The 141,739-nt window shown below is 42.6% G+C and overlaps 12 protein-coding genes and 1 long non-coding RNA gene across 19 annotated transcripts; 8 read left to right on the top strand and 5 right to left on the bottom strand.

Moving 5' to 3' along the window:
* The first annotated feature begins 12,353 nt into the window (after window positions 1-12,353).
* Window positions 12,354-12,789, top strand: LOC26514382. The gene is given in 5 exon segments (XM_032453986.1): window positions 12,354-12,426; window positions 12,429-12,494; window positions 12,530-12,638; window positions 12,640-12,687; window positions 12,689-12,789. Coding segments are annotated over 5 exon segments (375 nt in total). The 3' UTR covers window positions 12,768-12,789.
* A 34,812-nt stretch (window positions 12,790-47,601) lies between these two features.
* On the top strand, window positions 47,602-48,510 carry LOC116655818. Its single transcript, XR_004310892.2, has 2 exons — window positions 47,602-48,059; window positions 48,113-48,510. It is a non-coding gene; the product is annotated as an uncharacterized LOC116655818 (long non-coding RNA).
* A 5,294-nt stretch (window positions 48,511-53,804) lies between these two features.
* On the top strand, window positions 53,805-69,279 carry LOC6493481 (zinc finger MIZ domain-containing protein 2). Of its 3 annotated transcripts, none has more exons than XM_001957805.4 (11): window positions 53,805-54,806; window positions 64,631-65,198; window positions 65,268-65,429; window positions 65,903-66,678; window positions 66,740-66,858; window positions 66,923-67,055; window positions 67,124-67,337; window positions 67,400-68,172; window positions 68,239-68,368; window positions 68,428-68,793; window positions 68,858-69,279. In XM_001957805.4, the coding sequence occupies exons 1-11, from the start codon at window positions 54,742-54,744 to the stop codon at window positions 68,987-68,989; spliced, it is 3,438 nt and encodes a 1,145-aa protein (XP_001957841.1). In that variant the 5' UTR covers window positions 53,805-54,741; the 3' UTR covers window positions 68,990-69,279. The 3 variants fall into 3 exon arrangements, with proteins under 3 accessions (XP_001957841.1, XP_044570881.1, XP_014764403.1); XM_044714946.1 differs by having other exon boundaries at window positions 54,670-55,075; XM_014908917.3 differs by lacking the exon at window positions 53,805-54,806 and having other exon boundaries at window positions 64,341-65,198.
* A 1,010-nt stretch (window positions 69,280-70,289) lies between these two features.
* LOC6506456 (ATP-dependent RNA helicase DDX42) lies at window positions 70,290-73,830 on the bottom strand. Its single transcript, XM_001957806.4, has one exon. It carries the CDS (start codon window positions 73,703-73,705, stop codon window positions 71,318-71,320), a length of 2,388 nt encoding a protein of 795 aa, XP_001957842.1. The 5' UTR covers window positions 73,706-73,830; the 3' UTR covers window positions 70,290-71,317.
* A 350-nt stretch (window positions 73,831-74,180) lies between these two features.
* Window positions 74,181-74,923, top strand: LOC6493482 (biogenesis of lysosome-related organelles complex 1 subunit 4). The gene is made up of 2 exons (XM_001957807.4): window positions 74,181-74,405; window positions 74,461-74,923. The coding sequence occupies exons 1-2, from the start codon at window positions 74,274-74,276 to the stop codon at window positions 74,845-74,847; spliced, it is 519 nt and encodes a 172-aa protein (XP_001957843.1). The 5' UTR covers window positions 74,181-74,273; the 3' UTR covers window positions 74,848-74,923.
* A 1,222-nt stretch (window positions 74,924-76,145) lies between these two features.
* Window positions 76,146-78,084, bottom strand: LOC6506455 (stress response protein NST1). Of its 2 annotated transcripts, XM_032453814.2 has the most exons (3): window positions 77,934-78,084; window positions 77,040-77,713; window positions 76,146-76,913 (listed from the first exon to the last, which is right to left on the bottom strand). In XM_032453814.2, the coding sequence occupies exons 1-3, from the start codon at window positions 77,943-77,945 to the stop codon at window positions 76,253-76,255; spliced, it is 1,347 nt and encodes a 448-aa protein (XP_032309705.1). In that variant the 5' UTR covers window positions 77,946-78,084; the 3' UTR covers window positions 76,146-76,252. The 2 variants fall into 2 exon arrangements, with proteins under 2 accessions (XP_032309705.1, XP_001957844.1); XM_001957808.4 differs by having other exon boundaries at window positions 76,146-77,713; window positions 77,934-78,083.
* Window positions 78,085-78,719: 635 nt separating this feature from the next.
* LOC6493483 (MIP18 family protein galla-2) lies at window positions 78,720-79,411 on the top strand. Its single transcript, XM_001957809.4, has 2 exons — window positions 78,720-78,937; window positions 78,991-79,411. Exons 1-2 carry the CDS (start codon window positions 78,817-78,819, stop codon window positions 79,338-79,340), a joined length of 471 nt encoding a protein of 156 aa, XP_001957845.1. The 5' UTR covers window positions 78,720-78,816; the 3' UTR covers window positions 79,341-79,411.
* A 140-nt stretch (window positions 79,412-79,551) lies between these two features.
* Window positions 79,552-82,471, bottom strand: LOC6506454 (mitochondrial inner membrane protein OXA1L). The gene is made up of 4 exons (XM_001957810.4): window positions 82,333-82,471; window positions 81,376-81,521; window positions 80,213-81,290; window positions 79,552-80,153 (listed from the first exon to the last, which is right to left on the bottom strand). The coding sequence occupies exons 2-4, from the start codon at window positions 81,457-81,459 to the stop codon at window positions 79,969-79,971; spliced, it is 1,347 nt and encodes a 448-aa protein (XP_001957846.1). The 5' UTR covers window positions 81,460-81,521; window positions 82,333-82,471; the 3' UTR covers window positions 79,552-79,968.
* A 3,060-nt stretch (window positions 82,472-85,531) lies between these two features.
* Window positions 85,532-86,251, top strand: LOC6493484 (larval cuticle protein 2). Its single transcript, XM_001957811.3, has 2 exons — window positions 85,532-85,666; window positions 85,738-86,251. The coding sequence occupies exons 1-2, from the start codon at window positions 85,655-85,657 to the stop codon at window positions 86,146-86,148; spliced, it is 423 nt and encodes a 140-aa protein (XP_001957847.1). The 5' UTR covers window positions 85,532-85,654; the 3' UTR covers window positions 86,149-86,251.
* A 1,267-nt stretch (window positions 86,252-87,518) lies between these two features.
* Window positions 87,519-88,200, top strand: LOC6493485 (larval cuticle protein 2). Its single transcript, XM_001957812.3, has 2 exons — window positions 87,519-87,613; window positions 87,683-88,200. The coding sequence occupies exons 1-2, from the start codon at window positions 87,602-87,604 to the stop codon at window positions 88,091-88,093; spliced, it is 423 nt and encodes a 140-aa protein (XP_001957848.1). The 5' UTR covers window positions 87,519-87,601; the 3' UTR covers window positions 88,094-88,200.
* A 1,287-nt stretch (window positions 88,201-89,487) lies between these two features.
* Window positions 89,488-90,364, top strand: LOC6493486 (larval cuticle protein LCP-17). The gene is made up of 2 exons (XM_001957813.4): window positions 89,488-89,846; window positions 89,924-90,364. Exons 1-2 carry the CDS (start codon window positions 89,835-89,837, stop codon window positions 90,275-90,277), a joined length of 366 nt encoding a protein of 121 aa, XP_001957849.1. The 5' UTR covers window positions 89,488-89,834; the 3' UTR covers window positions 90,278-90,364.
* Window positions 90,365-90,373: 9 nt separating this feature from the next.
* Window positions 90,374-93,736, bottom strand: LOC6506453 (diphosphoinositol polyphosphate phosphohydrolase 1). Of its 2 annotated transcripts, XM_032454007.2 has the most exons (5): window positions 93,412-93,736; window positions 93,000-93,261; window positions 92,329-92,427; window positions 92,113-92,268; window positions 90,374-92,045 (listed from the first exon to the last, which is right to left on the bottom strand). In XM_032454007.2, the coding sequence occupies exons 3-5, from the start codon at window positions 92,425-92,427 to the stop codon at window positions 91,767-91,769; spliced, it is 534 nt and encodes a 177-aa protein (XP_032309898.1). In that variant the 5' UTR covers window positions 93,000-93,261; window positions 93,412-93,736; the 3' UTR covers window positions 90,374-91,766. The 2 variants fall into 2 exon arrangements, with proteins under 2 accessions (XP_032309898.1, XP_001957850.2); XM_001957814.4 differs by having other exon boundaries at window positions 93,000-93,736.
* A 13,786-nt stretch (window positions 93,737-107,522) lies between these two features.
* Window positions 107,523-109,334, bottom strand: LOC6506452 (glutamate transporter polyphemus). 3 transcript variants are annotated; one of them, XM_001957815.4, is made up of 6 exons: window positions 109,226-109,334; window positions 109,133-109,177; window positions 108,924-109,074; window positions 108,381-108,860; window positions 108,147-108,325; window positions 107,523-108,095 (listed from the first exon to the last, which is right to left on the bottom strand). In XM_001957815.4, exons 1-6 carry the CDS (start codon window positions 109,234-109,236, stop codon window positions 107,669-107,671), a joined length of 1,293 nt encoding a protein of 430 aa, XP_001957851.2. In that variant the 5' UTR covers window positions 109,237-109,334; the 3' UTR covers window positions 107,523-107,668. The 3 variants fall into 3 exon arrangements, with proteins under 3 accessions (XP_001957851.2, XP_032309875.1, XP_032309876.1); XM_032453984.2 differs by lacking the exon at window positions 108,924-109,074 and having other exon boundaries at window positions 107,524-108,095; window positions 108,381-108,780; XM_032453985.2 differs by lacking the exons at window positions 109,133-109,177; window positions 109,226-109,334 and having other exon boundaries at window positions 107,525-108,095; window positions 108,381-108,780; window positions 108,924-108,956.
* Between the last annotated feature and the right edge of the window lie 32,405 nt (window positions 109,335-141,739).

Raw genomic sequence — 141,739 nt, 5'->3', positions numbered from 1 at the left:
TGAATTTTGAAAATTGTTCAATGGCCACCCCACCCACTGCCACATATAGCCACCCATAGCCACCCACAAAAATTTACCATCTATTTTTCCCCTATTGCGTTGATTATATTTGTCTGGTGCTTCTTTCCGAAATTTGTTATTATTTTAATTTTACTTATTGACTGATTGTTTCCATTGTTCAGCACGTGCACCGGGGTCCACAAAAAGTAGAAAATTGCGTGTTTACCAGAGGCCAACAATTGGCGGAGATGGAGACTGGGTGGAAGAATCGTTGTCTTTGTCAGAGTTTCGGCGTTTTCGGCGAGACTTTGCAGAGTCAACTGCCTGTCAGGCTCACTGTGTTGACTGAATCGCTTTTCAAGTGTGTTTACTGTGGGCGCGTGTGCATCAGCATCAGCCTCAGCCTCAGCCTCAGCCTCAGCGGCTGGCGTAGAGCCAGGCACAAACAATTTGCCAAAAAAAAAACACAATCAATGAGTCGAAAGCAAACAGTTTAAGCTCCCCTCGGAAGTCGCTGCTAAGAACTTCTGGCCCGGTTCATTTGCCATTTCGTCTCGACTGCAATCTGAGGTCCTCAAACCCCTCAAATTAATTTCGATTTTTCCGTCATACGTTTGCAGTGAAAGGGATGATGACAGCCTGTTATGTTTTCCTTTTGTCCTTGATTGAATTCATAAAAAAAACAGTCCGTTTAAGGGATGTTTACCGACTGACCACGAATTTAATATTTAATATTGAGTGCAGACTTGTGGAAAATTATATGAACAAATACAAATACTCAGAGGCCTTAACCTGTGAGCCCATTTGATTTTTTATTTCCCATTTTTATAGACTCTTCTGAAACAAAGTTTCGAATTAATCCCTTCTTATAAGGGTATTGTAAGCTCTTGCATTATTTGTTATTGGTTGTCTGGTTAGTTTTGGGTCTTTTTGCCATCTCTTTGATTTACCCAATTGATGGAGGTGCTGGCATCCCACCCACTGTCCTGCTTTATTTTTTATTTATGGCGGGCTTCTGTCATTCTAAAGGACTTTCTTTTTTTTTTTTTTGGAAGGGCAGCCTTCCCCTGCTGGCTGGGGAGCTGATTTTCGTCTGGTCGACGACACCGTCACCATTACATTACCATCATGGATCGCCTCCAATCGCAGCCCTGTCGCCAAAGTTCCAGACGTGCGCCGTCGCCATTAACTGTCCCACCGACGCCGACGGCGACAGCCCCACCCCCACCCACTCGCTCCACCCCCTTCCCTTCGCCACCCCCAACCAGAAGGAGCTCCAAGTACGCTGGAATACCGTCATCATCACAAGTTGTCGTCTCATCGATTTCCCCCGGTCACCGCCGGCTCTCAACAACCCATTTCGTTGTCGCCTTTGTTTGTTGGCTGTTTTGGCAGCAGAAACAGCAACAGAAACAGAAACAGAAGCAGCAACGCAATCGGTTACAAGTATGGCGAAAAGCAAAAACTTTTTTTTGCCACAAAAATAAATTGTGGAGCATTGGGGCGGGATGGGTCTGGAGGAGAGGGAAGGCCTGCAAGAAAGAGCAATACAAAGGCAAACAAACAAATATCATTACTAATTCATTTTGCTTTATTGTCCGTTGCACCCCTTTGAGTTTGGGCCCACTATCGCTGTCTCTAAACTGAAATTAAGTTGCTTTCAAGTTTTTTACAAAAAATATGTTGTTTTTAAGAATAAAGTGATTTTGGCTAAGGGACGTTGCAGTGCAGTGAGGTGGCGGTAAACCATATCTTTGCCTTAAACAATTTTAAGATAGATTTCTCATGGAAGGGCAATATGTCCCCATTGATGGCTATATCTTGGCCAATTTTGTTGTGGAACGATTCTCCACCAAACTGCATCCAAATCCAAAAACTAAATATTTTTTAGATTTTTTGTCAACTATTCTGGGGGATCCCCTTCGAAAGTTTTGCAGGGCCAATGGAAAGACAATATGGCCCCAAGCGATGGCGATATCTTGGCCAATTTTCACCCGATTCTTGAGCGGAATACCTTGAACGATTTCTAGATGGATTCTTTATTAATCTGCATTAAAATCTAGAAACAAAATATTTTTAAAATTTTCATTAATAATTGTCACATTTTCCAGAGGGTCCCCTACAAAATGCAGGGAAGGGCAATATGGCCGCGGCGATGGCTATATCTTTCTCAATATCCGCCCGATTCTTGAGCGGAATACCTTAAAATTTTGTAAAAAAAATTCTCTATCAATCTGCATTAAAATCTAGCAACAAAATATTTATTAGATTTTTCTTCAAATTTTCTTCAAAATGCCTGGAGGGGCAATATGACCCCCAGCGATGGCTTTGTTTTTAGTCATTTGTCTGGATTTAGTTGCACATTATCTGAATGCTATGTATGTTTGCTAAAAACTAAATGAGAAAGACTTAGCCCTCATGCCAATTGGCCATTTCCCCTCCTTCTTATGTTTATGGTTAAATGTTTTCAGGTGCGCAGTTCGTGATTTCTGCTGCGTGCCTGTCACCTCCGCTGCCACTGGCACTGTCGCGGCCCCCAGCCAGCTGCGTTCCACCTCGAAGTGCTCATCAATGTCTGGGCCAGTAATTTATCAAGATACAAAATTGCAGTGCTGCCCGGCGACGCTGACGCTTAGCTGGCGCCGGCAGAGAGCCAGCGTCGCTGTCGGCGTTGTCGCAGCCGTCGTCTGTCAATGCCAATCAGTGGTGGCGGCAATATGAGTGAATGATTCCTGCTTTCTGGCGTGAATGATATTCGAGGCATTTGTCAGGTGGTCGCGCACTCAAGTGATGCCAAATGTCAGTCAACAATTCGTCCGATTCTTCCCGTCGAACCAATTGGGCGGCAACGGCAGGCAGAGGGTTGGCTATAATTGGCCAACTGCGATGGCTATCAATTACATAGTTGTTACGGCAGCGGGAAACGGAAAATAAGGAAAAGTGTCAACTCGATTGAAGGTCAGAGGAAATCAGTCAAGGAAAGTATGACTTATGGGCATCCTGGAAGATGTTTGGGGGAACAAACTTAGTAGAAAGGTATAAAAAACAGATATCACCAGCCCCTCAATTTGTTTCCCTTCAATTATCTTGCTTGATTTGTCAGATTTCACCCTCCATTTTTTTTTTAAACCCAATTCTATCCCTTGCTGAAAATTCTCCACATTCATCTCTCAGTAATTTGCGAAAAATAAAATCCCAGCAGTCCTAAATCAATCTCTCCCTTTGTCTAACATATAGGATATCCTTTCCCCCACTCGATTACATTGCAAACTATCAGCAATAAAAGCAAATTTCTTTCAACCAGGATTCCAAACACACTCATGGCCAAAAGGAATTGTAATAATTTTTGTGTGTTTTATTTTGTATGTGGGTCATGTCCTTATGAAATATTCAAATGTCCTGAATTACGTATTTATGCCATTTCCACTCTTTTATTGTTCGTCCTTCCATACCCCAAGCAAATCCTTTTCTCCCAAAAAAAAAAAAAGGAAGGAATCCAATTGTAAAAGAGTGTGTGTGTGTGGGGGAGTGCGTGTTTGTGTTTCAATTCCGTTATTGAAAATTGACCAAATATATGTGTGAAGGCAACGCATGCAAAGTGATTCCCCCCTTTTTTCGGTAGAGAAAGAAAGGGAAATGGACTCGGATGAAGGCAACAAAGCGACAATGACAGCAACAAAGACAGAGGCAATAAAACACACACAAGGGCATAAAAACAAATAAATTGGTAACATTTTCACAACACACACACACACCATACATACACACACATCCCAAACAGGACACCCAAAACACAATCACCCACTCAAACACACACACACGCTGGTAAATCCGCAACGGAAGTTGTGCTTTTAAATCGATTTTGATTGATTTTTCTCACAGCCGGGAAATGCCTTTTGGGCGCACACTTACCCACCCACTCATCCATTGAACCACCAATCCACCAAGCCACCCGCTGATTTCTCTCCGTCTGTTTGTCAATGACTGTAAAAATAAAATCAAATTGTAAATAATCGAGTCGCAATCGTCGCCTGGTCGTACCTTTATATACAAACATATACTTTGCTTTTACCCTTTGGCAATGTTTCGTTTACAAAAAATAAATAAAATAAAAATTTCATTTGATATTAAAAGGATATGCGACAATAAAATACCTATTATATGACACATTATATATGAAATAAATACTACTAAAAGGCCGTTGACTAGTTACCTGAAATTCTTCACATATTTTAAATAACCTTCTTTCAAAAGGAAACACTATGCCTTTTTATTGGCACTTAAATTATTGGAATCCACGCTCTCTAACCCCAGAAAAGCCTCAACCTTTAGTTCTGCTTAACGTTATTTATTTATGTTTATATTTATTGAATGTGTATCGCTTTATTTCAATATAATAAAAAAAACTTACACCATCCTGCTGCTGGGGCAAACAAGCAAACTAAAAGCCAGCACTTCCATTTTTAATACAAAATCAATAAATATAAAAATATATACATAAGCGAGTGAAAAGAATCATAAACGAATGTGTGTTCTGTGCTGTGGCCATCACACAACATAACTATTTTGTGGGTATGTGTGAGAAAAGAATTTTTTTATGATGCTGCGGACTCATAAAAAGCGCATAAAGTGGCCTTAACATGGCATAAAAAACGCACTCGCAAGTGCCAACCAGAACAGAAAAAGGGGGGACTGGGCCGAGTGGGTCGCAAACAGGCGTCCCAGCTAGAGAGCATATGCCAGGGGAGTAGCCACCAGAAGAGGGTGAGTATCAAATAGCATATGTCCTCAGATAATCGAAAGAATTTAACTAGCCATAGTTAAGGATAATAAAGGTGAACAAAAAAAGCTATAAAATGCTTTGCAAATTCCACAGGGACTAATAAATCGCTTAAGCAATTAAACAAAACCAAAAACCCGGGAAGAAAGTAATTCTTTTCGGGTAAAAAATACATTTTTAGAATGCTTAATTAGGATTTTAAAAAAACTTTGGCTTGCCTCGTTTAAGATTTATGATCTTAATTAAAGCACATGGTAGAGAATAAATATTAAAGTCAAGTAGGAAAAATACAAGGGTGATTATTAATTTCATACCCAATTCCTACTCTTATAATTCCATTAGACAAAGTTTCAAACAAATTTTAATATTAATTAAGTCATTTCCTTATAAATTGCCTGATAAACTTTTACTCTTCAGTCTTTGTTATGGAGTTTTTAAAGGAGCAGCCTTCTCAGACCACAAACGTCTTGGCGAAACTTTTTTGGGAAAGTTTTCGGACTTCAAATTACCATTTCCACCGGCATTTTGGGGGCCCCATTAATAGTTCGAATACCTAACCCTTTGCCATGCACGTCTGCCTTGAGGCGAAGTCCCCAAACTCTGAACCCCCGGAAGCCCTCGAGTCCCGTTTCGGTAACAAACGACATAAGTCAGGGATTCAAAGCACTCAATAAAAACACACGTAGTCGGTACACTCACATTTACATATCTACATCAGACATCATCAGGTCGTAATTAAAATATCACGCCCAGCCACACAAAGGTGAAGGAGCGAGACGAGCTAGGGGTTAGGGGATTTTCGTCTTGCCGCCGCCGCCAGCCAAACAAATAATCTTTAAACCCGATTTTTGTTTTTAATAAAAAGGTCTTTGCAAATATTTTAAGCCGCTCATCATTGCCTTCTGCCTCCTGAGTGTTTGGGTTTTTTTCTACGGCTTCGATGGCAGGCTTCGAACTTTTGTTCTTCACCACCCACCCACCCAGTCCTTTCCGACATAGTCCTTTCTGTCGGCCAGCCAGCCAGCCACCCACATTCCATTTTCTATAATCCCCACACCACCTATCCACTCGACTCCGGCTCCTTGTGCATTAAATCAAAGAAGCGTACCCAGCACGTGTCTGAAATATGCATTAACACACCACCATCACCATTCGAATCGGAATGGGAATCTGAATGGGAATGGGAATCATCAGCATCCCATCACCCATAACCCAGGAAGACCCATGCCATAAACAGATCACACCGGCCCAGGCCGGTATCAGGCATACTTGGGGTTGGAGGTGCAGCCACCGGGAATGATTTCATTTTTAATATTAATTGCAGCAATCGAGTGACCATGACAACGGCAACACAGCTTTAGACTCGGATTCAAAAACGGCTCAGGGAGCAACCCTCAAGGATCAGTACCAGGAACCACGAACAGCGCACCCACCAACAACAACAACACAAACAGCAACAGCAACAGCAACAAAAAAAAAAGTGAAATAAAACAGAATAGAATATAAAACAGGCCGCCGGGGAAGTTGGAAAGTGGTTGGAGAAAACATTGCCAGCATCCGCAGAAGCGTCTTTCTTCAACCACCCGTGACAAGTCGCTGGCTACGAGGCCAAGCGGATGTGGCAATTGAATTTAGGACTGCCGTCCTGCCATCCTGGCAACTGTCCGTTAAATAAAACCCCAGACAATATTTGTTTCTCGATTAAGGGCGGACCAGACTGGCCCTGACAGTTAAATGAACCACTGAGCAGTTCGATTTGTGATTGCCGCCAGATTAATGGAGGTTGTAATGGAATCTGAAAGAGCTTCTGTGCTTTGGTGTTATGGGGATTGAAAAAAAGTCACTGTAGCTTAATTTAGTACGCAGTAATATGATATTTTTTTCATTCCTACTCTATGATCGGAGTAAATTGAAAAAATAGCTTGATGCTGGGGCAGGTCCTTCACGTCCATTGGATGGGTCCTTTTTGAACTGGCAGGCTAGACTTACGTAATTGCATATTTGATAGAGCGGAACTCCTGTCACTTGTCCATCTTTCTGTGTTTTCTGAGGGGATTAAGCTAATGAATTAAATTGTTTGTTGTTTTAAAAGGCTTTGCGAACAATTCAAAGGGCCAATTGTCCTTTATGTCCAATTATGTTGTTTGTTTTTTGTGTCACATTTAAAAAACTAATTTTTCGCCTTTTTGACTGAATAGAAATAATTTTCAATGCCTTTCTGCCAACACACCACCCTCAAGACTTTATCCGCTAAACGATTTTCTTGGGATCCTCTTTGTGTCGAGGTGCTCGGCACGGGCACTTGCTCTCAAGCACATTCCACCCGACCACCCGGCCTCCAGGACCCCATAGACCCATAGTCAGTGGGGCACAGCCGACCCTAGTCCGGATTCAACCCCTTTGGCAACACCCACCCACCCAAAAGCCCCGATACCCCGTTCTCCCAGCTCAGACACAAATAAACGATAAAAGCGCAGTCGTTTGCCAACAACAGTAACAATCAGAAGCGAGAGGAGTAGCCGCCCATTTACCCAGGACATCTTACACTTAAAAAAAACCTTAAGACTTAGGATATTAGTAATAATTATAAAGGCTTTTTCGCAGCATTAGTCCAACAAAAGGGCTATGGCATAAAATCCAAAAAAGTATGCTACACTTTTTCTAACCCCAATTTCCCTGGCATCTCCCTCCTTTTCCAAGTGTACACCCCAAACTTAGCCAAACTCAACCAATCTGCCCAACTCAACCAAGCCCCAAAAGGCTCCAAAGAGGACTCAAACCCATACTCCTGCCACAAGGACGACCGACACGACGACCCACTCGCTGTTGCTTCGTCGCACTCGCTCGACATCTGTTGGTTCGTTCGTCGGTTGGCGCGCTCGTTGGTTTGTTGCTTCGACGTTCGACAAACGCGGGAGTTGACTGGGCGCCCAGCTTTTCCAGGAAGCGAGCCGACCGGAAAATGTTCTCAGCATTCGAGAGGGAAAATGAGAAACAGAGTGAGACAGCAGCAAAGAGAGAGAAAGCTAGTGGCGGGGTGAAAGGAGAGAGGAGAGAGGAGAGTTGCAAGAGCGAGAGCTAAAGTTGAAAGTTAAATTGAATTGAGGTGGGCCAAGTGTGGCCTGGAGGGTTGAAGGCCCCTGGGGTCCCTTTGGGTGGTTTGTAACCCGAGGAGGACGCCGGGCCGGGGCGGGCGGATGGGTGAGTGATAGGGGGGGTGCTGGAGTGAATGAATTTGTTGGGCCATCAAAATGACTTTCAGCATGTGGAAGCCGCTGCTTAGCATGTTTCCTGACAGGCCACGTGCGGATAGAGTGAACGAGACCGAGCCATCGAACGACAGAGACAGGGACAGTCGGGAGAGAGCTAAAAAGAGATGGAGAATGCCAGGACGAGAAAAGTGTCCTTCTCGTTCAGGCCTTGTTGAGCGGGGGTCTCTGTGAAAATGAGGCGCAAATTTTGTGGCCGAGCAAACAGAACACGAACAAAAAAAGGGAAAAGGTTCAACAAATGGTTGCCAACCAAAACCGAAACCCCCAAAAAATAACAGACCACCCACCACCCACTATTTAGTAATGATATGGGGGGCTTAGAAAAGAGTGGGGGATATTTTAGGAGTAGATTTTTAAAAGGATATTATTTTATTTACTATTTAAGTTATATTTTAAAGTAAAGTAAAGTAGTAAAAATATTTATTATGAAATATATTTTATATTTCTCCAATTAAAAATGTTTAATAATTTTTGGTATAAGATTTTATGATTTTTTTTCGATAATCTCTAGTATCCTTTCTGGGCTATTACTCCAATCTGTTACTTATCGCTCTGTTAACTTATTTCTCCTTTAGGCCAATGTAATTTCTTGTTGGCCTGTGGAGTTAAACGGGTATCGGGTATCTCCTAGTTCAGCTCAAGCGACTGGGAGCACAGCAGCCCTTAGAAGGCAAACCCCCATAAAATCAGAATGTACATTGTACCACCCCCTTTGTGGGCTTCCTATCTCCACCCCTCCCAGGCTACCAGGCGATGCTTGAAAATTATGTCAACGAGTTCTGTTGATTTTCCCCATTTCGTTTGGCTTTTATTTCTGCCTTAGTCCTTCCACTGCCACTCCCGCCCCTTTTTCTCCTTTTCTTTTTTTTTTTTTTGTCGTTTTTGTTGTTTTGGCCGCTCGGCTTTTCCCATTTCCCCATTTCACTCGCCCGGCGCTGGTTAATTACATTTTACAAAATTTGCTGTCAAGTAGTTAAGTTGGGTTAAGTCGAGCAAGCGCCGACCGCGCAGTCACCGTCAACGCCAACGCCGACAGAGACATTTTCCGCCCTTTCCCCCTCATTTTTGTTGGTAATTAAATATTCGATTTTTGTAATTTTTATACGCTGACCTTTTTGCATTTGCGGAATTTTCCTTTTTAATTATTTATGTGCGGTTGTTGGGGGATTTTTGTTTGTAACTGTGGACGGGGGGGGGGCTGCCAGGATATCCGGGGGTCTGGGTAGGCGTGTCATCGTTTTTTCGTGTCCTCTGTTTTGTTTCTGGATCCGCAGATTAAAAGGAAAATCGTTTTGTATTTAATTATGCAGTCAGGTGATGGTAATTGGGGATTGTAATTCGGAATGTTTTCTGCCCGAGAGTGGGCCGAAATGTTTGCATAATGTTTACACGTCCTGTCTAGGGGGTGGCCAGTTAAGGCCATAAAAAAATGTACAAAAAAATAGTATAACTGTTGACCATTTCATGGAGCAGACTGGAAAATATACACGAATACCTTCTATTTACACTAAACTGGTATATAAGTAAATCTGCACATTTTTTGGTTAACTTTCCCCGAGTGTTTGGTGAGTGGAGAATTCAACAAAAATATTTTTAAAAGCTCAAGTCAGACGGAGGAAAAAATTGCATGCGCCCAGGGACAGGGACAAAGTGAGATGGAAGGGCTATCCAAGGAGTGGAGTGGGGTGGTTGCTAGTGGGTGGGTAAGGAGCAAGGGAAGGACACAAAATAGGTATCTGAAGGGTGCCAGTTGACATGAAACTAAAATGCCCTTTCAACCAAGAGTTAGACTCGACATTTTCGGTTTATGTTAACAAGGTTTTGGTTTTTGTTTTTGACTGAAAATATTTTTGTTTATTTTTTATAGAGGCTTAAAGTTTTATGGACTACAATTTCGAAGTATCCCCATTTCAAGATAGGGTATAAAAAGCGACTCTTGCAAACGCAAAAGACAAGCAAGCAAAAAAGAGGAAAATTGTGGCGCAAAATGTTACGCTTGCATCGAAATGGAGGAGTAACCTAAGGAGTAGGGGATAGGGGGGGGACTGTGGCAGGATAACTGAGGATTGGGCTTTTGCAAAATGTGCAGAACAAGGAGGACAAGGAGGTTGGGAGGACGAAAAAAACTGAGAGAGACGGAGCTAACATGTTGGCTCCTACAATGACAGGAGCCTGCAACAGTCGGCGAAGGACGAAGTGAGTGGGAGCGGGGAGGAAGATGTGGCAGAAATGGGGTGCAGAGTGGGGGAAATGGCGGCAAAGGCATTAAGCTGCGCCCTCACATGCACACTCACTCACGAACAACGGGGACATTATAGTCAGAATGCGAAGGATGCGTTTTCCATGAAATACACCCACCCACACACTCGCAGCAACACACTGCTATATACACACATACATAGCGACATACTTTCACACACACACACAGGCAGGAAGAAGAACTTGGCAGGCAGCTTTGGTGTCCTTTCGACTACGCGAAGCTGTGAGCTTCAAGCTGACAAAATAATAATAAAAAAAACACAATCAAATACAAGCTTGGCATAAAAATTTTCTAAAATGGTGGTACTAAAAAAATTATGTTCACCACAAGTAAAAAAATTAAAAGATTTAAAGTCCTAAATGTTAAAAAATTTAAGGGGAAAAAATATTTATAAATAAATAATATCTGAAATAATTATATTACATTTTTAAGTTATGGTTTAGCCAAAAATTGTAAGCAATTATAGATTCAAAAATCTTATCTTTAAAAATTATTTCAAAATCATTTCTAAAGTACTCGTAGATTTTCTAAAAATATTCCTAAAAGGATATATGTTTTAACACTGATATATCCTGACACCCACACACATACACCTACACATACACATACACTGCAAAAAGGCCACATAACTGTAGTGAAAATGTCAAGAGAGAAAAGATATTAAAACGTATTTGACTTCTGTGAGTTTTGGATCAGAGGGGGCGAGGGCAGGGGCGTGTGGGTAGATGGCAGGATGTGCGCCAGTGTGGCACAATGAAAAATATATAAAGAAGCCGCCACCAACACAAACATATCCTTACTCACACACACACACACTTGAACACTAACACCCATACTCCCACTCACACGTACAGGGCAAGCTTATGACAAAAATAATAAAAACGGCTCAAGAAAAGAAAATGGCAAAAAAGGAAGCAGAAGCAGCAAAAAAACGTCAGCAGCATGAGGAAAAATGTAAAAAAGCGAAAGAGAGAAAATACAAGTATAAAAATGAATTTTAGATGACAGGCAAAGCAGCTTGCTGGAAGGACGAAGGATGAGGCGGAGGACTGGAGGACTTGGAGCGGAGTGGAGCGGAGCAAGAGGCGAAGGTTTGTCTTTGCAGTTAAGCAGACAAGTAAATGTTGTCCTTGTTGTTGCCACCATGTGCCATTCCGCCACCCAATCCTCAGCTCCCCCTCCCTTGCCCCCAAAGGGGCGTGGCAGTAGCAGTAGCAGAAGCATTTGCAAGGAGCCAGTAGCAACACAAAAAACCGAAGAGGAAAAATTGTGGAAAAGTTTTATGGGCAACAGCAGCAAAAATTGCAATATACCCAAGGCGAGGGCAAAGGGGACGGGGTGTGGATAGGAGGGGGCGGCTCAGGATAGCAGAAAAATGGATGGGGCAGAGAAGGGGTGGGGGGGGGGGGGGGGGAGGGCAGGATGCTTTTGATAGCTGTGGCACAGAGGATGCGGCAGTGACAAGGATGAAAAATCAGAGGGAAAGCAAGGAGAACTGGAAAAGAAAAAAAGAGTAGATGGGAAAGCAATTTAAAAAGGAAACTGCTCTCCAAGAACCAAGTAAATAGAATGTTGGGATTTGTATTTATTTTAACAAAAACGAAGTACTGCCTAAAAATAAATAATTAAAGATATAATTGGTATTTCATATTCCCCGAAGCCCATAGCCCAGAAACTTCCCCATCACAATGTATTAGCCAAGAAGCTATAATATTTCATTCGACAGCTCCCAAAGGAAGCAAACTGTCAGCATATGTTTCGCAGGATTTGTAGAATGCCCCAAAGACACAACAGCCGCAAAGTCCCAAACTCCAAGGAGAACTAGAAGGCGGGGCAGAGCGAGACAACGCATAAAAAATAAATGAATAACATAAAAATAAATCATACGCCCCATCGGCCACCCAGTAAAAAGTGAGCCAATACCGTAGCCATTACCCGCGCCTGCCAAATCACACCCAGGCACCCTTAGCCATGCCACCCACTCTTGCCACTCCTGCCCCAGCTGCCTCTGCCCCTCCCAGCCCCCCTCCCTGTCAGTTTCATGGCGCTAATAAATGCTTATCGAAGACGCATAAAGCGAGTAAATTCGCAGCCATTAAACGAGCATAAAACTCGATGGCAGCCCGAAACGAAATTGCGGGGCCGACAAATCAAAGTACAAGCCTCAGAGCCCCGGCTACCCATGCCCTCAAAGGATCCCTGCCCCCCATCCCAGGATTCTTTGGCATAGAATAAAACCGGGCAACAATGAAACCCATAGCGGCTCCCAAGCGATTTCAATGCGGGCATTCATCGGTCGAACCGAGGATCCCAAGACCAAGCACAAGCCCCAATCCCAAACCCCAGAAGGACCTTCCTTTGCCATCCTCGTCACCTACACCTTCACATCCTTCAGAGCCGAGAACCCCCGTCCCCGGCCAAACACTCGCTATATAACCATCTTACCCAACGTTGACAGCATACAAAGTAACTTAAATCGAAACAATAAAGCGGCAACTTTGTTCCAAAAAAAAAAATGCAAAGAAAGCAAAGTGAGCACGAGAAAAAAATGTGGAAGAAAGTTGAAAAAGGAATTCAAAGAAGTGTTGGCCAAGAGTAAAAGCGAATAAGAAAGTACTCTCTCTGGGGAGTGTAGAGTTAAGACTAATATTGAAATAATTATGAAAATTTGTAACTAATAATTATGAAAATAGATAGAATTCTTATTATTATCTTAAGTTTTTAAGGCTCTTTTCTTTTAATATACACTTAGATATTAAAATTTAGAACATTTTCCATTTAATAAAATTAATATTTTTAATAAAGGAAGTATATTTAAGAACCCTCTTTGTTAGCAACCCAAGATGGTTAAAACTTCCGATCGAAATTCCAGTATCCAACGCGGATATTATTACAAAAAAAAAAAAGAAAAAGAAAAAGAAAACATAAAGAAGTCGTGAAGGAGAAAAGTTCCTAAAAGAAATTGAGAATGAAAAAGGGAGGGGACTGCGAGGCTAAGGCAAAGTAAAAAAGGCGAAAAAAGAAATGTGGAAAAGCGCAAATAAATGAATGAATAAAAGCGCCATGGAGAACGAGGATACCATGCAGACAGGACAGCGTTGGGGGGAGCCAGTGGGAGGACCGAGGGAGGACAGAAACAGAACCGAGTTTCACAAAGAAATTACAAAATGTATGCAACAAACAAAAAAATGGAAATGGTGGCAAGAAGGAGGTGCAGCAACGTTGGAAAATATTAATAAATCCACGCCACTGTGGGACACAGATACCTTCCACTCGCTCGCCCCTCAGCTGAAAAAAAATGAAGGAAAATAGAAACACCACAAGGCCCTCTATCTGCAAGGGATTTCTTTTTTCGAGAGTACCACGCGGCGTATGAGCAATATGCGCCAGCGGAGCAGAGTGCAGTTCTGCAAAAAACGTGCTAGAATTCTGGTGGAAGAAAAAATTCAGGAATGGCTAAATCAGGTTGCTCTAACTAACCGTGAATTTTGATGAGCTCAAGTTTAAAAAGTCCTGATTCCCGGCTCTGGTTAAACTTGCCTCAATTTCCTTGTAGTTTCTAATCAAATTATTGAGATATTTATCCCCTCAATTGCTCTAAACTAATCATTCGCTTGTTCGCACATTCGCATGCCACCCACAACACATACCACAGCACCACGCCCCTGGCACACCATCCTCCCTACCCACAATTAAGTCACGACGACCCTTGGGAAGCCGCAACTTCCCGGACGGAGTTGCCACTCGAGCGACCACTAATCATAACGATAACACCTAATCAACCGCAGCTCGGCGGCCCATCCAGCGATTTTCGAATCCAGATTCCGGAATCCCAATCGGAATCCGTAAACGAATTCAGGAGACGCCCCCTCTCACCGTTCACTTCCACCGCCACTGCCGCCCACAAATCGAAAAACCGAAAAAAGGTTTCGGGCCAAAATTAAATGAAACGTTGATAAGGCACAAAAGGGCGCACTAAACGGTTAAATCGAATGAGCGAGCAAATGAGAGAGTTTCTCCGCCACTCTCTGCCCTCTGCACCCCGGGTGGCGGTTGGATTCCTACTCACTGACACCGACCCACCCCCTTCGGGAAAACCAAAACAGCTGACCTGCGGACTCGACGGAGGGCGGACGTGCCCGACTGACTTTCGGCACAAGTGCGCAGCGATGGCGAAAAGTGAATTTTCCGCTCAGCGCTTGCCTGGTTTCCCGTTTGTTAGCCAAGGACGGAGGTTGGGTGGGTGGTTGGAGGCGGTCTGGAGGAGGGAAATTGCCGGCTGAATAATTTTCAGAGCCGACTGCAGCGGGGGCCAAACATTTTTTGAGGGAAGAGCACGCAAGGCGAGCATTGGAAATATAGGGGCAGCCGAAGTGAAAGAGGTTTTCTGAGGTTTTCCTTAGGTTTCTAGACATAAAAGTGTCTCTTTAGTAAACTTTTATTTTCTTTTTGTTTAAAAAATATTAAAAAATAGGAAGGATACAGCTATGATTTTGCCCAATTATTAATTTTAAGCCTTCTATCCCATAACTAAAATTTTAAATACAACTTTTAGACTTTTTCTTAATTTTTATTATCCTTATAGAACAGGATATCCTTTGAAAATATCTTCTCTTCGAGCATACCCTTTTAATACCCTAGAAACCCATCGCTGGTTCGTCTCAGTTCGGTTCGCTTCGGTTGGGGGCCTGTGTCTCGCTTGGAGTGCCTCGGTTCGATTGTTCGACCAAGTTCGCACGGACACAATGGCACTTACGGCTACTTGGTGTGCGGGTGTGCGATATTCACCGTTTCACGTGCCATTGCGCATGGTGGGAATGCCACTTGGGTTGCTGGTGCTGCTGCTGCTGCTCCGGCTGCTCCGAACCGACTGCCATCGGTCTACGGATTCTGGTCGCCTGTTCCTCCGGGAGCGTGTTGCGTTCGTGTGTGACGTGCCGGTCGGACTTTCAGACTGATTGAGATTGAGATGGCGATGGTGATGGAGATGGAAATGGCAATGGAATCGACAATTGAGCTTGTGGGTTAAGGGGAATGAATATCCTCTGGCTGGCACTCTAAGTGAGTCCTGTCGGTTCACTGCTATGTTCTCTGGTAATTGCAGGACCCCGGCCCTTGTGTGCACACATTTGCTTAACTGGACTTGATTAGGTTTTCGAGGTTAGATACATTACGAATTATTCAGCGCCTGGCAGGAGGCCTTGACGACCACCGCCCACCGAACACCACCACACAGCCCATCGCCTCCAGCCCGCCAACCCTCTAGCCCTCTAGCCCTCCAATTCCATCCAGCCCTCCATCCAACCCCCCAAACATGTGAGATCTCAGCCGATCCAACCCCACTTGTTTCGGTTGTAAACGAATGTTCGCTGGTGGTTCTGTGTGTGTTTTCTGTGTTCATTGAATTATTTCAACCGTGCCGAGCATTTATTTGCACTTAAAAAAACATTTAGGGTAAATGGGTGTCCAAATTGGGTAATTTAAAAATTATACAAATCAAATTAAGATTATTTTTAAGTAATTTTTGAGGGATAAGATATTGAAAAGTTTTCTAAACTGAGTTTATCTTGAAATACAGCATCTTTTCTTTCTTAAAAAACTATTAACCTTAAGTAATAGACTACTCTGCTTATTATTAAATTATTATCTATTTAAATATATTATTAAATTTATTTTTTTAGGGTGCATTACGGCTTCTGTTCTGACATCCTAGGCTGGTATGTTTTTTTTTGATTGTGTTGTAATTGCGTTAGGATGCGAACTTTGTTATCCCGACCACGTAGCATATAATTGTGACCATTAATATTTTATTGGGCGGTGGTTGGTGTGTCTGTCAGTCAGTGGCACAATTATGCATTGTTTGGCCAAGACTACTTGGCCACCCGCCCTGTGGGAGATGAGGGAAAAGTTTAATTAATCGACGACTGATGCTCTTATTGTTTTTCGCAGAACCCAGTCAAAATATTTGACTTGTAGATGCGCCTTCGATTGGGTGGAGTGCCACCAACCACACCCACTCGGCCCCCCTCCAGGAGAGCCAGGAATAAGTTACTGCCCAAAGTGAAAGTTGTTTTTGACCAACTGCTGCTGCTGCCCATCTGGCCGAATCTGCACGAAAATGATGTAAACCTAATTAAATTTCCAATAGAACAAACGACGCCCCTCGCCGAGACTCATCGACGGAGGCAGGAGACAGGAAACAACTTCGAGGATGGCAACCAGATAATTGCCAGATTGCGTCATGCGAGGCGAGTGACTTTGCCGACCAGGGCGCGCCTTTCTCCATTATACCATATCCTTCGCAGTTGAGAAGCTATCAACTTTAATGCTTCAGCCTCAGCTTCAGCCAGAAGGGGCAGGCCATCAGACCTTTTGACCTGGGGCGGAGAAATTGGCCAAGACAGATCAAAGAACTCCTTACTGGAAAACGCTAAAAATAGGTTCTCGTTTGGTCTTGGAAAAAGTTTAATTTGTAGCTAGTAATTACCGGGTAAATAATTGGCTCTACTACTGGTATAGCTGAGCATCTGTCCACCCCACCTATTCAGTCCAATACTCTGTCTTTAAAGTAATTCCATAAGTAATTGTGTTATTCCAGCAATAAAAGACTAGCTGTTACCAAAAGGAAATACACAAGTGGCCTATGCCCAAACCGAATCTCCCCAAATTAAATTCTATATACATTAGGGGAAGTCTCCATCCAGTCAGTCATCCATCCCACCCCTCGAAGAAAATAAAGCAAAATCCAAAGACATCCAACAAGGCGAAAATTATCGAAATGACAAAACGAAAGTGAGTGGGGGTAGTGGGTGTGGGCCATGACATTGTCAACGTCTCTTGGCTGCTGTCTTTGTATATTGATGATTTTCCACACCACCACCCCCCACCCCACACACACACACACAGCAATATACACACACAAATTGAATTATCTCTAGGAGCAAATGTTTCTGCAGTTGTTTGGTTGTCCTGGAACGGTGTGTGGGTGGGTGTAGGTCTTGGGTGTGTTTGCCCTCTGTTTGTGTATCTGGAAGACGTCAAAGTATCTTAATTAAATTTCATCCCTTAGCCGAAAAACAAAAGCGAAAAGCAAAAAGAAAACATAATAAAAATGTGCAGCAATTTCTCTCTCGTTTTCTCTCCACTGACTAATAGACAATTTACGCCTGGCGCCCGCAACCACACACCCATCCTGCCACATCCAACCAAAAGGACACCCACCCACCGGCACACTAATACCATGACAAAAATATGTGTGTGTCTTGTATATAAAAGATGGCCCCAAAGTCACAAAGCCACAAAATATTTATGGAATTAGTAAGAATGCCAGAGTACTACATACAAAATGGCATATTTTTCAAACAGGTCCTTGATGAGAGGACCTCTTGGCATAAAAATTTTTAAAAATAAAAAAGAAAATCTTATAGCAATTACCATTTCTAAGCAGCGCTGTGAAGCCAATTTATTTATTGTTTAAAATAAGCCAATAAATAATTCAAGTGCAAAAGGGCTCTCCAGTTAATTCAGTCCCTGAGGTCCTGTCGGAGTGTGGGGCCAATGACTGGCAGTCAACTGTTATGGCATTAAATAAAGTTGGCAACACTTAATGCACAGCGACAACAAAACCAACAACTGTTGAGTGCGAGGGGCGGGTGTAGAGTTGCTAATAAAATGCCAAGCCTGGTATAAAGGGGGGAGGGGAGAGGTGAAAAGTTGCTTCGGTCGGTCTTCGGTAAAATCTATAAAATGCAGCAACAAAATACTCTGCGGGTGGGTGGCTTTACGGTATAGTGGGTGGTAGCACCGCCGCGCCGGTGGTTCAGCAACTTGTGTCCCAAAAGTGTTTTGTATTGTAGTTGTAGTTGCGACCATTTGTTTTTCGAACTGTTATCCCTTCGAGTTCGCCTTCCGCTCCCGATTTTCCCTATAAACATGCCACATTTAGGGGCGACTACGTGCCAAGAGTTGCATGTGCCGAGCAACAAGCCAACCAACAACAACAACAACAACACCAACAGTGAGTGGAAAAACAACGAGAACTTTTCATGGCAGCCCAATATGGGGCCAAACACCCAGTCACCTCCCAGTTACCCTCCCTCTCACTTCGCCCGCTTATCCTTTCGTCCTTTTTTGCAGTCAGGCACCGCAATTTGCGCGTGATATCCTTTACGCCCACACCCACACGTACGCAGTACACAGACACGGACATCCTCTGTCGCCCCTTCAGCCCCCCCCTCCACAGGGTGGCAGCATTTTCGTTATCCTTTAGGAAGCTACCACTCACAGCTACCGTTCCGAATTGAATTAAACTCAAACTTTTACCAATTTACAAAAGCAACACAGCAGCTAGGAGGCAAAAACAGGATAAGAAGCAACAGGGGGGAGGGGTGGGCCAAAGGGGGAGCCAAGGGGGGGCAACAACTAACAAAAGTCGAAGCTAAGAAAGTTTTGCGCCAAAGTAGAATCAAGTTTTTTGCCAGCTTATTTTCCGCCAACGTCTTCTCCATTGGCGAATATAGAGATGACATCGTGACACGACCAATATTTGTTAAGAAAACTAATCTTTTCTAATAGTTTTCTAATAAATTTCATAGCAGATACCCCCTTATCAGTTGTTCTTTTTTATTTAAATGGAATCACCCCCCCCATATCTGTATCGACTTAATGAGTTTAAAGTTCAGCCCAGAGTGGATTAAAAAATCTAGGGGGTTATCCCAGATTCATTATTGTGGCCAGGACCATCCCTAGTCCACTTGGCTTTTATATCCCCGCCATCACCACCCCCTTGCCCCTTCCTTTGGCCCATCAAATGAAACCTTTTTCGAGTTTACTTTTCCTCCAGCTCCATCTCTAGCTCCAGCTCCACCTCGATCCTTGGTCCTTCGTCCTGATTCTCCGGCTCTGTTGTTGTTGTTGTAGTTGTTGTTGTTGTGGAAACACAATCTGCCCCGTAAAAGAGCTTAAACCCTGTCAAGCCACCCATTAGGAGGTGGGTTGAGGCGGCGGGCAGTGGAACATTTTGCGTGATGGCATACCGAAGCATGCATACCAATACTAGAACAGAGATGTACACTGTGAGAAAATATATAAAAAAAATACAAAAATAAAATCTACAAATTCATAAGCCTAATTTCTTGGAAAAGGAAAATTTCAAGACAAGAAAATATATATAAAAAATAAAAAAAGATAATCTGCAAATCCTAAAACTTAAGTTCTTCATCAAATCACTTATCAAATATTAATTTTATTATCATATCCCTCACTTAATAAACTATTTCTTTCAGTGCCCTGGGAGATTGTGGTACTGCCTGGCAAAGGACAACTATGGGCGAGCTTTTCGGTCGCCCAGGGACATGGCTTGGCCTAAGTTGTTGCTGCTGCTCCTGCTGATGGGATTGTTGCTTTTTTCTTTCCTTTTTTTTTTTTGCCTGCCTCTCTTTTGGTTACTTTGGTTGGTTTTCTTTATTCCTTCATGCCTCTCACTCGGCCATCCGCCGCCATCCTGTTGTTGCTGGAAATTATAGCATGTCCTTTTCGGACTAAGGACTAAGGACATCGGACCGTACGGAGCGTGGACTATGGCATTGCTATGGTTTTTCATGGAGCGGTCCAAGGAGAGCGGTCGGGCATCAGGTGGTGGAAATTGGAAGGACCTCCGCCGGCAGAACTGTGACGGCGACTGTCGACTTTGGTGCGATGTTTTGTCATCTGCCAACTGGAATATAATCGAGTGGCCGAGAGGGGATGAAGATTCCTCGAAAGGATCAGGGATATGCCTCATAAGACGGTGATGATAATACGCTGTTTTGGGAAATACATGATAGATTATGATTGCCTAAGGCGATAAGGAGCACGGGGAGATGGAAAAGCAATTTGAATACGAAATGGCATTGAGATTCGACACAAGAAATTCGAATTCAATTCTCATGAGGGTCAAAGGTTGTGGGATTATGACTTGATATGTGAATTAGGACTGTTACAAGTGGGTAAGGATAATCCTACTACTACTGCTACTGATTAAATAACAATTAAAATGTTTCAACTGCAAATATTTGCTCCGAAATAAATGTTCATTTGATGAATAAACATAAATGGAAATGTACCTTCATCCAATTATTCATCAGTGGCTCTTGAGCTCGACTTTCCTGTTCATCCCCTAAATAGTTTCAACCTCTTGTTAACCATCCACAAATCATTTTTCGCCCCTCGGCTGGCGACACTCGAGCGACAAGCCCATGGAGCAAATGGAAAACCTAACCAAGCCGAACCTTAAACCATCCCCTCGGTCCTTGGTCCTCTGTCCAGTGTCCTCTGCCCACAACCTTTTGGTCATCAGTCTCGGCAGGTCACAGTCGGACCGAATGACGGACAGGCGGACACACGGACAGACGGACAGAAGGGACAAAGAAAAAGTAGCTAAAACGAAAAGTTAATAGAGAAAGGCAGCAGCAGCAGGAGCAGGAGCAGAATGTGGGGCCAAGGCAACTTGGAAATGGTGAAAAGGACAGACAAGTCAGTCAAGGCAAAAATTCACAAAAAGGTCGCCCAAAACAAAAATAGCAAGTGGACAGTAGAGTGGGAAGGGTGTATGGGGGTGAGCGAGATAGAGTCGGATATGCCCAATGCCCAATGGTCAGCCGAAAAGTTTGGACAAAATTTCCAGGGGGTGTCTATGTGTTTGGGGGAAATGTACAAACAAATCGAGCAGACATTGAGTATACCCCTAGTAAAGGGTGGCGGGGGGAGGACCAAAAAGGATAAGGGGAGGACCAAAGATTGGTACCAGCACCCGCGCCGCCCCCGCCGCCCCCGCAACAGACAGACACAGATAGCAACAGACAAAAAAATAGACAAACAGACGTTGACCCAAAAGTTGAAGTGCAGATATAAAAGGACTTTCCGCCGCACACCCCCCTTTATATCCGTCCCTCGCAGGACCCCTTTTTCAATGGGTTGGATTCGGGCCTCTCCTGAACCCCCTCCCCCTGAAAAGTTTGATTTAAGCTGTGCAAGTTTTTGGGTTTCGAAAATTTCATGGAACGGGTCGAGTATATCACGCATACGCACTGTGGCCATGATAGGCCAAAACAACAATGTAGCTGTGCTTGTGCCTTTTGCGAGCTTGTTGAATTTAAACATTTTGCCAACTTTGGGGCCTGATGCTGCTGCTGCTGTTGCTGCTGCTGCTCCTCAGCTACCAAAAGTTAAAACTTTCCTAGAGCAGAAAACAACAAAAAAACACAAAAAAAAAAAAGGGAAACGGTCACAAAAAAATACAAATATAAAATGAAATAAAAAAGAGTTTACGTTAAAAAGTGGTGTGGGTGGGGGGGGCTTGATGGTGATTCGGGCTTTTAAGGACGGGCTGCTTTTTGTGTGGAGTCATTGCCGTTGGCAGCATAATATTTTCTGCTAACGCAGTCACTTTTCATAAACTTTCACCAGCAACAACAATGAGAACTCGAGCAGGCAACGGCTACGGCAACGGCAAGAACAACTTGTAGAAATGTTTGCAAAAGGCAAAAAGGATTATAGAAAATTGCCAGGAAAATGAAGAGCTTGAAGAGGAGAGGGTGCTGGGTGGTGGGAGGGAAAAAGGAGCGGCTGAAGACTTTTGGAGAAGAGTGTGGGACAGACTGACGCGACTCGTTGGAGACAGATGGAAGGTGGTTGGAGGGGGATACTTTTGGGGGGATGAGGACGGTGAGGCAAAAGGACGATGGCTCGACTGCCTCCCTCTCCCTCTTCGTCCTGCGCATATTGTCAACTTTTGCCGGGCGTCGTCGTCGTCAGCGTCGGCGTCAGCGTCAGCGCCGTCGCTGTCGTTGTCGTCGTCATTGTTATTACAGCCCTCTGGCACACCCAAACCCCCCCAAAAACGGAACGAAACACCCAGCAAACCACCCACACCACTAGTCCGCCACCCAACCAACGAACCACCCAACCACCGAACCACCCATCCATCTAGAACCACGCACATGCCTAAAAGCCGTCAACACAATGTTTGGCTTAGAGCCGAGGCATCGCGACAACTGACACTGGCACAGTGGTCGAAAACGAGGGGATTAATGCCTAAGAGCTGGCTTAGCATATGAGCTTCATTTATTAACATCCTTTTAATTTAGATGGAGTCCTGATTGACATCTGGGAATGGGTGTTGTAGGTAGGAGTGAGTAGGAAATTGCAAATGAATCCTGCCAATCACAGCAAAAGTGCAAATAAACAGAAGGTAATATGAGAAAAAAAAAACAATATACAATAGGTCCTTTGTAGTACTTAACCCCTGAATAAGAAGGGATTATGAAAAACAACACCCTTGGAAGCTCAAAAATAAATAGAATTATGGAAAAATATTTTTAGGGTTCTATAAAATATTATTTCAGGATTATTTTCCAAGGTTACTCTGTAGACTAATAATGTAGACCTCATTAGAACTTATAGTTTAATTAAAAATTATTAATTATTAGTTTTTGAAGAGTTTAATATTTTTCAAAATTAAATATTTCCAAGGTAATGTACTCTGGGAATCTCTTATTATAGAAAAAAATCAATCAAAATTATTTAGAAAGCGAATTCCGTAAAGATTTCTGCTTGGATTGGCATGCCACTGTGCATTTTGTCAGCGAAGGTCGTTTGGCATTGACAGGATATGAGTGAGAAGGAGATGAAAAACTGAAAGAGATAGCCTATAACCCAGAAGAAAGAGAGAGAAGAAAGCAAAGCTGCTTTAAGGGTCCGGATGGTTTTGGAAATTTTCAGGTTTTGATTGTGTAGTCATGTCAAAATAATAGTCAACTTACATGCCACAGCAGCAGTGGCAGTAGCTACTCTGCCAGGCCACCCACAAGCCCACCAACCCACCAGGCTAACAGGCTACCAGGCGAAAAACCTCCTAACCACCCCCTTGACAGCCTTCAACAAACCCCTCGGGAAGTTTCGAATTACCCAGAAGATGACGAAGCTGCCGCTAAGTGGCAGGAATTTGGTTTGACTGGCAAAAGTGTATGTATAGAAAAACGAGGCAGGTTACTGCGGTTTTCGCTCCCTGCCTCTTTATCTCTCTGTGCAACATTTTTCATTTTCCATTTATCCATTTTCTTACACCCCCACCCCCCCACTGTCTAATTTTTTATATTTTTTTTTGCAGATTCTGCCTCATTTGCATAGGACAATGAATCAAGAGGAAAAAAATGAATTTACGCATATTTGGGATATTATTCAGTAAGAAGGTTGCCACTGTCTGACTCTCAGTCGTCCTGCCTCCTGCCTCCTGGCCCTACCCCAACCCCTGTGTGTCTCGCTTGAGACCCTTGACAGGCTGGCAGGATATTTTTCGTCCCGCCTCACACCCCACTTCCTTTCCTGGAAATATCGGATATAAATTTGAGCTGCATATGCACAGGTTTTATTTAAGAATACAAAAAGCTAAAAAAAATCATTAAAAAAAAAATGTCATTGTCATCGGACGTTCGTCATTGCAACCCCCGAGCAGACACCCCAATCCTTAGCCCCACCCTCCTCTCCCCCCGCAGACACACACACACACACACACACTCTCATACTTTCAACCCAATCGCTGTATTATTTTCTTTTGTCATTGTCCTTTTTTGCCTGTTTGATTTCTTCCTTTTGTATTTATATAATTTTTTTTCTGTCGCCTCGCCAACCCCCAGTGCATCACCCCACCACCCAACCACCCACTCCCCCCCTCACTCTTCCTCTTCTGCCGTGTGGCACGTCTTTTTTTTCATTTGTTCCCTTCTTCATTCCTTCGCTGCTTCTTCGAAGTTTTCTTTTTCTCGTTTTGGGTTCGGGGCTGTAACTTTTAGCCACCATCATCATGTTGCCCCACCACCCACCAGCCACCACCCACATTCCCCCCTTATTTCCCCCCTCGTTTGGCAGCTTCCTTTGCCATTTTTATTGTTCTTGGCACACACAACTTCATTTTAGCCCACTTTTTGGGTGGTTTATTTTTATGGCTCCATCCCTGAATTTGTCCCGGCGAGCCGCCTCCCTCCTGGGTCCCGTTTTGCGTTGAATTCTTCTGCTATTTGCAGGCTCACACCCACACCCACATGCTCTACATCCAGAAAAAAATATCCTGATCACGAGTCAAGATTTCTTCACGAAATCAATCCAAGCATTCATATTTGAATCCCCAGGGGTGGTTTTTAATCCAAACAAGTGGTTTGTTTTACGGATTAAAATTAGATTTCGTTTGCCAACTCTCACTTGATTTGTTTGACAAAATATAGAAAAGGATATCTCAAGGATATTATTTTTGAAATATTTGTAGAGTCATAAGGGGTATCATGAGTTTATGATTTTATTTAATATTTTTATAAGCATGTCTGTTCGGATTTTCTTTTCAGTTTATTTTTAGACTTCATAGCCTATCTATCTATAGGATATCTATCTAAAATATTATTAACTATAATTTACTAACTACCCTTTTTTGTCAGTGCATCCCCCAACCAGTTTCCCTGGACACCATCTTCATTTTTTTCGTGCGTTGTCTTCCTCTTGGCTTTGACTTTGATGAGATTTTTTGAGGTTAATCCCTTGTAGTGCCAGGGACCAAACGCGTCAAGTCCAAGTCCTTGCAATGGCTTTTGTCCTCAGAGGGTGCCTGCTGTCAGTGTGTGTGTATGTATGTGGGTGTATGTACGTGGGCAGATATGGGTGTGGGCGATTGTTCCATGGTGTGGAGTGGAAAATTAGTACATGTTGAAAATGCTGCGATTGTTCCTGTGTTGGCCTGTCAAGGAGCCGCTTTGCCATGCTCCACTGGACAAAAGGCCAGCAGAGCAGCCCAGTGCCATGGGTGGGATGGGTCCTTTCGTCCTTTTTTTTGTTTTTTTGTTGGCCAAAAAGGAAAGCACACTCCTCAGATAAAGCTCTCTGCTTGGGTGCACCTTTTTTAACGCTCTGCTATTGCTTCCCATTGTTGTTCCTGTTGTTCCTCGTTGATGCCGGATTGTACGAAAATTAATTTTGTTACTTACCAACTGCTCCTGACACTGGCTGACTGGAGTTGGAAAATGGAAGGAAGCGGGCGGGTGGGATTCGGGTGGGCAGACGGGAAATTGGAACTGAGAAATGGGAAACGGTAACCTTGTCCTCCACCCCCAATGAGTCCTGAGCAGAATGCCCGGGCAGCCGGAAATGACACCTTGAGCAATGCGTTGACGATGATTGCCGTGGAAGCTGGATGGGAATGGGTCGGAGGGGGAGGAATGTTTCTACCGGGATTCGGAATCCTGGGAGGAGTATCCACACTACTCACCCGGACGAAAGGAAGAATAATGAGGCGATAAAAACGAGATTAAGATGTAGGAGGATACACGAGATTCCCAAAAAAGGGGTTCACAAAGCCATTTATTGAAAGAGCTACAAATGAGATTTTGGTCAGAGTCCTTTATCGATCGTAATGGAATCAAATTGATTCTGCAGTAAGTTGCTTGGCCCCAAAGTTAACCCTAACTTTATTAAACCAGAAACGTTGGTAAATCATCTACTTACTCTATAATTAAATACGAATTCTCGTAAATTGTTAAACATAAAATTCCACCCTGACTTTAACGACTCTATCCACTTGCCGGCGCTCCCCTTCGCTCACTTAATCATAAATTTATAATCCCCACGATTTTCAGCTCTATTTCGGTGTGAAAAACAGAAGAGCCAAGCTCTTCAACAAAGTTCACATCATTTTAAAAATGCATCGCGGCCCACATTCAATTGAGAATCATCTGGGGAGAAATGCTGGAAAAATACTCGTATATACTCGTATATATTCAGGATGGAGGGGAGATGTTGGAGAGAGTTTTATGACAAACATCCACTCGAGAAATAAAGTCAGATTATAAAATAAAATGTAGGAAAACGGACTCGACGTAAAGGGGAGCTGTAAAAAAAGATAGAAGCGCCCAGAGGATGGGAGAAGGATATAACTTTTCCCTTTGGGTTTCCTAATGAAAAGCGCAGGGATGCAATAGTATGAGAAATATATATATTTTAAAGAAGAAAAAATATTAGATTTCCTATTAGTACTAAGCATATTTTCTCAGTACACTCGTTTCGGGATGTTGTTGTTCATTCGGTTGCCACACTGCGTATACTTAATATACGAGTTCGAGCAAAACACTTTTCCAAACACACAGTTACAAGCCGAAAGAGACATAAATATGATATTTATGTCGATAAGCAAGCAAACCCTGCCTCACCCACACAACACACAGGGCAGAGGATGTGCACAGGATACACACACAGGACACCCACATTAAATACCAGATATCCTTTTAACACTTAAAGCGGTGAAAATATTAAAAACAAAAAACCGCAAAGTCAACAACAAAAGCAAAGCCAACAACGGCAACAAGAGAATTTTTATTGATAAATGCGCAGACATACGAACAGGGCAAGTGGGCAGGACGAGGAAGGACGAGAGTGTTGGGGGCAGGGGGCAGGTCCTAGGGAAGGCGGTGGGATAATCGAGCACACACTTACACACCCAAAAAAAAAAAAACTGTGTGCTAGTGTTTGTCAGTCCCTCCGCCGGCACATCCTTCGGTGTGAGTGTGGGTGTGTTCGTCCTTTCATGTGTCCTTTTTTCCACGTCGATGTGTGTGCGCTGTCGGGTCGTGTCTATGTCGAACCGCAAAACGCAGCGCAGCACAACGAAAGTGTATAAAAAATTATGAAACAGCTCGCACTGTTAGTGGTGGTCGCGAACCACCCCAACCACCCACCGGCTGGTGGCTAGTGCCCGGTGGGTTAAAGCCAACCCAACCACCCGAAACACCCTTCTTGACCCATCGCCAAAAGCCAAACAGTGGTGCGAGAAAACATGATTGTAATTAAATTAAAAGGATATAGTTGTTGACTTTGTATTTTATTTTTCCAACAATAATTATGAAATATTATTATTTTTGAAATGGGATTATTAGGAAGGAGTTTTGTGTTATTAATATTTTTTTAAAAAATATTTATGATTTAGTTAATAGCTCATTTTTTCACCCACTGTCCCTAACTGTAGGTTCGTCCTTGCCTCACGCTTACCCACACACATACACTAACATTCACTATCACACCCACAAAACTTACACCCACACATGCCTACATATCACACATGCTGCCTTCTGACATGGTTCCGGCTTGTTTGTTTGGTTTATTTTATGACCATAACCAACACAGCCCGCCCGACACTCTGCTCAGTGGCCCCACCTACCGCCTCCCCTCTATATCCTGCCGCCCCACCCCCCACAGCCATGCCTCTTTGGCAGTTGCTTAAACTATTATACAGAGCCGTGCCTATGCACAATGGAGGAGCCGGCGAGCTGCAGGCCATGTCGAAATAGTACAGGGCTTAGTCTGTGTGTCAAGTACACTGGGAGAAATGTGGTTAGTTTTAGGCTTTAGATTTAGAAACTCAACAGGACATAGTTTCTGAAATCTTTTTGCCTGAACACTTTTAAATATTTTTTAATTCATAAAGATTAGGGAATAGTTGTGTCCTGTGTGTGCTTAGTTTTGTGGCTTTTGCCGGCTGCTTGACTCGGTGGAAGTTAAGCCCCCTCTCCTTCGCTCCTGTCCCGTTCGTCCTGTCGTCCTTCTTAGCCACGCATATAAATTTCATCTGTGTGTGTGTGTGTGTTTGTGTGTAACTCGCAGCTCCGTTTTCGGGAAGCTTAAATGCCATTTGTATGCATTGAATGTTGCATGCCACCCAGGATATAACCCCCTTTTTTTTTGCAGCCGAAGAAAATAAAAAGTTTCGCGTTGTTGCCACACTTCATGTGCATCTGCACAGCAGCAGCCTGGCAACCCTGTTTTGTCCCGTTCTTTCATATTTTTTGCACTCGTGTTTTTCGTTTTTTTTTGGCCTTGTTGTTGTTTCAACCAAGCCGCAACAGCTAAAATATGTTTCGCCACACACTATTTTTCCCCCATTTTTCCCACTTCCATTTGCCATTTTCTGATTCGTTTAAAATTTATTTTTCAACCACTGCCCCCTGCTCCCTGCTCCTGCCATCCATCCAGTCCCATTGTATGTCCTTTTTTTCCCCAGCTTGGCTTCAACTTTGTTTTACATTTCTCTTTCCCTTTGGCTGCAAAAACTGCAAAAATGTTGATTTCGCTAGTACCAGTTACCAGTTACCAGTTACCAGTTCAGTTGCATGGGGTCAGGACTCTGACAAACTGTACAAAAGTACCACCTCCCCCTCAGTCCTCACAACCTGTCCACCCCAGCCAGAGTTCACTGTGCGGATGTGACAAAGTTAACATTTGAGTTGGAAAAGCAAGGAGACTGCAGGCAATGCACTCCACTCGAAGTAACTGATATTGAATATAATTTAAATTCAACTTTAATATTTAAAAATTCTCTTTTGATAGAATCTCTTTCTCTCAAAGCCACCCTCTTTGGATATATATCCCACTGCTATTAAACAAATAGACCCACATTACTACAAATACAATGCATATGTATGATTTGGCCAGTTTATGAAATGTGTCAGATTAAAAGGGCCAACAAATTGCAAATGTCCCCTTGGAAGAGCTTTCTGCATTAGGGCAATCAACTCGGATGGGTAGTTTCATGTTACACTTACAACACATAACCCTGACATTTGATGGGAATCCCGAACCCCAAACCAAAAATCTGTTGCTCCGGGGAGTACCAGGTATTGTTCACAGAACTTCGGTTAAAGGGTAAATTATTGCCATATCTTTTTTTGTATTTGGTATTGTCGTATTTTTGCTTTGGATTTGAACGGGTTCGGATGAGCGCAACCCTTAGAGAGTAACCCCATGCCACCCAATAACCCTTGCCGACACAAGAACCTTTTCGTATTTCGACATCACCACCACCACCATCCAAGCAAGCAAGCAGCCAAGCAGCCAAGAACCCAATCACCCAAAACACCCATTTACCCAAACCGCCCACAAAATCCTGACCCCTGGATCACACCCCAAAAACTACGGACACTTATTCTATATTTTACTTAATGCATTCCCTGCTTATCCTCATTTTTATTAGTGTTTCAATATTCTTTTTCACTTTGCTCGGTTGCGTTTTTCCCAGCCATCCTTTTCTCCATTCCGACTTCCTTTTTCCTTTTTTTTTTTTATTTTGTAGCTATCCCTGCTTTGTTTGCTCATGTCCTGGATTGCTTCTTGGGTTGGGTTGGGTTCCTCTGGCTGCCATGTCCTGTCCTATGTCCTATCCAGTCCCGTCCCGTTCGGTTCGGTTCTTTGGCTGTGGCTCGTTTCTGCCATTAAATGGACAAATGAGGGATATAAAACAATTCGCTTTGGCTTCCTTTCTTTTCGTTTCGTTTCCTTTCTTCTTGTCGCTCCTGTTTCCTTTGGGCTTGAGTCCAGGTTCCAGTTCGAGCTCGAGTCCTTCTTGCCTTTTCGGATCTCTTTTTTTTCGCATAAGCATTTTATTTATTTATATATATATGAATATATACATATACAGAAATTTATATATATTTGGCAGTGAGTGTTTCCGTCCTCCTTCGGGCTTGGTCACTTTATTTGTTTGTACCTTGCCGATGCAAAGTGTTTTGTATCCTTTTTGGCAGGACTTGTCGAGGTGAAGGTGGAGGGTTAGTGGGTTTGGCTTTCGGGTGCGAGGATTTATGCTCATGTTGGTTTTACTGGGAGTTCCTATTTGGCCTGTGGGTGTGTTTCCGACTACCCCACATCCCCACATCCCCAATCCCCCACCCAGCCATCCGCCCAACAATCTTTCCTCTGGGTTCGTCCTTTCATGTGTCCTGTTTATGTAATCGCCGACATTAGTTTTTGACGCCCTCCGCCCATCCATGTGCTGGCTTCTCTACATTTTATGCACCTACATGGGAGTACCATGATTTTGTGGTAAGGATTGCAAGGACAACTACAAAAGGAGTTTCCCAGGATATAAACGGAAAGCTACCACTCTTTCAAAATCTTAACTTTTCAACATACTTTAGCTGATAATAAGACTATTTCTCAACCGATTTGGAAACGAATTATGAATCAGAGGACTTTTTTCCTTCGATCTACATCACAAGATTGTAAAAATCGTAAAAATTAAATTTGGCTCACTTTTTGGCCAAAAATCTTGATGGTACCCCTTTGAAAAACTTCGAAAAATGGGTCAAAAATTGAATTGCCATGTTTTAATGAGGAATGATGCTACTCAGATTTCTAAGATCGGGAAGGTATAACATTTCAGGATCTACCAAGTATTAGCAGAGCTATACACTTTATTCCATCACGAAAACTGAAATATTACAACAATGTTTTTGAGATTTTTTTATGGCCAAAATCAAAACTTTTGATAGACTTTTTGGCGAATATTTCAACTACTTAACAACCGATCAAAAAAACGGAATACCATTTATGAATCAGAGAATTATTTCCCGCTAAAGTGCATCAAAAGATTAAAATAATCGATCGAAGAAAATGTGATCCGATTTTTGGCCAAAATCATGATACTACCACATCGAAAAATATAAAAAATGGGATAAAATTTTAGTTGGCCAGGTTTTAATTGGGAATGATAATATTCTAAGAAATATGATCGAAAAGGTATGACATTCGCTAAACTTTCAATTATTACCAGATTTATGGCAAAAATAAGACAGCGTATAAGTAATATTTTTAAAAAATTTAATAGAAGCCAATCTTGTATAGCTTTTACTAATTTTAGGCAATGTACTCTAACTTGGCTAATACTTCCCCAGTCGGCAAATGGTAAACACTTCCGGTCTTGTTTCTTCGCGAAAAGGGGGGAACTTTTTAGGGAAAAGCCTTCACACAATAGCCTTCCTTCCGTGCTATAATACCCTTTGCGAAAATAAAAAATACCATTCCCTACATAAGAACATAATTTTCTATCTAAACTTCTTTGTAGACTTCTTAAGTAGAGTATCTGGTATTTTCCTAAAACTCTCTTCTTCATTTTGGTTACCTAAGATGGAAAGGAATCTTATTCTTTTCCTGGCACTGCTGTGACCTGTCCTTGTCCCCTCCTATCTCATTTATTTTGATTTCTGTTTCATACATTTTTTTCCACTCACTGTTTCCTTTGACTGGCCAAAAAGTTACCTTTATTTTGTTAGCTTCTCAGCAGTATAGCCAGAGCTGAGTTCTTTCATTTTGGAGATTTAGTCCTTCGGTTTGGAATTTTTTGTGCTGGCGCATGGAAAATGAAATGAAAATAAAATGATACTCATTAATTTGATAAATCGTGGACACAACACCACTCGGTTCTGGTCTCCTTGGGTTTTCTTTATGTACTTTCTTAGACTTTCGTCCTCCATTCGTTCCACCTCTGAGTTTCTGAGTTTCCTTGCCCTGCTTTGCTTAATAATACCCAAAGATTTTATAAATGACCACGCTGCAAATGGAAAAAGTTGACCTTTAGCGTAAATAGAAATGCGGAACCCTCCATCCACCCACTCATCGTTGTATCGGCCCTTAAATGGTTCGGCTTCTGTGAGCCTTGATTTTGTTTTCCTTCTCTTCATCATCATCATCATCATGGTCATCGTGTTGTGCAATTTTTTCCAGAATTTTTAAGTAATTCCCAACCCGAAGCCCACCCCACCCCAGCCACCCAGCTGTCCACTTCACAAATTTTGGCTCCTCCATTCCGGCCATCGAAATTTTCCATCTACAAACATTACGCACTTGGTCAGCTATCAGGCTGCGTGCTGCGGGTTTTATTCGGGGGCTGCCGGGCTTTTATTAGCACACATTTAATAGGGTCACGCGTGTACCACCGCCTCCTACCACCTCACTCCACTTGGTAGGTGTTTTTTTATTATTATTAATTTTCCAGCAAGTTACATGGGCAGCCAGCGCAAAACACAAAACCGAAAGCAAAACAAAGGCAGGACAAAACCGAAAAAAAAGCAACAAAAACCACGAGCACAACAACAGGATGTGGGTGGGGCCAAGGAGCAAATCAACCGCCCACCAAACAGGACGAACACTAAGCAAACGAAATGCGAAAGGACACTTAACTGTGGCAGACAAAAAAAATAAAAAATACAACAACTGTGTGGCGGCAGAGGGGGTGCTAGGAAATGAGGTTCTCTACCAAATGAGGTCATTTTTTCACAGCTCTCCTTTCTCTGCTTTCTACTTTCTTTTCCGTTCATTAAAATATTTTTGGCATTACCTAAAAGCCAAAAAGAGAGCAAGTCTGATTATAAGTTATGTACAGAATATGAATTTTATTCCAATAAAATTTTTGCTCTTTTTTGCGAGAGAAGTCCACCAAGAGACCATCCATTTCCAAGCCCATTATCGAATAGGAAATTTTTGTTTCATCTAATTTTAATGGAAATCACTTCAAAAACTATATTTCGGGGAAGTACTTCTCTCCAATTGGGGCATTACATGCCTCGGCAACTCTTCCACGAATTATTTCCCCAAGGCACTACCAAGAATTTCAGGCATTCAGAGCCAAAAAATTAAATATGTATAATTCAATGGAAAGCTTTTGGAGTACATTTTTATCGTTTTATGAAACACATGTATTTATAGGAAAAGTACTTGACTAAGAGCCAAACTTTAATCAAACTGTTAGTTCTATTATGTGAAAGTAAAAGAAACTCCCCATTTGTTATTTTCCGCTGGCGGGCTGAACAAACAAGCCATTAAAGCAATCAGTTTAAGGATCGTATTTCACTACCAAGAATTTTGCATATATTACCGTGAATTGAAACCCGATGCCTGTCAGACATGACGTATACGTGATATAAGCCCAAGATCCCTGGACGGCCTTGAAAGTGGTTGAAGCAATCGAGTGCCAGGCAAGTTGTGCAGCAATTCTGCAGCTGACGGATGGTGGCGGCGATTAGTCGGCCCGTGGCTTAGATGTGCTGGCCAACTGTAATAACTGCTACCAGGCACAGAAAGCCTAATAGCTAAAATTAAAAGAAACATAACAAATAATCACAGAGAAAGCTGCACAAAGAGCTGCCTGCCAGTTGCCGTTTTCAGTTCAATGCGTTTGGTAGTGCCGAGTACCGAAATCTATCTCGCCTTTAATTAACGTGGCCTTAAAAAAGCACAACAATGAGCCAAGAGCAAACGGCTAAGAAGGAAGAACCGAAGGAGCCAGAGGGCCAGACGGATGCTACCAGTTCCTGCCTTTTCACCTTTGACACTCATCCCTATTTCCCATTCCTGTTTGATCCTTATTCGTCCTCCAAGTATGGATCTCAGGTCAGGGAAAGGAAGATCGATCGATGCCTGAAGCAACTACAGGAGGCTCTCAAGAGTGGCAAGTGAGTAAGAATATTTATCAACCTGTGAGTCCCATCCTTTGGGCCAAATTCCTGTGGCTTAAATAAGCTTGTGTGCTTGGCAAATAGAATTTGGAAAATCCAAACAACCCTTTCACCTGCTATATTATTCACCTTTAATCACCATCAATTATGTTCACTGCCAATTGGCAAATTGACAAACGATTGCAGTTGGATTTGTGTAAATAATTCAGGCACAACATAATGCCAGCCCGGGGAAATGCTTTGCGGCAGTGGAAAGGCTGCTTTGACTATTCATAAGAATCAGGAAGCACACAAGCACACAGATACAGATACAGATACATACAAAGATACAGATACAGATGCACCATTTAACCCGAAAGTGAGCTGTCTTGCGGTTGCTGGCTCATTGTTGTTGCTCCTCGTCAAGGGGCATTAGCATTTCAGGACTGTAACTAATCAGAAATGATAACATTTGCATGTGCAAACACTTGCACACCCACAGAGGCTATTTGCATACTTAAGTGTGCAGTTATTACCCTGTTATATCGATATAAATAACAACAATTCGGCAGACAACACATCTACACCTACAAGCTGGAACTAATGAATCCTTGCTTGTTCTAATAAGTTTTGAATTCATTATTGATTTACACTCCGGCCAGACAAAGGCCAGATTTCGGCAGCAGATTAAAATGGCCCGGAATCAGCAAAGGAATTGTAAGTCTTTCAAATATTCAGGACGAAAAAGGATTTCCTTTCACATACAAGTTAGTATACAAACAGATGGTCGTATGCTGTTGATTAATCTCCTTGGATAAAGGGGCAAAAGCTCGATTGTTTGGAATATTAAATAACTTTGTACTTATCCTTTTTATATATTCCATCACGCATACGCCACGTTGTACACTTTTCCATGACATTTCCCCTGGCAGCAATCAAATCGAAGCCCACACAAAAATGTCAAATGAAAACATTTAATCGTATTTGCATACATTTTCAATCTACCACCTCCCACCCACTGCCACTGCCACTGGTGACGTTGGAAATGAATATTTATGGCCAGCCAGCAAAAATTCAAACAAATTAAATAATGAAGATTGCATTTTAACGCACAAACACCCAAAAAAAGTATGGAAATAGCGGATCCCCTCTTCAATTTTTGATTGAATTGTCACATTTCATATTTTCCACACCTTCCGCCCCGCCCCCATTTGATTTTTTCCAAATATAAATACACAAATTATAACATCAGAGAATAAATTTGTTGCACATTTCATTTCGGTTTGGCGACCGCAAATAAGAATCAATAACACACAAATTTAGTTTGGGCCGTGTAATAATTTATGGCACGGAAAAAATATGCCATCCGTACACAGACAATCGCTAAAAACTCACTATAATAATAATTAAAATGAATAAAAATAGTTGCGGCGAGATAATTCCGCGAATTTATGCGAAAAAGTCAAATATGATAATTGCAACTGAAGTGCCGATGGGATGCAAAAATAGTAAATGGAAAATAATACGTGGGCCGGGGACAATAGCTAGGAGGGAACTACGGGAAATGTATGCCATATTTTAGCAGGACCATAGCTGATTATAATTGAAATTTTGTAACAGCAAATGATGCAATAAATGAATCGGATAATTACGCTAAAAATTATAGAGAGAGAGAGAGAGAAGCACTTGTAAACTACACAAAATTTCATAAATTATTTTAATGGGATATACATGGAGGGGAGTATAAATAAATCGGAAAAAATTCAAAGAATTTTCTAACCGAGTAAGCCCATAATGTTTTGCAATCTTAAGCTTCCTGACTTCCTCGTGTTCTCTGATTTTCCACCACTGCCGCCAGAGCAAGACTTTATTTCCATAAAGCGCTGAGCATAAAATTAATTTACTAATTGATGAGGCCCTGATCTCAATACGCAAAATACCCCGACGAATTATCATCATCGTCGACAATGCAAACAAGTTGAAATTCAATTACTGCGAACGGCGGCGTACGGCAAAGACGATGATGATGAAGATGACGATGATGATGAGGAGGTGGATGGATGGTGGGATGGATGGTGGGTCAGGAGGAGGATGTAGGTGGGAGGAATTGGGAGAACTGAGAAAAATAATCATAAAGCTGCGAGAAAACAAAGCACAACAAAAAATGGAAAGGGAATTGTGAAGCCAAGTGGGGGGATAGCCGCCATCTAAAGAGCAATAGCAAATATAAGTAAATAAATAAACCGAATAAACTGAAAATTTATTGAAGAAATACGCGCGAGCTGAACAAAGGCGGGCTGAACAGATGATGGGATGGATGATCGAAGCGAGGGGCTATCCCCCACTCCGAGATATAGGCGACAATACGCAACCAAAATCGGAGGCATTGCTGTCGATAAACTGACTTAAATCTCACACCCCGACGACAGCCATGGATGACGCCAATGAAAAAGCGACTGCGATGACGAGTGACGACTCTGACAATTAGAATCCAAGCGCTACCCAGATACAGATACAAATGCCCAGCCACAGATACAGATACAGTATCTGAGCGGCGACACTTCAAGGTTTCAAATGGGCTGCTGCTGCTGCCGTTGCTGCATTCAGCAATTTCACAATATTTAATAAATAATTTCATAATTGTTTTGCTTTCGCATAATACTCTCGAAAGAAAAAAAATGTGAAATAAAAACACAAAAGATTTCAGAGCTCTCTCCGCTCATAATTTAATTTTTGGGTCTTTTTTTCGAACTCAATTAAAAGGCAAAAGACCAAAGCAGCAGCAAAATGGAAAATTATTCCGGGAATCGTTTGGCTCGCAATTAAAACGAAGAAAAATACGAAGTCAAAGCGCTTTTTCGGGGGCTGAAGGCATGGGGGCCAAGGCGGAGTTCTTCCTTATTGGAAGAAATGGAAAAGTTCAAAGTTGAAGATAATGAGGTGGCACAACAGCTTCAAGGAAAAAGGCAAAAGTAGAGGGAGGAGTTAGGTAGGAGACCACCCCGTGAAAGCCAAGAAAACTTTGAAACTTTTGTCCTTTCGCAGCAAAAAAAAAAAGGAGACCGAGGGAGAGAGTTGTCTTGACCATAATTAGAACTAATTTTTTGAGAGGGTAAGAGGCTAAAAAAGAATTTAATTAAACCGATGGTAGCCAAGATGGTAAAATTTATTTCAATCAAAACATTTTTTAAAATTAATAGAACCACAAAGTGGCAGACATTCCAACCACTTGCAACATTTTTATTTCGTCAGTAGCTCTTGGCTCGTGTCGAAGATGATTATAATTATAAACCAAGGAGAAAACTTTATTTATTGTTTTCGTTTCACTTAGATTTCCCTTTTTCATCGCGATCCAAGAATCATTTTATTGAAACTAACCAACAAGTTGTGTGTTTTCCTTGCGAGGTGGCCAACAAAAGCAATTTGTTTATGAACAGAAAGTATTTCCATCGAGGTGGCGAGGAAGGGCGGAATGGATTTTCATTGCTTTTGATATGGGAAATAATTTACAAAATAAATTAAAGCCATCTGGCATTAGCAGGTCGTTTTCTGTGGGCACATGATCGACGGAATGGAAAAGTTTCCACAAAGCAGAAAGCCCAAAAAACGAGACCAAACTCTGGCAAGAATGCTTCCGCGTTCCCAATTAAATTCCAGCCACATCGTTTAGTTAATTAAGCCATCTCTCAATCGGATTCAGACTCTGTCTCATCAGTCTGAGACTCAAACTCCGAGGCGGCGAAGGAACCACAATAATAGTAATGCCGAGAAAAGACTTTCGCATGCCACAAATTATGGGACAAATTATGCAAATCACAAGAGAGCCACCCAGAAAAATAGAAGGCCGGAGGCGGGTGGAGGAGATCTCAAGTCCAAACAAGCCACGACGACGATGACGAAAACAAGTCACCCGCAATTGCAATTGCGGAATTAACTGCACTTGGCAGAAACAGCAGCAAGTGCCAGGGCTGGGAGCTGGGGGCTGGGGGCGAATTAAAAACCCAATGACGGCACAAAATCATAAACAAAACAGTTGAAGAGCCACCGAGTGGGTGAGAGGGCCTCCGAGTGGCAGAAACAGAGACTGAAAATGTCATTGAAAGGCCCAATGACAACGCTGCACAAAGGCCGGGCCACTGAAAGGACAAGAAAATTGCCTTCTGAATATAAATGATATTTATGGAACGATGTCGGATTTAAATATTTCAAAATACTTTAAACAGCCCGCGAGTATTACATATCACAAAATAATCATTTGTTTACTAATCCCAGTTTAATTCCTACCCCGTTTAATACGTTACAACCTGGAAACATATCCCTTTACATCCTTCTCCGTCAACCATATAATTTACCATAACAAATGAACAAATTTTCAATTCTCCGGACGGGCCGTGGAGTTTATTAAATACATATATCCATAAATAACGATGGCAGGACAACAATGTAGCGGCGAATCACACCCGTAACCCCCAAAACGCACCTCATAAACGGCAATAAATGTCAGAGCACTTAAGGGTTAAAAACTCAACCTCTATGTGAGTATCAGAGTCCAGACTGGAGTCGAGGCCACAATATAGAAATTTATGGAAAAAAAAAACAGATTGCCAAAGAAGCCAGCGGGTGATCGGCTGAAAAAAAGGCATTAGAAGTACCCCCGTGACTTTCAGCCGTTGTTGTTTGTGATTTAGTTTTGTTGCTGTTTATATTAAACATGCAATTTCGATTTGGCATATAATTTTTTAATACCTCCAGACGATTGGAGCAGGGGCAGGAGCAGGGTGGTGTGTGGTGTGGCAGGACACCCGCTGTTTTATTTTTGGTGACAAAAATGTCAAATGTGTCAGAAGCACAGTGAGAAAATGTTAGGCTCTTGGTGGTTAAAGATTTATTTTAGAAAGGAACTAGCTGAATCTTGGAAATTAAATATAAATAGATATAATATCATATAAGCCTCTATATCCTTTTTAAATCCAAAAAATTTCCTAGCAAATCTATCTCTATGTGCAGAAAAGCCACACTAGCAGCAGGGGGTGTGGATTTATCTTCTGGGTGGGTGGGGATGAAGCTGAGCTAATGCCGACGCCAACAGAATTTGTCTCCTTGAGTCTGCCACACACCCCGAGCCCCTCGAGTCCCCCCTGTCAAGGTGCACGTAGATACTACTTAGCTTCTGTCAGACATTTTCATATTCATGAGCCGCTCCGGAGGCGTCCCAAAGTCCTTCGGCCTGCCACATTTGCTTCACTCTCATCTCGAACATTTTTCCGCTATCTTTGGAAGATGGATCGGGTGCGGGACACGACAGGATGGACTGGGAATGGGACAAGGACCAGGACTAGGATGGCAATGGGAATGGGGACGGGCATATTGTGCACGTGTCAATTGAAATGAATGTCGCCGGGGCCAGGCGTCCCACAGTCGTTTTTATCCACAGCTCTCCACCCCCGTCATTAAAACACCCCCGCTTCCTACGGGCCAGCATTCGGGCCAACTGTGTATGACTAATCTTTGACGGTGGCTTTTGTTGTCGTCATCGTCTTTTCGAGAAACAAAGGAAGTTGGTAGGAGGGTGAAAAGGAGGTGAGAAAATGTCACAAGGGGTATGCGACTGGGAATTACTGTATCACAACTAATTTGTACATTTTGTTTCAGAAGATCACCATGAACTTCAAACAATGTAATTATGATCTAAATACAAGATAGGTCGTTAAGCCAAGCTGATAAATCTAAATTATTATGAACATATTTCCAATATTTTCACAAAATAAATAAATACTATTATACAATCATTTTCCGCTTTCTAAAGTAATGAAAGTATAACTGGTAAAAACTTAGACCCATGAAATCGGAAGAATATTCAAAAAACCTTTTTTTTAAGAAAAATTTCATAAAACATCGGTACAGAGTATTTCTCACAGGATTTTATAAACAATTTTAGAGAATCTATACTATAATCCAAATATATCTCTAAAAAAGAATCTTTAACAAATAATAATATAATTAAGATTTTTGAAGAATATGTATCAACATTAGAATGGATTAAAGTTTAGCCGGCTAAAGACATTTATGAAAATCTTATTATGAATCTCAGGTTTTATAAGGTTTTACTGCGAGAATTGTAAATTATACAAATACTATTTCTTTCAAAGGTTGTTATGCCTGGAGATTGATAGAGAATCGATCTACAAATCTATGAGAGTATTTTCCTAAGAGATCTTATGATAATCGGCAAATATTATAATATAAAAGACATGATTTTGGGTCAGTAGATTTTAAAAAGGGTTCCCCCAGAAAAACTTAAAATAACATTTATAAAACTTTTTTATTTTAAGTTTATATGCAGATTCTTAGAAGATCTATCCATAAATCTTGTATCACATTCCTTTCAAGAATCGGATGTAAATTGGCAGAAATATATCCTTCTCACCCCAAATTTTCATAGCAAAGGTTTTCCCAAAACGGTTCAAAGAAAACCTTTGTATACAAATGATTTCCTGTTTCTCAAATGCTTTATTGTTTCCTTAAGTCCTTCCATTCAAAGACTGCCACCGTCTTGGCGAAATTTTCTTATACCTTTCCAACTCAACCCTTTCGAAGGTCGGACTTTCTTTTCGGTGCACTGGGGCATCTATTGAATTCGCAGTGACTGGGAGTGCAGCAGACAGCAGGAAGGACAATGGCAGGACCCAACCACCGAAGCATTTTGGAAGCGGAAAGCAAATCACAAAAAACCGAAACCTAAACCGAAACCAAAACCGAAAAATACCCGAACGAAGAGCTAAGAGAGAGAAAAATTGCGTAGCATTCGAGCATTAAACCCCTAAAGACACCCTTAAGCACCCTCAAGTATTTACATTTGAATTTCACACAAATAAACTCGTCGACGGAGACTGCCAGTCGATTCTACACTCGTACCCCCTGGTGTACTGTACAGTGTGTACACCACCCCACCTCACTCTACTCCCCCCAGGTCGTCGTCGTCGTCATTCAGATTTTCAGTGCAACCTCCCTTCTATCACCCCCCACTCCTTTTCCTTTGGCCTGGCATCCCTTTTTCGGCATCAAAATTAATAATAACAATAAATTGAAAATGGCAGACCGACAGAGTGAGTGAGTGAGTGTGTGTGTGAGTGTATGAGTGGTGTGGGTGACACACCAACGTAGGGGAGGGAAGGAGGTGTGGAGGTAACCAGAAGGCATTGTACCATTTTACGAGTCACAGCACACTTGGGGGTACTATGATTAGTAGTTTAGGCCATTTTAATGAATTTATATAATTTTTAATTTGATAATTTTTATGGGTTTCTGTTATAAAAGTATGAGATCTAAAGAACAGGAATATCTCAACAAACTATACCCATAGCTCTAGTATTAGGAATGCTATTTAGTAAATTATTACTATTACTAATTTATATATTTTAATATTATTATTAAACTATACTCTCAATACTAGACTAGACATAATCTTTAGTATATTATTAACAGTTTAAGTTATTTTATTTAATTTATATTATTTATTATTTAACAATTTTATGATCTGAAGAATCTTCATACTAATTCTAGTAATAAACCCTCAAAAACTCTAATATTGGAACTCCCAATTTGGGAGTACAATTTAGTAAATTACTACTAGTCTTAAAATTTTAATATATTCATCTAATTTTCATATAGTTTATAGTAACATATTTATAGTTATATAATAATAATTTCCATACCTAGAAATCTGGCATATCTCCACCAACAGCCCTACACCCCTAACTCCAGTATCGAGAATGCTATTTACAAAACAAAAGCCCTATTATGGTGATCCCTGGTGTTCCTATCTATCCGATACGAGCACCCTGCCACACGGGCTGTCAACATTTTGCAGCGACTGTATGGGTGGCTATGTGTGTGTGTGTGGCAGTGTGTGTGGCTGGTGGTTGACGGCTTTTTCGGTTTCCATTGCAATTGCATTTTGAGCACACAATCGAGGGGGCGGAAGGGCTGCAATGAGCCCGGGCACAGGCCCGAGCCGAGGCACAGGGCCAGAGCCACGGCAGAGGAAGGGTGCTAGCTCATACCTCTATTTGACACTTGGCCAGCGTGTTGCCATTTATGCTTTTCCCATATTGATTTTCCAGCGAGCTCCGTCCCTCCCTCTCCTATGGCCTGCCCTCTTTGTTCAGTGTGTTTGTGTATTGAATTCCGAATGAATCGATTAGCCACGTTGCCTTCACTTAGCCCATTGATGTGTGTTGTCGTTTTTGTCGCTTTTGTTATTTTGCTGTTCTCTTTTCCATTTCGATTTCCTCTTCACCCACTAGATACTACCCACTTCCACCCATTTGCCTTGCATTTAATTAACTTTTATGAGCATTTCCCATTTCTGGTCTCGGACGGGTTACCTGAGCTGCTAGACACACTCGATTGTGAATACTCAATCGATTTAATCAGTTAATCACTGAGTGCGGTCCGATAGCGACACCAAAAAATTGACAACCGTGCTGAGATCAGGTTACCCACCGAATTCCGTTCAAGAAGGTCACACATTTTTCCAACACATTTCATTCGATTGGGCAATAAGATGAGATCTCAATCGCAGGGGTTGCCTTTTATTCAATAGAAGTGTTTGGAAAATAAATGCAAATATTATCAGACTATCGGAGGCAATTAATAAAATATTAGCGACACTTGAGCGTTCAATTAAAAATCATCGGATAATGGCATTATTGCTAATTCGGGCCAATCAAATCTAATTTTGACAAACTGCTCGCCAACCATTGCCAATTAGTACTAATTTCAATTTGAATCAGATCCCAGCAGGACGAACAGGACACCCCACAACAGATGCAGAAGCAGAAGCAGCGTGTTCCTCAAGGACATGCCCCACAATTTGAAACAATTTCCTACCATTATGCTTTCCAATTTTCCCCTCCCTGACTTTCAACACTTTTAATTTGCTTAGGCTGTCCTCCGAATCCCATTTCCATTCCCATTCCCAGTCGCACAAATCGCATCGCTTGGTGTTGAGCCGATCGCCTCGAGCTCCCTTCTTTTCACTTCTTCCCCGGACTAAAATATATATACTTTTTTTGCTGCGCCCTGCAAGCAGCGATTTCTCGGGGTTTGTTGCGGATTTGGATGGCAAATTTTATTAGCCTGTCCTGGGGGCACGACTGGCAGCGAGCGAGGGCTCAAGGATAACCGTAGACAGGCGCTCAGCAAATCCAGACACAGACCCAGTGCCAGAACCGAAACGGAGCAGAACGGAACGGAACTGAACTGAACTGAACCGGAGGGAAACCACCCTGGCGTTTAAACATCAGCCGCCGCACCACCACCACCACCACCACCACCACCACCACCACCGGCGTATCACCACCACATGGCTCAGTGAGTGGTTTGACATTTGTGCTGACGCGCGAACGTATGCACACAAGGATGTGGACCAGGACGATAAAGTGGTTGAGACCGGGAAGAGTGATGAGGTAGTGCACTGGAAATAAAAAAGAGGGTTATTATAAATAATATGATTATTAAAGTAAGACTTCTTAGAACTAGATGTTAGACAGGACTTTGCTATCATAATTTCCATGCTGGAACAAGTTAAGATTTCTAAACCCCTTTTGTAGAATACCTCCTACGTTTTTCTCTCTGTGTGTTTAAGGAAAACTTGTAGTCAGAGGAATTGATGTCCTTGTAGGGTTGGAAGCTACGCCGATAATCTCGATAATGAAGTGACTTCGCCTGCATGGTCATGCATCCTGTTTGGCTTCCTTGTTTATCTCTCTCTTCGTCCCTGCGCTTTGATATCCGGCTGGCATTCAGCATTCAGGATTCAGTAGGATTCAGGATTCAGGATTCTGGTCTTTGGTCTCTGGCATTCTCGATACGCCAGTTGGCAAACCCTTAAGTGGTGGGTTTTTTATTTGTGTACGGTATTTACTTTGCGCCCTACCTCTTCCCGGCCCAGACTTTTGACCATTTTGCACGGAAATTGAATTTAAATTGGAAGTTTTTAACCCCGGCGTGCGATAATCTCAAGTCAATACACAGAAATCTACATAAGACTGAGAAGCTGAGGGTAGAGACATTTTTTTCTTTCTTTCTGAAGCAAAGGTTGCGTAATACTTTGGCAACTTATCCGCCCCGAACCTATCCTCCGTGGCCAATGTTCTTTTCAACTTCTATTAGCAAACAATTTTGGGAGGTAGGGTGGTTGCTTCCTCGGTTCTGGGGTCTCGGGTCTTCCGAGTATGACACACAAACAACACGTTATTTGGTGTAGATAAATGAGACAATTGTTCCATCTAATTATCTGATAATGCCAGCGATTTCAATGATAATGAAGCGATCTCACCGAACACAACTGGCGCGAAGCGAAAGCGGAACAATGAAGGGGTAGGCATACCACCCTTTGTCTGAGACATGGAAGAGTTTCTTGAGAGATTCCTATCAAAATGTTTGTTTAGACAGAGTTGGTTGAATGAGCTTCGAGGAAGCTGAACTGAAACGGATTATTGCGAATTAAATATTTGTTAAGGTTTCGAAAACTCCAAAAACCAATAGCCCCGAGTCTGGCATAACAATTACTTCCCCCTTTGTTATTCTCTAGCTGGAAGCAATTGAAAATAGCTTCCTCCCACTTGTGTTTATTTATTTAATATTTAGAAAGACGGTTTTTTTAGGTTTTTAATCCAATCATCTCATCGTCCCCGCCATTACAGGGTATGACAGTGGGCAGTGGGAAGCCCAAAGCCTCATACCACGCATATGCTCCGAGTTCGAGTTCTAATTCCCCAGCCCATCCGCCAAGGCTGCTTATTGCTTTTCATATTTTTGTTGGCGACCTTCCTTTTTGTATTTATTTTTTCCCAATTTTTTTTTTTTTTTGTTAGCTTTTGCGTTTTGCGTGTTTAACCCTTTGAGGTTACATTTGGCGTGTGTTCGGGGACACCCAACCCCTCGCAAAAATCGAAAAAAAAGGTTCCAGGCAGTTTCTGTACGCATCGTAAAAAAAGGAAGCGAAGAGAGAAAAGGATTCCTTCGACAACAAAACAAGCGAAACCGATGAAAAGTAAAAGCTCAAATAAAAATACATAAATTTCTAGGCATACATATACGTATATATCCCAGCCTATATTTTTTTCTCTTCTTATTTGGTATATTTAATCGCAAACGATGACGCAAAAAGAGTTCAAAGAAGGCTGGCTCTGCGAGTTACCCCCATAGCCCACGACCAGGGGCTGCTGGGCAAAAGGCGGCAAGGAGTAGGGGTTCGAAGGACCAAAAAGGTCCAAAAAAGGGGAGTGTGCAGCCCACACCTCCGTCGCCGGGGACATTTAACCCTTACACCCGGACAAACATGTGCGTCGCAGGGAAGTTATTATTGTGATTATGATGATTGTTGTTCAAATAATTCCGAGCATGGGCTTTGACTTGAAAGAGATTCCATATTTCGGTTTCCGTTCCGCTGACATGATCTACCCTCGACTTCTCTCATCACAATGCAAATGAGCTGAGGTGGATATATGGCCAGGCCATTTTTGTACATGTGTAGAGACTTCCTTCGGGCCGGAAGTAGTTCAGGTAGTCATCGGAGGATGTTCCCTTGATAAGACACCCCACCCTCCCAGCAACAGGATGTATATTAGGGAACTCTAAGAGTCCAATAATACGCTATCCCGGAGGGATCGTATGAATAGGCAGGGTGTAGGTAATACCAGGGTTTCGTCCAGTGTAGATGCGATCAGCAACCACTGAAATCGAACCACACAGAGGCGCACAACGCCTAGTCCCTCGGCAGGCAGTTTGCGGTCTTTTGTCGGAATGGCAAAACAACAGTAGCCTCGAGTAGGCACCAGCACCACGGCCAGGATAAGCAGCAGGAGCAGAAGGACTCCGAGGCAGACGAGACAAAACAGACAATTATCGGGCCACGCAGTCATGACACTCCGGGTGTGCGAGTGAAAAGCGATATTCCATTGGAATCCTTGGCTGGCAGAGCCAGAATATCGATGGAGTGGACTTGAATGGAGTGGAGCGTGCTCTCTTTGTTCCTCGAGAGTGTGTCTATGTGTGTGTTTATCTCCTCGCTCCTGGGTGTATGTGTGTTTGTGTAGGATATCCTTGACATTCGCAGTCGTCAAGCCCGTTCCGCCTCAGGAATTGTGGATTCTTTCGCCAAGCGAGTGAGTGGTGCGGTTTATTGGTTTGTAATAAGCTCTTTGAAGTGTTTAATTGAAGCTTTTGTTAAGCAATTAGACGCCAAAGTGAAGTCGAGGCGTCGAGGTGTTGCCGCCTATCAGTAATTGCCCGGGCTAAGTGCTATCTTTCCAGGAGAGGGGGTTGAATTTCATTAAGGGGCGAAGGTTTTATTCGGCTGAATAGTCTTTTTGCCTATTCATCGCTATTCAGGCCACTTTTTTTTTTAGGTACTTGGCTGCAGCATCTCTCGTTCATTCGTTCGGCTTTATTATTTATTGTACATAGCTGCTGCTGCGTTCTTTATTTTTGTGTATCTATGGAATGTAAGCAGACGGCGGATTGCATTCGAGCATCTTCTACAAAGATACAAAGATACGGGTGCTCTCGGATACAGATACAGATACATTTACAAAAGCCAGCTCGTAGGCAAGCGGTCGGAAGGCCAGTCTGACGGATTCCGATTCATCGTCGCATGCAAACACTGAAACAAAACAGAATGGAATTATCATTGACCGCTGATCATCATGATGATCATGGCGCTGGGAGCTGATCGTCAACCTCATCGCTATCCCCAGTTCCCAGCCCCCCAGTCCCCCAGTTCCCAATCCCCAGTCCATCCACACTCGTCATCTGCCTGTTCTCTGTGTGTTTTGGCTTTGGGATCCACTCGGAATTATTCCGGGACCGATCGGTTGAGAAATTATCTGATAAACCCGAACTGCCCGACTGCCCGAGTGGATTATCCCATGATGCAAGGGATTCTTGAAATATGAAAGGGGATTCTACCATCCTACCAGCTACCAGAAAATATTATTATTTAATCTATTTTATTTTCTAGTAATTTTTTATTAAAAAACTTCTCTACGTACTTTTCTTGAGGGAAATTTCCTCTCTGCCGGGTTGCTTGTTTTTTGTTTCTTTCTTGTTTTTTTTTCTGTTTTATTTATTATTGTTGTGTGTTGTACTTGATTGTGGCATAATTTCTCGCTTGCCTCCATTTACACAAGCCAGTCTCCCTCACAGCCCCCCCTCCTTCATGACCTCCTGTGCAACGCATAAATTTTTTATTTGTTTGGTATTCATCTTATTTCGTTTAATGTATTTTTATTTTCAGATTTTTTTTCTTTTTTTTTTTAATTTTTTTATTTAGCTTGTTTGTTGTTTTTAAGGTAATTTTGTTGTTGTTGTTATTGCGCATAAGTATTTTTTGTGTTAATTTTTTGTTCGTTGTTGGTGTGGTTGACTGTGGGATTCGTTCAGTTATTCAACTATATAAAGTATTATTGTTCCTTCTTCCTCTTTTTCTCTTGTTATTATTGTTGTTGTTGTAATGTCATTTATGTACAACGCACTTTTGATGTTGTTTTTGTTGTTTTTGTTTGTATTGCTCTTTTGAAGCGTGGGCATGTGGCATCCACTTTCGGGGCAACAACTGCATGAATAATTATTAAGTTATTCGAGGAGAGGAGGTCATGAAACTGGGGTGCATCTTCCAACAGATGCAATAAATAGAGCTCTCAAACTATCAGATTTTATTAACTATATTATTATTTGAGAGGCCTTTAAAAGTACAACAGATTGGCTTGTGATTGAAGTCTATTATTATCACATATCATATTTCCTGCCTTCTGGTATCTGATAGATAGATCATCCCCGATCTCCTGACATTCGATCTTATTTTGCCAAAATTTAAAAATCTAATTTAATCTCCAATCAAATCCAATTTAACCATTTTACGTCACTGGCCAACAATGCCCCAGATGCGTGAAGGACTTTAATTAGAGCTATTAGACCTCATTGGGAAGTCATACGCCCCGTGTTGAGCCACCATGGCAGTATCAGCTTACCGCACACGGCGGCACTCCAATAACTGATCCAAATTCCGCCCCAGAACTTGTAACTCTCACAAAAAAAAAAAAAAAATATAAAGAAAACATAAAAGAAAAGAGAGGGCAAGAGGAAAAACATTTTCATTCATTCGAAATGGAAGAGAACTGGAATCTTCGTCGAGGGAGAAGATGCAACTTGAAATTCCGATGGGTCTTCGGGCTCATCTTCATCCACTTCTTGGATGTCTTGAGGCTTCTTTTTCGGGGCCAGCTCTCTCCACTCTCCACACTCTGCTTCTCTGGTGTTACGATATTTATGTTTTCATCAAAAGAGCAGGCGAACAATCAAAATGCGCGCTGCACTCGACTCCAGACTTCGGATGGCCCAAGAAGATGTAGACGTGCAGGCACACACAGCGAACGATGCAGATAGAGATATGGATACAGCTGCAGGTACAGATACAGATACAGATACAGCACAGATAGAAATACAGCTACAGATACAGATACAAATGCAAGTGAACTGAAGTGAGGAAACTACAGGCAGACAGACGGCAACAGCAGCAGCAGCAGCACCAGCAGCAGCAGCAGCAGGCAGCGCTTTAACCTCATATTTATCCAACAGATACTTATAGCGTAGCGCAAAAAAAAGCCAGCTACGACAAAAGAAATGAAGGCCCCCGAAGGCCCTCAGCCACCTCTGCACTGGAAAAAAATTAAACAGATTTTTTATTAATAATTTAAGAATAGACTAGAATCTACTAGCAAGAGTGGGTGTTCTTAGGAAGCTATTAAGTCCTACAATGAAAATAATAATTAATTTATTAAAAATCTCTAACATCATTTTTCTCAGTGTACCCGAAATGAAAATAAAAAAGAAATTGTGGCTGGCAGGGGTAAGCAAGGAGAGGAGAGGAGAGAGAGTATACAGCCAAGAAAACAAATTTCAATAAAATATTATTATGCTTACGTTTATCGAACGCAGGCAGCGAGTGAGTATCTTGCAGATACTCAGATACACGTCCGCACTCATTGTACTCGCCTCGTCGACGTTGTCGTTCTCGGCATTCCGATGCCCATGATGATGATGCCAGCGGATGACGATGATGATGATGATTATAATGATGATAATGATGATGTTCGGTTCAGTTCAATTTTGGTTCGGTTTCTGTTTCGGTCGCCAAGCGTTATAAATAAACCATATCCATCAATTGCTTAACTCAAAACAGCGCTAAAAGATACAAAAGAGATACAACAACAACAACAGCAGCCAAGAGTGCGCCACATATAAAGATACAGATACAGCTACAGATACAGATACATTTGCTCGATACAAACACCGAACCGAAACCCAAATAAAAACAAAACCCAAACACCAGAGAGCCAAAAGAAAATAAAAATAAAAAAAACAAAATCATAAACGAAACCAAGCAAAGAGCGAGAGAAAAATAAAAAAAAAATAAAAATAAAAACGCCAAGAAAATCGTCAGCGTCGACTGATAAAATGCATGAAAACAACAACAGCAGGCGGGGGCGTGGGGAAAGGGGGGCTTAAATCTCAAAGTATCTGCCGGCAAAGCGCCCTCTCTGCCACCCTCCCACTCCCTGACGCCCCCTCGACAGCCGCCCCAATCTCTCAGCCCCCAGTCCCCCCTTGATTTTTCTTCTTTCTCTGCCTTTTTTTTTCTCTCGTATTTATGCTGCTCTCGCTTAGCACCAGATGCACTGAGAGCGAAAGAGAAAGAGCCAGTGCAGGGGAGGAGGGGGAGTGGAGCCTTGGGGCGGCGAAGACGTCGTTGTCGTTGCCTTTCTTTCACTTTGTGTGGCAGCCAGCCAAGCACTCAGCATAATTTTGCACGCTCTTTTTCTCCTACGTTTTTCGCTGATTATTTTCTGCCGGCCAGCAGGGGGCGGGAGGGGGCGCTAAGGTGAGAGAGGACGAGGGGGGTGGCTGTTTGCCTGCACGTGGAAAGGTGTCTGCTTTTGGGCCCAAACCATCCAAGCCATCCAAGCCATCCACAAAAACAACCACAGCAACAAACCAGCCAGCAAAGTTCATCGTTTACTGCTGCTGCTTTTCTTTTTCTTTTTTATATCATTTTTATTTTTATTTTCTTTTTTTTTTTGGAAAAACATTTATAAGAAAAGTCTAGATTAGTTGTTGATTTTATAGATTTTTTTTTACTTTATTTTTTCTTAAATAAAAGTTTGAAAATATAAAGAAATAATAGTTCTTATATGTAAGTATCTTAAGTCTATTTTCTTGAATACTTTATTTTACTAAACAATAAATATTAATATGAATTTTTTTTTTTAATTTTATAATAATTTATTTGTTTTTTATTCACCTGTAAGGAAAGTAATCATTTTTTGTAGTGTATCTCCAGCTTCGACCTTCCTTTTCTTCGCTTTTTTTTGCTGCCTTTTGCCTTTGCACGCATTTTACTAGCTTTTCGCCCAACCACCCCCCACCACCCCACCAACAAACAACAACAACAACAAAACAACAGTTACAACAGCAGTTGACTATGAGCCTGTCCTTGTCTCTATTGCTTACTCCCTTGCTCGCTCACAAATGCGCAACATATTTGCCGACTGACCGTCAGACCGTCACCCAGACCACCACCCACCACCTCTCCTCTCACCTTGTCCCACCTAACCCCTTTTCGCCTAACCCTTCCCCCCCTGCCGCACTGCCTTTGCTATTTCTCTATTTTTTTTCACTACTATTTTCACGCTGCTGCTGCTGTTGCAGTTGCTGGTGTTGCTGCTGCTGCTGTTGCTGCTACATAATTGATTTTAGTGCTGCACTCTCCCATAGCTCTGCTGCTGCTGCTCTGCCACACTGCTGTTGGCAGTTACTTTTAGTGTAATCTCAACTTTTGCTGCTGCAGTTTGCTGTTTTTGTTGCTGGTGTTGTATTTGCGAAAAGAAGAAGAATAGTAGCAGAAACAGCAGCAGCAGAAGCAGCAGCTCCCAACCCCACTTCCCTATTTTCTCTCAACTGGTGGCAGTGCTTTCATCGCCTGCTTTTCCCCTCTTGATGTTGTTTTTGTTATTGTTTTTTTTTTCATCTTCTGGTTTTTGGTTTTTTGTGAAAACCAGATTTTTGTCGTTTTATGCATTAAATTGTTTTTACAGCCGCTTTTGGCAGCACCGGAGTAGGGTGATCCTGGAGATCTAGGTATCTGCCAGATACATGAGAAGTATTTAAAGTGATTTGGGTCAAAAAACCTATCTATTACTATTTAATATTATTTAATTTTAAGAGTTTAAATATTAAATTATAATCTAAAAGCATGAAGAACTTAAAGGGTAACCCAATAAAGGTATCCCATAAACTGATATCCCCATCACCCACACATCCTGTATGTCGGTGCTCTGGTCTTCGTCACAGCAAAAGTAACAGGAATAGGAACAGGCACAGGAACCAACAACCAACAACCAACACACAACACACATAAGCAGCTCTGTGGGGGAGTGGGGGGGGGGGGGGGAAACAACGAAACAACAAGCCGACAACCAACGCATTTACACAGATACAGATACGGATACAGATACTCGCACTCGCTCGAAGGATCCGCAGGCAGGAAGGGTCTGGTCTGGTATGGTATGGTATGGCATGGTCTGGTCTGGTCTGGGGCGGTGTAGGTGAGAAGGATGAGGCAGATCCAGTGCCAGTTGCCAGAGGTCTGAGGATGGAGGTCGGAGGACTGGCAGCCAGCCGGCAACTGGGTACCGAGACAGTAAAACACTGAACAGTGAACAGTGCGAGCAGCCCTCACCCTCACACGTGCATAAAACCCACAACAACAACAACAACAATAACAGTAACTGCAACAACAACAACAACAGGAGCGATGACGATGTCGACAGCCTACAACGCAGTACACTTCCTTTTACACACAGGGGGCAGTACTACTCCACTAAGGGAGTCACTACGAAAAATAGGAGTAGCTTTGGGAGTAAAATATTAAGTATACGTATTATTAAAAATTTATAAAATTCAAAAAAGATAAAAAAGTGGTTAAGTAGTAGTCTAATAGGAAATATAGACTATTATGATAGAACTATTTACATAAAAATTTACAGAAATTCCATAACAAAAAATATTACGTATACGTAATATTTCATAGATCATGTTTTTAAGGATTTCTATATTTTTAAATATCTTAAGAGCCATCTTTTTAATCCAAAACAGGTAATCCCTCATTTTCCAGTTACCACTGTACCCACACGCACACACACACACACACACACTCCGGCTATGGTCATATGTGTGTGCGTCACGGGCTGAATCCAAACCCAAATACAAACCCATAAGTATAACCCAATGAAGCTGCCCCTGCCCCTGCCCCTGCCACCGCCGACGTCATCATCATTTTCATTTTTCATCATCATCGTCATCGCACAACTGTCGGGTATTTTTTGTTTTTTTTTTTTTTGTTTGTAGGTCCTGGGCCAGTAGTTGTTGCTTGCCACTCGAGCCTGAAAAAAGGACTTCCTCGGCAGGACCTCGCCTCCCCACCCCGGCAGCATCCCTCTCTATCGCACCCGCTGCCAGGCTCTATCAGAATTATGACAAGGACTGCCAAAAATCGAGGCAGAACATGTTAAATAAAATAAAACATAATTTTATGCCAGAGAGCAACAAACACATTAACACAAGCGTCGGCGTCGTCGTTGGCGTTGGCGTCGGTTGTGGCAGCACTGTCGCCGCTGGCGTTGCTGTCGACGTCGCCGCCGTCGTCGTCGTCGGCGTCATCAATAAATCGCGACCCCAACGAACCAGCCACCCAACCACCCACTGTACAACCGCCTCTCAGGCTCCTTCCCACCTCCCCCCACCACAGGGCACTACAGCGCCCGAAAGCTTACAGCGCTCTACCCATCTCTTTCGGCCCGGCTAGCACCCTCTCTATCGCTCTCTGGAGTGCCATCACTGTCGCACTCTCTCGTGCTGTGCTCGTTTGTGTTTTGAAAATTTAATCTTGATATGGCAACAAATATGCTACAATTTCATTGAGATGAACACCCGATACCAGAAAGCCGACGAGAGTTTCTCACGCTGTGCACAGGCAGCAGCAGGCAGCAGGACAGCGGCAGAGAAAGAGTAAGAGAGAGAGAGTGCCAGCGGAAGACAGAGAAAGCAAGATGGCGGCAGAAAGAGAAGGGAAGATGGCCGACGAGCGAGAGAGAGCCAGAAGCGTAGTAAATACACTACTACATTTTTCTGTGCTAATTGAGTGATAAATTGGGAGTGGATTTTGGCCAGAGTCGCGTTCGAGAGAGCGCACTGAGAGCGTGAAATGTGGGCGAGTGTGTGTGTGTGAGTGTGTGTGTGTTTGGGGCAATTGATATGCTCAGATTAAATTGTTAAATGTTTTTTATTCGGGTAATTAAAGTATTTCAATTCTGCGGCTACTCAATGACAAGCGATAAAAGGGTTACGGATTAAAAAAATTAAAATCTCTCATTTTTATAAATAGATCAGTTATGAGGATACTATTTATAAACGTAATGTAATTTATTTATATTTATTTATTTTTGGGAAAATATTATTTTTAAGAAATATATATTTAATGTCGCATAATTATTTATTAGCCAGCTTTGACATTTAAAAAACAATTAATTCCACTGGCAGTGCACACGCCGTAAATCATTCAAAAATCAACCACAAATCACAACAATTAAGGCAAATGTGCTGAAAAATCTACTTAACGCAAACACACACGCACCCATTAAACGCTTTCAAAACAAACCCAATAAATGTCAGCTGCCAAAAAGGTAGCAGCAGCAGCGGCAGCAGACTGTCTACTACGAAACTACTATTTGGCTTGCGAGAGGAGAAATGACGGAGTAGGCCCGAAGGCTACTACTAGCAGCAAAAGGCAGTAGAAATCTACTACGTTTCTGCTACGTCGCTCTCTCTCTCAAGAGAGACCCAGCCAAGCCAGGGAATGGAGAGGCGGAGAAGTCAAACAAATTGACATACGTATACGTAATTATTATTTTACTTAAGTGCTCGCGCGTCGTCGCCCCTTAACAGACCGAAATGAATACGAAATACGAAATCCGAAATACCAACCTGAAATAAATCAACCAGCACCAAGAGAGCGCACCGAACTGTACTGCTGCTACTACTACTACTACTACTACTACCACCACCAGCAAGCAGCAGCAGCCGAAGAGGACTCGGCTCGGCGTCGAAGACCCGAAGCAGCTCAGTCGGTCGCCGGATGTCAGACTCAGCTGCCAGGCCAGCGCCAAGTTCACTCAGTTCCTTCCTGGCTGCCGTCGAACGTTGTCGTCGTTCGGTTGAAGCGGATCGAAAAGCGCAGCTCGCCACAAGCCAGGCCACAATCCACTGAAGCCAGGCCCAAGTGAAACAGTTTTTAGAAAAGCGGTTACGAGAATCACGAAGTTTTCAAATCAACGCAAAACTCAAAATATCAAAGGCTAAAAAATTTTACAAAATCAAGTGACAAGCGACAAAGTGACAAAAATTAAAAAAAAAAAAAAAGTAAACAAAGTTCTAGCCTACAAGTGACAAAAAGTAAACAAACAAATTGAATCTTGAATATCAAAATTAGTGACAAACACCACACATCGAGAGCACACATTTTTTGGATTAAGTGCCACTAAGTTCCTGTTGCAACATCAACAACAACAACACAAACACAACAACCACCCAGCAGCAACATCAACAACTCGGATTACTAAAAAACAACAGTATTATTTGCTAAAAAAAAAACAAAATAGCACAAAATTTCAAAAACAAAAATATTTTTAAAACAACTTGCTAGGCAACCAAAAAAAAAATCATTTAAAACAAAAACAAAACAACAACTAACTTGTGCAACATCCCAAAACAAATGTGAAAGCGTAACAATCAAATAAGTAAAAAGTGAACAAAAAAAAGTGAAAAGTAAGAAAGAGTAGTAGGGAGTGTGTTTGTGAGAAAGCCAAGTGATCGAAAATGCTGCTAAAGTGAACCTTTTTCTCAAAAAAAAAAAAAAACAAAAAATATAAACAAACATCCAACAACAACTTCAAAAAATTGTAAAACAACAACTAGAGCAGCAACAGGACCGAGAGACAAGTGTGTTGTCTGTCCCATGTATTTGTTGATGCCATGCAATTGATTGTTGACAAAATTCCCATGTATTCCAAACAAACAACGAAGCGCAATTCCAAAAAGTAAGTTTCTGTGACAAAAATCAAAAGTGCAAAAGTGCAACATTAAAAAACTCGAAAAAAAACTACTCCAGTGATAAGAGTGATAAGAGAAACTGCAAAAGAGACAGCAACGATAGCCAGAGGGAGAGAGATAGTAAACAGCTGCTGCTGCTTGGCATCTGACTCTTCTTCTGCCGCAACGTGCACCTGTCCGACCAACAACAAGCAACAACAACAACCGACAACAACAACAACAACAACATAAAACCAAAAAGAAAAAGAAAACTTAGGTAAAATATCTAAAAATAAATTCCACTTAAAACAATCAAATTAAAAAAAAATTGTGAAAAAAAAACACAAAGCCAGAAAAGAATTTTTTAAACTTCAACTTTGTGGCACACTCATCATCCCCGCCAGTCAATAAAAAATAAAATCTCCACCTGGCTAAAAATAATTCTCCACCTGGCTAAAAATAAAAACAATTCACAAACACAAAGTACAAAAATTCTTTATGGCCATCAACAGTTTTATTTCTTCTCTCCACTAGAAACTTTTAATTGTTGTGCTTGAATTTCAAAATATCACAAAAAAAAAAAAAAACAAATAGAAAAAAAAAATAAAAAATATTGAAAATAATTAAGAATGGAATGTGCTTTTGTTTTTAGATATTTTATGTAAATTTTTTTTGTGTCTATTTCTTATGCTTTGTTTGTTGTTTGTACTCAAAATATAAATATTTAATTATAATCCTAGATGTAGTTTAATTATTAATTAGAATTAAGAGTAAAGAGTAAAGAAGTCGACAAAAAATTAAATATATAATTAAATATTTTAGAAAATATTTTCCCAAAAAAATATAAACAAATAACAACTTTCTTAAAAACCAAAATATTAAATGTTGACCGACTTTTGTTGCCAAATTCCCACATCAGCTGTTACTTGGACCGCCTCCCAGTGCCTCCCCCTGCCGGAAGCTCTCTCGCCCGCTCTCGCTCTCACGCACAGCTGACCCATAATTGACAAGCAAACACACACTCACACACACACATAGATACTACTCTCCGAGTATCTCAAGAGAGAAGAAGCGGCCAAGAAGAAAAAAAAGAAAACATTCCAACTGCTGTTGCCTATGTAGAGTATCTGTATCTTTTGGGTCGCCTGTGAAGTTATTGTGGCCGGAGTTTTCCATTGAACCATTTTCTAGGTAGTAGCATAGTAGTAGTAGTAGTAGATATGGGAGAATCGATACCAAGAAACAAATTTTCCCAACGATCCGCTTCGTTTGCCCAGAAACAACAACAACAACTACAATGGCAGTCTGTCACTCAACTCCTCAGTTCGACAATGTTTTCGCCCATTTTTCGTATTTGTTGGTGTGTTTCAGTTTCTTTTATGAAAGAATCGAATGGAGAGGGGCAAGACACAAGAAAAGAGTATAAGACCCAACAAACGAAAACCCAAAAAAAAAGGTCACTCCACACACAAGCAAGCGAAGCATTACAACCTCGACCTCCCCACTCCACTCCACTCCAAGTCACTGGCACTCCGGCGTATTTCCATTTTTCCCTCCCGTATCTTGTTTGCCGTTTTTCTCACATGCCACGCATATTTTCCCCCTCCTACCCCCTCCTTCCTCTCTTACTCACCACAGACAATGGAAAAGTCTTGGCAGAGCAGACATTTTTTCGGTTCGCCGGTAATTCATCATCAACTGCAGCCCAGAAGATGAAAGCAAAAGAAAAAAAGGTGAAAGAAACATCTTACGGTATATAGGTACAGGTAAAGGTAAACCTTAACCCATTTGCAATGGGCCAGCGAGCGATCCACTCTTAACCCAAAAAGAACAGGTAGCTCGGCGAGTCAGGTCGTTCCCCAGAAGACCAAACAGGCCTAAAATTTGCCAGAAGATTAGATATTCCCAGAAGTTAAGAAGGAAGACAGGTCATTGTTGAAGGCAGACTTCCCTTGAACACCAATCATTCAAAAAATATAAAAACAAATTGATTTTCCTTCAAACCCAAAACCCAAAAGATCACTCATCTCACATGTCACCTCGTAACCCCCAAAAGCAGGCAACAAATTTGCAAAACACTTCCGGGAAACTGTTCCGGAAGAGAAACTGTTTCAAAATCGAGTTACCAGATCGATCTAACGGTTAATTAACGCCCCATGCTTATCCTAAACACCCTCTAATGTCATCAGCCCACCCTCCCCACACCTCTCAGTACATATAATATATATGGGTGATCGGGGAAGAAAAAAGACTCGCTTGAGACAATCATCAATCAACCACCGAGGCAACCAAATCACAACCCATCAAGCAACCACCATCCAAAGGACTTCAAAACAGACTGCTACCTAAGAGATTTCCCTTTCCCTTCTTGTCCCTTTTTCCACTCCTGGCTTCCTGTTTTTTTCTTTTTTTTGCTCTTCAACTGTTTGCGATTTTCACACGGGAAATAAAAATGTGATACAAACGAGTAAATGACAGAAAAACAAAACCTAAACGCGGAAAACCATTTGCAAATCGGCAGTAACAGTGGCAAGGGGCAGTGTCAGTAGCAGTGGCAAGGGCCAGTGGCAACAACAACCCCCGATGTGTCTCAGTGATTAAACCCCGAAAGAAACAAACAGAAACATATAATGTAGAACACACATACCCGGAGTGTTTAGCGAGTGGAGGAGCGTCGGATATTAATAAACCCATCATGGAAGAAGGGGCCTGGGCAAGAGAGCAACCCCCGTAACGAAATCCACACTCGAGGGCACAACACTAGTTACATGTGTAAGCCGGGAGGGGGGGTGTAAGCCACCCCTATTACGATTAACCCCTCATCCGAACACCAAAAATTGAAGGTCATCCTATCGTACCTCTATCCGTGTGCATATCTAATCACACAATTTGAATTTGATTGGGCATTAATGGGTTAAGCAGTTGACTTTTGACTCGCCTCGGGTCTAGCGGGGTCTGAGCTCTTTGGAAATTCCAAAAGCACCTTGAAGAATCCATTCAACAGAGTTCGGTCAGAGTCACATGATAAAAGTTCCCAAAACGAAACGAAAACATTTAACGACCCAATTAAAAGCCCCTGAACGAACCTGATATCAAAACTAGACCGTGGCCCGTACAGAACTCATACACTCTCGCCGATATAGTAAAATATATGCTTAAGAGCCACAACAACCTCATAGATAACTAGCACCACCAAAAAACACAGAGTGTGTTCTGTACAAATACTATCACTATCGATGGGCCACAGAACCAAACCGAAAACAGAAAACCAAAAATCAAAGGTAACCAACTCTTATCATAGTTCCGAGGGGCACTGACAATCTAATTATAGCCACAGATCGTACTATATCTATATCTATATAGAAAAACAGAAACTGAAAATATCAGCATGTTCTGTATTCTGTTTTCTGTTTTTGTTCAATTTTGGGTAAAAAACAATGGAAATTTTTAGCCTCTGAATGGGTCTCCGAGTAGGTAGTACTCGGACCTAAATCGCGCTTAGGTATGCAGAAATAGCTGGGCTATCGATAATTGCTTATCGGTGTTTTACGGCCCAGGTAGTACCTTAGTACCAGTTCGTACGTCAGACACTGTATTCCCTGCAAAAATGGTAGCATGGGTTTTGTGAATGGAATACAATCTGAAAGGTGGGTCGAGGAATTTCTGATTAGAGTCAGGAAGTGGGTGAGTGCAAGAGTGGGTGGAATAAATTATAATTGATAATATTATATATTGAGATTTTCCAGAACAATCTTAAATGCAATAAGCCATTATTATAGACTGAAGTAGGAGCTAATCTAATCTAGCTCTGATTTCATCATCTTTTAAATATAATTTTTAAGTATTCGTTTATTAATTAGTGAGATACATATTAGAACCGTGTTTCTCCAGAGGGACATGACAGTCAGAGAGCTATCTATCAGTTGGCTTCCTGTCCCATATACCCATATCTCCCTCTGTTTAACCTTTTCGATAGCAAGTTGGCGGCTAGCACACATTTTCTTCAAAACAGACTTTGTTGAGTTTATTTTGGTTGTTGTTTAGCTGTACTTCAGTAGACATTTTTGTTCGAAAACTGGTTTTCAAGTACGACGCTAACAGCGGCAGAGGCAGTGGCAGAGTCAGCCATTGGCGATTTATGCGTTGGGTCTTCGAGTCGCTTCGAGTTTTGCTCGCTGTTGCAATTTTCGTTTTGTTTTGTTTTATTTTTAATGTGATTTATGCATGTTCCCCTCCCCCCACCTCCTTCAATGTACAATGTATGAGCGTAAAAATACTTGAACAAAATTATTGCAGCTTCTTTAGTTGAGAGACAGAGCCAGAGCGCGTTGACAGTCTCAGCCTTCGATTTATTTTTAATGTTTATGTCTGTCCGATTGTTTATGATTTTCGTTGGGTTTTTTCGAACTTAATTGGCGATTAGATAAATGCCAGAAACGCAACGCCAAACCGATGACAATGGAACACAGATCCCCAACCATTCGCCTCCTTTTCACCCACTGCCGCCACCGACTGGCATAAATTTAGTTTCAGCAAAACGCGATAGATAAGATAAGCAAACCACAACCAGACCCGAGAACCGAGACCCGATACCCGAGACTCGCAACCAAATCGAACCTAAAACACAACCAGATTCGCACCAAAAACAAATCTAACTTGCTACGTAAGGTGTGCAAAAATTGATAATCACCCAGGGGGGGGTGGTGGTGGTGCTGGGTGGTTGGGTGGTAGGGCGCGTCCATTAGCGGACTGATTAGCGCGTGTGTTACAACAACCACAGGCCATTTGTATAATTTTTTTTTAGCTTTGTTTTGCGTTTAGTTTGTTTTTTATCGCCAACACGAGCAGACTTCGATGGCGACACACCATCAGCCATCAAAACGATTTTGGTTACAACACCACAAGGACAAACTACTAGACAGCAGCAAGCTGGGTGGAAGAACAGCCGACAGTCGACACCCGACAGCGAAATGCAATTTTCGAATTGAATAATGCATCGAGACACCTGTACCTCTGAGTGCCGTCAGTCACGGGAGTTTGCAAGAGTGTCATAACATTAAATAATACTTCTTAGAGGAATTTTCCCTACTACCAGCTATAGAATTCCATTTCAAGAACCTTTAGTTTTGTCCAAAAATTACCATTTGCACATTGGCCATTGAACATTTTAGTATGCAAATTAGTAAATGGCAAAGAACGAAGGCCCTAAACTATAACAAATGTTTAAGGGCTGGAATACAGTGCGTATACGCAACGTAGGATGAGCCAGCCAGCCAGCTAGTCCGGGCCAATAAATAAAAGCCAGTTACAGGTGCTGAAAACATGCAACAAACAAACACACACTCACACATGCAATCTACCACAGATACAGATACAGGGAGAGAGAGAGAGAAATATTTGAAATATCGCTCATACCACATGTGGGCCAGCCACCCCACTATCCAACCGGCCATCGACCATTTCCCGTGTCCACCACAAGCGGCAAAACATTTATAAAAATGAATTTGAAAATCCGCAAAATGCAAACCGAGCACAAAGTTGGAGGCAAACATTTTGTCAAAAGTGGAAGGGGCATGTGCGGTGGCTGTGTGCGGAATATGTTTCTGCACATATTCATGCCCAACCCTCCTCGACCCTCGAGCCACCTCAACCACCATCCCATACCATACTATATAGCCATCGTTCTGGCTCGGTTGCTGACCATCTGTATTATTTGCATTGGATTTTTAATCAAAAATTGTGCGATTTCTCTTCGCTTTTTTGCGTTGCAGCTCTTTCTTCGCCTTATTTTTTTGCTTTTTTTTTGTTTACAGTTCGATTTTTTATTATATGCATCACCCCATAACGCACCGCCCTCACCCCCACCCCGAAAACCACTCGACCAGAGGGTTGGTTGGTTGTTAGCCTCCTGGTGCTCCTGGTGGTTGGCTTCGTTTTTCTTGTATTTTGTGTTGTCGGGTAGTCGAGAGTCTATTATGCTGATTTATTTTTATTCTCATTCGGATTGCAATTTATGCGATTCGAACAGACTGAGATGGGCGGGGCAGGTCATGACTGGGAAGATGAATTATGAAAGCGATCGACCGGCTAAGGAAAAGTGTGCGGGAAATTCAATCAAAGCTGGAGAAGTTTGCGAAAGGCAGAACTCGAGGTGGCAAAAAGCGTTGCATACCAACAGGCGCCGTCAAAATACGAATGCCTGCCTGAAGTCCTGATCCTGGGAACTAAACGAAGACCGAAAATTATTACCATCCCGTTGCAAAGACAAAAAAGAACCGCCCCTGACAGGGAAATATGGAAAAAATGAATCCACAGACGGAGTCAGAGGCAAAAAAAAAAATAAAAATAAACAGACAGACGACAACTGCCGGCTTGAAATTGAACAAAAAAAAAAAGTGTCCTGCTCCTTTTTTGTTGTTGTATTGTTTTCCATATGCGAAAAGTGCAGCCAGCAGTAGCGGGTGGTTGAGCAGGGGCGGTATAGGGCGGTGGTTCAGCCAAACACCCTTGAAACACAACTGTCAAACGCATTTCAGCGGTGGGAGGTGATACAATATGAGGAGGACTGAGGCTGGGCCTTGGAGTATTCCGGTGAATGATGAATCAAAAATGGAACTGCGGATAAATGGAAACAAAAATGGCAACGAGAGCAAATCAAACATGTTGATGTGTTATTGGTTTTTCCATCAGGACCACACCACATCGTGCATATATTGTAGGGTCCTGGGATATGATTTAAGTCCCCCCAACCCCCAAGAGCGACCCCAGGTCGATGGGAAAAACTTATTTGAAACATTCCGTTCTGTCATTGGCTCCACGCACGTGTCTCACAATTTTTCATGGCCTCTAAAAAACACAAACACACACACACTCGCACACACACCGTGTTTTTGTATATATTACTTGTTTTGTTACATGACGCCAACTGTCGTCTACAAAACACAGAAAAAAAAAACGGGGGGCAGGGTGAGCAAAAAAAAAAAGAAAAAATAATAAAACACGCAAACAACAATAACAATAAAAATAGAAGAGAAAATGTAGAAAGAGTTTGATATTTTTTTGTTGAGGGATTGTGTATTGGGATACGGCAGCATAATAAAGTTTCCCAGACATGTCCTCCAAAGGACATGGCCTGCCCATCCCGAGTGTCGCATTGCTGTCTGAGCCATAATTTATATATCGCAGCAGCAGAAATAATAATAAATTGTTGGCAGAAAAATATAACCAAACAAATAAGGGAAGAGGTCCTCTGATAGCACCCCTTCTGATAAAATTTAACTACACCCCTGCCCTGGTTGGAATACGGAAATGATTTCGTGTGCCAAATGAGAAATAATTTTTATTACCAGAGCAAATCAAAGTGCGCACAATTTACAATTACACAAGCAGACTAAATGAGAGGGAGACAGCAGATAGCTAAGATCGTGCACTGATTCCGATATGAAGCTATATCTTCGAGCACGTGTATCGGCTGGTCTCTGGACTGATTTTTAGTTCTAAACTTTGCTCCTATCGGTTCTACAGTCTCTCTTCCTGTATATCACTATATAGACTATATATTCGCTGTCAGTTCTCTTTTCTCTTCTGGCCTGAGAGTTACCTGCTTTGCTTTATTTTTATCTAATCAATGAAGAAATTTATATCTAATCAAAGTACAAAAGGCAACAACTCAAACTCAAACTCAAAACTGAAACAAAGCAGGTCGGCGTCATCACAGATCGGATCGGTCGCTTCTTGCTAGTCATTTCTTCCAGTGCAAGTCACATAATGAGATGATTATATGATCGCAAGTGCTTGACACTTTTTTAATTTTATTTATTTAGACACTCCCTAAAAAACACCTAAATAGAAATATATTATAGATTTTATACACCTGTTAGATGAAATATTATTTATTTATTTTTTAAGAACTAGAAAAAAAACGTATTAGATATTATAGACTAGCCTATCTTAGCTGGTGACCACTGTACTGTACTCAGTACCCTTGGTTCTCTGTGTTTACATTCGGCTGTTGTCTCTCTTTCCACCTTTGGCTACCTGTCCCTGTCCGACACTAAGCCGACCTAATGACCCGCTTTGCTCTGTTTACCCCTCTCTGTGCCCCTTTAGCTTTCGCACTTTGAAACAGCTAGCTGGTGGAAGCTCTCGATGCAAATTTATCGTCACAGTCTCGCGGCAATCACAGGTTCACTCCTGGCAGATGCCCATCCCCTTCCCACCGATCCCCAGCCTTCCACTCTCCACTCTCCAACGATCTTTGTAGACTTTGCCGGCTCGGGCTCGGGATCGGGCTTTTCGTCATGCGATTATCAGCCAATCGCTTGGTGTGCCATTTATTTGCATTTCGCACGTTGTTGCAACTGTTGTTGCTTTTGTTACGTTTTGTTACGTTTTTTGTTCTTTTTTTTTTAGCATTTATTTATTTTTTATTATTTTTTTTTTCAACTTTATTTGCTTTTGTGTTGTGGCCGGCCAGTGTTTGCGTTGAGCCGCTTTTGTAGATGCGCAATTATTGTGAGCGTGTTACTTTATATTTTTAATGTGCGACTATATTTTTTTTGGTGGAAATAAATTTTACTCTTAGAACTCTACTCTTTTTCAAATGAATTCATTTCCAAGAAATCCTCTCATCCGATTGTTCCATTTTCCAAGTGATTCCCATCAAGTATACGCCGTGTTGGCGCTGCGATAAGAAATATTACTCATACGCCCCGTTGTCAAATGGATATCATGCAGAGTTACTATGATTTTGAGATTCCTCCAAAGCTAGTGTATTTTCTAATTCGACTTATGAGTGTTTTTTTTTTCAAATATGTATATGCCTCATATGCTTCATATTGTTATTGTCTGGCTGGCAAATATGCTTAATTATTTTTACCTTAAAAGTCGCGCCATCACACAGCGAATGCGAAAACAATTCCACTGCCTGGGCTAAGCTGGCAGTAAAGGGTGATGGCAACAAGCCTAAGCCCTGAGCCCATTTGACATTTTCGGGCTTAAATGTCACAGCAAATCGGGAGGGGAAAGAGAGACTGGTGGGCTGGTGGTGGGGCAAGTGCAAGATGGAGGAGCAGAGCTGGGCAGAGCAGGGCAGCAAAATGCAATTGCAATTGCAATTGCCACAGCAACAGCAACAGCAACAGTAATGGCTAGAGCTGAGCAACAAAACAATGAATGACGTTGACAATGACGATGATGGAGATATGGGCCGGAGGTGGGTGCAGAAGCGGTGTGGGGCGGTGGGTTAGATGTTTCTGAACTGCTCCAGGGGGGTTACGGGTCTAAAATCACGAACATAAGCTGCCATTGGCTGACATCATCGATGGAGGTCGAATCACTGGGGAATTAAAACCAATTCAGAATTAGAATTCCATCTGCGATGTGACTAACCATCTTGCGAGATAAGGGAAGTGGAATATGGAAATTCTGGGTATTGCGCCAAAGACAGAATTAGTACAGTATGTTCTTGAAAGATTATATTCTTTGAATTAAAAGAAGGCTCTGCTTCGAATACGAATATTAAACTGGAAATCTGAGAATCCCAGTGGGCTATTTCAGATTCGTCACATCGCTTTTATCATCAAAATTTCCAGCAGTAACATTTCACAATCCATTCTCACCATTTGCTGCCTGTCGCTTTTGGATAAATTCATATATTTTTTATTTGTCGACTTCTGCTCAATTTTGGGATTAAATTTAAAAATAAAAAAAAAATGCATGTGCTGTATCCAGAACCAGGGGCTGAGGGCCCTCAACCTCAGCCCAGACGAACCTATACCTATGTTTTGGTGTCGCCTAATCCGTGGTGTAACATTTGTTGCAAATTTTTCAGGAAAAATGATGAAATGAACCAGCAGGCAGGCTCCTCAAGGGCGCCAGCCACAGGGGGCCAAATCTCACCGCAAGGTGCCAGCACAGCCGGCTTGGACCAGCAGCAGCAACAGCAACATCAGTTGCACCATCAGCAGTACTACAATCAACAACAGCAGCAGCAGCAGCACCAGTACCAACAGCAACAGCAACGTGAAAACTTTTTGGCCTACCAGCAACAGCAGCAGCAACAACAACACCAACAGCAACAACAACAGCAACAGCCACAACAACGATCGGTGGGTGGCGCCGGTAACTTTATGCTGGGCAATGACCTTGGAGGCGGCGACAGCCTGCGAAGCCTAAACAACACCTTCGGTCCAAACTCAGAGTTCACGTCCCTCGGAGGAGTTGGCAACTCGACAAACTCCTCGCTGGGAAGCCTCAGCACCACCAGTGGACAAAGTTACCCCGGAATGATTGCTGCCAACCAGCAGCAGCAGCAGCAACAGCTCCACCAGCAACAGCAACACCACCAACAGCAGCAACAGCACATGTCCAACATGGATGCCATGGGCGGTTATAGTCAGGTAGGCACACTTGGACTCTCCCATCACTTTGTTCTTAATAATATATATGGGTTATCCCCCTTATTCCAGATGGGTGGCGGCATGCACCCTGGCCCCAACAGCGGAATGATGGGCAACATGAATGCCCAGTACATGAACGGCGGCTCCGGCCAAGGCGGCTACAATGGCAGCCAGGGCATGGGCATGGGCTATGGCGGTAGCGGCAACATCGGACCCCAGAGGCATCATCAAGTGAGTATACCCCAAGTGGAGTTTAGGGGAATGGGTGATGATTTCACGGCAGGCTGGCTGGAAACTTTTATACGGCCAGCTGGTGACAATCCATAAACAGACTTTGCTTTCATAAAATCCCGACCCATTATCGAATCATTTCTATTCGCAACCGAAACAGAAGTCTGTCGAAATGACAGGCGGCGGTAATCGGCTCAAGCTCAGTCCAGAAGATGATTGGGGAGCACTGAGAGCTTAATTGATTGCCTCCGGACGGCGATTTTCCATAGAAACAACAAAGTAACCTCCCACCAAGTGAGATTCTTGATTATTCCGCTTAATGAGGAGTTATTTGGAATTAAAATTACACACTCCGGCCTGGGTTTGACGCCACTCGGAATCGAGATCTGTAGGGGCGGGCAAAGTGCATTTTATTGCTGACCCCGAGCTGAGTGAAAGTCTCTCCTAATCACGGCTTTTATTCCCCATTCCAGATGACGCCCATGAACCAGATGCAGAACATGTCGATGGGAGGCGGAGGCAGCGGCATGGGCGGTGGCATGAACCCCATGCAGCAGCAGTCGGCGCAACAGCAGATGGGCGGCATGAACCCCATGGCCAAGATGCAGGGCATGGCCAATGGTGGCTATCCCCAGCAGGCGCCACCATCCCTCTCCCAGCAGCAGCAGCAGCGGCGCATGGCCCCCTACCCCCATCCCCAGATGCACATGGCCCAGAAGAGGGGCGCGGCGGCGGGCGGAGCGGGAGGTGTGGGAGGCGTGGGTGTCGGGGGCATGTACCCCAACAACCCCATGCAGCAGCAACAGGCCCAGATGTACGGCAACCAGCAGATGCATCCCGGCGCCGGAGGAGTTCCCCTGCCCATGCAGGCGGGCGGAGCAGGCAACGGCTACGGCCGTGGAGGACCTATGGGCGCCGGCAACGGGGGCTACGGCCGCATGTCCGCCAGCAACGGAATGGGTCCGAGCGGCGGTCCCGTCATGGGACCCATGGGCCCCGGCGGTATGGGAGGCGGCGGTATGGGTCCTGGACCCGGTTGCATGAGCCAGCAGCGCTTCATGCCCCAGGGATCCGGTGGTGCCGGTGGCATGCCCGGTGTGGGCTACGGCGGAACCGGAGGACCCGGCTCCCATCAGGGCCAGTTCTACCCGGGCAGCGGCCAGGGCGGCGGTATGCAGCAGGGAGGTGGCATGTGCCCGGCGGGTCCGGGTGGCGTGTCCACCACCGGCAATCCTTACCAGAACCAAGGGTAAGTAGTCTCTTTGGAGAGTTTCCTTTAAGAGCAGGACTAATGTAGGGTTCTTCTACAGTTTCCAGCAAAACTATCAGCACAGTCCAGTTCCTGGCAATCCCACGCCACCACTGACACCCGCCTGCAGTGTGCCGTATGTCAGCCCCAATCCGGACATTAAGCCACCCATGGACAACAGTGAGTTTATAAAATAAAGTCTTAAATCTTATTTATTTTTTAACACAATGTATCCTTTTTTTAGGCGAAGAAATGAGACTGACATTCCCGGTACGCGACGGCATCATCCTGGCTCCGTTCCGCCTCTTGCACAATCTTTCGGTCAGCAACCATGTGTTCCATCTCAAGCAGAATGTCTACAACACGCTGATGTGCAGGTAATTAAATGGATTTTCATTTAAAATTAATTACATTTTAATTATAATATTTTAATCTGTGTTTCTAGAACCGATCTGGAGCTGCAGCTGAAGTGCTTCCACCAGGATGACCGGCAAATGAACACCAACTGGCCACACACAGTCACCGTCTCCGCGAATGCCACGCCCCTTAACATAGAGCGGTCTGAGAAGAATAGTACCGCCCTGCGTCCGCTCTACTTGAAGGCGGTATGCCAGCCAGGACGGAATACGCTCCAGCTGACCGCCAGTTCCTGCTGTTGTGTAAGTTTAAGGTTGAAGGCTTCTGTAGACTTGTTTATTAATTGAAATTCTTATCTTTACAGTCACACCTGTTCGTGCTGCAGCTAGTCCATCGACCGTCGGTGCGCCAGGTGCTGCAAACGTTGCACAAGAGGAACCTGCTCCCACTGGAGCACAGCGTGCAGAAGATCAAGCGCAACCTGAGCCTGCCCAGCGTCGAGGGCCAGACTCCCGGTGGCGCCGATGCCGCCCAGGCGTCGCAACAGTGCGCCAAGATCTCATTGAAGTGCCCCATCACCAAGTCTCGAATCCGACTACCGGCCCGGGGACACGAGTGCAAGCACGTCCAGTGCTTCGACCTGGAGGCCTATCTGATGATCAACAGCGAACGGGGCTCCTGGCGGTGTCCCGAGTGCAGCAAGTCGGCCATCACCGACACCCTGGAGATCGATCAGTACATCTGGGCCATACTCAACACCCTGAGCAACTCGGACGTGGACGAGGTGGTCATCGACTCGTCGGCCAACTGGCGAGCGTTACAGCACAACGGTGGCATGCCCAATGCCCCGCCACCCTCGAATGTTCCTACCAATCCCAGCAACACTAACAGCACCAACAACAACAACAACAATCCCAATCCTGGCAGCAGCAACGGCACTGGAAGTGGCAACGGCACACCCGGAATGCCAACCATCAAGCAGGAGTTGTGCGATGACATCGCCAAGGTCATGTCTCCGGGATCCACGCAACTCCCCACCTGGGACAATGCGCAGGCCATGAGTCCCTACAACATGCACGACATGAACTCCATTGCCAATGGCAACATGATGGGCAACGGCAGCAATCCCAACCAGCAGTAAGTGTTCTCTATCTTGGTTGCCCCAATTTGTGGCATAAACTTACCATTTCTTGTCCCTCTTAGTGGCAATCGCAGCAGCTATGACGGCTTCAGTGGCAACCACAGCGATGGCAGTGGCGGAATGACTGGAAGTGATGGCGGGGTTAGCTCCTTGGATCAGCTGAATGCCATGGAGAAGTCTCTGAGCGATCAGGTGGGTTTCCTCTTCCCCAGGAAGTGTCAAGTTGGTTCTAATTTTCATTTCATTTCTAGATGCCACACACTCCCCATACTCCCGGGGCAGCCAGTCACCCGATGACTCCCGGAGGTCCGCCAAGTGTCAGCAGCTCTCATAATGAGCCCATTAGTACCCCCAATGCCAATGGCACCTCCAACGGCAACAACAACAACAACAGCAGCAGCACGGGCCATAACTCCCCCCAGACGCCGGGCACGCCCAGCCGGATGGGTGGTATGTCGAGTGGAGCGGACAGCCAGCAGCAGCAGCAGGAGCAGCTCCTCAACTCCCTGATGAGCAGCCAGACGCAGATGAAATTCCCGGAAAGCGATCTGAGTGCCGATCTGCAGAGCTTCGATGCGGCGGCAGCGAGCATCAACGATACGGCGCACGATCTGAATGTAAGTTTTAAGGCTTAAAAAATTCTTATTAAATTAAATATTAATAAATAAACTATTTTTATAGCTGCTACAGGACGTGGATCCGATGGAAATCCTTTCGTATCTGGATCCACAGCCCGACCTCAACACTCCGCCCTCGAGTGGCAGCAGCAACAACAACGCCAGCGACGACCTGCTGGCCACGTTATTCGACTAAGCCGGGAGATCCTAAGGTTTATCCGGGGGTCAGAGAGTGGGAGAATCGATTTGGCCGAAATACCATAAATTGTACATAGTATTATTAATTTTAATGAAATGTGCACTAGAAGCAAGTCGCGCACTGCAGCGGCAACTGCAACTGCAATTGCAACTGCAACCAACATTTTCGTTTCCTCACACCAACCAACAGTAATACACTTAAAGAAAAAATAAGAAAGGAATGAAAACTATTACAACACAGAAAATAAATCGAAGCGGAAATTTGAATTTGCCCGTGTTGAAAAACAATGAAATGTGATTTAAAAATTAATTAATTAAATTAATTGGCATTTAATTTAAAGCTAACTAAAGAAAGAATGAAAAAAAAGCCCACAAAAATCGAAAAAAATCATAAACACACAAAAAGCGTAAAAAAAAATAACAGTCATTATACCATTTAAACAATATTTAAAAAAAAAAATAAAAAGATTGAAGTAAAAAATTCAGTTGAGAGCATGAAAAATTCCTTTAATGAAATTTACGAATTTAAATATGTAATTTCCGAAGCAGCAGAAAGTCCTTTTTGTTCGTTATTTTGAAAAAAAATTACATTTTTTGTATGCCGTTCCCGACTTTTGTTGTTCATTTTCAAAAATATAAGTATTAAAAAAAAAAAGAGTTTTCAAAATAAAAATTAACAGAGAAGAAAATGGAGAAAATCATGAGCAAAGAAAAACAAAAAAAGGTAAAAATGAGAAACATAAAATACAAGTGAAATCCCAACAATTTTACTACATTTATAAAATGAAAACATTTACATTTTAATTGTTGCATAATTTTAATTATTTTTTAAAGCCTATCTACATATTAAATAATACAAATTGATTTATTAGCTCGGTAAAATGATAAAGGAAACTTAACACTGAACCAGCCAAGAAGCGGGCCGAAATATTAAGAATTATTAACTTTAACGAACAGAACATTAATGTTTATAATTAAGTGACAAAAAAATTAAAAATTACAAAAAATTAAAATCATAATTAGAGGAGCAATTGTAGGGCGGAGAAGCAACAAACTATTAAAAGTGTAAATCAAATTTAATGCTAGATCTAAAATATATTGTATATATGGATATGTATGTTATATATGCGGCAAACAAAACAAACAACAACAACACACACACACACCACCACCCCCCCCCCCCCCCTCCCCACAACGCACACACACACAAAGCTAATTAATACATATATAAATAATGATAATAATAAATGAAAACAAAACAAAAAGTATTTCAAAACTAAACCGATTCCAGTGTTATGTTCTTTTTCTTTATTTTAGATTTTTTTTTTTTTTTTGAAAATCCCCCCACAAGATATCTCGATTCTGTTTTGAATTTTGAGTTCCTCTCTCTCTATATGTTTCGTACGATGTGGTTAACATGGACCAATTTTTATATACAACAAATATATATATAACACCCACACACCGACGATTCTCTGAGTAGATTATATGCGAACTATATATAACGGCATAAATATATATATGTACGTATCGGATATGATATTCAAATATAGCGAAATTTTTAAGCTTTGTCCAGGCTAATTCCAAAATTCAGCGCTTTACAAAAAACAAAAATATCTAAAAAATAAATGCAAAAAAAATGGATAAAAATAAAACTTGAAAATTTACGCAAAATCGCCTCGATGTGGTAGTTAAATGAATCTCTATCTCTTCTCAATGTTATCAAGAACACAAGTAATTCAATTATTATATAAAAAAAAACTAAACAAAAAAAAAACACTTATATCCAAATGAAAAAGCGAAAAAGAAAACAAAATTCGTAGTGGTTTCATTGTAAAACAATATTTCATAAAGATTAACGAACAATTTAGCTTCAAAATTCGAATTCGAATTCTTCTCTCGCTTGGAACGACAACTATTAACGATGATCACGAGATGATTGACAGAAAGTTGGGATGCGCAAATGTGATTTTATTCAAAATAAAATACACATAACCAAGATTACAGTTAGATGATTTTTATTTGGATCTGTGGGATCGATCGATCATACCGGATCGGATCGGATCGTGAATATAATCTCAAATCCGATCCGAATCCGACTGCGGAGGAAGAGAGTTGTACATACGAGTATTTAACTAACGTAACATTTATGAATGAACATCGTATATATCTGATTATATATATATAAATATATATATATATGTTTAAATTTAGTCCATAAGCTGTAATTTTAAATGATGGAACAAAAGCAAATACACATTAAATAATATGAACGAGAAATAAACAAAATATAATCGTGTCAGTTTTCTTCAAAATCTTTATCAGTTTAATTCCAGCGGCTTTTTTTGGCTCTTTTCGAGTCTTGGCTTCCAGACGAACTGGATGTGGAGGAGGCGACTGAGGCAGGTCCCTGGGATGATCCTGATGATGGTGCCATGGGCGCGGCAAATACCCCCGATTCCGGTAGAGTTTTCTCCCATGTCCGGTCGCTGGACGCTCGGAACTGTGAGTTGTACTGCGACCGAAAGGCCTCCCTCATGGCGGCATATCGATCCGTGGCTGGTCCTGCGGCTGAAATGGGTTTACTCGAAGGACCTTCTCCTCCTGATGTGCTGGCACTTGCTCCGCTTGATCCAGAACCAGATCCAGTTCCAGATCCCGATCCTGATCCTGCTCCGGGTCCATTTCCCCGCTCCCGATATCCCAAGCCGGTGTAGGTATTCGCCGGCTTCCGTCCTTTCCCCTGCTTGAATCGAGAGCTCCGGAACCAGGAGCTCTTCATGGCCAACTCCATTAGATCCTCCGGCACCTGCTGGTCGGCTCCTTCCAGATTCCGCACCAGATGTCCTGCAAACTCCTTGTCCTTGTCGGTAACCAGCGTGAAGGCATTGCCCTTTTCCCCAGCCCTTCCCGTTCGTCCGATTCGATGGGTGTGCGTATCAATGTCCCTGGCAATGTCGTAGTTGACAACGTTCCTGATGTGCGGTATGTCCAGACCTCTGGCTGCGACATCGGTGGCCACCAGTATGTCGCATTCCTTCTTCTTGAACTGTGTGATGACTTTATTTCTGTCCGCCTGGTCCATGTCGCCGTGGAGCAGCAGGCAGTTGTACTCCTTGACCAACAGGTTGTTGGCCACTGTTTCGGCATCCGCCTTTTTGGTCACGAAGATGAGAACACTTCCCTCCGACAGGAACTTAACCAGGTGGCACAGCAGCCAGTTCCACTTCTGCAGGGGATTGGGGAAGACGAAAACGGACTGGGTGATGTCCTGATTGGCCTCGTTTAGATCTCCCTGGACGATTCGCACTGGATCAGTGAGCACGTCCCTGGCCAGGCGCTCGATGCGCTTCTTGAAGGTGGCGGAAAACAGAAGGGTCTGTCGGTCGGGGCGGACGTGGTTGCAAATGGAGCGCACCTGAGGCTCGAAGCCCATGTGGAACATGCGATCGGCCTCGTCGAGCACCAAGAACGTTACTCTCTTCAGGTTGGTGGCCTTCATCTTGACCATGTCTATCATGCGGCCCGGCGTGGCCACAACGATCTCCGCTCCCTGCTCCAGGGCTTTGCTTTGCTCCCACTTGGAGCCACCTCCGTAGCAGCACACCACGTTCAGGTTGTAGACCTTGCCAAACTTCTTGGCTTCGTTGTATATTTGCAGAGAGAGCTCACGAGTGGGCGCCAGAATGAGGCCGATAGGTCCGTCGCCCGGCTGCAGCTCCTTTTGGTCCATCAGATGCATGAGCAGTGGCCAAATGAAGGCTGCCGTTTTTCCGGAGCCCGTCTTGGCGATGCCGATTATATCTCTTCCCGACAACGCGGTGGGTACAGCCTGGGCCTGAATAGGAGTGGGTTGAGTGTACTCCGCCTTCCTTACGGCCTTCAGGAGGGGCTCATCGAAGCCAAAATGACCAAACGAAGTCACCGGCTTGGGTGGCGAGGGCCCAGTGACCTTGACACCCAGTGTGCGCCGCAGATCCCTGACCTTCTCCTCGTCCAGAGCTGCAATGTCTTCGTGTTCCGTGTAGAAGTTCTTCTCGAAGGAGTCGTATTCGATTTCAGAATGATAGATGGGCGGCAGAGGATCTATGTCTTTCTTTTTGGGCGGAGCTATCGGATTGCCGTCCTCGTCGTACTCCACCTCCTGATCGGAGCCGTCGTCCCGCAATCCCGCATTGGGATTCTCCTCCATGTAGCGGTAGTAACTCTCCTCATCGTCCTCCTCGTCTATGTCATGGCGCACCGCTTTCTCCTGGACCTTGGGATGATTCTGGCGCTTCTCCTTCTCCACTTGTTGGTTGATGCCGGCCATGAACTGCTCCAACGGATCCTCATCGGAGTCAGACTCATCCTTCTTCTTTGCTGGTGGTGGTGGGGCTCCCGGGGACCCAGGTGCTGGTATGTAGGCCTGTTCCAACTCCTTATTGGCGGGTTCGTCGTCGTCGTCGAAGTAATCGTCCTCCGAGTGCTGCTTCCTTTTGCCCACAAAGTTTGTGGAGTTTGTATACTGACTTATGGAATCCAGCGTCGTGTATCCGTGCTTGGATGTAGTACTTCCCGCCGTTCCGCCCCGAGCAGCGGAAGGAGTTACGCCTCCGCGGTAGCCCCGGGAGTTTAGCACAGGAGGCGGTGGCACTGCGTTCATGTTGTTTCCAGATGAGGCGGTCTTTCGGTAGGGAAACCCGCCGCCGCCAATGCCTCGATAGCCGCTCATGGTGGTCGTTATCCTTATTATCCTTCAGTTTCCGACACAAATCAATAAAAAGGTTTTCAGTCCGGGATGGCGTTGGTGTGACCATAACGCCGGTTTCAGGCAAATGTGAAAGCTTGCCATAAAAGGTCACACAATATATTCAAATTATTGTTGAAATTTTCAAAAATTAAACACGGTTTTTTTTTAATATGTTTAGCAAACACTTATTTTTATTTTTAAACCAAAACATAGAAAATCAAATCGTCCTCAAATATGTCTTTTAAGTTCTGGTATGGGTATGAGATACTTCTAAGTTGAATTTTTCTCATAAATAGTTGTTGGCACAAAAATAAAAGCAAAACTACAATTTTGAATTATTTTTTATTTCCATTTATTCATTATAAAATGATTATTTCCTATTTAAATTTTAAATATTGAGCAGTTTATCGATCGCCGCGTACGTGACGAATTCACCCGTAAGCAAAAAGGTCCTAACGCCTTGAATATTTTTTTCGAAACGTGTGTACACATTGTTCCATCTGTTGAATTGTTGATATTATTTGTTTAATAATAAATAAAATCGTTTATAATGAATAATGTGGCTCACGACTATGCGAAAATCATACAGAGCGCCGATCTGGAAAAGGAGATAAACCCGCTCTGCACGAACATCGATGATATGCTGGCTAGACTGGATGAATTTGAAACTTTGTTGGCTTCGGTTGGTAAACAAGACGAAGATTATTGTGTTTTATTATAAGATATCTATCTTTTAGGTGCGTGCCGAGTCCAACGGAATGATGGCTAATAACGTCTGCAGTATCCTAGCGTTTAGCGAAAACTTTGACCAACTACGAACAAGGATCGACAGCCTGGAGCAGTTCGTGGGATGTGTCAGTACCAATTTGGGTGAAGTGGAAAGAGCTGTGGACATATCCGAGGAGGAGCTCCACGTCACGGACTACAGCATCAAGGGCTTGCTGATCAAACCCTTAAAGGCGAAGCTCACTGCCAGCGATTCGTCCAACTCCTCCGGCCAACCCAGAACTAACCTCATAGACGGCCAATTCCAGCCCGTGAAAGTCTACAAATCCGATGATTATTTTGGAAAGGTCGAGGAAGAAACACCGGCGGAGATGATACTGTCAGGACAATTAGATTAATAAAATTATGTTTTTTGTTTTATTAGAAAATGTGGTTAATATTAAGGGGAATAAAGAAACTATAAATCTAGCAAAAGCTTTGTTTTCATTTAAATTATATTCGATAATTATCGAATTGAAAAATTTCGAAAAATGGGTCCAAATTTTATTGCCCCGTTTTTAATGAGAAAGAAACTACTCGGAGTTCTAAGATCGGGAAAGTATAACATTTATGGATCTTCCAAGTATTAGCAGAGTTATACACATTTTTCCATTACGAAAATCCAAAAATTGGTCTAACGTTTCTGGTACTTTTTAACTTGGCCAAAATCGAAACTTTTCAATCACTTCTTGTTTTATATCTTAACTATTTTCCAACCGATCAGTAAACGGAATACCATTTATGAATCAGAGATCTAATCCGCATCAATCTGCGTTAAAAGTTTAAAAAATTCGAGGTGTAAAATTTTTTTTATCATGATCCCCTTTGAAAAATATTGTAAAATTGGTCAAAATTTTTGTTGCCACCTTTTGATTGAAAATGAAGGTACTCGAAGTTCTAAGATTGGGAAGGTATGACATTTATGGATCTGGTAGTATCCAAGTATTAGCCAAGTTATAGACATTTTTCCTCTAAGAAAATGGAAAAATAGTAACAACCTCTTTGACATAATGCATATCGTAACTATTGTGAAGCCGATCGTAGATCGAAATACCAGTTGTGAATCAGAGAACTTTTCCCCCTCGATCTGCACTCAAAGAAATATCTGAATTAGAAATTTAAAAAGAACCAAATTTGGTTTCATTTTTGGCCAAAATCATGATGGTACCCCTTCGGTTTAGGGGAGCATAAAGGGTATAGAGCAGGTGAAATTATGTGTGGAGATTTTTTTGCTGTTGGCCCGTGTAATTGTCCGCCAGCGCAGGTCCATAAATATTTTTCTATTAATTAGCAGAGAAGTTGTCACGTAAACTTGTAAATGATTTTTTTACGATTCGCAAGCTGTAAAATCGCTCTAGTTGGTTTGCTTGGGAAAATCCACCGATGATTTTTTTCTATTTAAAAAGAATTAACGTGAATACATTATTTTGTTACATTTTTTCAACAAGTACCTTATAAATATTAGCTTCAATTTAGGTATATGTCAGGGAATCAGCAAAACTAATTAGTTTTATAAACTTAAAAACCAATTTATAGATATTCATTCTTTTAAAAACTTCCAAAAGCGTCTTTGGAGTAACTTTCCCCAGTAGATATCCGACCATAACTCTCCCTTATTTATATAAAATATTATTATTATTAACAAAAAACAGTGATGTAAGCGTGTAAACATTTTTTAGTTTATTTTTTTAGTTTCGTTGACTTAAAGTACGTGACGGTCCAATTAACAACTCCGTGTCCGGAGATCAGGCCTTGGCTTTCCCCTCATTCCTCAGCCTTGTCATCATCCGCAGCCTTGTGGATGGCCGCCTCCTTGTGGAACAATTCGGACACTGGCTTGGCGGTGGGGCGGTGCGAGGCAGGGGGCGTGGTGCTATCTGACTTGGCTTCCGCCGGAGTGGTCTTCACCTCAGTGGGAACGGGAATATCACGCTGCCGGCGCTGTTCTGCCTTAAGTCTCGCGGATAGTTCATCGGCACGCTGGGGGTTGTAGTTGAGGAATTCACGGGCCACTACACTATCCGGTTTCTGGATGGTCTCACGCTTCTCCTTCTTGGGAGAGACGACTAGGCCGGGAGCGTTGTAGGGCAGACGCTGGGGCTCGTCCTTTCCCTCTTGGGAGTCCTTCTTTTCCTTAGTTTCCACCACAGTGGTCGTCTTCTCGTTATGTCCCTCCTCGTGGTGAGCTTCCCTCTTGCTCTTCTTAGTCTCGGGCAGCACGCCCGCCAGTGCAGCTACACTGTCCGAGGGAGGTGCCACAGAAGGAGCGGATTGGGGAACCTCACCTTTGGGCAGCTCGCCGATCAAAGCCACAGGAGTCTGCTTCTTTTCGATCTCTTTGGTGTTCCTCTTGTGCTTGTTGAGGCCCTCATTGGCCTTTACACTATCGGGCTTTTCATGTGGCTCCTCGCTGGAATGATGATGAAGCTGCTCCTGAGCCTTAACACTATCAGGCTTTTCTACCTCCTTGGTGTCCCTCTTGTGCTTGATGAGTCCTTCGCTGGCTTTAACACTATCAGGCTTCTCATGAGGCTCCTCCCTGGAATGATGATGAAGCTGCTCCTGAACCTTGACACTATCAGGCTTCTCTGCCTCCTTGGTATCCCTCTTGTGCTTGATGAGTCCCTCATTAGCCTTTACACTATCTGGCTTCTCATGTGGCAACTCGCTGGAATGGTGATGAAGCTGCTCCTGAACTTTGACATTATCGGGTTTCTCTGACTCCTTGATGTCCCTCTTGTGCTTAATGAGTCCTTCGCTGGCCTTAACACTATCCGGCTTCTGGAGGGGCTCCTCGCTGGAATGATGATGAAGCTGCTCCTGAACCTTGACACTATCAGGCTTTTCTACCTCCTTGGTGTCCCTCTTGTGCTTGTGGAGTCCCTCATTGGCCTTTACACTATCCGGCTTCTGGAGGGGCTCAAGGCTGGAATGATGATGGAGCTGTTCCAGGACCTTGACACTATCAGGTTTCTGGATGGGCTCCTGGCTGGAATGGTGATGAAGCTGTTCCCGAGCCTTCACACTATCCGGTTTCTGGTGCTCATCGCGCTTCTGCCGATTTTCAGCTGGAACATCCTTAAGCAAAACGACTTTCTCCTCGGGCTTCGGGTCACTGATCACGTCCGGACTGATGGGACTGGGACGGGATAGACCCACTGGGGACTCCTCGATGGGGGTCAAGGGAGCCGAGTGGCAGATAGCCACCAAAGCCAGGAAAACAATCTAGAAATAATTGAAGTAATTTATTAGTTTAACTTTTTCCTTTTTTTGGAAATAAAATGGAAACCCATTAGTCCTCATATAGTAATCCCATTTTTGTATTATTTTTCCTTTTATCTTTTCTATGTCTTTCCATAATCGCAATAATGATTTGAAATTTTTTCTATATTACAGTTTTGTAACCCCATTGTTCCCGAGTTTCCCATTTAAAATCAAGACTTACTGCCGATTTCATCTTCTGGGGACTGGAGATGTTAACCGCTTGGAAATTTCACCCAAACTGCTGTTGCCCCCTTGGAGGCGAGCCCATTTTATTGGAGGCTTCTCCGCCGGGGCTTGCTAGTGCTGCTGACCAGTTTGTAATTCAGTGCTAATTGCCGCTAGATGCTAGATGCACGCCAAGTGCGCGAAACCCGTTCGCTATGTAAATATCTCATATATTGATAAGTCTGACTAATTACAACCCGAGGAAATCACAGCCAAGTTCGCCGGCTACTCAAAAATACAAAAAATTCGAAATCTAATAAAATAAAGTCGAGACTAGACAGCAAAATGGGATCAAGGCGTAGTCAGTCAGCTCAGTTGGTCCATGGACGGACTCACCGCATCTGCCGTTTATTTAGCACAAAGTTGCAAAAATGCGGATGATCGTCGGGTGTCGAGGGGATGGAGATATTTTAGCTTGACTTAAGTGTCTAAACATTGGGGTAGCTAATTCGCAGACCACATAAATATGGATAGCGGAGCGTTTATAATTGCGCCCTTTACGTAAGCTGACAAGTAGGGGCGAACAAGTCAATTTGCTGGTAGATTCCAGGAACTGTACTTCACTTTAATAGCCTTAATGTGATGGCTCCAAGCATTAATCGTTTTGAATTAAATTAAAATAGAATTAGAAAATCTAAACTGCTTTAGGGTCGTAAAAAATAGCATTGCAATGAAGGCATTTCAAATTCAAGATATTTTCCCGCTTCAACAGTGTTCACACACCCTTTTAGGAAAGCAATTCCGTTTAGGTATTTTTATTTTCTTGCGTGTGGACACATAGTCTCTTATTTACGTTTGTTTTCCTGATTACTCCAAGAAAAACGTGTAAATAATCTACAATGCCTACAGAAATAGAGAATATTAACCCCAATGTTTATGAGAAAATCAAGGAGAGGCAGATTACAGCCAATGACGAAGACGAAAACGTATCGGATCCCTTCGACAAACGAGAGATATTCGGCAAGTCCAAGAAATTCATTTCCAAATCCTCCATCTAACGCTTATACTTTTAGACCTTATCAGAAATATCAATGACCCAGAGCACCCGCTGACCCTGGAAGAGCTGCATGTCGTCCAGGAGAACCTTATCCGCATAAGCGATGGACAGAACTCGGTTCACATTAATTTTACGCCCACGATTCCGCACTGTTCGATGGCCACCCTAATTGGTTTGTCCATTCGGGTCAAGTTGCTCCGTTCACTACCGCCGCGCTTCAAGGTAACCGTAGAGATCACACCTGGCACGCACGCTTCCGAGCAGGCTGTGAACAAGCAACTGGCGGACAAGGAACGAGTGGCTGCTGCCCTGGAAAACAAGCACCTCGCCGAGGTGATAAACCAATGCATCTCCGCCCGGGGTTGAATTTTAGTTTTCATGTTTAATGTTTCTCACGTTGTTTTAGAAATAATAACTTGGATTTTGTAGATTTTTAATCAGGATGGCTTTTTTCTTAAGGAATCGGTTTCTTAAGGTTTAAGTACAAATCAAATGACACTGTTTTTAAAGATGTTTTAAGAGTTCCTGAGAATATTACTTTCATTTAATCCTGACTTTTAAACAAATAGAACTAGAATAGTATGATAGATTTCCTATATTTTCCAAGATGTTCACGATAGATGTACTAACAAAATTAATCTTATATGTGTGCTGTAACAATTACTGAGATAATCACTAGATAATATCAATTATTTTAATAGTTTCAATAGGTTTTAGCTTCCGTAAAGATTTTATAGTTCCACTTTACAACGTAATTATCACGCCTTTCCCCATTAATCTTTGAAATTAAAATGGAACTCTTGGTTTCAGTTAAATTCAGGTCAGTTTTTTGTCGCAGCGTTAAAATCTCTGTCATAATGGTATACAAATTTTTATATTTTAGTCGCAAAACTTTGGAGTTTGGTGCAGGTGAAACTATCATCTAAATGGTTAAGTTAAACGTAACAAGACACAGCGCTCGAGTCCTGGAACAGACGGCGGGGGAAACGATCAACTATCGCTGCTTATTGGGAGGCTCCTTTAACCGCATGTGTGGGTCGACATTGACAGACTTCGCTGTTTTGGTTGGATCGAATTTGTACGTCTTGACGAGTGGGCCCTTGCCTGCCTTGGCGAATCGGATCTCGTCCAGCCTCTGCCGCTCCTCGATTTCCTTTGAGATCTTCATGTTATCCCAGGCTGAAAAAGGGGAAGAAATTCTTTAATCTGATGCTGCACGTAAATTGTGTTCTACTTACACTCCTTCATGCCTCCGACGAATCCTTTCTTTGGCGGCAGTGCACTGGGCGCGTGTGTCAGCATCTTCTCGATCTTGAAGTAGTCTCGAACCGAGGGGATCCGCAGCAGGGCTACTTGGCCTAACGAAATAAAATTGCTGCATGCCCAGTATGTAAGAATCGCCGCCGGGAAGTTCATGGTGAATGGGAAGATGACGATGGGGAGGGCACGCAGCACATACTTCATGGTGTTCATGTTGGCGGCGGATAGCCGAGCCGAATCCGTTCCAATCTCAATGGTCAGGTACAAGGTGGCACTTGTTATCAGCGGCAGTAGGTAAAGGGGATCCGCTAGCGTGAGATCCGTGAACCAAAACAGTCCTCCGTCGCGCATCGAATCTACGGGGGTATTGGCCATCTGGCGCAGGCCCATGAAGAAGCTGATGAAAAGTGGAGCCTGTGCCAGCGGGACCACCATATTCTTCAGGGGGTTGACGCCTTTCTCCCTCATGAACAGCATCATCTCCTGGGCATATCGGGCAGATTCAATGGCATTGCCCGATTGCCTAGCCTCTGTCATCTTCAGCTGAAGCAACTGCATCTGTGGCATGTTGTTGTTCATCTTGGCTGAGTTCCTCTGGGCCAGAATCACCAGAGGGAAGATAATGGTACGCACCACCAGGGTACCAACTGCGATGGCCCCCCACCAGGGCAGCTCCCAGGTGCAGTGCAGGAACTCCATACAATTCTGCACTATGCCCACAGGCGACCAGCCGCCCAATCCGATCGAGGCGAATGTTGGCTCTCCCGACGCGTTCACCAAGTTGACCAATTCGACAGCGCCATCAACCAAAGAGGGGGGAGTGGGCGCAGCGGGTATATCAGGTAGATCCACCAGCTGAGTTGAGGGCACTGCTTCCAAGTAATCTGCGCCACCCGTTCCGCCTGATCCAGATGCAGCGCCGGCAGAAATCGTGACTCCCCCACTTGCGAAGCGAATCTGTCGAGGACTCAGAGCGAGCTTGGAGGAGATTAGTGGCTGATCACATGTTCCGACAAGCCTTTGCAAGTGAAGCTCCCTTCGGTTACTAGAAGAGTTCTGAAAAGAGAAGTTTTCATTGAACACCGACTCCAATTCCTCGAGAGATTGCAGGTTATGTCACAGGGTCCGGGCTGCGACTCACCTGTGTAGCCAGGCGACTGGCGGCGGAGTTGAGGGCAGCGGCGCTGTTCGCCGTCCTCAAAAGCTGCATCCTGTGGGCCAGCATCCTGTGTATTGCGCTCTTAAATTTAGTTATTTCAAATCCTCAATTTTATCGTCGCCTGTTTTCTAGGGTTGTTGATAATATAAAATCAAAATACCAATATATCGATATTATTTGCATAAAAATGATAAGTTTATATCGCGGTTTCAAAAATAGAAAATTTCGATGATATTTTTTTTTTATTTTCTATTTAAGAATTAGTCTTGAATTCTTTGCGACTTAAAAAGTTCAGATTTAAATATATTTAACAAAAAGACTTTTTGAAACAAAAGCAAAAGTCTAAATCAGATTTTCCCAAAACTGCATTTTTAGACTCGGTGTCACAGATTACTTAAAATCTAAAACTTAACTGAGTGGATTTAAATAATATTTAGTCAGACTATTAGAAAAAAGAATTATCTAGTGATTTTAACGATTTATGTTTATTTTGTTATTATAATTAAGCTAAATATTTTTTATAGCAAATAGGAAAAACCATTTTAAAAGTCTGTCAATTTGGTAAGTGTTTAAATTTAATTTTGCCTGTAGCCATGAAAATCCATATTCTAGAACCAGATTCAATTTTTAACCGTTTTGTACCAACCGATTCGAGGCAGCGGCAGCGATATTTCAGTGTGACCAGCTACGGTTGTTTACAGCAAAGAGGCGCGAAAAATTTAAATTTTGATAAGAAATTTTGATTTGTTATATGTTTTTATATGAAAAAGAATAAAAGGAGGAACTAAATCGTAATAAAAAATACTTTAAAAACATAACAGATTTCTTATTCCAAATCAAGATGTATTCCAAAAATTCGATCTCTTTCGAGAAATGATCTTTTCTTAATGCCTAGTATGAGAATCTAAAAGTAATGTTTCTTAAGCATTTTAATCTTACAAGATGTATAAAAGTCCAGGTTTTCTTATCGACACTCTCTTGTTATTGTGTTTACTTTTAAAAACTTTGAAAAATTTGGATGGTTGGAATTTGATGTAGACTCTAAATTTGATTTGAATACCCTAGTCAGTGACAATAAATAAAACGCTAACTTAAATAATAATTAATCATATAAAAAAAAACCTCTTGACGAGGTAAAATACCGGTGGCAAACCTGCATGCAAAACCCAAAATATCTGTTATCAATTTTGGTGACAATATTTGAATTTGTTTTATCAAACATATTCTTGTTCGGCACGTGCCTGATTTTTTTCAAATTTTCAACACTTTTATTTCAAATTTTAGGCATTTTATTTAAAGTTTCCCACACTTTTTTTCAAATTTCCATCACACGCAACGCCCCAGATGCAAATATGTAACGAGAAGTTACCGACTTGGCCGCCATTAGTCGGCGGACCATAAAGTCATTTGTTTTGCCAATTTTATGACATTTTGGCACTTCCCGGAAGGCCAACAGGTTATCCACGGGATAATGTTAAAAGTCAACCTGACATATTTGGCATCTGAACTGAAATGTATCAGTTTCAGGGAAATTAATATGCGTATGATTTCAGACCAATTAATTTGCATTTAATTTGATTCCCTCTTAGATGAGGTATTCATTGTTTGGACAAATGCCAACCATTTAAAGAATTTTGATATTAGGTTATGGGTGTTTTTATAATGAATAAATTTGAATCGAATAAATATTGAACTATGGAAAAAATTAAAATTAAACATTCAAGATTTCCATATTATAAAGTTATTTGTTTGGTAAAAAAAGAGTATCACGCGTATCGTTCCTCTACAAATGTATTAATTTCTTATTATGAATTCGATACAGTTTATTTTAGGATTGGCTTGGGAAAAATAAATTATATATTCGTCTCGTTTTTGGCTGACAAAACTTGCACCAATATCGACGCCCTCATCTGCATAAACTCAAACCGAAGATTATACGCATTCGACCCAGCAAATCGGTGTGAATTATGGAAACCATTGACGCAGCTTGGCTAAATATTATATTATTTAGAAACTAGTTTATTAAAGTTGAATGTGGTTGCTGACTGATCGGTAGATGCATCTTTTTGAATGCCGAGGCGAATACAAAAGATAATCGCTATTAAGTAGTCACTCACATGAATCAAATGTCTAATTTTGGAGACATCGAACTAGGACTTACCCTTTCTTCAAGCCAAGTTAATACAAGCTTCATCCGCTCCTTTTTTCGGAGATATACTAACCAAAATCCCAACTTGGAACTTACATCTTTCGGAAAATGTTGTTTAATTTATTTAAATTTATTCCCAATTTCGTCAAACTGCCAAGGCTGACGTTGAGTGCCCATAAAAAATCTGGTACATAAAAGTCCAATCACTCCTAAGCCGCACTTTTTAAGGTAGCCTTCCAATAAAATGGAATTAATTAGCAGCATTAAATCAATAACCATAATCATAGTTCACCGCTTTGCATAATTATGGGAATATGTTTCAGGGGATGCCCCGACGACTAGTGACGACAGCAACGAAAAGGGTGCTAAATACATAGGCCATGTTCAAGTGGTTCTCAGAAATCATCACCGGCTTTTGGCCAAGAAATCAATAAATCTTGTGAACATCTTCGACATGTTACCAAGTTATCGAAGCCCACAGATCAAATTAACATTTCCGATCAAGCAGGCCAATAATTTCACTTTCTGTGGGTGTCATAAAGTTTTGTTTTACGATCGCCGTGTTCTCGTCGAATCTCTTTCAAGGCCAGACCCCCCAAGTTGATTTATTTATTTGATAAATGTTAGAAACTATCAACACAGTGGGCCAAAATAGGCAATTAAAGGAGAGTTTCAGTAGCAAGTCAGACACTTTTATTTGATTTTTATTAAGATCGTTATCACTATAATCTTAATATTTTATATCCTTCATTGGCTTATAATATAATTATGAAATGTATATTAATTAGTTCATGATACAGATCAAGACAGCTTATATAAAAACATAGGAAATAGATCTTAATTTAATCATTGATTATGTTTTTAGAGACTAGATCTTGTTTAAAATGCATCAAACCTTTTAAAAGAAGTGTATAAAATTCTTTAGAAAAATCACAGACTGTGATCTAATCAGATTTTAAAGAATTCCAGTAAAAGTATCCATTAAGTTATGATATTTGATATTCGATCTATAAAGATTTGAATACTAATTGAGCTTCCTATTCATAGCTGATAAAAACGGGTGGCATCCCACCGTGCTAGAATATTAAATTTGAAAAATCGCATTAAAGGTGCCGCTGGTGACACGAGACGTTTTGTCGGACTTATGCGGTTGGGGCGAGGCTGCTGGCAACGGGTTAATCCTGTTTTGATATCTCACTTGGAGTATTAACTCAGTTTTATGGTCCAATTTGTTAAACGCACACATTTCAGCGCCTCGCAGGCAGGCAGAGATTACAAAAAATAAAAAAACCTTATAAGGTTGCTTGGAGGGGTCGGCGTGGTACTAAACTGGATAAAAGTTAATATTGGGCAGATCAGTGTGGAACCATAAATTATGCTAAAATTGTATCGGAATACATATATTTCAAATGCATTTAATTAAGACTGCCTTTTTTGGGTGTGCCGAAAGTCAAACCAGAAACCAGACACTACCCATCAGCGACTGCAGACCAGACCTAGACTAAGCTCCGACATTGACATTGCCGCATGGGGCGATGCTTTTAACTTTTGCTCTTTCTGGAACCCATACAGGTACACCAATGGTTGGAAAAATAGCAAACTAAACTAGATTGATACAATATAAGCTCATGGAAAAGCTTATGAAAAATTTATTCGTTTAATCTCTTCCTATGTCTTTAAAGAAACTTTTCCTACAATCATTCAGATAGTTTTCATATTGTAGAGTTCCACCATCTAAAAATTCTACAGACCGTCATAATAATTTCAGAATTTTTTTAACTATATCTTTCTTCTCTAAAAGGTTTAATTTTTTGTCCTGTATCGTATGCGAGACGCATGGTCTCGCAGCTTGAAGTGACTAAATACTAAGAGCCGGAGTTAGTGCCGAAGTCGATGCCGGTGCGTGGCTCTTAAGCCGCTCGTGGCGCTCTAGTTTGGCCAATTTTGGCTGGTTTTATTGTTATTCAGATGAGTTTCCTGCAGTCGGGCGTAAAAGTTGTTTGGGTGGATCGGCTATGGTGTCGAGAATTCGTATAAAAACATTTGCAATCCGCCACAGAGTCATCATTCAGAGTCGTCTCTCAGTCTAAGACAAGCTCCAATCTACACAAGATGTTCCGCTTCGTAAGTTGAAAGGATATAAGGGAATATAAAGGAATAGAGTTATATTTATATTATTTTTTATGCATTTTTAGATGCTCATCGCCTCCGCCGTCTTGGCCTGCGCTTCCGCCGCCGCCACCTACAGCCAGGATGCCTCTGCCTATGTGGTCAAGAGCGGCGCTGACATCCAGCCCGAGGGCAACTACAACTACAACTATGAGACCAGCAACGGAATCGCCGCCCAGGAGTCCGGAATCGGAGGAAACCACGCCACCGGTGGCTTCTCCTGGTACTCTCCTGAGGGTGAGCTTGTCCAGATCTCGTATCTGGCTGACGCCAACGGCTACCAGCCTTCTGGAAACTGGGTGCCCACTCCTCCCCCAATCCCAGCTGCCATCCTGAAGTCCCTGGAGTACATCCGCACCCACCCCCAGTACGTTGAGCCTGCCCAGCGTTCCTCTGGATTCGGACGTGCTGCTGCATTCAAATCCATCGTCGGTTAAATTTTTAGGTTAGCGTTGTTTGTAGACCGTTTTGAAAGCTTTATTACAGTTTGTAAAATATTTTGATGAAAAGTTAAAATAAATGAAGAAGTTTAGAAGATAATTATGTTGTATGCTTTAATTTTTATTTCACTAATCAAAGTAACACATTATACTTTTGGGAAGACCTTCAAGGACATACCTTTTTCAATTAATCAGGATCACCTCGATCCTGGTGCCGTATTCGATCAGGACTCGATCATAAGCATGTCCAAAGCGTCGGTCCGTGGTTTACAATGGCCCCAGCGATGGTCACATTATAGCCAATTTTCACCCGATTCTTGAGCAGAGTACCTTAAACGATTTCTGGATATATTCTCCATCAATCTGCATCAAAATCTAGAAATAAAATATTTTTTAGATTTTTCTTCAAATTTTCTAGGGGGTTGCCTTCAAAATGCATGGGAGGGCAATTTGGGCCACAGCGATGGCTATATCTTAGCCAATTTTCACCCGATTCTTGAGCAGAGTACCTTAAACGATTTTTATATAGATTCTCCATCAATCTGCATCAAAATCTAGAAATAAAATATTTTTTATATTTTTCTTCACATTTTCTAGGGGGTCCCCTTCAAAATGCAAAGAGGGGCTAAATGGCCCCCAGCGATGGCTATATCTTAGCCGATTTTCCTCCTTCTTCAGCGGAGTACTTTAAACGATTTCTGGATAGATTCTCCATCAATCTGAATCAAAATCTAGAAACAAAATATTTTTTAGATTTTTCTTTAAATTTTTTACAGACTTTTCTTCCAAATTTCTATAGGTAACTTTACGAAAATTGCTAAGTAAGCAAAAGGGTAAAAGTGTAATGGGAAGGAAACTAAGAGCCTATGCGGATTGCTGTTATACCTTCAGCAATTCACATCTGAACACTTTAATATAAGGAATACCTTATAAGTGTTGCTGGAAATAAACCAGTATATTTATCTCTGACATTGACATTACCGCATGGGTCGACGCTTTTGACTTTTTCTCTTTATGTAAGCCCACACATGTGCATCCAAAGAATTCCAGAAACATCAACTGTTCCCATATTTTGTATATCCTGTTTAGAGGGAATGCAATGAGAATTCATCAATATACATAGTTCTTTGCCAGACTATTCATTATTTCTTCATAATATCTTATGCGTGTGTCTCCCAGCTTGAGGTGACCACAAACGAAGAGACGGAACTCGTGCCGAAGTCGAAGACGAAGCCGGTGCGTGGCCTCTCAAGCCGCTCTAGACGCTCTAGTTTGGCCAATTTTGGCTGGTTTTATTGTTATTCAGATGAGTTTCCTGCAGTCGGGCGTAAAAGTTGTTTGGGTGGATCGGCTTTGGTGTCGAGAATTCGTATAAAAACATTTGCAATCCGCCACAGAGTCATCATTCAGAGTCGTCTCTCAGTCTAAGACAAGCTCCACTCTACACAAGATGTTCCGTTTCGTAAGTTGAAAGGATACAAAGGAATCGAAGGAATAGAATTAAATTTAAATTATTTTTATGTAATTCTAGATGCTCATCGCCTCCGCCGTCTTGGCCTGCGCTTCCGCCGCCGCCACCTACAGCCAGGACGCTTCTGCCTATGTGGTCAAGAGCGCCGCTGACATCCAGCCCGAGGGCAACTACAACTACAACTATGAGACCAGCAACGGAATCGCTGCCCAGGAGTCCGGAATCGGTGGAAACCACGCCACCGGTGGCTTCTCCTGGTACTCTCCTGAGGGTGAGCTTGTCCAGATATCGTATCTGGCTGACGCCAACGGCTACCAGCCTTCTGGAAACTGGGTGCCCACTCCTCCCCCAATCCCAGCTGCCATCCTGAAGTCTCTGGAGTACATCCGCACCCACCCCCAGTACGTTGAGCCTGCCCAGCGTTCCTCTGGATTCGGACGTGCTGCTACATACAAACCCTTCTTCGGTTAAATTCTTAGGCTAGCGTTGTTTGTAGACCGTTTTGAAAGCTTTATTACTTTTTGTAAAAAAATGTTATTGAAAACTTAAAATAAATGAAGAAAATGAGAAGATAAAAATGTTCTATGCTTTTCCTTTTAAATATGTCATAAACTTTTGAGACACAACTTTGGAAATTTTTGAAGTGGAAGACCAATTTGTATAAACATTGAATATTTTCTAAATTAAAAATAATATGGTCGTAAATATAAACAACAGCATGATACTGCTTTTAGATGAGAGAAAATGTTTCATATGAAACGTTTTTTACCAACCTGCATTAAAATAAACAGGAAATGATCTAATCTTTGCTTGTTTTGGAACTAAATAAACTAAAAAAATCAAACTCTGAAATTAAACATAACAAATAATGAGCTTCACCCAAGTCATTCTCTTTGGGATAAAAAAAGATTCTATTAGGAGTTTTTTTTTAATTGCTTGTACCGTCCTTTGTGTGTTTTTGAATTTCACTTTCTTTTGGTTTTTTAATTAAGATTATTTTGATCAAACTTGTAATTATGCTATCAATTTTAATCTTTGTATCTTCAAAACATTGCTTTTTGTATACTTTGCAGTATACCTTTAGGATTTGAAAATATACATAAGTCTCAGTTGTTACCTAACCGCTCCAAAAAGTTGACAAAACTTAAGAAATAATTTAAGATTTATTTTAAAAATGTAAACAAAAGAAACGGAGAAACAGTGCGAATTAAATTAAAAATTAAAATTATGGTTTAAATGATAAATGACAGCCAGTAAAAATTTAATACTTCAGTTCCATCATGTGCCTCATAAAAGTGGAATATACTAGGCGTATACGTGATTTGTTAGACATAAGAAGTTGTTTTGAAGGGTTTATTGATTCTAGAGTGGAAACTCCCTGCAGTAAAAGACAACCCCTGCCTCTATAATTTAAAAGATTTGAAAATCCAGGTCCGGGCCAGATTTTAGAGTCTGTTGCTGCCGCTGTCAACGCTGTTTCCAGCTGCGACGGTTGCTAGCATTCATATTCGCATTTGCATCTCATTAACAACAAAAGCCGCTAATCGAATGACAGTCTCCAGCGGCTCTTGGCGCCTCTGCCTACTGGACATACACTGATTTTAGTAGAGGATACAGGTGACTCCATCAGCAGGTTAATTAATCCTCAGGACAATCCATCTAACATCTCAAAAATGGCTTAATGAGTAAAGTTTCTTATTAAATAAGTGCTATAATAAAATTTAATTTTATTTTAAATTTTATAATTACAATCAAAAGCGTATTAAAACTTCGGTGAAATGATTTTTTACTCGCCTAATTTGGCTAACAATTCATATATTTATTATGAATTTAAGTCAAGATTAGATAGAAAAGAAGCATTGTGCGTTTTTTAGTAAATCGCGATCGTTGATCTGTGATTTCTGTGGCGCAGATAAGAAGAATGCCCTATAGAGTCTACAGGTGTAGAGGTTACAGAGCACCTGGGCACCGTAGAAACCATAGACAATAACAAACAGAGCTATTAAACGAGGAACGCTCGTAAAACTCGGTCAAATTCATATTTTGAGATGCGCGAATTAAATTAATAATTCGTGGTAGGACGGAGTCACCTGTTTTAAATGTGTTGTAGGTGTAGGTCAGTGATCGGTTCAGCAGTGGGTATAAAACCATCGGTCGCCGGATTTCGAAACCAGTAATCACTAGCAACTGCAACTAGCTAAAAAGCCTCACAATGTTCAAGAGCGTAAGTTATATCACTGCGATCCGATAATCACGATAATATGTAGACCGAGTTAACAACTTCTTCCTTTTGCACCCAAGGCGCTAATCATTTCCCTCTTCCTGGTGGCCGCCGTCCGATCGGCCGATGAGTCTCAGGCAGAGATCACCAAGTACCGCAGCGAGGTGAAGCCGGATGGCAGTTATAGCTGGGAGTTCGGTACCTCCAACGGCATCGATGCCCAGGAGAGCGGAGTGGGCAGTGCCTACGCTGCCGGCTCGGTTCAGTACACGGCTCCCGATGGCACTCCCATCCAGCTGGAGTACACCGCCGACGAGAACGGATACCAGCCCAGAGGTGCCCATCTGCCCACGCCACCTCCGATTCCAGACTACATCCTTAAGGCTCTGGCCTACATTGAGGCTCATCCCTTTACCAGGATCCAACTGAAGTAATAGTTTAAGTTACCTGAAAGAAAAATAGTTTTAGTTTAGCCAAATTCTGTAAAAAAAATAATAAAATTTAAGACTTTAGAAATGAGATACAAAATGTTGTCGTGTTTTCGTTTTTATTGATTGTAAATCATTGTTTAATGGCAACAATTTGTGATATAATTTAGCGTTCCGATAAAAGTTCCTTTTGCCGGGCTTTAGTTTGCAACTAAAACACAATTGATAGTTTGGAAAAATCATAGATTTAACTGCCAGACTTTGCTTCCATTGAGCTTTAATTAAAATTTCGTTTGTTGCGCGCTTTTCAAGTGCCAAAAAATCATCAAAAAAATGTCACATAAAATTGTTCATCAACTCGTATGTATCTTGTATCTCTTAAATCACATTACATTGAAAACATGTTCCTCCCATTTGCAGTGTTAATATTATTGTAATCGTAATTGTTAATTGTTTTCATTTTGTTTTCTGAAAAGTACAACGTGCACATATCTTGGTAGTTGAATTAGTTCCTAATATGTTGTTTGCTGGCTTCTCTAATTTCTCTTTTCGCTTTTTTTTGTTTTTATTATTACAATAAGTTAACGTTTATCTTTATATCCCCTGTTGTAACTTTTTGCATAGGCAACTGTTGTTATTTTATTTAATGAACTTTAATGATTCCCTTTCTTCCATCTGCTGTCGCCAAGTGCTTCATAAATCTTCAGCAGATTAAGAACGAAATTCTTGGGTAGCTACATAGTTCGGCCGACATATTTCTGCTTTAAAATATTTTATTCAGATAACCATGGAGGCGGAACTATATAGCTGAACCGAAATTGTTTCGTTAGTCATCGCTAGTTAGGGTTACATTTTATTGTTTAGGCCGCTTAGCATAATAACAAAAGTTTTACGATAGCGCTTGTTGAATCATTATCCAATTTTCAAGTAAGATGCCTTTTGAGTAAATTATAAAAAAGAGTAGAAAAATCTAATAGATATCGTTTCTCCTGGTTTCAGTTATCTAGTTTTAGTTTCGTGTTTGCAAAAAGTGCTATTCGCTCAAAAATTATTACATGTCCATTTTTTGTTTTTTTTTTTTTGTTGGTTTTGTGTTATAGATATTGAATTACATAGTTATCGCATAGCATTGATCGAGTAGCGTTTCTGCTTCCTTCTCTTCCTCCCTAACTTCAATCGCTCTAGATAGAATACGCACATAAATTTAGATCTCATTACAATTACTAAAGACATGAATGAACGCATTGACTTAAACTTAAACGCAAATGGGGCTATGTGGGGGATGCGGGGTAACATAGATTTCGCTTAATCAAAATAATCTAGAAGACTGCCTGTCTATTTGTAAATTTCCGAAAATGTCAAAAATGTGTATGGGGCGGGGGGTTGGTTGGTTAGCATTGTTTTTTGTTTTGGATTAGTTTTGGGTTAAGTGTGGTGTGTGTGTGTGTGTGTGGCTTGTGGTGTGTAGATGCATGATTTCTGCTCTCTGCTGTCTTTATGCCGTGGTGGGCGACGCGGCCGGAGTGGCGGCATTGGTCAACTTGGGCGGATGAGTAGCGTTCACCACGCGATTCGTATTGTCCAGTGTCTTCGAGTGCTGCAGCTGCATCAGATAGTGCTGTTGAGTGGGCTTGTGCAGCGCCAACTGCGACAAGGCGTCATCGATGGTGAACCACTGGCGCTTACGGCCGATGCTGCGCGAGTCCTCCCACTCGTCCAGCTCCTGGGTCACATTCATAACAAAGACCTCGGTGCGATGCATATGGTCGTTGTTCTGGAGGTTAATAGTCACATTATTTGTAATACATTAAACATTTTAGTGTCTGCTACTCAAAACCAACCTCAAAAACTCCTAGGCAACGACCTAGATCGCCAACTACGCCAGCCTCTTCAAGGACCTCGCGCACGGCTGTAACCGAGGGCTCTTCCTCGGGCTCCACGCCGCCTCCTGGGACGATCCACAACTCCGGACGACGAGAGGAGGTAACCAGAAGTACCTGTTAAGGCAAAGGCAGCTGAATGTATCATAATGTGACCTCTGTTTCCTGTCCACTCACCTCCGCCTCGTTCTCCGACTTGACACAAATGCAGGCAGCTCGTCGCCTGAATCCATCCTTGTCGTAAATACGAGTCGAGTTGGGCTTCTCCTTGACCATCTGAAAATGGAGGAAGAAAAATTACAATCAGCTCACTCGTGGGTCTTAATTTAAGGCTGAACAATCCCCCATGATTTAAACTCAAATGTGTGGTTGTAGAACCAAAAATACCAATAATTATTGCTGATAAATGGCAAAGCTGTTAATATATAATTTTATAGCCCGACGCCTTTAATTTGAATGTGCGCGCACATGAGAATCGTGATTCCGGCCTTATCTGATGCGATTGTGTCCCACAATCGGCAAATTGCAGCGCCGGTCCGTCCCGTCCGTGCTTATCAGCCGGTCTTCCTCCGGTATACTTAGGTTACGGTGCCCGGTTTGCTTTTGCGGAACCGTGTCCCCCATGAATGGGGTACACATATGTATAGGCGATCTGGGGGGAGGGCATGCTAGACCCACAATTAAGTTAATCGACTTGGTTGGAGGACATACATATGCTTGGAAAACCTTGCTTTCTCTTTGGAGAATGGCTAGTATTTGGGCTGCGTTTGAAAAGCTTAGCACTGACCCTATTTTTCCGAAAGGGTATGTTATCTTCGGTGCGGTAGGTGGCTCTTATTGGTACTTACTTTTGCTGTGTGTGTGAGAGTATGTGTGCGGGGAGCCGGTCGCTTTGCTGATGTTTCTTCTGCTTTCTGCCGATCTCGTGCCGCCTTTTTTGCAGGTGCTGCTCGTTTCTCCCACCCCTCGCACCTTTCTTGTCGCAGAACACAAAGGGAATTGGCGAAAAGTGCACAAACAAAAAGCCAAAGACGACAATTTCGCGCCGTACGTCACACGAGACCCTGTACTAGTGTTGGTGTCGGTGTGCGTCAGGTGTGTTGGTGTTTGCTGGTGTTTGTGTTGGATGGGGGGGAAGGAATAGGGGGGTTGGTCCGGAGAGAGAGGGAAAAGCGAGAACAGAAACTTGTTGAAATTAAACGAGAAGAACAAAAATGAAGAAGGAAATAAAGCGCAGACAGGGCAGAATTATTTAACTACTTTGCAATGATTGCATGTTGTTGTTGGTTGGTTGTTTTGGTTGTTGTATTGGTTTTACACGGGAGTGGTGAAACGCGATTGTGTGTTGGTGTGTCGGTGTTTGTGTGGGTGGGTGAGTGCCGCAATTAGTCGCCTTTTTTGTCCTCGAAACCCAAAACCGAGATCCGATTTTCGGTCTCAGCTCAAGTTTTCACAGTTTCACAGTTTCTCCTCCTTATCTCACGTTTTTTTGTTTTCGATTTCCATTGCCTTTGTACATTCGGTTTCTGTTAGCATTGTCCAAAACTGGCACTGCCGAATTTAACAACACAGCCGGCTAGCCGGTTGCCAACACTATTCAAGTCATTAAGATTACCGCCAACTTCATTAAACTTAAATTTATATTTACAATGAATTAAAAAAGAATTTATACACCTAAAGCTTATGGTTTTATTTTAAATCTATTGTTTGATTAGCAGCTTGGATAAAACCATGTTCATATGGTTTTATAAACCACAAAAAATAATTGGATCTGCTCAACTTTTCCACAATAGTATTATAAATTTAAAACCCATTAAAAGGTTCTTACTTTTCTATTTTTCATTCAAATTTCCCTCGATACAAGAAAAAGCTAACAAATTTAAATTTTGCAATACTTTTCAGTGTGCCCGCCTTTTTTGGTACACGCCCTCTATCGGAGTTTACTTCTCAACTTGAGTTTAACAAAAATGCCAGAGGATGTCGCCGAAAAATTTAAATTAAATCGTTAAAATATAAAAAATAAACTTTAAAAACGGTTTAAAATAAAATTTGTTTTAATTTAAAATTATCGTAGAATGGTTGATTAACCTATCTCAATCTTCTATGCATACCCTTGGATTGTACTTTTGGTCAAAGGTGTGCAACGCAGATGGATACATCTCCTACACTATGAACTATATATATTCTTGATTCTTCTGATACTCATGTCAAAATAAAAAAAAAAAATATTTTCAAAAATAAAAAAATCCATGGAAATCATGGAAGAGAAATATGGTCCCCAACGATGGCTATTTCTTGGCCAATTTTCATCCGATTCTTGAGCGGAGTACCTTAAACGATTTCTGGATAGATTCTCAATCAATCTGCATCAAAATCTAGAAATAAATGGAGGAAAAAATAATTAATTCATTATTTTTTTATTAACAAATTAATAATTAAATTTGCCAAAAATACCAAATAAAAAAGCGCACTCCCAAATTCAAAACAAATATCTATTGTTATTATTAAAGCTTTGGCTTACTTAAACAACTTTAAATACTCTTAAAGCTGGTTGCATGAACAAATCCTTTTGACTTACAATTCCAAACTTCCCCGAACAGTCGCACATTTTTGAGTCGCTGCCAGGAAAAGGCACCACCAAAGAGGGCGACGTGGAATCATGGGCGTGGCAGGGTGGCAAAGGGCCGACTTTATGGCCAGGGAACTGCGAGTTACCGAAATTTGTTTCTTGTCCTGTTGTCTGTTGCTGTCGCAGGTTTTGTTGTAAGCTTTTAATGCAACTACTTAGCATGGAATGTCCTGGGAGAGGAGAGGGAAACTTGCAATACGAAATGTCCTTGGCTCGCCTTAACCGTTTTGGGGGACTCCTCCCTCGATATTGGCTCGTGCTCCTTTTGGCCGATCTCCTGGCACTTTTTGCCGCTCCAAGCAGAAGAAAATTGCTTATTTCTTAATGCATTTGCCATTTCCTTTTTTGGCTTTTCTTAGACAATTTCCCCAGCCTTTTGTCGGATGAGTTATGGCCACAGTTTTCCCATTGCCATTACCATTTTCATTTGGGTGACCATGCAGAAGTGTTAAGCAGTTTAACGCGCTTTTTTCTTGGCCTCTTCGCGGCTTCTTGGCCTTCTTCTATTCTATTTATGCAATTGGCGACACTTGCTCAGTAGTTAATTCCGTAGAATCGATCGTCCGATTCTGTCACACTTCCGCTTCCTGCTCCGCCCTCTCTTGACTCCTTATAGTTTTTTTTTGGTTTTGGGCGGCATGCTTTGCTGCACATAAATTCAATGTCATAAATTTGGCCAGAGGCGTCGCTCTGGCTACCAAAAAAACTTTGCCTATTTGATGCGTTCGTGTGGCCTCAACCAAAAAGACCAATGGAATCAAATGTGGACAGCCAGGCAGCTCCCGGGAAATGGGATTCTGGAGAGGTCAAGGAGTTACAACTTTTCGACTAGGATATATTTCCTATATAAGGATTTGATTTAAAGATGCAAGAAATCTTTAAAAAGACTGCCTAAAAAATATTACTTTTAATATAAGATTATAAAAGTAATTACTAGTTCCTCCCTAAAGTAAGCTTCTCCTTGAACTATTTTTCAAGTCCTTAGACCGAATCAAATTGCACTTATTTTCATCCTGACTTCAGTTACTTTTTTCTTCACCATTTGACTATTTTTTCCATGCTTTTCCTCCATAAAATTGTTTTCCTTTTCCCTGTTACCCGTTTTTTTTTTGTCGAACGTTATCCTGCGGCTGTTGTGGTCAGTCCTTCGTCTTGTCGTCCTGCTGTCTGCTGTCATTGTCGTTTCTGCTTTGGTCCTCCTGGCCACGTTGCAAGGAAACTTCATGAATTTAAATGAACCCGATTCCCTTAAGTTACTGTTAATTGAGCCGGCAAATGGGATTCAATCCGAACGGACCAACTTTTCCGGATAATTCGAAAGTTGCAGGTGTCGCAATCTGTCGTTAATTCACTAATCCCACAGAGGCCACGCCCCTGTCATCAGCCCCTGCTGGAGAGCATCCTGCGCCCCCCGTTTTCCTGGCAACATATTGTTTCATTTGAACCGAGAGCCGCCTGGACGATGGGCGGAGATAAAGGACATGGAGTCACCTACAAACGCAATTTGGCAACAAAATGCATGAAACACACACACAACAAAAAACAAACAACATTGCAACAAAAACAAACATGCAATAACAACAAAAACAGAAACAACAATGGAGGACCCAGAATTATACAATTTATGCGATTTACGAGCTGGCTCCCTCAGCTCCTTTGGTTTTGTTGCCCAAGCTTAGAGATGACTTTTTGGCCTTAAATTTAATTATTTATTTAATATACATATTCAAGATTTTTGTTACATTTTATAATATAGGATAAGTCCTTTTAAAATACTTCAACACTTCTAGAAATTATAGTTTAATTTATGAATAAAATGGAACAAAATAGACCACTTTGAAAGCATGTTCTACTATTGGTTCTTGAACAGTATTAACTATATAGCATATTTATTAAAAAATAGGTTAAGCTATATTTTAATATACAATCTGATTTTCCAAACATCCAGGCATCACTGCCAGCAAGCCAGGAGTCCTTTGTCCTGCCTTTTTTTGCCAGCGGGCTGGAAACTATTTCTATTGCTGCGGCGCCGACATTGCCTGGGCAAGGATATGCCGTATTTCCGTTTACATAATAAATTTGCTAACCACGTTCTGTCCTCGTTGTGTCCCTCCTCCACTTCCTCCTCCACCCGCTGAGGAAAATGCGGCATCGCCACCAGCGCCACCATCGCCGCCATCGCTTGGCATCAAGTGCCTTGTGGTTTGCTCAGCCTCTCTTCCCCATCTGAGGTTGAGGTCGTGGCAGAAAATTCTATTTTTTTTGGGACAGAAACCGCAGAAGGCGAAAACCTCTGCACTTTATAAACTTTAACTTGCAAGGGGCAGGCCGATATGGCTCTGCTGCTGTGACAATTGCTGGCTTGAAGTTTTCTTTGACGGAAGTCCGATGGCGACAACAACTTTTGCTTGATCACTGGGCGGCCGCTGGTCCGGTGTGGCCTCTAATTAATCTATTAAATCGAAACCACAAACGAGAGTCCACTTCGCCTACAAAAAACAAACCAGAAAGGAAGGCATATAGTCACAATCTGGTAATTGGATACTCTATCATAAGTTTTTATTAAAATTAATTAAATATTTATAACTACATAAATATTTCTAAAGGAAATATACCTCTATCTGATCTTTCCTGAAAAACTTAAGCTTTTAAAAACCCTCTAGTGATCCATGTCATTGAACTAAGTTTCTAGCTCTTTTAAAGTTTAATTTGTATATCTCACTTTTTCCTTAAAAATTCATAATAACCCTGCATCTGTTTGAGTATCGCCATATCCATCATTGAGGAAGTTGCCACCGCCTGGGAGTTGATTTGAATTGGCCCCCACCTGTCCAGAGCAGCCCAACTGGCCGCTTCCGTTTTCCGCTGGAAGTGAAATCTGTTCACAGCGGATGCCATAAAAATGCCAACTTAGGGGGCAGGTATTAATGGGCGTGGCAGTAGCTCCCAGCTACCCAGCAACCCAACTCCCAACTCAGCCTCTTGCATCCTCTTCCCACACAGACAAAAGAGGCTTCAATTCCAGTCTCCCATCAGCTGTCCCGGGGGTTCAACAACCCGATCCGATCCTGATGGGACTGCCGTTGGTTCTACTAATGGCTTGCCACACTTTACATTAGCGTCACAATTTATTGGCCGACTGCTGCGCCGGCGCAGACGCATCTCAGACATAGCTGATGCACTGCACGATAAAGGGTGTTAATAATATATTATTAAAATAGTAAAAATTAATATTTAGATGAGTAGTAAGTAATATTTAGAAAGATAACATCAAAAGAACACCTATTTTCCCGCCAAAAATCTAAATTAAATGTATTATTTTCAGTGCTTAGTTCGGCCCACTTGACCGTCTGCTCCACGCATTGCTTGGTAGCTAAAATGGTCGTAATAATAATAAAAATTTTCTGCAGTCGCCAACGCGACGCAGTTGCAGTTGCAACAGAAGTTGCAGCAAAAGTTGCAGTTTTAACTTCCAATGTTGCACAGGCGCTGTCGCTATCGAGGCGTTTGAGCGCATGTTTGACGCATCAAATGATGATGATGGTGATGGCAACAGGTCCGCCAGGCATTCCCCATACCCCATTCCGAGTCCCAGTTCCATATTGAATCCCATTCCAGCTCCAGAAACTCCCCGGATTCGAAACTCCCGACAGTGCGTAAGCTCGGAGGCGACCGGTTTATGTCAAATGTATTGACAGGTGCATGGAGCCGGGCGACGGCTGCTCCAGATCACCACGAAAAAAAATTGAGCCTGTTCTGGGAGGAAGGTGACTTCCAAGGCAGTCAGTGCATCCATCAATGTCTGCGGGGGCTTCCACTGGATCGTGGGTTTTGAATTTTGAGTCGAAACTCCAGCTGCTTAATATTCACTTTTAGGCCTTGATTTCCAACGTATTTTTTCCAAAGTAATCTCCAAGGATCTTAAAGCCTCTTTAGCTAAATAAATGACATTTATTTACCGAACTTATAACCCCAATAGCTTACTAAATCCCAGTTCCCTGATCTCTGGAGAATTCTTTGAATTAAATTTGATTTTTGATGCAGGTCTCATCGCTCTATCTTGCATAAACAATGTCAATATAGTCATGAATTTATGTTTAATAAATGCTCTTAGTCATCTTTATATTATTGGTAATGTTTGTGGCCATAAGCATTCCGCATTCCATTCGGTAGCCTTCATCTTTTACCTTGCCAGAGGAAGCTCTTTTGGGGGAGAAGGCTTTAATAACACCCACTAGAGTTGGCCAGTTTTTATTGTGAGGCTTCAACTCCAGTTCTGTTTTTGATCTCTTCACTGAGAAAAAGTCTAGGTTAATAGTGTTTTTCAATGGTTTAATATTCTCTATAGGTTATTCCACATATTTTTAAAAAATTTTTTAAATTGTGTATAGTTTTCTTAAATAAACTTTTTTGAATAAATTTTTTTTCTGTGTCGATTGGACTATGTTTGGGCTGGGTTTTGGCTTTGAGCCTGACTTTGGGCCATGGTCCATCGCTGGCGGCTTCTTTTGTGGCTTTTGGTCAGCGCGGTGCAGTTTTTAGATTATTTGTTGCTGACAGCTTCATGAAATATTTATTATTATGGTCCCGCGCTCTCTGTCTCAGTTTGCCAGTCTTCTTGCCAGGCATTTTGAAGGCAGGTGTTGGTGGGTGCGGGTGCTTGGTACTCTGTACTTTGTTCCTTTACTGGTTACCGATTTCCGATCCTCAAAGGCCCAGCTCCATTACATTCCCCCCACATAGGCAAAGCAGTACCAAAATTGAGGTGTTTGCCGCGCTCCTTTCGCAACTTGAAAGCCAGAATGCCGAACGAATGCCGATGGATCAAAGAGTCCCGTGGAACAATGCTGCGTTAAAGGTAATTGTTTGTCAATTACTCGACTCCCGAGACGCAACCAAAACCGAAACAAAAAACCCGAAACCCCAAAAGACTCTGGCCAAGTGGAAGCGCGTGGCCAGGTTCTCTCTCTTCCTTTGGGCCAATTATAGGCAGCCAGCTCGTTAGCATATACCAAATCGTATCCGTATGGCAATCGGCATCACAATCGCTGCCGATAATCGCGAGGAGTGTAAAATTATTTAATTCCCGCTTATCGCAGCTGCCGATGCTTCCCCCTTGCCCCGCTTAAAAAATAAAAAATAAAAAACAAGGAGGAGTGTGTTAAAATGTGTAGCAGTTGGTAAGACAATGATATCTGAACTGGCATTTGGCATGGGCATAGCTTTGATATTTGCTTGAGGATTCGGTTTAGGATAGGGTATTTTTTAGGAGACTTATAACTTATAAGATCTATTAATATCTTAGTTAATTTTGGAGAGAATGATTTTCTTTTAAAAGGTTTTATAAGTATAGTAGAATTAAAATAAAATATATATTAGTAGTTTCCATATGCATATATGCTATTTCAAAAAATAATAAACAGTTGAAACTTTTAATCCTTTATCCACTTCCCAAGAAAGTTCAAACCTGTTAAAAATACTTATACCTTCTTGCCGCAAAAGGGCATTTAAACTTCAGCCTTGATTATAAATCTCCCACAACCAAAGCCGACTTGTGGCATTGTGGCTGAGCCTGCGGAATCGGTTCGAGTGTTTGTGCCACAGTTTGTACACAGAAAAGTAATTTCGAGCATGTCGCTGCAATCAGAGGACGCCGCCGACGAAGTGAGAGATGCCTTCTGATACGGCCCATAGTAGTGGTAGTGGCCAGGAGTGGGAAAGTCCCACACTGCCACCCTGCCACCCTGCCATCGTCCAGTCCCGTCCTGTCCATTCCAGTTAAAGGTGTTTGCTCAGGTAGCACGGACAGCTGTGACTGCTCCAGCTCCTTAATTGCTTGCGATTTTCAAATGCTGGACAACAACGCACTCGATTTATCACTCATACGGTCGAGTCAAGGCGAAAAGGGGTTTCCAGAGGGTGTTCCGAGGGGGTTACCTACATACATGCTACATCTGGAGTGACATTTTATTGGGCGATAACGATAAATTTACAAAGATTTATGAAGTGCGGCCTGGGAACTGCCGCCTCCGTCTCACTAATTCAAACAAATTAAACCAAAATCCCAACAATTATTGATCACTGGCACAAAATGAACGAGTAATGAGCTTGTCGGCTTCCTAATGAGTTGAGATCGCATTGAGATCAATTTGTTGTCATTGTTGGTGCAACAGAAGAAGTGCGGGTTTCTTGTGGCAAGAGGGTTAGTCTTAATGGGTTAAAAAAGTCTCGAAAAAGGGGGCTACTTTTTGGATAAGATTTGTTGGCTGATTGTGATTAATAATTGTGGGGGTTGACTTTATGAAAATGTAAGTACTTATCATAAAGTTTAATTACTATTAACTGCCAAGCCAAAAGACTCGACTTAGACCTTTGGATCTTTGGGAGGAAATGGTTGAAAATGAGGGCGTTATTTTGGAGCAGCCGTCTCGTGGAGGAGGCGTGGGCGTCCTATTCTCCAGACGCAATTCCGACCAGCGAATTATGCAAATCTCCCAGCCCCTCATCCTCCATGTAGCAAGCCCCCCTTTCTATCCCCAGCTTAGAGTCTGGCCTGTCGTCTGCTCTTGTGGGTGGACAATGTGACACGCGTCGTCGTGAAAAACAACAGTTTACTCGCCTGCCAGACTGCCATTCCAACACCAGTTCTACCAGCTCCAAGCTATGGAGCTCTGCAGCTCTACAGCGCTGGCGGCCCAATGACTCCACTCTCGGGGTCCCAAAAGCCAAAAGCCCAGACAGACGCTTTTTACTGTCTTGGCTGCAAAATTTATATTATTTCAAGCAATTTGTCATCGTTTTGCCAGCTTGGCGAAGAAAGATGACTTTGCTGTCCGAATCATTCACTTGTTTTGTCCACTATGGCTTTTATTTATTTATCTTCAAGTTTGTATTGAATTTATTTTTAGTCAGGATTAAATTCCATACTTCTCCTTTCCTTGAAAAATAAGTAAATGATTTTCTTGGCCGAGTCTGGCTTAGACTTTGAACTGCTTTCTTTACCAATTTTCCACTTAATGTTTTATGCTCTCTAGAAAGGAGTAAGGTATTTCTAAAAATATCGGGTTCAAAGAATTAATCTCAAAATATATCATCAAAGAAATTCCAGTCGTAAAAAACTGTTTACTATATTTTAAAAATTTAATTAAGAGTACTTTTAAGACATATTCCAAACACTTTTAAGAGTATTTCCAAAATCACTATGCTTCTTCCTCATATGAGCAGATGTTTACTTTTTGTGGCTATTTATTTTTTATTGTGTAGAGCTCTTTATGCGACATTCAAAATATGTTGCTGGATGCTGGTGGCTGTTGGCTGGTGGTTGTTTGTTGCATTTACATGCATTTATGAGTTATTAAATCTCGCGGATTTATGAACTCTTTGTAGGCGTTGAGCGACGACACGCGATCTGGGAAACTTTGTGGCGTGGGTGTGGCAAGTGACAGGCGGTTAAATCAAATTTAATGAGCACTTGAGCCCTGGTCTGGGAACTCCTCCTCCTTGGTCCCTTAATTTAATCCTTAATCTACCTTGCCCCTCCTTAATCGCCACCCCCTCTCTGGTGAGTTCTATCAAAAGTTTTGCTTTTCTAAGGCGGCGGCGGCAAAAATTGAAATTACACTAATTAAAATGCAATAAAATGTCGCTGAAAATTGCGGTCAATAAATCATTACGACCTGTGGTGTGGGAGAGGGGTGTGAAGCGGTTGGGGATTATTGAATTGAGATTAACCCTATACCTTCACGATACAGAGTCTGGAAAAAAACTATTATATTCGAGTTAATTCAATGACCATTTGTTTTTAAATTCATATAAAACTCTAAATGCTTTAAAGTTAAAAAAATTTAACTAAAACCTTCTACTATCCAGATTAAAATTCCTCAAGTTTATCATTTATTTCCTCCCATAATTTACCAATCTCCTTGAACAGCATCCCCAGAATGCGACACTTTTAAGTGCCCCATAATTTTCAGTGGTATGCTACACATGTGTCACCTGAGTATGCCCAGAACCCAATGGGTTAAGACCCCAAATGCAACACCAGGAACTGAGATGGCGAGGTGCGAGAGCCGACAAAGGAAATGTGGTTGCAATTTGCTTGAAAAAGCGATGCGCTCATCATCATTAGAGTGTTCCAACTCCGACTCCAGCTTCAGGTCCGACTATTTGCTTTATGATTTTGTTAATTCAGCCATTCAGCCTCAGATCGGAGTCGGAGCTGGGACTTGGAGTCTGCAACTGGGAGTCTGTGGGAAAGAGACTACGCTGGCTCCTTCTCGTCTTGGGGAAGCTGATTAAAATTGCACAAGGCTTTGGCCAAATATTTTAACTCGAACTTCGGCTGCCGAACTGACGGCTTTTGGCTTTTTGCGGCTAACAGCTAGCAGCCAGAAATTATGCGCAATTTGGCAAACAATGGCGTCTCCATTGGATCGTTTCGGTTAATCGCCAATCAATATATCTCAGAGGCGGGGGCCAACAGGGGGACGGCTGCCAAAGGCGCGCCCATTAAACATAAACAAAATTAAGTGACCATTAAAATGCCATAAACTGGCGGCGTTCATGGTCATGTCGCTGGATTAACTTCAGTTCGAGGCTCAGAAATGCATTCTAGGCTTCAAAAAGCAATAAGGCCAATTTCCGAATGGGTCCTCTGCACTGGAAAAAAGGTTTCCACAAAATGAAATATTTAAAAATCGTTTTAAACACCAAGCCTTTGAAAAAACACACTTTCGATTAAAGTTTTTTATTTAATCTTTATTTTTTTCTAATATTTTATTACAGTGTAGTCCTCCCCCTCTTTTGGCCATCTTCTCCTCCCTTTTGTGGCCACACCACTCTGCTCTTAACCCATCCGGCCCACATAAATCGTGTACTTGCCGCTTGTAGCTTTCAATTTGTGACAAGCCGTGGCAGAGTTGCAGGACAGGAGTCTCCTCTACAAAATGCTGCGTGGGCGAGGTGCCATGCTTCTACCCCCCTTGAAACCCACCCATGGCACACCCCTCCTCCCCTGTACGGCTTGTCTGACCGCTTACGCAAAAATGTTTCAATTAAGTTCGAATCTCCAGTGGGAGTTTTTGGCGGAGTGGGAGCCTGGACGACCGGATGTTAAATGCAATCCTGAGAAATGGCAACGCGGCACGCAAATCATCAGCGGACGAGTCTCAGCCAGGTGCCAAACCACAGGGATTCTGGCTCGAATCATACCCCTCTACGCTCTGCCCCCAGCCCCGCGGTCCACCTTGTTTTCCCTGATTGATTTATCGGCCCCAGATCCTCAGCTAATTGAGTTATATTAACCCCAGTCGATCGGCCAGGTAAAAAGCTCTCACACTGTCGTCATCGGAGTCGGCCTCTGTTTGACGTTTGACGTCGAAATTGAGGCTTAAACAGGGGCTGGTACTTGGGTTCGGGCCAGACTTTATATGGCTAAAACGCGCCATTAATTGCCGAGCGTTGTTGCATTGTAAAAACGGTCCATGGCGCTTTAATATTTATTGTCAATTATTGTTACTTTGATTGTCAATTATTAAAAACGTTGTCACACTCGGAGAAATAGTTATAAGATTATTTATTTATTGTTAATTTATCTTTTCACGGTGTCTATATCTTTTTAACAATTTATACATTTATTCTTAATATTTTGGCAAGTGTACTGGAGTGTGAGAAAAGTCGCCCGGCGCACGCTGCGTATGCGTAATCAGTGCGTAACCTCAGGTGCAGGCCAAGTCAAGGCTGAAACTGAAATGAGTGAGGCCCTCCTGCTCTCCGCAGGTAATCAATTAACGACAATGGGCAGCTGGCAATCACCCTTGACTGGAATGAAGTCTTGGCCAGGTCAACAGACCATTTGGGAGACTTCCTCCCATCACCGAGTGGTCCAATTTCGCGATCCGCACCCCTTTCTCTCAATTTACAACTCAATAACCCAGTTGGAGGCTGCAGCTGGCTGCAGGTGCCAAGGCAATTCGAGTAGCCTGTCCGGCACAGTTTGATACTGATATATACGCTATATATGTAGTATATATATCCAGGTTGGGTAAACACGATCGGAAGAGCCAGGCATCTGCAATCAACAGCTCCCGATTGCAATCGCTCATCAGTCACTCGGGGAAGCGAAAGATTGCGGCTTGATCCAAAGTGGATTTGGTGGCTCAGCCTTCTCATTATTTACAGAGTTTTAGAGGAGGATTGGTCACTAGTACACTGAGAATAAAGATTATACAAATAATGACCCGACTTTATAAAAGAAAAAGTTTAGAAGAAGCTATGAGTTCATACTTCCTTTGAACGCTTACATATTTTCCATCAAAGATTATATAGATTTTTCTTTCTCTGCAAACTTGTTTAGATCAATGCAGCATTACCAATTGCTGATTTACCGATTGCTGGCAGTATCTAATTCTAGATTAATAGTGCAATTAAACTGCTTCCAAACATTTCGACAAATTAACCAAAAAAATAGATTAAACTGAATAAAAACAAACGCTGAACAATTTGTCGGCCCATTCTTCATGACTTCTTGTCTCCATTATGGGTATGTGTGTGTGAGTTTTTTTCCGCTGTGGGTGTCTGGGCCAGGCCAAAAAGCAATAAGCCAAAACGTAAATCAACAGGAGTGGAGAAACAGCGATGTGGCAAGAGCCAGAGCCCGAGCCAGCAGCAGGACATGCCGCAGCAAGACATGGCTAAGCAGGCTCCAGAAAAGGCACCTGGCCCTCTAATCAACCCAGAAACAGGACCTCTATCCTCGTCCAGGTCGTAGCACATTCATCGCCACTTGCTGCCCCGGCTCATAAAAACCAAATGAATGGCTGCTCTCTCTCTATGCCAGAAGCTGCAAAACTGCGAAAAAAATGCGAAACAGAAACAACAGAACACTTTACGACAAGCCGCACAAATTGGAAGCTCTGTTTTTTTTTTTTTTTGGCTTGGCTCAGGACTCTTGGCCAGTCTTACTCTGAAAATAAAGGGTATGATGGCTAAGAGTGAGGGTTTGTGGTTTCTGTTTAATTTATAGTCGAGTGAATTCCGTAACTAGGAGGTATCCAAGTGGACAAGGATACTAGAGGATAAAGTCTGTATAAAACATAGAATGGCTTATGTTCTCTACGAGGATCTAAGGGTATACCCTGCGTCGGTGACCTTTACTTCTGCCGTTTTATGACCCGCATCATGTTGATGCAGATGACAAAGGCCGGAACGGAATGGAATGGTTGGATGATGGAGCTCACTTGAGTTAAGTTGAGCTGAGCTGAGCAGTTCGGGGAACATTGCATTCTTGGCCGGGAATTTGCACGCTTTCTCTTCCCCGTTCTAGATGTTATATGTCTTCTGGGTGGATTTTTGGGCCCACATCAATTTGCAGTTTTTGCTCGGACCTCGCAAATGCAAATGAAATGCATTTTTTTTTTGGGAACGGCTTATCGTTTGAATTTCATCAGTTTTTGGCGGCGGCGGTGGCGGTGCCGGTGGCTGCAAAAATTAAATAACACAAAAATCTGCTTGTCAAAGCGCCAGCCGAGAAAACTTGTAGGAGGCGGTGGTGCTGCATTGCTCTTGCTGTGGCAGTCGCTGTGTGGTGCTAATGGTTTTCCTGCCTCTGCAATTGCTGCTGTGGTTTGCTTTGACTGCTGATTCCAATCGGTCTGCGGCGGGTGTCGCGCTCCGTTTGGCAGCGCCAAAAAAAAGCCAACAAATGCGATTGGAATCGCTCATTTCACCCGCTTGCACTTGACGAAAAATAACTTTGATTTTCATTATTAAAATAATTATAATTCCCTGAGTAAATTTCATAAAAATATATTACTTTAAAGCTAACACTTTATCCTTGTAATAGTCAAATTTATTTCTTACAGTGTGGATATTCTGGTGGGGCACTAGGACCATGATTCCCACACTCACGCACTCGGATCGCGGCCCAGGCGAAACTTTTCTAAATCGATGCCAAATGCATGCCAAAATGACTCAAAGACAAACCGCAAAAGACTATAAAAGATTTCTTTTCTTGTTCGATATGCCAGCCAGAGATAAGACAGTGGTGGCGGTGGCAAGGACAGGGTTAAAGGGGCGGTGGTGCAGAAGGCAAAGCGCAGCTGCTGCTGCATTAATTACACCACAGTGGACGGGGGCAGGGGGGCCAGGGGCAAGGCGGCTCACTGCCGGCAGGTGAAACCTGCTTGGCGGGCTCTTTCGGCCTCTTGAAGCACCCGCATAACCCGCTTACCACAGCATTACTGCACCACTGATCCCTCCACTTCCTTCCATTAGACTCCACACTCCGCTTCGAATCCATTCATGCTGCGACAAGGTTCTGTCCATAAAATTCATAGCTTTCCGAATGTCATTTGTCGTTAAATTGTCTGCGATGGCAGAGAACTAATCTAAAATATTGCAGCCACAAAACGCAAATGTACAAAACGATTTTTTACTCCGAGTAGTAATGGTAGAGTAAGAGTTTCCTAAATAAGTTGTGAAGATTTCAGAAGATTTGTTTAAAAATGTGTATTTTTTTTTTTTGCGTGAGTTTAAACAAAGAAGGAAATACACTATTACTATTTATTACAATATGATAAATAATAGTAACAATCTTATAATCTATAAAAATCTTTTATTTCTGACTCATACTAATTACTCCACAAAAGTAGGCAACAAAAAATTGAAATAGACAAGCTTGGAACTTTTCAAGATCCTTCGGACTCCTTATTGAATATATATAATCAAAATTATAGAAAACATAAGAGTATTATTTATTTGTTATAAAATAGTATAAATTTAGCAAACCAATCGATAGATTAATTTGAAAAACCACTCCAAAATTGTTCCTCCGAAATGTACCCTAACGATAATTTCTTGATTAATTGGCTTTTAAAAGAATCTAAAGTATTAGCCAGAAATCATCTGCTTACTGATTGAAAGAAGGACAGCAATAGATCCCGGAATAAAAATCACAATGCCGATGATGATGAGAAACCAGTCCTTGATCAGCTTCCAGCGCAGCGTTCCGTAGCTGTATTCCGGCGGAAACAGAAGACACAAATCCATTACGGCCGGAAAAACTAGATTTATCAGAGGAATGCAGAAGACCCCGACGAACGCCATCAAAGTACCCAACATAGGGAAGGCAACGGCAGTGAGAGTGCTGGCCAATACGAAGATGATCCGGAGGAGAATCTCCTTGATTATGGGTTGCCCCAAGTCACCGTTCTTGTTCCAATAGTGGTTCATGATTATGTCAATGACCACGTAGCCGGATAAGGGGTACGAAAAAAGTATGTCAAAGGCGAAAAGAAGCTTGATGAATTGCGAGAGCCTGGGGAATTACGGAGTTATCCTAATCAATGAATATAAAGAAGCAACTTACACTTCTTCCGGAGGCAAGCTTAGAGTAACTGACTCGGCAACTTCCGACCCGTACTTCCAGTAGCCCAATACACCAAAAGTTATATACGTAAAAAGGATGAACAGCATGGCCATGTTAATGAGGCCAAAACAGCCTATGCAAGTTTCCGGTGATTTCATTTTCGCTTCAATGACCAGCATCTTCAGGAATACAAAGAGGTAATAGCTATATCTTATGGATTGATTTAGAACTTACCACACCGACGGAAGCCATTGTAAACAGGATAATATCCAAGTATAGGGGAAACTGCACGGGCTCCCCGAACAGCTTCCGATCACTAAGCTCTGGCAGATCCTTTATCAAATAGCCCAGTATCAAAAAAGAGCCAAAATAGGTCAGGGCATTGCCCAAAAGGCTGAGGCACACCAGGTACCTGAGATGCCGGATCATGAACAAGGGAATCAGAATCAACCCTATGCCCGCTATATAGTAACGTTCGTCCATCGCCTTAACGTACTGATCCATGATATGCTTAATGTTCAGGCTCACAAATACGATGTAGATCACACAGACGCCGTAGTGGGAAAAACTTATGAAAAAGTCCACCACCCGGGCGATGATCACTGGCCAGTGTTTCATGCATTCAGGACCTTGGCTGAAACAAAAGACCACCGAGTCAGGATAGTTTACATAGGCGACGTTCTGGCGTCGAGCACACTCCACCATGCAAACAATCTGTGGCAAGTATGCAAGTATAAAGGTCATGGATCAGAGTCCTATTGAACACTGCCCACCCACCAGAAGCTGGAGTCCGTGGGTCTGTAACATCATCGCTCCAATAAGGAGCATAACTCCCAGAATTATCCCAGACCATTGGAGCGCCATCGGCAGAGCCAATAATCCAGTGCCAACCACACTCTTGACTATCGTGGCGAATGCTCCAATATTTCTAGGATTTAACTATCTCCATTTAAGTTTTTTGTAGAATATGTAAGTTACATACTTACGATATATTTTTATCTACATCACGTTGTGCATAGGGATCGTACGAACTGCAAGGATGTCATTTCAGAAATGTAAGTCCGGTTTATAACTCTCACCTGGTTGCCATTAAAATATCACTTAAAATTTTACCATAAAAATTTAGCGAAAAATATATAAAATATTCACATTAAACTAAATGGAATCTTCGTTAATTCTCATATGTAATATGTAATTAAATATTTTATTACGAAATCTTTGTAAGACTTCCTGAAGACTTCCTGAACCTCTTGAAGATTTTCTCTTCGGTAATGAATCATCATCTGGCAAGAGGTCGTGTCGTTCTTCTATTTATCGTTGATGAAAAAGCGACTGTGGCATGCCTCTTGGCCCCGTGGCAACTCATCGCCAGCAGCAACACCCACGATCGCTGGTAGACAAACATTCTCGCAATTTAACCCCAGACAGCCAGACAAGAAGATTTTGTTGCTTCTGCCGGAGTTGAGCGACTGATGATGCTGCCGCCTGGCCTTAATCACAAATTTGCATGCGTCGCGCAGCTGCAACAGCAACATCAACAACATCACCAGCAGCAGCAGCAGCAACATCATCAGCAGCAGCAGGTGCAGTTAGCTTTTCAGTGGAGCTAGAGTTGGAGTTGGAGTTTTGGGTGCCCCTGAGATCCCAAGTCTACCAGGTCTACGGTCTACACCCACCCACAAACGACCTTAGGAAAAAGCACGGGGCGAGGAGGTGTGGCAGCTCATTGACTTCCATTGATGGCTGGGCAATAAATTGCTGTCGCCGTTGCATAGTTGCTGTGGCTGGGGCTGTGTTGCATAGTTGGTAAGGTCGCCTGAGCGGAAAACCCGTTGTGGCAGGCTGGGAACGATCGGGCAACACCCGCAATACCGATTCAATTCAATTCGATTCGAGGCGATTTGCGATTTGTTTTTCTTGTTGGCCAGGCTTTTTCTCCCGCATCAGTGACTTGCAGCTGCAATTGCTGCTGCGGCTGCGGCTGCGGCTGCGGCTACAGCGGCTGCTGGTGCAGCGTTGCAGCTTGATTTATGCGACAAGAACGGCCGCGAAGGCCGTTGCACATATGGCAAAAATTGTCAACACAGAACGGCCCATAAAAGCAGCGTCGAGAGATACGAATACGATAGGCGAGCACTGTTCAGATACAGATACCAACTAGTCACGACACTGTAAGAAAATATGGGCTTACAAGTATTAAATTTTAAACTGATTTTAAAAAAGATATTGTCTCAATGGCCACCACTCTTTTTTCTCAGTGCCTGGACAGCACCAATCAACACATACTGATCATATGCAAGTGGTAAGTGGTCAGCACAATCTGAGACGGAGTCTGTCTATTAATTAAGCGACCACAAAAAAATGAAAATGAAATGCTGGCCTGCCGTTTTGGTCGCTGCACGTTCACCCGGCTACAAATTGCTCTTGCCACTTTGGTGCAACAATCGCTCGCCGGATCGCGTCGCTCGACCAATATGCTTATCGCCTTGCCATAATCACCAGGTCCAAGGAGCCAGGCAACCAGGAGTCGAGAGGACTAGTCCAATGGGAAAGAAATGGCCATCAGTGGCATTCCTGTCCCAGCCGCTTAAGTCAACTCATAATTGTTGCAACATCAGCACTTCCAGGGAAAATCTACGAAAGGTAATCTATAAAAAAGCTTACATTATTTTGCTTATAGTTTAGTTGGTAAAAAAAATCAGGCTAAATAGGCTAATCAGGCTAATTAAAATATTTTATAAGCCAAATTGGTAGTGTAGAACAACCATTAGAAAAATCTATTAAAGAAATTATTCTGGTTCCCACAATATTAGAGTATTTCCCCCTTCTACCATTATCTATTTCCTAACTCTAACCCTTTCTCTTGCCATATTTTTTGTACATTTTTACAACCGTTGCCAAAGCAATTGAGCTCGCCCCTCAACGAGCTTTTGGCTTTTGTGCCATTTGGCAGCTCCGCGGCTGTCTAACATTTAAACATTCAATTAACCGACTCATGACGAATCGATGCGTCCCAACGAGAACTCTAAACGAAAATGCAAATTTTCCATTAACACCTGACTGACTGGCCTGGCCGACTGCGATGACGATGCGACGACCAGTTTGAGGTGAGCTTCTGTCCCAGGTGCGATACCTGGTACCTTCCTCCGGGAGAAGGACGCTTAATTACCCGGCTGGAGCTGTTAATGACTGCCGCTGGGCAGGCTTGGAAAGCTTGGTCGGCTGGAAGAGCAGCTTCCGTTCCCAGGCTCGGTTCACCCGGTTGGGGGGCCTCCCGGCCCGAATCGCGATCTCCACAGCACCCCACTCCCTCTGCTTTTTGTTTTTTTTTCTGCAAACGCCACGGGGCAGACTTCCGGCATAAAAATGTGTGTCATAAAAGAGCACAGTTCGTTTTGGGGCTGAGGGGTTCGTTTTCTGGGGCATTGCCACCTAGAGGATTAATAGTTTGAGGCAGGTGAAGGTGGGTTTAAGGTAACTACTCAAAATACCCTGAATTTCCTCGGTGGGGAAAGGGGGGCTCCTCTCAAAAAGTGGGGTTTCCAGTGGGGAAGTTGGACCCCTTTAGGTAGCCACAGCTCTGCCAATTCACATACGATCTCGAAATAGTGTACCATTCTGTGATGGACGCATCGAGTAGCTCAATTCCATATTTAAAATATGTCTTAAATACCATTTTAAATTTTTTGCAATTTTTTCAAGGGGTACCCCTATCAAACAGTGGAGTTTCCAGATTTCGCCAGCCGGACCCCTTCCGATAGCCACATTTCTCATTTAAAATATGTTTTAAATATCATTTTAAATTTTTTAATTTTTTTCAAGGGGTACCCCTATAAAAAAGTGGGGTTTCCAGATTTCGCCAGTTGGACCCCTTCCGATAGCCATATCTTTGCCAATTCATATACGATCTGGAAATAGTATACCTTTCTGTGATGGGCGCATTGAGTAGATCCATTCCTCATTTAAAATATGTTTTAAATATCATTTAAAATTTTTTGCAATTTTTTTAAGGGGTACCCCTATCAAAAAGTGGAGTTTCCAGATTTCGCCAGTTGGACCCCTTCCGATAGCCATGTCTCTGCCAATTCATATCCGATCTGGAAATAGTATACCATTCTGTGATGGGCACATCAAGTAGCTCCATTTCTAATTTAAAATATGTTTAAAATATCATTTTAAATTTTTTGCAATTTTTTCAAGTGGTACCCCTATCAAAAAGTGGGGTTTCCAGATTTCGCTAGTTGGACCCCTTCCGATAGCCATATATTTGCCAATTCATATACGATCTGGAAATAGTATACCTTTCTGTGATGGGCGCATTGAGTAGATCCATTCCTCATTTTAAATATGTCTTAAATATCATTTTAAATTTTTTGCAATTTTTTTAAGGGGTACCCCTATCAAAAAGTGGAGTTTCCAGATTTCGCCAGTTGGACCCCTTCCGATAGCCATGTCTCTGCCAATTCATATCCGATCTGGAAATAGTATACCTTTCTGTATACTATTTGATAGGGGTACCCCTATCAAAAAGTGGAGTTTCCAGATTTTGCCAGTTGGACCCCTTCCGATAGCCATATCTTTGCCAATTCATATCCGATCTGGAAATAGTATACCATTCTGTGATGGGCACATCAAGTAGCTCCATTTCTAATTTAAAATATGTTTAAAATATCATTTTAAATTTTTTGCAATTTTTTTAAGGGGTACCCCTATGAAAAAGTGGAGTTTCCAGATTTCGCCAGTTGGACCCCTTCCGATTGCCATGTCTCTGCCAATTCATATCCGATCTGGAAATAGTATACCATTCTGTGATGGGCACATCAAGTAGCTCCATTTCTAATTTAAAATATGTTTAAAATATAATTTTAAATTTTTGGCAATTTTTTCAAGGGGTACCCCTATCAAAAAGTGGAGTTTCCAGATTTCGCCAGTTGGACCCCTTCCGATAGCCATATCTTTGCCAATTCATATACGATCTGGAAATAGTGTACCATTCTGTGATGGGCGCATCGATTAGCTCCATTCCTCATTTAAAATATGTCTTATAGTCATATAAAGCCATATAAAATATGTCTTAAATATCATTTTAAATTTTTTGCAATTTTTTCAAGGGGGTATAAAAAAGTGGGGTTTCCAGATTTCGCTAGTTGGACCCCTTCCGATAGCCATATCTCTGTCAATCCATATCCGATCTGGAAATAGTATACCATTCTGTTATGGGCGCATCGAATAGCTCCATTTCTCTTTTAAAATATGTCTTAAATATCATTTTAAATTTTTTGAAATTTTTTCGAGGGATACGCCTATAAGAAAAGTGGAGCTTACATTCATGGATGTTGATTTTAAGAAGAGATTGTAATATTTTTATATGAAGTATAATGGGTATCATTTAGTTAAAATATTCTGTTGTCGACTCTCTTAATGATTTCAGATTTTATAAACGAAACATGACCACTTTCCTGACACTTTACCTCAAAAGCCTCTTGATGTCGGCTCCCATATACATATATATATACAGAAGGATATATATTTTTGCGTTCCACTTAAGGGGCTCACCCGCTGACAATAGGTGGCGGTTTAGAGCATTTAATAGGCCATCCAAGGCCTGAAGGCATAAACTTTCTTTCGCATTTCCTTTCCCGTTGCTCCAAGTGCGATTCTATAATCGCCCCGATGGTCAGGTGCAGGTGCCACAGGCGGCACCCCCCTTATGATCCTCCACCCCCCAGCCATCATTCTCCAGCTCCAGTCCCCTAGATCTCCCTCCGGCTTTTCAGCACGCACGCAATCAAGCGGCAAATCAACAATTTTCCATAGCAAAACAGGCAACGGTTGTTGCCGTTGTGGCCTCTCTTTTTTCGAGTGTGTTTGTTGTTGTTACTGTTGATTTTTATATTCAGTTTTGTGCGGGTGATTGACGCTTGTTGCATGCAACGGTCGCCACAGAAGCAGCAACAGCAGGCCTCCAGCCAGTCGATATTTAAGTGCTTGCAACCGCAAAGAGGGGGAGTAATGACGGCCAGAGGGTTCCCAGACATATGCGGCTGTTCGGGCGCCAAACAGGTGAAATGTTTGCCAGATATCAACGGCTCTCGATTGCGGCCTTTCTAACGCCTCTTTAGCATGTCTTCCCCCTTGCCACTTGCCCCTTGCCACATGCGTGTGTGTCAACATGCGTGCAACAAGTTCCCACTCTTCTGATTCAGATTCCAAAGCTGCCTCCTAAATTTCACATTTGGGTCTCTGCTTTGGGGCGCGGGTGAGCTACACTTAAAATTTATTACAACTCGATTGCTTGTATTTACCACATTTTTCTCTGCTCCGATATCGATCAGGTGCTTACAGTGAGAGAAATTATAATAAAGTAGTTAAAGGGTTTAGGGGAAAGGCTATCCAATTACATCTTATTAAGAAATCTTCTTGTTAGAGTTGCAGAAACAGTGTAGTTTAATTTGTCTATAAATATTTTGTGTAGAAAGTAGTCCTCTTTTTTTCTCAGTGCCCTTGTGGCAGCATTGCGTGGCCATCGTGTCATCGCCCACAACAAGGCAGCGCCATCGCCATCTCCATCTCGGCAATTCCGTCGCTGCGAGCGTGGCCTCATGTAAATTAGCATATCGTGCCCGTAATCTGGCCAACAGGAGGAACTCCCCGTCGGCTCCTTCTCCTTTTCTACCTGAATCCGACCCCATATCCCATATGCCATATCCATAGTCCATATCCATGTCCTGCTGTTGCTTTTGCTTTTTTTCTGGTTGCGGCATGCGAAGGCGTCGTCACGCAATGTGCGAGTACTTTTCTTGACCACTGTGTGGGCAGCTGCCCCTCCTATTTCCACATCTCCACCCCTGCCCCCTCCGGCAATGTTGTTGCACTTTAGCTTAATGACATTTTATCTGCCGCCGTTGCTGCTGAGCTGCCAAAAAATAAAAAAAAAAGAAACAAAAAATCACGCATACGCCGGGTTGGATTTTGGTCCTCGTTGGTTATGCAACATAAAACCTGCCAGAAATTTGGTTTCTTTTTTATGCAATTGGCAAAGGAAATAGTGGCCATTGCTTTTTATGCCATTTTAATATGCAAAAGTTTTCGGCGAGTCACTAAAACTCAACTCCTGTGAGAGGCGAACTCCTTCAAAAAATATTCACTTGTCTATTCATAATGGCTGCCAAAAACTTTGTACCCAATGGTCACCAAAGTGAGGAAAAGGGTTTTGAATCTGCCCGTCACCCCAAAAAGATTGGATTTAATTCAGTTTTTATTGAGTTCACCAAATCCAATTAGCAGGCGAAACTTAAAGGCGAGACAGAACAGGACATAGGTCCGGCAACACGTTGAAGCCGCATTGTTAACTCTTGACTTTCCTTAAACTTTCTGACCCAAGTTTCAAGTCCCTGCCGCTACTGCTGTCCTGTCTCCATCCTTTCTCCACCACCATCTCATTCTCTGTCTCTGTTCTGTCTCTGGGCGGGTGTTTCGCATAAAAAATGTATACGAAATCCCTGCACTGCAGCTGCAGCATTACGTGGTTAGCGAATTTATTATGCAGCAGTCGCCACCGTCTCGTGCGAGTTTGCCAGTTGCCCCAAAAAGTTGCAGCCAACGCGGAAAGATGTTCCCTGTTCTGGCCAAAGAGCCTTTATCAACTAATTGCCTTTTAACAAACAAATCGTGCAGGAAATTATATCGAACTGCGAGCCATTTATTAGAGAGGGTGCTAACAGATTGACGCGGAAAGTGCACTCTGAGCTTAACGCGGTAAGTAAAAGTAATAAAATATATTTAATGCTTTGTATAGACTAAGGGATACTTCTTAATCAAAGTTTATCTAGTTTCTAATATAAATATAAATTTTTAAGGTCGGTATAAATTATTCAATTTTAATAGAGAAGCTGATTCACGCAAGGTACTATAATTTATTTGCAATTCGAATAATGCCAAAAGAGTCCCTTGTCTTCTGATTAGTTATCTGACTAATCAGCCCTAACAACCTCACGCACAGGGTATCTATATCCTAATCCACTGAGAGAGCTCAGTAGTTGCTTAAAAATTCTATTTCTTAAACGTGCCTTGCCATCCTTGCGGCAGGCCAAGGCTCCAGTCAGAGGCAGGCAGACAGTCAGCAGCCGCCATCGTATATATATTCCTACGACTTCACATATATCTATATATACGTATGAGTATTCCGGTTGCCTGGCTGTGAGAATTTAAGTGTTTTGTACGTGCGCCAACAGCAATTGGCAAATTCAAAGGCGTGTTAGCATGCCATCAGCAGTAGACTTCACTTGCCAGCGACCTCCCGGGGGGAGAATGGTAAAAAGGGGAACCCAGGGACTTGGATAAACTCGCTCAAGGATTCACACACACACACATAGACATCTGTACACCCAGGAGGGTGTTTGCGGGCGAATTATCCTTTCAATTTGACTTGGCATATGTGCTTCTCCCCCCTGTGAGTTTATTTTTTTGGTATCTCTGCAAAAATCGCATTTTAAATTTGAAACGTCTTGAGATTTCTTTTCTTACTCGATGTTCTTTTTTTCTCCAGTTTTTCCTGCTGCCCTTGTTGCCAAGTTGGCTTGCCTTTTTGGCCATATTGACGTATGTTGCAAGTTCTGTTGGTATTTGAACTTTACACTTTCTAGGGGTTAAGGGTCTTAATAAATATAAAATAAAATGTTTAAAAAATTTGATTACTATCCTTGTCTTCGTATGTTTATTTAACAATATTATTTTATAATATATCTGATGGTTGAATATATTTTTAGACATGTTATAACACTTTAAGAATCTTGGTTTACTTAACATCCTCCTAGATCCTAAAGATCTATGTTTTAAGAGGAAGTCCCTACAAAGAGCATTGAATATTCCTTAAAATCCATCGCCTAGTTCTCAAAGCCTTCGACCTCAGTGGGCAAATATCGAAATTGATTTATATTGAAAAGGGTTCAGACTTTGTCGGACCACTTCCTGAGGTCGAACCCACAGAGCGGAAGTCAAATCAATTGCCTCCCGACTTCCAAAAGGCGGTGGAACAGTCACGTCTCGGTCTTTGGGCAAAAAAAAAAAAAGAAAAAAATAATAAAGAACATGCCACATCCTCCGGCAACACAACGCCATTCCATCATCCCTTTTCCCCTGATGCCGACGATGCAAGCCGGCCTGCTTGCCACAAATTGCGGCAAACGAGTTTGCAACATTTAATGATGATTTCATGTAGGTGCCGCCAATAAACTCAATGCTAAATATTCCATTATGAATGTCGTCGCTCCGCCGCTCATTTGATTCCATAATTAGTTGGATTGCCGTTGAGCGGCAGTAGAGTGTGGCATGGTGGCACGGTGGCGTGTGGAAGAGGGGCAACAGGTGGCCGTGCCGGTTGACACATCCACGGACCGCAGGTTAGTCTCTCGGCCAGTTAGTCAGAGCCAGAGTTAGAGCCAGACGCGGACGATTGGCTAAACGTTTTATGGCACAAAGTACCGTTGACAAAGCGCGATTCCGAATGCGCCCTGCAGGCCAAAACGTTGCCAACTTTATGCAAAATGCAAATGCATTTCGGTTCTGACTCGCACAGCTCCCCCCCTTGCAACTCGCATTTTACATTTTGCATCTGACGGATGGCAAATGGACGGCAACGCATCTGAAGTTTGGACTGAGGAGGGCCGGGAAGTGCCACATGGCGGTGGGAAGTTGCATTGGGCTGGGCTCCAAAGTCACTGAACTATGATTAGTCACGGCGATTTTTCTATAGTATGTGCCAAGCTAGGAAACAGAGATTGGTTGTAAGAGGGTTAGAATATGGTAATACATACTGCTTAAGTTTAGTTGCTTATCTTAATAATATTCTAAATAAATACATGAAGTATTAAGCTTATTATTTATTAAATTCCATACAGTAGCCAGAAATAGCTCTCAGCCCAGTCTTGCAGATATATCGCATGTTATTAAATTCAATTGCGAATGCTGCTTGGTAGTTGCAAAGCTATAGAACCTATAAATCCATTTCAATTTCCTCCCTGGCATATCCTTAAGGTACAACCTACCTCTCCCTGCCTCCTATGGCCCTTTCATTTCCCGATCACTGTGATTTTCCTAATTGAAAGCTCGCTCCCGCTTGGCAGTAGCCCTGCTTTCAGGGCCCACTGAAAATTGATACCTGCCGGACGCTAATGGACGCTTCGCTCCGACCGCTTGAAATTGTGGTTCATAATTCATAGGTGGTTGGGTGGCTTGGGTGGTTCGGGTGGTTGACGCTCCATGCAATTATGCAGGGGAAGTGGGAAACAAAATAGCAGAGAGAGAGCGGACCAAACACCTTCGACGGGCGACGCCATAAAAGGCGAGCCCCGCGTCGAGTGGGCATATTATTTTATTTTAATTGAAACATTTATAGCTCCACGGAGAGGGGCGAGACGTGGGGCTAGCTGTGGCAATTTAGAGGTGCAACAGAGACGAGGCCAAGTGCGAAAAAGAGCGACAATCGATTGAAGTGCCGAGCAAGTCGATGTCATTGATTTGCATCTGAGTCCGAAGAAAACAGATGGGCGGGGGGAATTCTCCGCGGAACCGAGAGAAGAATTCTCCATGTAGCACTGCTTGTCGCTTGTCACATTGACAGACACTCCCCCCGATCGCCGCACCCCCCCCGCCGGAAGGAGATTGACAAACTACAACGCAGACGCGTCTGCATGTTTGTTTAATTTTTTACTTAATTAAATTTGAATTTGTAATTTGCGCCCAACTATTTGGCAAAAAAAAAAAAACAGGCAAAGACCCTGACTAAAAATCTGCCAGCCACATGAACAACGTGGCTGGGTCTTCTTTATTTTTATTTTTTTATTTTAGGTTGTTCTTCGATGTTGGTGCTCTTCGAGCTGTTGCCTTAGCATTGAAAATGATGTACAAGTTGTTGGGCTGCGTTGGTGTGGCAAGACCGACCAGACCTGAAAGAGTCAATGGAGGCAAGGATGGTACTAAATTAAAAAAAGACCAGGGATGAGGATCAGTCTGCCAATGCACTTGCCTTGGAGGTAAAGATTAAAGTGATGTTTTCTTACCAACAAGGACCTACACTACAGACCAAGATTTCAATATCCGTTAAGATAAAACAGATCACTTGGCTCTCAAAGAACATTATGCAGACTTCTTGCCACTATTATGTATTTTTTGCTTAATATCTAGACGAATAAATAGAGTATCCCCCCTTTAAGTATTACAAAACAAGACAAGCAAACACTCCCACCCAGACTCTTTGGCAAAAACAGAAGATTTATCACATTGTTGCGCAGATTGTCTGCAGATCTCTCCCCACATATATACATATATAGGATGTTGCATGTATGTGAGGCATGCACCCGCACCAACCACAAGCAGTGAAAATCACCAGGCCAGTGGGAATGATCCACTCCCAGAGGGACATGTGTGAAAAGTGGCATCCCAGCAGAAGACTCCCAGCCCCGGAGTCTGTTGAACTTCGCGCAGGGAAAAACTATTCGGAGAAACTGAATCTGCGTCTGCAATTTGCAATGTAATGAGCTTGATATGCATTCTCCAAAAACAAAAAATAAAATAAAAACTAAAGAAATGTCGCCCCAAGAGGAGGAGTGGATGGGCGGAGAGATCTGTAGCCGGAGACAAGTGTCATCCTTCCATCCGTTGGTCCCTGGTCCCCAGGAAAAATAAATACATTCTAGAGAAAAAGTATAGAAGAAAAAGTGAGCTAGCTTAAAATATTAAATATAATTTAAATTAAAAATCTGAAGGACCCAGAGTTAGCTCTGTCTTTGCCTTTATTTTTTTAGGATTTTTATTTAAGAGTCCCTTAATTTTTCACAGTGCACCCATGTGGGGGAGTCGGCTGGTGTATGGAGAGCCCAAGTCCCGGAATCGGTGACTGACTTTGCCTTGTTGCATGTCAAATTGCATTAGATTGGGACAGTTCTGGGAAACATTTCCCCGTGCCGACTTTTCACCAAACTAAAAATAAACGGCAAAGAAATCATTTAGGGCCTGACTATGACGAATTTTATGTTTCAATCAGACTGGGCTCCCAGTCCAAAGTCTATCACTCCGTCGGTGGTCCAATCAAATATTTTAATAGGCCTCTCTGCCTGCCCAACGAATCGATTCGGGATTGTGTCGGATCAGTGTGTGGATCAGTGGTTGCTTTCCCAGAGTTAAAATTAATAATCGAATCATTTGATTTCAATAATTCGAAAGTCGTTCCCTGACCATTGGTCCATCACCCACTGAGTGGAGAGCCACAGCCATAGCCACAGCCCCACCACTTCCAGTTAATTACTTTTCCCTGCACTTGACTTTGGTCGCACGCTCGGTCTGCCCCCCTCGGTAGCCACAGCTGCCCGTTGGCTTTTCTCACCAGGGAAATCTCCGTGTCTCTTTCTCACTATCTCCGCACAATTCTCGCTGTGGGGAGACACGCAGAGACAGAGACACCCCGAGATAGGAGCGGGTGCAGAACTAAAAAGAGTTGCGAACTGAGCCGCATGTTAATTTTCCGCATGCTAAACTTTTAGCACAGTAGCACTTAGAGGTGGCAATTTTAGAGAGTTACATATAGTAGTTACTTTTTTTTTTATTTTTTAATTTAATTTATATTGGAGCACACATTTTGAAGAAATAATGCATATAATTTAAGATGGCTTGGAAGTATAGATACTTTACATACAAGAATCATTTCCCCAAGCAAACTTTATTGAAAAAGGTTTAAGTTATTAAGTTTCTTTATTCACGTTCTAAGATATAAGTCTATATATTTTATGTCTATAAGCTTCTTAATTCTTAAATAATAAGTATTAGTTCTTAATCTTAAAAACTTAATATATTAATTAACATAAAACTCACGCTACCATCGCCAGTTAAGCATCGCTGCTGCTGGGCCATGAGATGTGGGATCTGGCATCTAAAATCCGGCATCTGGCTGGGCAACTGGGTGTGGGCATTGGTAATGGTCCTGGTTTAACTCCAACTTCTGATTCAGCCTCAGCATCAGCTCCAGGTCCACGTCCAGGTCCAGCTCCACTGGCAGCTCCATCTCGGACATGGCTAAATCGCCGCTAAATTGTTATCTACGAGTGCAGCGTGTGCGCTGGCATTTCGGTTTGCTATTTGGCCATTTGGTCATTTGGCCAGTTAACCATTTTACCATTTTGCCATACACTAGCAGCCATTCTAGCATTTTGCCGCGTTTGCCTGCGTTTTAGCCGCGTTTGGCATCTCCTTCTCGCCGGTAATTAAAAACACATTCAATGTGCGGAAAATCACAGGCAGGCAGCAGCCAGCAGCCTACTCTTGGCCAATTTCCATTTGGCCAACCCCAGAGGCCGCCACGGACGAGGATGATGGCGAAGCTGTGGATCGGGATGAGGATGGGGATGAGGCCATTAACTCTTGTTTGTTGCAGCGCCAATTTGACACATAATTCCATAACTCTGTGGCTTTAGCCGGACCAGAGAGTCGGCCTGCTCGTCCACCTCCTCCTCGGACTGTGCCGAACCTGATGCATTTATTTGCTTTTTGGCAGTGCAAACAATTTCGATTTATCGTCAGAGCTCACGCGGAGCATGCGTATCCTAGAACTCGGACCGGACATGGCCGGGCTTACTCTTTTGGCCATGGTTATGTCAGAAAAAGAAAAAAAATTAAAAGACGGAACCTTTATGGAGAGAGCCTGTGTGGCCCGATGCATTCGGGGAATATTGTGTGTGTGGGTCGTGCGGTTTTTGATCGTAATTGCATTTCATTATATGACTGGTTGCCCCAAGGTCGATTCGGGACAAACTGCACATACTTACCATACACGTAAAGAAAAGGTTAGTTGGTTAAAACCTGAGCATTGAAAAGAGATTATAAATTAGAAACAAAAACATTTGAAGCTTAAAATACTTATAGATTTTGGTCAAATTGTTTTATAGTTTATATTACAGCTTCGCTATTTTTTCCTGTGTATCTTGTACCGCTTAGTGGACTATCTGTACAGCACCATAATCAATTGCATATTTGTTCTATTGAGTTTATTGTTTTGGCTCCGGGCAACTGGACATTTGACAGCTTGAAATCGAATGGCAATCAAATCGAATGACAATCGCTGACAACCGCCAATAGAATGAAGTATATTTTATTTTATTTAATACTGAAAATCAGAGCAAGGTTCCCCAGGCTTTCTTTCATCCATTGCATGACTGGCTTAGGAATTTTTCCTGATATTTGAATTCTGGCCATTTAGTCTGCACTCTTTGTTTTTCTCCCATAATTACCATTAGTATTTCCGCTTTTTTTTCGCAAGCTGCCAGGGATTTCCACAAACTTAAACTGACAGCTTTTCATGGCATGGCAGACTGTCTACAACCGAAATGAAGTGTTTTACGACATATTTAAATTTAACTACCATTATGCACATTATCCACTTAGCGCAAATTGCCGCCCCCTGATATATTAGTCAGTTAGTCCCCCCAAACACCCAAAATTAAACCCGAAAAGAAGTCAAGTGGAGTTTGCAGACTGGGCTAAAAAATAAAAGGACGGAGAGCAGAATTTGTGACAGCTCGTAAATAAAAAATTAATTTCTCTCCACTTTTTTTTTGTTTTTTGAGCACGCGATGATGACGCGACGGGCGAAAAATCCGCCTCCTTCTCGGACTTCCTCATTTCGGGCCTGTAATTATGTGAAGTAGACGTAAAAAATTACCAAAAAATATTTGCAGAGAATGTTGATATATCTGGAGCTGCAAAAAAAATGCATTGTTTGTATAGAAAGAAAGGCTGAGAACGGGGCCCTGTCCAAAGCAATTTGCTTGGGACCACACGGCGTATGTGTAATCTATGCAAAACGGAGAAGGGGCGGGTGAAGAGCAGAAGGGGAGGACACCTATTGCTAACTTCATTAGGCGCCAAATTAAGCGATAAAACTGTAAGAAATTCATTAAGCAAATTCTCATGACCAAACAAGGCAAAAAACAACCGATAGAGCGAAAAAACCCCAGAGAAGAAGGAGGAGCAGTAGCTCCGAAGAAGCCAAAGAAGCTGCCAAAGATTAGGCCCTCCAAATTGGGGAAAGGCCAACAAACCGATGACTATAATACTCTCATTTAATAACAGTTTAAATATTATTATATTTTAACTTTTTTTTATTTTATAGTTATATTTATTTCAGTGCTTAAAAGCAATTAACTATTTTTTTAAAACAACTGCAAACCATAAATCTCTTTAAGTTGCCACTTTTTAAGCTTCCTATTTTGTAAGCCCGAAACAAAATAACAGTCAAGAGTAAACTGTTTTATGGCCACTTGAAAAATTGATTGAATGAGAGCGGAAATACCATGATTTTTTATTTTTTCCTGTTCGGAGCTACTGTAACTCCCCCATTTGCGGTTAGGGTATTGCAAAATGGAAAGGCACCACCGGGCTGAAAATTTGTTTTTCGGTTTTTGTTTTTGGCCAAAAAAGAGTTGTGCTGGCGCAGATTCGATTGGGCGAATGTTCAACTGGCGGTTTGATGTTGTTTTAGCTGGTTTTGTTGTTGTTTTTGTTGTTGGTTTGTTGCCTGGCGGCGTGTGAACGCCGTCTTGGATTTTCGTATGTTAACTACACGCATGTACAGACGTACTTTCGATAACAATCTCGGGGCTTTTGGCTGGATTTTTGCTCGCCGGCCGGAGAGTCGGCAGTCGGCTCTTTCATGGCAGTTGCCATTAATTAATTGAGCGCAGGCGCAGGCCGCTCACTGCCGATCATCATCTATATAGCGATGGCCACTAAGAAAAAAACTTTTAAAATATATATTCAGTAAAAAAAGCCCTATTTCTGAAGCCTTACTAGTTATGGAAAATATGAAAAAGTTTAGGAAAAAGCTTAGCTCTTGAAACCTAAAGGAAATGTCGTAAAGGGCTGGTACAGTTTGACAGTAATTTTGATCCTTTAAAGCTAAACCTTAAGAATTATTAACTAGAAACGTTATATTTTATAATACTTACTTATGTATATCCCATATTATTAATCTATTTTCCAAGTGTAATTTTCTCATCTTAAGTAAGGCTTCTGTCAGGCCTTCCTTTTGTTTGTATTACCAATTGCAATCTGGCCGAAAGAATCTGCAAGTCCCAAGGCGTTGTCCGTGAGCCGGGCCGTGCGTCGTCCCCCTCTCTAATGGCCGATATCCCAGCTAATCCATTTAATTATTATTTATATCAAGATTGTGGCAGCGATGAGCTTGGTGAAATTTCCGACATCGACAACGACGAAGACGACGACGACGCCGCCTTGTCTGTTCTTGCGATTCCGATTCACGATTCGCGACTTTCGCAGGGTGCCACCCCACCCGGCTCTGCCGCACCACCGCACCACTTTACCACACCGCCCGCCCGCCGGAGGAGAGCTGAAAAACCGCATTGAGAAATGCAATTAAAGTCATTTGCTGCGGCAATGGCGACATAAAATGCCTTCGCTGCGGCGTCGGCGTCGTCGTCGGCACTTTTTGCATGCCGCGCGGCCTTTTTTTATGCCCGCTCAGCGGCAGAACGAACAGGATGCCAATGGAGGCAGCAAAAACATGGACGGCAGCAGCAGAAGGACGAAGCAGGGATACCCTGGACAAAGGAGCAAGGGACTATATAAAGTATATCTAAGTTTTTTAAAAAATGTTTACATTCTACTTTCAATATTCTAACCTTTTCTTTACAATTGTACGTTTTTGAATAAATATAAGTTTATATTTGTAAAGGAGTTTCACAGGACCTTTCACTATTCAGTACTTATTTCTCTTCAACAATGTTAATTTTTAATTTCATGGTAATTTAAGTAAATAATTCAGAAAAGCACTGCACCCTACTAGTACTCTTCTTTCTTTCAAAATCTACTCTGAAAACTCTTACTCCAAACATCCTTTGGGCATAACCCTCCTCTAGTCGCTTATACCCCCACCAATATAATGGGCACTATGGCGGTGGGTAAAAAATGCGACGGCAATCGCCGCCCAGTCGGCAGTCGGTGGTGCGGTGGCTGTTAAAAACCTCCTACTTTTCCTGCATTTCCGCTCATAATGATCATGATGATTGCATTGCGTGGCTGATGGGATTTGAATGTAACTCCTCCCGCTCTCTACCGGCTCCCCTTTCTTTCGTTTTTGTTTTTTCTCGCTGTGTAATTTGCCAGCATCGTGGGAGCGAACTTTTTCCTTTTGAACTTTTGGACTCCTTCGAGTGAGTGTGGATGGGTGACTGCACCTGTTAGCCTGTTGGCCGTTAGACCGTCCAGGCCCGGCCCGGCTCCAGAACATAAGTTAGCCAGTTGATGGCCCCGAGTTGATAAGCGGACAACAGCGGGACAAACAGCTCGTAAACAGTAAACTTTTGGCTAATAAATTCAACTCTTGCACTTAGTAAATTTCCACAGCTCGCATTATATATTTTTGAGCACTTCATCATCTTGGACCCGGACACTCTCGGACTCGGAGTCGGCCTGGCTCTGACTTGGCCTGGCTTTTTTATGCACAATTTACTTTGGCCAAAAGTCGCATAAATCTGTGCCCCAGAGACTCGGCAGCAAGCTCTCAGATATGTGGCAAGGTAAATGCTACCCACAATCCGCACAAACACCAGCACACACACAAAACACTTAAGTGCCATAAAAGAGATTTTTATTATGTCTTGTGGCAGCAACCAAAGCGGTGAACCAAAACGGGAGGCAATCTATTCCCCACTCCAGAAAAACCATCTCGGATTCGCAGGGATACCCTGAAAGAAGGGAAAGTCAGGAGTTGTGCAACATAGTTTTTCTTAAGTTCAGATACTCTGAAATAAATTGAAAGCATGATTTCAAATAAAAGTATTTTGTAACTGATCTGTCTTATAAAAGTAAAGAACTCTTTCTTATAAGAGCAATATAAATTTAAATAAAAACCATAGAGCATCTCCTCCTCGATTATATTTATTCACTGAAGATGCTGCTGTTCCAATGATTGGCCTGTGCTCCGTCTGCCCAACTTGTTGCGCATCCACCTACAGCCTCCACACTGCCACTGCCACCGCCATCCCATCACATCCATCTATCTGTCTGGTGGCTCATCCAAATCCCCGCCAGCCATCCCTCCCATCCGTCTGCTGGCAGCTTATGCAAATTGCGGCATTGTGGGTGTCAGCTTTGGGCTCTCGCACCCGAGTGATGTGCCTGATAGACTTGTTGGCATTGTTGACATTTCGTCAGCACTTGGAGTAGGTGAGTGAGTGGGTCTGCCACTGGCACTGCCACTGGCAGTGGTACTTGCTACTTGCTAGTCGGTACTTGCCACTTGGCACACTCGACAGAAATCGGAGCCCGCAATTGCTGGTCATCCTTCTGGCTGGCTGGATGGCTGGCTTGTTTCCTTAACTTATTTTCTTACCCTGACCAGATTTTGTGGTTTTTCGTCAGGACACACTTCTTAGGCTTCCACAACAGCTTCTGTTTGTACATCTTCAGAATTTATTAAGTGAGTCCAGGATGTTGGATTGTGGGATTAAAGGCTTGTACGAGCTTAGTGTTCGGCAAACTTCAATGCAAAGAGGACAATTTCCCAGGGTTTAGGCCATTAAACTTTATTTGTTTCTGGCTTTGATAGAACCGAGCCACACAACGAGTGATCTCTCAATCCTTTACTCTTTTTTCATTCGGAAAACCAGCCTCCTTCCTCCGATAAAGGCAAATGGAAAACTCATTGGGGCTTTTTCATTAGAGTTCATTAGTTGCAATCAAGCTGGCCAAATGGACAAGAAACAATTATCACGGTAACGCCCAGAGCCAAATAGCCAAACAGTCAAAGAGCCAAGAACGGAGCGCCCAGAACCGACAACCCAGAACAGAACCCAGAACCCAGAGACAACTGACTTTGGCAGCAACAACAACACCGACACCGGTATACCAATATTGGTATTACCTGGTCCATAGTACCCCACAGACCGAGCAGGCCGACATCGACAATCTGTTGACCTTCGCCGTCTCCAACGCCCGCCCATTGACGGGAGACCCCAATGGACCCAAGTGGAGCTGCTTGGAGCACCGGAGCACCGGAGCTGCCACAGCCAAGCGTCTTTGTGGCCAACAAAGTAACAAGCTCGGTCGCAGTCTGAAGTCTCGGTCTGGGCATTCGACTGTCTACGAACATGTGGCTAGCCGCAGTCTCATGCCACCTGCCCCCACCGCCTGGCCCATGCCCCGTGCACCTTGCCCCCCTCACTTACCTGTCCCCGGCTACCTGGTGCTGCTCTCAACCCAACTCCCACTTCTCCATCTCACAGCTCTGATAGGCACTGAAAAAAATGTAGAGCTTCTAAAAATGAATACTTTGCAGAGATATTTAGTCATTAATAAACATATAGTATACCCTACTTAATGAATAACTTGTAGTTTCTCTCAGTGTAGTTCCTTTAGTCTCCAGTCTCGATCTCTCAGCTGCGTCTGCGTTGCTTTCAATGGCGTTATTTATGTTTATTACCTCTAAGGTCGTTCGTTACTCGACAGTCTTAGCCCGGCCAACTTGTTGTTGCCGTGGCTGTGGCTGGAGCTCTGGCTCTAGATCTGTGGCTAGTTGTTGCTGGTGTTGCTGCTGTCGCCGCTGTTGATACTATTTTGTACGCAGATATCAGTAAATTTAGATTTAAAGTGAATGCGCGCGTTGAGTGTCAAATGCGCCAAGTGTCAAAAGACAAGTTGTTGTTGGACAGAGTGTTGGTGTTGCTGTTGCTGATATTGGTATTGGTATTGGTATTGGAGTGCTGGTGTTGGCCATGTTGCTGGTGATGTTGCCGTTGTTATTGGCGTTGTTGCAGGACGTATTACAAGATCTCTGACTTGCGTTCAAGTCCGAATCTGAATCTTAGCCAGCCTCACTGACTGCCCGCCCCTCCCTCTACTGCCCCGATTTATGGCCAAGTTTTGCACCTGTTGCCTTTCTGTGGTTTTGTTTTCGGCCTTACAGTTATGCTCCAAAGCTGCTCCATATATGGCCCGAGCATAAATTTCCAATTGTTTTGGTGCCGCCCGCTTATGAAGACATTCAATTGAACAAAAACGCATATTTTATTTACGACTCTACTGCCGAACAAAACAAATACAGAGAGTGCCTCCAAAGGGGCTTTTGGTGGAGGGGTTGGGACTGAGACGCACTGAGATTTTCGCTGATGCTGTTGTTGTGTGCTAATTTTATCACTTTGTGTGTCGCTCTGCCGTCACGACTTCTGACAGCACATAAATACTCATAATTTATTAATACGGTAAATGTTGCATGCAATCATTCCATACCGACCGGGCTTAAAGCCAAAGGGGAGCAGAAGGGTGGTGGGAAGGGGTGGCCTGAACTGGCGGGGGGTGTGGGGGATCTGCGGCAACAAGTGGCCAAAACAGAGCAAACTTTGGGAACTGGGCTGCTCTGGAAGAGCGGAGAATTGAAAGCTTACGAAGATTTTTATTAAATACCCTGGAACTTCTAGGTTTTAGGAAATATTAAGCTATGCTTTATTAAACCACTTTTAATAAATAATTTTTATGAATTTCTATCTTTTCTGTCAATCTTTTTCCTGTCAATTATAATTGCAGGGTATCTAGAAACCAAACTTTTTGCAACCACATCTCGGGAAAAGGGTGAGTGGCAGTGGCATGCTGACTGCATAAATAATAATTTCATCATTGTGCGAGCCAGATGATTTATTTGGCCAGGCCATAAAAGGATTTCCTTTCGATGGCCCAGCAGCACCTTGTCTCCTTCCTTTTTTTCCTTTTCGACTCGACCCGACTTACTTATTCCGTGCGATTTCGGCTCATACGATGGCTAATTCAATTTTTGTGACTCCTCCTGACACTCCGCCGACAGTCTGTCACCGGCTTCCTCACAAAAAATAAAAAAAAAGCGAAGATTCCTGAAACGGGAGCAGGAGACAAAAGCTTTGGCGAAATATTTATAGCAATAATTTATTGTAGTTTGGAATTTATTGTCTACGACACGTTTCAATTGTTCCTCCGTCCTCTGGCAGTTAGACCAGAGCAATGGCTGAGGAAAAAAAATGGAAAATAAAATAAAATGCTGAATGGAGAGGATGTGAGTGGGGCGGGTGGGGAGCTAAGGGAATGGGGCGGATCAAAAGGAGAATCGCTGCCAGGCACTTAGCGAGGAGGCGACTGCATCATTTGACACTTGCAAGATTTATAGTCACTGCCGCGGCCAGCATTTCTAAGATGCCAAAGCCAAGGCAGCCCGCAAAACTAATGGAATCTTAATTTAGCAAAGCCAAAATAAAGGCAACACCATCAGCAGCAGCAGCAGCAGCAGCAAGAGAAGAAGCACCATCAGCCACTGAAACAACAGCAATCGAAGCGTCAGCAAGTTGAACAAATTCCATTTCCATGGCTTCACTTGGCACCCGCGAAAAAGCAGGGAAAATGCCTCGCCCAGGGACAGGGCAGGGTAAATTGAACTTGTAAATTGAATTAAAATGATTGCAACTGACGAAAAGGGTAGCCGGTGTTGCAGGCTGCCACTAACCAGTAGTCAGTAGCCAGGTTGCAGGTGCCCTGCCAGCCACTCGCATTTCTCTGGGCCACAAAATTAACGCCGAACGCAACATAATTACAATATAAATGCGCTTCGTTAACCTGCTCCTTAAAAGGAACAAAAAAGTACAACAAAAGGGGAACGGTGAGGCCTCAATGTCAGTGTCCAGGCGGATAATTGGCCGCAGAGACAGGGAGCAACATTCCCCTCCCATCATCTGAAACAGCAACAGCAACAGCAAGAGCGGCAACATGCAACTCCTTCAATTTGTGCAACGTCTGGGAGAACTACACAAGCCACCCTCGTCGAGAAGTTAAAGTTGCAGTCGTCGGATCGGTGGCTGCTGCATTATGCATGCTGATTGAGCAACATTTTTGTGCAACCCACTGACAAAACAACGCGCCTATCGACAGACAATCAGCAAATGCAGCAGCAACAGCAGCAGCAACAGCAGCCACATCAGCAGCAACAGTAACCACAATCGACAAACGGCAAATGGCAACTGCAACCACATCCTTTCCACCTCCGCGTCCGTTATGCGGAGCACTTCCTGTCCAAGCAATCTTTCATTCATGAAATTTGTTGCCGTTGTCATTGTTTGTGTTGCAAATCAAATGCCCGCCAGCAACATGGTCGCATAAATTGCTGCTGTTGCCTCAGTCGCTGCCGTGAATGTTGCTGTGACTGCTTCTGGGGACTGTTGCTCCACTTTGGCAGCACAAATCTCTGAGGCCGCGTTTCTCCTGTTTCTTTTTTTTTTTGGTTTTGGCTCAGTTATTTTAACGAATTTATTTGCCGCAGCTTTTCATGGTCAGCGCAAACAATTTAATGTAATTTAAATGACGTGCCCAGGACGCAGGACAGAGTGGATTCGGGAGGATGACATGAGAGGCAGGAGACAGGAGACATGAGGGACCCAGAAGATGGTCGATGGTGGCTGGTAGATGGTGGATGGTGGATGAGGACGAGAACGACGATGAGGACAGCAGGTGCAGTTTCGGTTCCCAGTCTGTGGGAGTATGCAGTTCGTTCGCATTTTTCCCTGGCGGCTTCTTTTGTGCAACAGCAACAGCAGCAACAGCAACAACAGCAGCAACAGCGACATTGACGACACCGACGACATCAGCGACAGGCGAATGTCGCTATCAAGTTCTGTCTGCCCCTCCTCTCCCTGTTTTTTTTTTCTTTTTTGGAACGACACATTTTAATGATGAGTCGAGTGGAGCCGCCAGGCCTTTCCTCTCGGAATTGGGACTGTCCGGTGTCCAGAGTTCAGACTCTGTCGTCTGCCCCTTCACCCTTGTTACCCATGCGACTGTTGCTGCTGCTGCTGCTGCAACAAGGGAAATGCTAATTTGTGTGTGTCGCTTTGGATGTTGTCTTTGGGTTTGGCTTAAATACCTTGATGTGCAGGGTAGCCGGTCCATAGAAAGGAGGCTTATGTTGTTGGTAAACTAGAAGTTAAGAGGTAGTAATTGCTTTTCATATTTTCGAATTTTAGTAAAAATAATAGTTTGTGGCTTACACTTTCCTATAGTAAAATATTACAGGGTATCATTCATCCCATCATCTATTTCATGGCTTACTCTCTCGTTTTGTTTCGCCTTTTCTGGCTTTAATCAGTCATTCAGTCGTTTGCTTAAATTGAGTCGCCGTCGTCGCCATCGTCGTCGGCTGCCTCCGCCGGCTTTGTATCTTCTTACACTTGCCCCTGCCACCAAGCTTTTCTTGGCCAAGACCCCGCTGCCTCATGGCTCCCCTGTCGTAGATGCTGGCCCAAATTAAAGAAGGTATTTTGCGTGGGCCGCTGGGGCGCTGAGCTGGCTGGTTGGGAAACGATGAGAACCGAGTGGCGATCAGTGTCGCATGCCTATTAATAACGCGCATTAGTCAGGTGGCTAAGCAGGCGCAAAAAGGGTCAATTAGTTTAGTGATTCCGGGTGCTAATCAAGCGGGCTGCTGCCGCTTACCATACCCACAACGAATGGGATTCGGAAAGGCTTTTTCGTTCCCATTCGAAATGATTGAGAATTGTCACCAAATTATGCACAATCAATGCATCAGCAATTGAGGTTTTGGGGGCGGCCTCGGCGCCACGGAGGGAGTGACAATTGATTTCAATTTGCAATCGAATCGAAATGAAATCAGTGACAAAACAAACCCCGATGGAGGCGACAACTTACACCCGCATCTCGCATGGGGGAGGGACAATTGTTGCTGCTGGCTTAATTGATGTTGCTGCTGTGGCGGCGTGAAGGGGGTAGCAATTCCCAGCTAGAATTGTGGCTGCCCATTTGTTTCACTTTCCAACTGAAAATCACAAACTGAAAAAACAAAAACCCGCCACTCATTGATTGCTGTGGGGTGTTGTCGCATTGCCTTTGGGAAGCAATAAAATAAAGTGGCAAACAAACTTGGCAGCCCACGAACACGAGCAACAGCAACAGCAACAGCAGCATGTCGCATGTTGCTGCTCTGGGTGAGAGCTGTATTTTTTTGCTCTTGCCTCTAGTTTTTTTTCTTTCTCCTTTCAGATTCAATTGACTCATGCGGCAATTGTGTCAATTTGTCAGGCATTGATTTCGCTATTGATATTGGAGGCGGACCGGCAATCATTAGAGTTTATGATGCGGGTGAGACGCCGCCTTGTCCCCCACCCCCGTGTGGCAATCGAACCCGATCACTCTGCTGCCCTCACCCCCTTCCTTGGGGCTGGCCATGCTCAATTTCCATTTTACGCGTTCACTGTGCAATTAAGTGATTTATCATTGAAGTCTCCCTCTGATGTTGCTGCTGATGTAGCTCTTGTATTGCTGCTGCTGCTGCTGCTTCTGCGCGGTTGCTGCTGGCTCAGCCAACTTAATTTTAGCGGCAATCAAGCAATAACAAGCTGCAACATGCCGTGTTGGACGATTGCCTTTGACTCCGCAGCAGCAACATCGCCACAACAGCAACTGATATCGATAGCTTTTGCCTCGACTTTTTGCCTGATTGCATCTGTTGCAGCAACAACAAAAATTACAACCAGCAACAACTTGGCTGCTGCATAAGTTAAATTGAATTTGAGCTCACCAAAAAAAAGAGTGTCTGACTGGTTGCCTCACCTGGTTGCACACTGCCTCCACTCCCATCTCCCCCTGCTGTATTCTTTTTCAAGTACGTGCTGCAATCAGCAACACCTACAATGCAATGGAGCGAAGCGGAAGGTGAAGTGCCCAATGATATCGCTGGCTGCCCATCAATGGCTCCAGCCACCCACTCCCTCCCTTTCCCCCCGTTTGGGGCAGCCCCCCTCCTTCACTCCCCCTTAAGCACATGCATTAAATAATTTTACACTTTGTTCGGTATCGCCGGGCGGAAAAAAACGAGGGAAAGAAATGCAAAAATCGCGCAATAATCGCAAAGAGTTTGGCAGCTAACGAGTCGCAAACTCGATGGCTACGTGGATGTGGTTTCAGCAGGAAGAGATGGTGCTACACTTGAATAAATATAAATAAGAAATAGGAATTTATTTTAAATAAAAAGCTTAAGCAATAGATGATTACAATAATGAGACTAATTGCATCATTGCACGACTATGTCTCTAGCATAATCTGAGTACAAATTATGAATCTTAATCATGAATAAAAGTTACAGAAAAATCCTTAACTTTAAGACACCCAAGGAATATCCTCCTAATATCGAATCTTATCTATATAAATCAGCATCTATTTTTTGTCTGCTTTTTGTCATCTTTGGCGGCTTTTGCGGCACGAGCAACAAATTGCCCATTTTGCAAACCGTGTACGTGCCGCAATTTTCAAATGACATTTTCATTAGCAATTCGTTTTGAAAATTGCTGCGAAAAGAGTTGGAGATCGTCGAGTTGGAGGAAATTCATCGTCTGAGAATTGTGTCAAATTGTGGAGTGTGTTGTAGTTTCTTCGAGGAAATTGTCCTGGAAGATTTATGAACTCCGAGATGTAGGATTCTTCTTCCCTGCGAACTGACCAGCCTTAACTCATTCTGCTTTTCATTTACCCCATACCCACTGATATTTTTTCTTCGCTGTTACCATTCAGAAAAGTTTCTGGCTTGGGCTGAAATTTAATTAAAAATATTTATTCAAAAACATCATGGGTGGAGCATGTGTGCAGTAGCTGTAGCTCCGTTGTTTCTGCTTGTTTACTTTCGCTTAGCCGGCAGAGAAAATGTTCAAATTAGCAGCAACAACAACGACAACTAATAATAAAAAGTCTAGCAAACGAAATGACAAACAAAAACGAGTCAAGCGAACGAGAGGGCCAAAATGAGAGCAGGCTTTTTTGGCCTTTTTTCCCCCCGGTGTTTGCTTTTATTTCGGTTTTGTTCTTTTTCAGTTGCCGGTGCAGCTGTTGCAAAATCTTTTCCGCTGCTGTGGCAGCCATTTTCCTTTTGGCCAGACCGCTTAGGTGAGCGGCAACAAAAGACATCGCGAAATTAATTTTATGCACAGCAGCAGCAGCAGCAACATCAGCGCAGCAGTGGCAGCAACATCAACAACATAAAAATTGTCATCCGAAATGACAGGAAAAACTTTGCGCCAACAACGTGACATGGAAAATGTTTTTCGCGCATCGAGGGTTAAGAGGTGGTGGGGTGGTCCGCCCCTCTTCTAGTTGGGGGTTGGGTCTAAAACCCCCTTTTTTTTTCTCAGTGTGGGGTGGGGTGGCGTTTTCCACAAATTAGACTACGTTTTTTTATAGTCGCCGCCGACGACTGACGCTAATTAGCACGAGCCGCCAACTCAGCAGCGGCAGCAGCGGCATCATCCCAGCACCACTGCCAGCCTAGAGCAGCACCACCACATCGCACCACCCTGCACTTATTATATCATTTTTGTTCTTGGCAAAAATCGGAGGGAATGCAGACAACATTTTGCGATTTTGTCACAGTAATTGGACATATTAATCTCTGTTCACCTAAACTTTCGCAGATGGGCCAAGGGTTGGGGTTTTGGGGGGTGGAGAGTAGCCAATAGGGCAAGGATGATCGCCGGGGGCTTGTTCTCAGCCTGTTGCCAAGAATTGAATGCGGCGACGCAATCGCCAGACAGACAAAAAAGACACATATGCTAGGCTATACACAAGCATACTTCATTGGTTTGTATAAAATACAAGCATTAAATAATATTATTTTTATGTAAGATAAGAAAGGAAATCCTTACACTCTATGAAAAATATAAAAAACAATAATTAAATTTTTATGATGGAATAAAGAACATAACTCGGCTAATACTTGGCACATCCTGAAATGTTGTACCTTCCCGATCTTAGAACTCCGAGTAGCATCATTGCACATCAAAACCTGGCAACAAAAATTTTGACCCCATTTTCGATATTTTTCAAAGGGTACCATCATGGTTTTGGCCAGAAAATGAGCCAAATTTTGTTTCATTGATTTTTTCAATCTTTTGATGCAGATTGAAGGGGGATAGTTCTCTGATTCATAAATGGTATTCCGTTTTTCGATCGGTTTTAACATGTTTAAGATATTCGCTAAAAACTGAATGAAAAGCTTCGATTTTGGGAAAATGAAAAATATCGAAAACATTGTTCTAGTTTTTGAATTTTACCGGAGGGAAAATGTACATAACTCGGCTAATACTTCGAAGATCCATAAATGTTGTACCTTCCCGATCTTAGAACTCCGAGTAGCATCATTCGCAATCAAAACCTGGCAATGACATTTTCGGCGTATTTTCTGTTTATTTTTCTAAAGAGTTTTGGATTTTTAAATTTCCAGAAATGTCCCTAAATTCCTAAATTATATTGTTAAATTGAAATCAGCATTGTCTGTCGTATATAGTCTGAGAATCTGCATTGCATTGGGGCTCTAATGCACAGTGGTCGGGCTTGTATGGAACCGCGGCCATAAATACTTCTAGGTGTGCTATCGCTATGAAACTTTCACCACAAATCTAGAAAAGTATTAAAAATATATTATAAAAAAAATTTACCAGATGGTACCACTATATCCTATAGCTTCCATATAACTGATTGATCGGAAATGCCGTAACTTTGGTGTTTTTTAAGTTAGAGGATTGAGACTTTCAACACATGGTATATTTGACCAAAATATCTTATGTAAAAAATTTCATGAGGATCGGCCGACTATATCCTATAGCTGCCATATAACTAATTGATCGGAAATGTCGTAACTTTGGTGTTTTTTAAGTTAGAGAGTTGGGACTCTCCACAGATGTTATATTTGGTCAAAATATCTAATCTACGAAATTTCATAAGGATCGGGTGACTATATCCTATAGCTGCCATATAACTGAACAATCGACAGTGGTTGGGCTTGTATGGTGCCGCGCCAAAAATATTTCTAGTGGCGATATCGCAATGAAATTTTTTCCAAAAATCTATAAAAGTATTCTAAACACACTGTAAAACAAGAAAGGAAAGCTAACTTCGGGCGGAGCCGAAGTTGATATACCCTTGCAGTTCAGTCGCAGTCCGCTAGGTGGCGCCACGCATCTTATATTATTAGATATATAGCGGATCGTATATAGTCGGCCGATCCTTATGAAATTTGGCATATCGAATTATTTTGCCAAAAGAGTAATCTGTACCAAATCCCATCTTTCTAACTTAAAAAACACCAAAGTTATGCCAATTTCGATCGTTCTATGACAGCTATAGGATATAGTCGGCCGATCCTTATGAAATTTTGCACACAAGATATTTTGGTCAAATATAACATGTGTGGAAAGTCCCAACCCTCTAACTTAAAAAACACCAAAGTTATGGCATTTCCGATCAATCAGTTATATGGCAGCTATAGGATATAGTCGACCGATCCCGGCCGTTCCGACTTATATACTGCCTGCAAAGGAAAGAAGGGTGTGTGCAAAGTTTCAACTCGATAGCTTTAAAACTGAGAGACTAGTTTGCGTAGAAACGGACAGACGGACAGACGGACAGACGGACAGACGGACAGACGGACATGCTCATATCGACTCAGGAGGTGATCCTGATCAAGAATATATATACTTTATAGGGTCGGAGATGTCTCCTTCACTGCGTTGCACACTTTTGACCAAAATTATAATACCCTCTGCAAGGGTATAAAAATCGTATCGTATAGCTTTCATAAAATTATTTTTTTTCCAATACTAAAATTAAATATTTGACCTTTAAATACAAGCATTAAATTGTAATCCCTAAGAAGTTTTACGTAACTATTAAGTTGAGGGAAGTCTTACTATTAAAAAAACAAACTAAATATTGATGTTTACTTATATTTGTATAAAGAAAGAGTTATAAGACTTCATCAACATAAAATTCTGTAAGCCCTCTTCGCTGCACCATACATTAAAAGCATATAAACGTGAGAAAACACACTTATAAGAAGAACTTAATAAAGTTTAAAGCAATGGAATAAACAAAAAATAACTCAAAACTATTATATGCAAATCCATTAATAAACACAAACTCAAAAGACGAAGGACAAAGCAACAGAACAACAACCCCACAAGCGAAAATAAATTTTTGTAGTGCAAAACTGACCCTTAAAAAGTTAAGAGGGTGTTAGAATTTTCACGATTGTAAGCACATCTGCAAATTTCTGCAAAAAAAATTTACACATTTATTACCTTTAGAGCCAGACGAACACATTAGTATATAACTTAATTGTGGCATTTCGTGGCATCACAACTAAAACTTTAACTAAACATGAAAAAGACGTTCAAAAAATAGACAAAAAACATGTATTTTTTCAAATTAATATAACAAGAACAGTTTAACATGTACGATTTTTTATAATATCTCAAATTTTAGAAAATACCTTAAACTTCAAAATCCATTACAAATATTTTAAATTTGGATACGTAATAAATGATCTGACCACTTCAAAGTTCGGTTTTGTTATGAAAAATTCGCGATGCGCGCAATCTGCGCTGTGAAAATAAACACCTTCACTCAACTTCAATTCTATTTTTAAGAAGAACGTTTAATTTTCCGGACAAACCTAGTTAGCCACAAAGAAGTTTGGACAATTTAGAAGCGATTTGTTTACTTTTCCTATATTTTTGTTGTTATGACTTTTTTTATTTTTGGCCTATGAGCGCAACCACTGTGTAATGTTTTCCCACGCCGCAGACTGAAGTCTGGAGTAATTAGTCGAGGAGACAGCGCCAGCCTAACGATGTCACTTTATCAACGGACTTTCGTATTTCTTTTATACGGATCTCAGTCCAGGTTCCCCGTTCCGCTCCGCCAAGACCTCTGGAGACGGCAACTTCTGCAAGTTGTACCGCTAATATGGCCTACGCCTACTCCAGCCGCGACTCCGTCTTTCAAAGTCGAACCTCTGTCTCCAGAGTTCTCCAGAGGAACGGCGGAGAAGCGGAGAAGATAGGCGGTGGAGGAGATAAAAGCCAAACGCACTGGCTCTTTCCCTTTCTTCCCCCACCACACCCCCTCGCCGAAGATTCTGCCCCCCTCGCCTCACAAAGCGGAGCACTTTGCATTAGCGACATAATTTATCTCGCCAACGAGAAGTCAAATGAGTTGGATCCAGGGGAGTGGGTAAGGTGGGAGGGGGCTCGCTTCAGGAAGGGGGTATGGTGGGTTGGAGGATGACCACGCAGACGCAGCGGTTACCCCGATTCTGCGGCTGCTTTTCGCCAGTTGCACCTGCAGCCTTGCCTCGTCATCTTGCCGATGTTGCTGCCCCGTGGTTGCTGTTGCTGCTGTTGTCGTTGTCGTCTTCATCGTCGCCTTGGACTTCCAAGAGCCGGCTTCTCCTTCTTTTGCACTCTTCCCCTGCAGTTGTCTCTGTTGGACTCCCTTTTTTTTACTTTTTTGGGGCGCAACAAGTGCAATTATTAAAAATTCCGGAATTTTTAGTTGGCGGGAAAACATTAAAGAGAAAGAAATTAATTTTGAGACCTAAGATTAGAAGAATATTCAAGAATTATGTCCAGTTCTTTTAAGAAACTCTCTAATCAGATGTCTTAAAATATTTTAACCAAAATAATTTCAATATTATAAAATCAATATCCTTTAAAAATATCCCTACTTTTCCGTTCAGTGCATTGTGGTCTGCCTTGAGGTCTGCGTTTTCTGCCGCAAGACTTGGCGTTGCGTGGGGAGTTGCTGTTTCCAGTTGCTTCTGCTGCTGCTCGGCCTGCCTGCCGATTCCATCCGATCCTGGCGATGCCCCACCTCGAGCTGCGGCTCCCACTTCATGCAACTGCACCTCCAGCTCAAGCTCAAGCTGAAGCTCCTTGCCTTGGGTTGGGTTTTGGCCTTCCTTACGCATCAAGTGCGTTGGTTTTCGCATTAATTATGCCGCAAGAATGAGGCAGCAACAGCAGCAGCAGCGATCGAAACCAGAAATTGATGTGGCAGCTACTTCTGCTGGCTGGCTGGCTGCCCCTTTCCGCTGCACGGGCATTTAATAACATTGCCACAAATCAATATATCATTTGGAGGCACTCGGCTTACTTTCTTCGACTGCTCCCGGGGAGTGGCGGGGAGTGTCTCCTCCTCGCTGTCTTCCCACACTTCGGATCGGGCCAGAAAGAAGCAAAATCAATTAAAATATCTTTCTCCTGTGCGCGCAAATAAATTTGCCATAAAAATTCCACTAAATCATTGGCAACTTTGTCGCTGAACATTCTGTTCCCGGTTTCTCCCGAGGAATTAGCATTAACATAGCGACAAAGACGGGAATTGTCAGCGGAGATTGATGGTGCTTGAGATACCGTTAGGCGGTATATGGGAAATCTTTCAGATACTACTAGAATATCCTTCAGATACTTCCTGTATCCAAAACCCAGATACCTAAGCCTTAATTCAATATTAGCCTTAGAGATTAAGAAACTTTGCAGCTCCATCTTGATAAGAATTGTCAGCTTATCCCGATTAAAGTGGCAGGCTTGGAGTATTAAAGGCCTAATTGCTTTCTTTGTTTGATAAAGTCCGATTAGGCCAGAGGTACTCCTTGCCTTTGGCTAATTGATTCAACAGCCTAACGTGATAAGTGCCAGCCTCTATGAATTAATTGCAGTGGCTGCTTTTCATGTTGCTGCTGCTGACTATCGGAAACGCCCAGACATCTCACAAAGCGACAAGCGTAACAACAACTGCCCACAGGCCCACTGTCCAGACCAAGTTCAAGAGCAGCCTGGCCAGAATGAGAATAAAAAACTAAGCCAAGAGCTAAATAAAAATCATAATCAGCAGCCATGGAGGAGGAGGGAACTTGTCTAGTGGCAGTCCAAAGTCGCCGCCGTCCCATACTGACATGCTGTTGACACACACAGCCAAAGTCGGCTGCCAACTGCCGGACATCCCACATAACTTGGCCAGACTCTTGGCCATATATTTGTCTGACTTATGCCCCTGCCTCTTCTGCGCCACTCCCCTCTGTCCCCTCTGCCCGAAAAGGCTGGACAATCAAATCGCAATCACCCACAACATTAAAGCGACTGCAAAGAAATGAAATGAAATCCCTACCGCTCGCATTAACAGCTCATTGCCACTACCGTAGGGGGTCCCCTGGCACCCTGGCCGCCCCTGGCAGGCTCCGCTTCAGCAAATTGGCGCCGCCAACGCATGACTCCTTTCCCTTTCTTCTTCTCTGCTCCCTTCCCTCTCTCTCTGGAGAAATAAGTTATAAATTTTGCAACCGTTGATGGCGCATATTATGATATCATTTTACAACTTGTGCAGCGAGAACCAAAGGGACAGGCTCCAAAAGGATGGGTGCGTGACACGATCATAGTCAGGGGATTGAAATTTATATAAAAAGGATATAGCTTATAAGATAATAGACCTTCTTGGTATGACTTTTACTGTTTATAAGCTTTAATACAGTAACTACTTTAGTAATTTCAATTGATGGCTTCAAGGACTTCCTATTGTATTACATTACTTCCTGTTAGTTTTCTGTATTCTTCCAAATAACAACATTAAAATATTTATATTTTTTCTACCCAATCACCTTAAATTAAAAGTGAAATGAAAGTTAATACAATACACACTTCACTTTGTCATCTCTGGAGTGCCTTATGCAAATGCCTCTTCTGCCGTGATGTTGTTGTCGTGCCTGCAAATTAATGTTGCTGCTGAGTTTAAGCGTCTCCACCAGTTCGTCTCTGTCTCCGGTCCCCTCTCTGGCCACACCACCGAGTGTCTCCACCCTCTGTCCATCCCCCGGATCCTTCCTTTGGGGTCTCAGCTGCCGTTCTTGCGACTTCGCCTGTTGTCATTGTGCGCTTGACCTTCCCCCACTTTAAGAATTATTGTTATTATATGCGCTGCAGCGATAAAAATCGCAGATGTCCAGAACGAAGCTGCGTCTCGCTCCCGCTCCCGCCAGCTTCTTCCTCGTCTTCACTGGAGACAGAGCCATGAAATACGACTGGGGCACCCAGAGAGAATCCCATCCCGGAGAATCGCCGGGATGTGGCACATGCATCTGCATACATGCATCTCACTTTCCCGCCTGCAACTCTGTCTCGCTGTATTAAAAATAATTATAATTGCTCCCACGATTTTCTGTTGCAGGAATGTTGCTGTTGCTGCTGTTGCTGTTGCTTCTGCTGCTGATGCGGCTGCTCATGATGTTGCTGCTGACCACAGGAGCAATGCAATTGTTGCTGCTGGCCATGTTAAGGCCATTCCATTTTAACGCATATTAATTTCAGGATTTTTATACGCTGTTATTTTTATTGTGACATTTGATTAATTGACGACATTTAATTACAGCAGGCTGTGTGCTGTCGCTCCTGCGACCTCCCCGTCCCCCTCCTCAGCAGCTTGTCTCCTTCTCATTTTCGCCTTCTCTGAACGATTCTCTCCGGGCTTATCGCAACTCATTTATCGCTGGAAAAATTATGACGCTGCTGATTGCCAAGGCTTTTATCTGATCAGTGTTTCTCTCCACTGCCCGGATTCGCCTTCTCCCCCCTCCAACAGTCTTTCGTATCTGGCCCATGGGTGTGGGTGAGTTTTTAAAATAAAACTCTTTATGGGCGGCAGCCAAATTGATGACTCATTTGTTGCCGTTGCAACTGCGG

The sequence above is a fragment of the Drosophila ananassae genome, chromosome 2R (genome assembly GCF_017639315.1).
Source record: "Drosophila ananassae strain 14024-0371.13 chromosome 2R, ASM1763931v2, whole genome shotgun sequence".
In the NCBI taxonomy this organism is placed as follows: Eukaryota; Metazoa; Arthropoda; class Insecta; order Diptera; family Drosophilidae; genus Drosophila; species Drosophila ananassae.
The sequence above is the reverse complement of the archived record's forward strand: the minus strand, read 5'-3'. Positions and strand labels throughout refer to the sequence as shown.

Bases quoted from the DNA above. Each gene is read 5' to 3' on its own strand.
- LOC6493481 (XM_014908917.3), top strand. From the start codon at position 64,512: ATGCATGTGCTGTATCCAGAACCAGGGGCTGAGGGCCCTCAACCTCAG. The intron at 66,859-66,922 runs GTGAGTTTATAA...TCCTTTTTTTAG, and splicing joins TAAGCCACCCATGGACAACA to GCGAAGAAATGAGACTGACA. The intron at 67,338-67,399 runs GTAAGTTTAAGG...TTATCTTTACAG, and splicing joins CCGCCAGTTCCTGCTGTTGT to TCACACCTGTTCGTGCTGCA.
- LOC6506456 (XM_001957806.4), bottom strand. From the start codon at position 73,705: ATGAGCGGCTATCGAGGCATTGGCGGCGGCGGGTTTCCCTACCGAAAG.
- LOC6493482 (XM_001957807.4), top strand. From the start codon at position 74,274: ATGAATAATGTGGCTCACGACTATGCGAAAATCATACAGAGCGCCGAT. The intron at 74,406-74,460 runs GTTGGTAAACAA...TCTATCTTTTAG, and splicing joins TTGAAACTTTGTTGGCTTCG to GTGCGTGCCGAGTCCAACGG.
- LOC6493483 (XM_001957809.4), top strand. From the start codon at position 78,817: ATGCCTACAGAAATAGAGAATATTAACCCCAATGTTTATGAGAAAATC. The intron at 78,938-78,990 runs GCAAGTCCAAGA...TTATACTTTTAG, and splicing joins CGACAAACGAGAGATATTCG to ACCTTATCAGAAATATCAAT.
- LOC6506454 (XM_001957810.4), bottom strand. From the start codon at position 81,459: ATGCTGGCCCACAGGATGCAGCTTTTGAGGACGGCGAACAGCGCCGCT. The intron at 81,291-81,375 runs GTGAGTCGCAGC...TTCTCTTTTCAG, and splicing joins CCAGTCGCCTGGCTACACAG to AACTCTTCTAGTAACCGAAG. The intron at 80,154-80,212 runs GTAAGTAGAACA...CCCCTTTTTCAG, and splicing joins CGTCGGAGGCATGAAGGAGT to CCTGGGATAACATGAAGATC.
- LOC6506453 (XM_001957814.4), bottom strand. From the start codon at position 92,427: ATGGTCAAGGAGAAGCCCAACTCGACTCGTATTTACGACAAGGATGGA. The intron at 92,269-92,328 runs GTGAGTGGACAG...TTGCCTTAACAG, and splicing joins AGTCGGAGAACGAGGCGGAG to GTACTTCTGGTTACCTCCTC. The intron at 92,046-92,112 runs GTTGGTTTTGAG...ATTAACCTCCAG, and splicing joins GTTGCCTAGGAGTTTTTGAG to AACAACGACCATATGCATCG.
- LOC6506452 (XM_001957815.4), bottom strand. The intron at 109,075-109,132 runs GTAAGTATGTAA...GTTAAATCCTAG, and splicing joins GATGTAGATAAAAATATATC to AAATATTGGAGCATTCGCCA. The intron at 108,326-108,380 runs GTAAGTTCTAAA...GTATTCCTGAAG, and splicing joins CAATGGCTTCCGTCGGTGTG to ATGCTGGTCATTGAAGCGAA.